Here is a 121,896-nt window from a genome sequence, read left to right on the forward strand (position 1 = left end):
CGGCCTGTCCAAGCAATGCTTGGCGAGCCAGTCCCGCCAGCCCCCCATTGATGCCCCGCCCGGGGCAGCCGGCACAGTTGCGGGCTGGCCGGCCCTCCGACCACTTTTAGACTGTGAGCCCACTGTTGGGTAGGGACTGTCTCTAGATGTTGCCAATTTGGACTTCCCAAGCGCTTAGTACAGTGCTCTGCACATAGTAAGCGCTCAATAAATACGATTGATGAGGATGATGACCACACACCCCTCTCTCCGGCCACGGGGTCAGGCCTGTGGCCGCCCTCCTCTCCCCTCGCCCTCACGGGCTCCGTGGATCTCGCAGAGCACGGTCGGGGTCGCCCCCGCGTCCCCCGATGTCCAGCGCAGGGAGTGGCGAAGGGGCAGCCGGAGGTCACTCCGAGGGAATCCGGGGCCCTGCCGCAGCCCCCCAGCCCGCCTGGGCAGGGTTGGGGAGAAGACAGTGACATTATAGGGGGCCAAGGGCCGTCTGGCTGAGGTTTCATTCACTCATTCAATTTATCAAGCACTTACTGAGTGCAGAGCACTGTATTAAGCGCTTGGGAAAGCACGGTACAACCATAAACGGTGACAATCCCTGCCCATAACGAGCCCACAGTCTAGGGGTGGGGGGAGACAGACATTAATACAGATAAATAAAATTACAGGTATATACATAAGTGCTGCAGGGCTGGGAAGTGGTGGGGGAAGCAAAAGGAGCAAGCTAGGGCGACGCGGAAGGGAGTGGGAGATGAAGAAAACTGGGGCTTAGTCTGGGAAGGCCTCTTGGAGGAGGTGTGCTTTCAATAGACCTTGAAGGGGGGAGAGTAATTAGATAACGTTTCCAGGAAAAGGGGGTAGTCCACAGTGTCGAAGACAGCTGAGAGGTTGAGGAGGATTAAGATGGAGTAGAGGCCTTTGGATTTGGCAAGAAGGAGATGATCATGGAAGCCATTAGAGTGAATGATGTGTCCCTGCCAAACTCCCGGTAACCAGCTTTGGCCGCTCCCGGCAGGGGTTCATTCATTCAGTCAGTCAGTCGTGTTTATTGAACGCTTTACTGTGAGCAAAGCACTGTACATACTTTGGCGATGGGCGGGCACTGCAGCACCCATGCCAGGGGCCGGCGGGGCATTGCCAGAGCAAGGCCCGCAGCTGACAAGGCCGGGGATAGGACTGGGGCAAGGCCAGCAGCGGGAAGGCCAGGCATAGGACTGGAGCAAGGCCCTCAGTTGTCAGGGCTGGGGGAGAGCACAGGGGCAAGGCCAGCAGCAGCAGCAGCAGCAGTAGCAGCAGCAGCAGCAGTAGCAGCAGCAGCAGCAGCAGCAGCAGCAGGCAGGGCCAGGGCAGTACCCGTCCGGGCTGGGAGTTGGGCATGGCAGGGCCTGGAGGAGTGTTGGTGTCGGGGAGAGGGGGCAGAGCCCAGAAGAGAGCCCTGGTCCAATGTCCGGTGCCCAAGGCTCAGCGGGCTACATGTCTGTGTAGGTCAGTGCTGGCGGACACGCAGGAAGAGGAGGCGAAGAACAACATCACTATCTTCACCCGGATTCTAGACAGACTCCTGGATGGCTACGATAATCGCCTTAGACCGGGATTAGGAGGTAAAAATGGTTTTTTTTTCTTTCAAATATCTTTTCGACGACATCCCCCATTCTGGCTCCAAGCTGAAACTGAAACGTTGTTAATTGACTGCGCAGGCCGGGGGAGAGCCGGGCCGGACCTGCCTAGGGCTCCACTCCGATAGAAAGTCAGGCCCGGGGCGGGGCAATGACCTCCGCTGGCGACCAGGGGGTCGGGGCGCAGGTCCCTGCCCATTTGGTGCGTGGCCTGTGCTCTGCGCTGCGCTGCGCCCCTCCTAGCTACCCAACATTTGCCTGGTTCTGACCCCAACTTCCCCACCGCTGAGACCCTGAAAATGGGGAGTCATTCGACGGGAGGCGGAGATGATATCAAAATCTGTCTGCCCCCAGACATATCACATGACGTGTGTTTGTGCATCTATTTCTAATCCTATTCCCATTCTCATAATGGTAAAAAACAACACCTTGTTTTTCTTTGAGCCAATTAGTTGAGCTGCGAGTTACTAACTTAATACTGGGTGGAATCCTCTTGTTTCAGCTAACATCCTTCAAGGACTGTCTTGGTTTTCTGTATTTTGTTCTCCTCCATCAGCTTTCGCTCCTGATTATTCCCAGTAAACAGGACTCCTAAAAAACGAAGTCACACACGCAGCGTTGCCCAAACTCATGTTTCTGGCGTGCATTCTGGCCAGAACGCTGGCAGGGAGTTGGGGAATGTCTGGGTGGACACAACTGGTGATGGGAAGGAAGAAGTGGTTATGCACATACGTGCGCAGGGTGATGGGCACGGGGCTGAGTCAGGGAGAGTGAAGGCAGCTGCCTGGGGGCAACTGGCTCGGGGCAGGCAATGCAGACGTGATTCTTCTTGTCTGTAAAGAATGTCGCACAACACACGATGGACGTGTGGAAATCGACGCAGATGGGCCCAGCCCATCGTGGGAGAGGCAGGTAGCATGCCCTTTAGTCCGCCATGCCCAATCTGAAGATTTGGGGTTTCCTCCTCTCAGGCCATGGGACTGGCTAAAATGGCCAGTGATCAATAATGTTGATCCAAGTGCCTATTGTGTGCAGAGCTGCCAGGCCTGGAAGTCAGAAGACCGGGTTTTAATACCATCTCCACCACTAGCCTGCTGTGTGATATTGGGCAAGTCACTTAACTTCTCTGGGCTTCAGATAGCTCATTTGTAAAATGGAGACACCCGTTCTCCCTCCTATTTAACTCTGAGTCCTGTTAGGACAGTGACTAAGCCCGGGCTCTTTCCACTGAGCCACGCTGCTTCTCAACCCTTCTTCTTAACCCTTACTGTCTTTCCCAGCCCCTAGCAAAGCGGCCTATCTGCTTTCTGGGCTGTCACTGGGGACGCAGGGAGTCAGGAGGGCCCAAATGGCTGCGTGCTGGGTGTTGGGAGGGAGGGCGGGTGGGCCCAGGGGGTGCTACCTTAGTGAGTCGTCCCCCTTTCCCATTCTTCCAGTTCTCCCAGTTCGCGCTCTCTCTCTCTCTCTCTCTCGCTCTCTCTCTCGCTCTCGCTCTCAATCAATCAATCAATCGTATTTATTGAGCGCTTACTATGTGCAGAGCACTGTACTAAGCGCTTGGGAAGTACAAATTGGCATCACATAGAGACAGTCCCTACCCAACAGTGGGCTCACAGTCTAAAAGGGGGAGACAGAGAACAGAACCAAACATACCAACAAAATAAAATAAGTAGGATAGAAATGTACAAGTAAAATAAATAAATAAATAGAGTAATAAATATGTACAACCATATATACATATATACAGGTGCTGTGGGGAAGGGAAGGAGGTAAGACGGGGGGATGGAGAGGGGGACGAGGGGGAGAGGAAAGAAGGGGCTCAGTCTGGGAAGGCCTCCTGGAGGAGGTGAGCTCTCAGCAGGGCCTTGAAGGGAGGAAGAGAGCTAGCTTGGCGGATGGGCAGAGGGAGGGCATTCCAGGCCCGGGGGATGACGTGGGCCGGGGGTCGATGGCGGGACAGGCGAGAGCGAGGTACAGTGAGAAGATTAGTGGTGGAGGAGCGGAGGGTGCGGGCTGGGCTGGAGAAGGAGAGAAGGGAGGTGAGGTAGGAGGGGGCGAGGTGATGGACAGCCTTGAAGCCCAGGGTGAGGAGTTTCTGCCTGATGCGCAGATTGATCGGAAGCCATTGGAGGTTTTTGAGGAGGGGAGTAATATGTCCAGAGCGTTTCTGGACAAAGATAATCCGGGCAGCAGCATGAAGCTCTCGCTCTCTCCCTTCCCCTCCAACCCCCATTCAGTTCAGGGCTCTTCCTCCATCTTCTCCCTACATTCTTCACTGACTTTTATAAACTGGTGTATGAGGCATTATTAACCATGGGATACATTAAAAACATTAGATATCAGTTGGGTCTAACGGAGGGAAATTTCAGAATCAGAGTGAAGCAGAAAGGCAGACTTTTCAGGATTGCATCAGGACTTTAAGGCCCGGTGTTTGTGAGGAGGAGCGACAGACTCTCTGGCGTGGTCAGGATTCAGAGCCTGTTGTTGGGCAGGGACCATCTCTATATATTGCCAACTTGTACTTCCCAAGCGCTTAGTACAGTGCTCTGCACACAGTAAGCGCTCAATAAATACGATTGAATGAATAAATGAATGAATGTGTCTGACCTGATGATCTTGTATTTACCCCAGTGCCTCAGTACAGTGCTTAGAGCATAGTAAGCACTTAACAAATATCATATTCATTATTAGTTATTATTATTGCACTTAATAGTTGGGAGAGGACAATAGAGCTAAAAGACATAATTTCTAGTAATAATAATAATTATGGTATTTGTTAAGTGCTTACTGTGTGCCAGGCACTGCTCTAAGTGCTAGGGTAGATACAAGATAATCGGGTTGGACACAATCCCTGTCGCACACAGGGCTCATGGTCTTTACCCCCATTTTACAGATGAGGGAACTGAGGCACAGAAAAGTTAAGTGACTTGCCCAAGGTCACACAGCAGACAAGCAGGGATTAGAACCCATGACCTTCTGACTCCCAGGGCCGTGCTCTAGCCACTAGGCCATGCTGCTTCTTATGCCCTCCAAGAGCGTACAGTCTAGTGGGGGAGACAGACTCTAAAAAAATTTTCACGTAGGGGGAAGTGAAAGAGTTTAAAAATATGTATATGAGTGCTATGAAATGTTTGGGGAGGGAAGGAACATGAGGGAGGGTGAGTGCTCAAGTGTTTATGTGGCCTGAAAGTGCTGATGTGGCATTTGGGAAATATAAAGTGGGGCGATGAGAGGTTAATTCAGGAAGACTTGGAAAAACTGCTATCCCAGGAGGGCCTTGAATGTGGGAAGAGCAGTGGTCTGTCAGTTGTGAAGCTGGCGGGGGAAAAGGGGGGAGGTGGCACACCAGGCATCCAGGTGGGCGGCAGGGCGTGAGCAGGGCGTCGTTATTGGGAGAGATGAGAAGGAAGCCCAGTGAATAGGTTGGCTTGAAAGGAATGAAATGTGCAAGCAGGGGTGGACTGGATTGGTAGGAGATAGCTGATGTAGTGCCTCAAAGCCAATGGTCAGGCTCTGTTCTGGGCCCCTCCTTGACCCAATCTACAGTGGCTCATTTGCTTCCTGAGGGAGCCCACCCATTTCCACAGCTTCAACTACCTCTTTTAGGCGATAACTTCCAAGTCTACCTCAGTAGCCGTGACAGATATCCTTCTCTGCAGTCTTGCATCTCCTCTGGCCTCCAGGACATCTCTGCACCAAATGTCCCCTCAGCACTCACACTCAGCAGGTTCTAAACTGAACTCTTCATCACCCTCCCCGCCCCCGCCCAACCCACTCCTCAACCTCAGTTTTCTATCACAGTTGACAACACCACCATCCTCCCCACCCCTCAGTCCCACCACCATGGCATTATCCTTGACTCTTCCTTCTCTTTCAGCCCCCACAATCAATCTGTCGCCCAGTGCTGTCGGTTCTTCCCCCTCAACATTTCCAGAATCCACCTCCTCTTTTCTACCCTGCTGGCCCAGGCACTCGTCATATCCCAGCTTGACTACTGCACCAGCTTCCTTGCAGACCTCCCTGACTCCAGTTTCTCCCCTCTCTGGTCCATATTTCACTCTGCCACCAGATCATTTTTCTAAAAATGTCATAGTGCACAGGTCTCCTCACTCCTCAAAAACCTCCAGTGGTTACTCATTTCTCTCCACAAAAAGCAGAATTGCCTGACCATTGGCTTTGAAGGGCTCAATCGGGTCTTTCCCTTCTTCTTATTCTCTTTTCCTTCCCATAACAACTCAGCTCACACTCTTTGTTCCTCTCAAACTCACCTACTCCCTATGCCTCATTCTCATCTCTCTCTCCCTCCCTCCTTCCCTCTCTCTCTTTCTGTCTCTCTCTCATCTCTCTGAGCTTTTGCTCACACCATCCCTTCTGCCTGGAACTCCCTCTTTTTTCCCATCCAGCAGGCCACAGATCTCCCCATCTTCAAGGCCTTTCAGAAATCACAGTTCCTTCAGGAGGCCTTCCCTGATTAATCTCTCATCTCCCCACCCTGTTTCTCCTCCAATGGCCACTTCAGCCCCTCCACACCACCAGAGCATTTAAGTTGTCATGACTCTTGTAGTACTTTAAGAACATAACTTAGGGACTCTATCACTCTCCCTATCTGCAATTTAGTTTTGGATGTAAATCCTTTCTTATACCACAAGCACCATGAAAGCCGAGATTGTGTCAGCTATTAAACCTTCCCAAATATAAGTACCGTGCTCTGCACAAAGTAGAGGCTCAATAAATGCCATCGATTGATTGATTGATGGCTGTACTTGATGTGGAAGGGAATGGGCAGCCATTGGAGGTTTTGAGAAATTGCAGTGGCATTCAGTAAGCACTTCTGTGAGGAGGCAGGTGCCGAACAATGTTTTTAGGAAGACAATCTAGGCAACAGAGTGAAGTCTGGACTGGAGATGGGAGAGGCTGGAGGCCGGGAGGTCAGCGAGGAGGCTGATTCAGTTGCCTGCCCAGAAGAAGGGAACAGTGCGCTTAGAACAGTGCTTTGCACATAGTAAGCACTTAATAAATGCTATCATCATCATTATTATTATTAGGACTGGAGATAGGGAACTGGGGGCCCTCCCTGAATGCCCTCCTCCCTCCAGCAGAATGGCTGTGAAGGAGGCCGTTCCACTCTTCCTGGACCTCAGGCCCAGAGAAGCTCTGTGCTGACTGTCTGGTCTGGCCAGTTGGCCTCCCCTCAGACAGCTCTGCTGTCTGCCCCCTCCCCAGTCCCTGCATCATATAACGGGTGGTCCCACTCCCTGCCTTCCCCCCCCACCGCCACCATCCTGAGCTGGAGCTCCCTCAGCCCTCTCAGGCAATCCCATGCAGCCACTCAGGCAGTGCCCCATAGTCAGTCACAGCTCCCTTCCTTTCCAGTGCTAGAGCCCAGCCAGCTGGAGACCCAACTCAGGTCTGTGGGCAATGCTCGGACAATGCATGGCCCCCACTGGAGCCAGGGTGGAGCCATTGGCTTGGTCCCCAGGTGCTCGGGGGTCCTTCTTTCTTCCATTCTCCACATACACCCTGCCCAGTGGTCCCCAGGGGCTGCTGTCGTCCATTTTCCAGACACATCCCACCTGGGGCAGTAGTGTTTCTGTAAGCACTTGTTGCCTTAGAGCTGGTGAGCCGACTGCGCTCTCTGGCCTCATTGTTGGGGCTTCTATATATCCTGCCACTTGATGAGGCTGGAGTTTGTGATGGTGCTGGCCAACCAAAACTCAGAGTCTTGAAGAGGGGGGCTCACCCCAGCAGCCTTGCAGAACTTCGGCTCGGTCTAGAGAGAAATGACCAATCGCGGCCAAACTTCCAGGCACGTACTGACCCTCTAGGCAACAACAGCCCCCAGCTCTGCATTGTCACGGCGGGAACCTGATTCCCCCGGGGACGTCGGCTGGCCCGCACCCTCGGCTTCTTTCAGACAACCTGTCAGTCCCTGGGGCCCAGTTGGCCTTGTGAGGTGGCTCTCCCTCCCCGTGCTCCATCTTGCAAGTCGACCCCCAGAGCCCACTTGCAGGGGGCATTGACGCTTGGGGGCTCATGGTGTGGGGGTCTGTCTGCCCACCCTCACAGCCTGCTGAGCCAGGAGAGCTTCCCGGGATGGGATGATCCCTGTCACAGCCTCCTGCCAGAGACCTCCAGTGGACAGCCTCCAGCGGGCAGCCTCCAGCGGATAGTCTCCAGAGGGTGGCCTCTTGAGAGCAGACTGAAAAGCTCAGAGCTCTTGTTCCTGCCAGCTCATTCCCGGCCAAGTGGCCTTGCTGGGCTCCAGGAGACAGGAATCACAAAGAAAAAGGAAAATGTCATTGAGGAGACCCCTCCCTCAGTCATGTCCTTTGCACTTTTGTCCTGTTCTCACATGGAAAATCGTCTGGAAAAATCACGTTTCTACACAGATGTCTTTGGTTCTTTGGCAAGCAACAACTGCGGCCTGGCAGAAAGATGGTTGATGAGGAGGGCCGGACAGGTTCCCGCAGCGGTGGCTCCAGATAGGGGGGATCACATGCAGTTCCAACAGGGCTCAGGCTGGATCCACACATCCTTGGAAGCTGGGCCGAACCTGGGCCTGCAGAGCCTGGCTTCTCGCCCCGAAGCCCAGTCTCTCTCCGGTGTCAGGGGCTGGCGGAGTCACTGAGAGGTTCGTGTTCCTAAAGAGACGTAGCTCCTGGCCGCGCTGGTCCCCTCAGACCCGTCACACGCAGGCCAGGAGCGGGGACCTGGGAACAGCAATTGCTGTGTGGCCAGGAAAGGGGCATGGGGGTTCTGGGTACTGGACGCTGGCACCGGGCCGCCATTCTAGGCAGTAGGCGGGCAGTACGGGCAGCTGGGGGAGCAGCTGCAACCATGGCCTGGAGGCTTCAAGAAAGATTTTATTTTCCTACTTCTAGCTTACAGTACCAGGCACTCTGCAACCATGATGGGCTCCTTCTGGCACATGCATGCGCGTGTGCACACACACACACACACACACACACACACACACACACAAACACACACTATCTCTCACACACAGAGACAAAGTAGCCCTACGGCTCTGTGTACCGTGTGTGCCCCTCATTAATAAAGAGGCCAGTAGGGGCTTCGATTAGAAGGCCGAAACCACTTGCTTGATTTCTCTGATTCTGGGATAAAGCCAGGAACCAGGGGCCTTGCAACCTCTGGGCTTCCCCCTCCCAGTAGAGAGACAGCATTGCTGGAATGGAGCAGAGGGAAGCCAAGACATCTGAGTCCCATTTCTAACCCCACCTGGGACTTGAGGGGTATCCCTCTAGGCCTCCAGACCCCTACCAAAGTCAGATGTGGGACCTTTCTTATAGCTCAGCTGAGCTCTGTTAGGAGGAAGGGAGGAAAGGAGAGGATGAATGCTGCCTGCCCCATCCTCCGGCCCCCACCACCCCTGATCTACATTCTGGTGACAATTGCCCTTAGCCTCCTGTTGATCACGACTCTAGGTTCTTGGTGGGATTTTGACATTTGCTGTTGGATTTGTGTTTGACTACATTAACGATGACTACAATTATGGTATTTGTTAGGTACTTACTCTGAGCCTAATATGGTGCCAAGTAGACAGCAGAAACTCAGATTGTACACTGTCATTTGCACACCTGCAGGCCTGGGCTCTGTGCAACCCAGCACCCCACAATCCCCCTCCTCAGAGGGTCTGAACCCCCTGCCAGCCCCGGTCTGTCCAAAGGGAAGGGCAAAGTGGTGCCCAGGGATGATGGCTGTGTCCCCTGCCCCGGTGAGGCCACTGTGCTCAGTGTCAGGGTCGGAGGCTGTGGTCACCGTGTTTGGTGTCTGGGGATGGAGGCTGCACGCCCTGTAGTGGGTTTAGTACACTCACTATTTGAACTGGAAAGGGAAGAAAGAGGGAAGGAGGATGGATGGAGGGAAGGAGGAGGAGGAGGAGGATGATGAGGAGGGCGAGGGAGGCACTTAGCTAACTAGGGCGTATAAGAGGATGGCCACTGGAGCATAAATGGGTGTGATGCAGCAGTGAACATGGTGCCAGACACAGGGGAAGGACAGTAGCACTGATGAGGAGGAGAGTGGTCAGAGGAAAATTTAATGTGAGACCAGGAGAGAGGCTGAGGAGAGGTAGGAGGGGCCTGGTATAGTAGGCCAGATTCATGTGGGCTGGAGTTAGATGGTTGGTTACCTGCAGGGCTGAGAGAACTGTTCAACCCCACGAGGTGAGAATGCCCCAGGAGTTGTTCACACATGAAATGCATGTGGCTCCTTTATTTTTCCAAAGCACTTTCTCATCCCTTATCAACATCCCTGTGAGGCAGGGAGAGGTGGGTATTCTTAACTCCATTTTCAGGATGGGAAAAATGATGCCCAGAGAGGCTGTGTCATACTTGGAGCCTCACTTCAAGTTCCCTCAACCTCTGCAGATACCCAACAGCCCGGCACAGGCCACTGTGCTGTTGGGCAAAGCGGGCAGCATACAAAACTACTTCCTGTCCAACATGTCCCATCTGCCTACTTCTTCGTTTCTCCAGGACAACGGATGATCTGGGGAGCAAGAGAGACAGGGAGCTATGCAGAGACACACAGAGACAGACAGACAGACAGGGAATAGCCCAGGAGAGAGATGCTGCTGTGTGGGGAACATTCTGTCCTTGTGAAACTCAGAGGGCTTCCCTGAGAATTGGGTACCCGTGCATACATTCTTTGGGGCACCCAAGGGTCAGAAAGGCAGACGGAAGTGTGCTGGGCACCCTCAGCCCTCACAAGCTGGAAAATCAAAGTGGCAAATCTCTAGCTGGTCCGTGACCTGAGGGTCAGGGTCCCGTTTGCCCAGGCGAGAACCAGACATCTCCTCCCTTTTCTCAGACAGCATCACTGAGGTTTTTACCAACATCTACGTCACCAGCTTCGGGCCCGTGTCGGACACGGACATGGTAAGTCCCTGCCACCCGCCGCCCCTCAATCCGGTTCCAGCTCCACCCTCCCCCACCATGGTCCAGCCCTGTGCCACCAGGGTCCGGCCCCCACCATGGTCCAGCTCCCGCCTTGGCCCCCACGTTCAGGGAGAAGTGAGGGGTCACTCGGGTGCAGGGTGAGGGGAATGGAGATCCTAAGGGACAACTTGGGGAGGGATGGTCTCAGCCAGGACCACCTTGTCATTCGCAGGAGTACACGATAGATGTGTTCTTCCGCCAGAAGTGGAAAGATGAAAGGTTAAAGTTCAAAGGGCCGATGAACATCCTTCGCCTGAATAACCTGATGGCCAGCAAAATCTGGACACCGGATACCTTCTTCCACAACGGGAAGAAGTCGGTGGCTCACAACATGACCATGCCCAACAAGTTGCTGCGCATCCAGGATGACGGCACGCTGCTCTATACCATGAGGTTGGGGGTTGGCCTACAGGGAGGCACCCTTATCTCCATCCCGAGGGTCCTGCAGGGGGTGGATCAGGTTCCTTACAGCTCTACACCATGAGGTTGGGGGCTGGCCGGCTGGGAGGTGCCCCCATCCCCACCAAAAAGGGCCTGCTGGGGATGTTGAGGGGGGATCTGGGGCCCCGCTGTGACTTGGGCCGGCCCATCGGGTGGCAGTCTCCACTCCAAAGGACCCTCAAGGGGTGGATCGGGGGCCCTGCTGCTCTACTCCATGAGGTTGGGGGCTGGCCCACTAGGAGGTACTTCTCCCCACCTCCCCAAGGGACCTGTGAGTGTCGGGGAATCAGGAGTCCAGGAGGGCAGAGGGCCGGTCAGCGCAGGGCCTGCTGGGTTGGGGCATTCTGACACATGCTGGGCCTTAGAGGGGGATGGACGAGGTGGGGGTGCTGCAGGCCGAGTTCTATCCTGACCAGCCCACAATGGGAGATGGATGCCCAAGGCCATGCTCGGGCTCTGTCGAGTCTTGTGTTGGGTGGGACAGTGTGGACAGGGGACAGCAGGGGTGAAGATCAGGGGGATTGGTGGTTGGTATTGATTGGACACTAATACTTTGAAGCAGTGCTGGGTACCATCCCCTAACCCTAAGCACCCCCTGTCCCCCCCGCCCCCCCCCCCACACACATAGAGAGAGTTGGAGGAAGAGGAGAGTATGGCCAGGCTGGGGTTCTGCAATCCTGACGGCTCAACTACCTCTCTATCCTGCACTCCTTGACCCCCGTGGGTGGGCTGAGGGGGTGCTGCCTATTGACCAGACCCTGGCCCGGCTCTGCCTCACAGGCTGACGGTCCAGGCGGAGTGTCCAATGCACCTGGAGGACTTTCCAATGGACGCGCACTCGTGCCCCCTCAAGTTCGGCAGCTGTGAGTGCCGGGGGAGGCGCCGGTGGGGATCAGACCAGGGAGGGGGCGGTCAGCATGGCTGCTGTCTCCCCGGTTCCCTAGGGACCCTCCTCTGCCATCCCATCCACCCACCACGGGAACCCCCCGGGGAATCAACCGGGACCTAGAACGGGCTGTGCCGATACCAGCCCCTGGGGCCCCCAGTGCCTCCCCACAGCAGCTGGCTGGCCAACTGCGGGCCAGTCGTCTTCCCCTGAGGAACTGGCACACACCCCTCTGCCCTCCCCCAGATGCCTACACCACCTCCGAAGTGACATACATTTGGACGTACAACGCGTCAGACTCAGTGCAGGTCGCATCAGATGGCTCCCGGTTGAACCAATACGACTTACTGGGCCAGACCATCGGGAAGGAGACGATTAAATCCAGCACAGGTCAGAGGGTGTCCATCCCCGTCTGCTTCCACCATCCCCACCATCCTCACCCTCCTGTCCATCCCCATTCTCTGTCTGTCCTCGGCCCACATCCAGCCCGGGCACTCCAGGTTCAGCTGGTCTGACATGGGACTCGCATCCTGTTCCACCCAGGGGAGTACACGGTTATGACTGCACATTTCCACCTGAAGAGGAAGATTGGCTACTTCGTCATCCAGACGTACCTGCCCTGCATCATGACAGTCATCCTGTCCCAGGTGTCCTTCTGGCTCAACCGGGAGTCCGTGCCGGCCAGGACCGTCTTTGGTGAGTGCTGGGGGTGGCCGGCCCGAGGTCCGGAGATGTCCAGGGAGCTAGCCTGACAGCAAACACCTGCCCTACCTATCATTAAGCAGTATGGGAAGTGACTTTTTTCAGTTTGGCTCAGGCAACTCTGCTTGGAGGTCAGAGTTCAAACCCATGCTTTCCCCAAGATCCATTGTTTCCAGATAGTGGGCCCAGATTCAGTGGTGCTGGCCACTGGGTCGGCTTCTAGGTTTGGATGTGAAGAGAAGGGAGGACTTCATTCACGGCGAAGAGAAAGGGGATTGTCAATTCTAGCTTTGCGTCACATGCTTGTTCACCGGTGGTGCCTGGAGCCCACTGGGACGTGGTCCCGATCGACCGGATCATTCCTGGGAGACAAGAAGTTCCCAGGAGAGGCTCCCGATTGGCTGAAGGTCTGCCTGAGTGGCCCAGCCCCCAAGGGAGGGATCTCTAAAGGTCAGCTAGGACAGGGCTGAGCTAGCCGGTGGGTGTTCCCCCAGGCTCTGAATTGGAGAAGAAGACAGATGTTTGCTCAACCCTGGGGGCCTCCCTGACATTCCTGCCTCAGGCTGGGCGAGGGATGAATATGGGCTCCTTGGTGAAGCAGATCCAGGGCCAGGCAGGATTCCGGCAGGATTGCAGCCGGTGGTGAAGGCTTGCTCATGGTTCTCCCGCAGGAGTGTGACTTTTCCTTCTGACACCTTTCCCTGTGCAGGAGCGAGAGGCAGGTTGGGGCGTGGGTGGACGAGTGGGCTTGGAGTCGTAGGTTCTCAGAGCCACAGACACTATAACTGCTTGAGGATCGACATTGGAACTGTGATTTCAGGAATGAGCAGTCCCAGCCTCTTGAGAAAACACAGAATAGAATGCTGCCGGTGCTTAAAGTAAAACAGCCAGATAATGGCGGGGCTTGCTGGGACAGCGACAGCAGCTTTGTGCATAAGGCCTTGCTGGGGAGAGAACAGAGAGGAGGAGGAGGGATGGAGGGCCTGGGGGAGGAATGAAGGAGGAGAAGAGGAAGGAAGGAAGGAAGGATAAAGGAGCAGAAGGAGAAGGAACGGAGGGGAGGGAGAAGGAAGAGGGACAGAGAGGGAGGAGGGACCGAAGAGGAAAGAGAGAAAGGATGGAAAAGGAGGAAGGGACCTGGACCCTCTGCCTGGTTGGGCTGGGATGGCCTTGGATTATGGGGGGCTCCCAAGGCTCTAGTCAGTAGACGCCAATGCCCCTCAAGTTCTGTGTTTCTTGGACTCTCACTCTGAAGGCGCAATTCAGGGAGAAGCGGCATGGCCTAATGGATAGAGCACGGGCCTGGGACTCAGAAGGACCTTGTTTCTAATCCCGGCTCTGCCACTTGTCTGCTGTATGACCTTGGGCAAGTCACTTAATTTTTCTCTGTGGTTCAGTTACCTCATCTGTCACACAGTCTGTGAACCTGATGTGGGACAAGGAAGGCACCTGACCTGATTAGATTGTAAATACCCTGGCTCTTAACAACAGTATTGTAAATGCTTGACACATAGTGAGCACTTAACAAATACCATCATCATCATCATCAACAGAAAGTGGGGGCAAGGGGCCTCCTGTGAGCTTCTAGAGGACAGAGAAGGGGCCCCACCCAGCATGTCGGTTCCTGCGTCTCTCTGACCTCCTGCAGCATGTGCAAGGCATATTTGGAGTGGTGGTGGGGATCCCCGCTGTTCCTCACTCCTCTGCCCAAAGTGTCAGGCACCATATGGAAAGCAGAAAGGGGTTCTTGGCCCCATTTGTGCCAGGAGCGAGGTCGGGCTCATGCCCCTTTCTGCCACCATCCTCACCAGCGGCCAGTCTCCTCTGTGGTGCCGGAGCCATGAGGGCATGAGCACCCACCCAGTCTTGTCCACCTCAGGGGCTAGCTGAGAGCCCCATCCTGGGGCTAGCTGAGATCCTGAGGACCCCCAGAAGCCCGGGACCAGGTGGGGAGGTCCCCAGTGGTGAGTGCCCGCTGACCCGACAGCTGAGGGGAACCCCCCGCCCCCCTCAGCTCACTCGCTCTTTAGAGTGGAAGCTCCTTGAGGGCAGGAGTGAGCCTTGTTCTGTTTATCTTCCCAAATGCTCAGAGCAGTGTCTGGGGGTCCAAAGTGCTAGCAAACACCACCCCTGCTGTAGGCCTTCCAAAGGAATGAATGGAAATGCTCTCATCTCACTGTGCCTTGTTCAGCCACATCTTGCAAAGTCTCATCCTGCAACGTGGCAGTCTCTCGTGGGAGGGCTGGGCCGTGAGCACACTCGGGCCCGGAGCTAAGCCTGCGGACCACAACAGAGGGCAGCCATCCATAATTTATTTCCAGCTGTACGATGGTCTTCAAAGGTGGGATTCCACTTGCATAACTTCTCATCATAATTGTATTGTAACGAGGCTTTTACCAATTGCACTGGTTCATTATTCATCGCTGACTAGACTCTCTGTGACCCTGGGAAATGATTGCAGGGAGCTAGAGGAGATCGCCCATGGGAGGAAAGGCAGAACGGGCCCGTGCCCTTTGTGGTAATAGCGCTAGTGCCATCAACACCGCAACCAGCAGCATCGTTGTTGCGGCATTTGGCGCTGTGGCTATCCTGGCCCGCTACTGTGGGCAGAGTGCTGTACTGGCCGCCTATTATTCATTCATTCATTCAATCATATTTATTGAGTGCTTACTGTGTGCAGAGCACTGGACTAAGCGCTTGGGAAGTACAAGTTTGCAACATATAGAGACGGTCCCTACCCAACAGCGGGCTCATAGTCTAGAAGGGGGAGACAGAAAACAAAACAACACATATTAACAAAATAAAATAAATAGAATAAATATGTACAAATAAAATAAGTAAATAGAGTAATAAATACATACAAACATATATACAGGTGCTGTGGGGAGGGGAAGGAAGTAAGGCCGGGGAGATGGGGAGGGGGAGGAGGGAGAGAGGAAGGAGGGGGCTCAGTCTGAGAAGGCCTCCTGGAGGAGGTGAGCTCTCAGTAGGGCTTTGAAGGGAGGAAGAGAGCTAGCTTGGCGGATGTGCGGAGGGAGGGCATTCCAGGCCAGGGGGATGACATGGGCCGGGGGTCGACGGTGGGACAGGTGGGAATGAGGTACAGTGAGGAGATTAGTGGCAGAGGAGCAGAGGGTGCAGGCTGGGCTGGAGAAGGAGAGAAGGGAGGTGAGGTAGGAGGGGGGGGGGCGAGGTGATGGACAGCCTTGAAGCCCAGGGTGAGGAGTTTTTGCCTGATAATTTACAGAGCTCTGTTCTGGCTGCCTAGTGTGGGCAGAGCACCATCAACCATCAGTTCTTCCCTGGGCTCGTTAGAGTGTAAGCTCCTCAATAGCAGGGACTGTGTCTTGTATTCTTCTAATTTGTCCCTAAGTGTCCAGAACAGAGCTCTCCACATATTAGGTGCTCAGTATAATGCTCTGAACATGGTAGTAGTCCAGTACAGAGCTCTGCACAGTTAGGGTCTAAGCAGTGTTCCGCCCATATTAGGTAGCCAGGCCAGAGCTTACGAATAATAGGTTCCCAGTATAGTGCTCTTCCCATGGTATGGGGCCAGTTAAATGCTCTGAGATAATTTGCTTCCTGATTTACCAGTGTCTTCCCTCTGTACCGTAGGAGTCACCACGGTCCTGACCATGACAACCCTAAGCATCAGTGCCCGGAACTCCCTCCCCAAAGTGGCCTATGCCACTGCCATGGACTGGTTCATTGCCGTCTGTTATGCCTTTGTCTTCTCTGCCCTGATCGAGTTTGCCACCGTCAACTACTTCACCAAGCGAGGGTGGGCATGGGATGGAAAGAGTGTGGTCAATGACAAGGTAGGTGGTCCGGCCGGTCAGCCTCATGGAGATGCCACTTACCCCTGCCTCCTACGAGGGTTCTGAGCTTGTTGAGCTGTCAGGATTGCAGAACCCTAGCTTGGGACTATCTCACCGCACCTCGCCCCATGGAGGCAGAACTCCAAGATCATGGAGAACTCTGCTCCCTGAAGGGCCTTGGCACCAGTGCCATAGCCTGTCCTTCTGCTTGGAATTCTGGGGAATCACCCCTCGCCCCACCTGGGGTTCTGGGGATTCGGGGGCCCCCACATTGCCTGGAGTCCTGGGGTACCCTCCCACCACCTGGGGTCCTGGGAAGTCGGGGAACCCCGCGACACTTGGAGTCCCAGGGAATCCCCAGTGTTCCAGAGCTGAGGGCCCCCCTCCCACACTGCCCCCAGTGGGATGGCCTGTTGCTGGGTGCTGCACTTAGGCCGAACTCGTGCCTCTCCCCAGAAAAAAGAGAAGGCTTCCGTCATGAAGAAGAATAATGCCTATGCGGTGGCCGTGGCCAACTACGCCCCCAACATCGCCAAGGACCCGGCCCTCGCCACCGTCTCCAAGAACGTGGCCAGCGCCGAGCCCGGCAAGAAGCCAGAAGGGAAGCCAGCAGAGGCCAAGAAGACGTTCAACAGCGTCAGCAAGATCGACCGGATGTCCCGCATCGTTTTCCCCGTCCTCTTCGGGACCTTCAACCTGGTTTACTGGGCCACCTACTTAAACAGGGAGCCCGTGCTCCTGGGGTTCGCACCTTCCACCTAGGCCCCGCAGAAGGCCCCGGGCCATGTCGCTGGGCCCCCCGGGGGTGGTACAGTGGGTCACTGCTAATCTGCGATCCTGTGTGTACAGTGTGTAAATAGACAAAGCTCTTCTCCACCCACCCTGAGCACGGTAGATCCATGGGGCCCAGGGGCGGGGGTGTGAGGGGCGCCGTGCCAGGAAGACCATTACATGAAAGCAGGGGTGGGGTGGGGGGGAGCGCTCCTTTGAGGTGGGCTTTGGAAAATGGCGCGGTCAGGTCGTGATGAGCCCATCCTCCAGATAACTGGCGGATGTGCTTGGGCGTGGCCGGCCAGAGGGGGTTGCTTGGAAGTCTCTAAGGGCCTCCAGTATCCAGAGAACTTGCTCGTGTGGATCTCCCCGTAGAGCAGCAATGGACCCGGGAGTCCCAGCCAGCAATCTCTGTTTTGGCCCTTGGGCAGAGAAGGTTTTCTAATAGGCCGGAGGTCAGAGAGGGAGCCGTTCCAAAAGGCTGATGCTTTCAGATGGAGGTGTCCCATCTCAGCCACCTTGGGCCCTGCCCCAAGAGTCCCACCCCCTGGGGATCCAGGCAAGGGTTCTGGGAATGGTGGGAGATGGTGTGGAGAGCGGGGTGGTGGTGGGGACTGGGATGTGATGGAACCAGTCTACGGTCCCCCTGAGCTGTGTCCTGACCTCAGGGGGCTCCTCTGCACCTCTCGGCAGGGGAAAGCCGTGTGCCCACTGGCTTTCTGAGGTGGAGTTGCATGGCCGGGGCCTGTAGTAGATGTTCCCCACCCCAGGAGTATCCCCCAGGACCCAGCCAGCCACCTGGCCAGCTCGGAACATTGGAATTGGTTGTGGTGGCCCGTTCCAGAGAGAAGAGCCTGACTTCCTAGAATGCATTGTTTCTAGTTGAGGCCATGGTGAGGGCGAGAGTTGGAGAAGAAAGTTCTCTGTCCACTCCAACGACCGGCGCTCTAGGGGCTGAATGGGCCGTGTGACCCTGGGGGCTCACCCGCTGCCTCCATTTGCTAATTCTGTCTCTGATATCTGTCCCCCCACCCCTGCTCCAGCCCCCCTGTGGCATCCGCCCTAAGCATCCTCCAGGGCCCTGCACATCTGTTCTCCCCGGCTCCACCTCCCGCTCCCTACATCGTCTGTCCCCCTGACTTTGCCTCCAGCTCCCTGGAACATCTATCTCCCCGGCTCCTCCTCCACCTCTCTGCACATCTAACTCACCTGTTCCACCTTCACCTCCCTGGAGCATCTGTCCCACCGGCTCCGCCTCCAGCTCCCTGCATCATCTATCTATCATCTATCTATCTATCTATCTATCTATCTATCTATCTATCTATCTATCTATCAATCTATCTATCTATCTATCTATCTATCTATCTATCTATCCATCCCCCCTTCTCCGATTCCGATAGCGGAAGCCAGGAGTTGGGAGGAACAGGCAGCAGACGCGGTCCCGGACGAGATGCCGCGTGAATCTGCTTCTGTAAACGGCAGCGTGACGTTTTGCTGGCATGACTTTTCAGCGGCTTTGTATAGTAGGCGAGGTTTTGGTAAGGACTGGACTTTTTTTTACTTACACTTTAAAGCGTTACTGGCAACCGCCCACTCTTTCACAGCGGTAAGGTAGCCAAACTAGAAGTCCCCCCACCTTTTCGATTTTGTACAAGCATTGGCTCCTGATTGGTCAATTTCCTTTTCCTCCCGATGTTCTGCAGAGCTCCATTCTGCCCCAAGGAGTGGGGTAATAAAAGGGAACGATGATGTATCTTACCTAATTCCGCGTTTCTGGTCTCTGTTTCCCTTGTCGGTTAGCAGTTAGCCGTTGACTTAACAGTAGCCAACCCCCCATCTCTCTCTCTCTCTCTCTCTCTCTCACACACACACACGACGGGGTCCGAGGATGGACGGTCCTTTTCTGCCTTCGTCCAGTTCTGGGTGGGTATCGTAGCGCAATTCCACAGGTCTGTTCTGCAAATGAATAAAAGGACTTTCATATGGCATGGGAACACGCCAAACTCCACCCACCCTCTTTTTCCCTTCTTTTCCTCTTTGCCTTTCAGCTGACGTGAGGGATTGTCCCCGTCCCGGGCCTGGGAGGATGAAGCCCCGGAGCCGCCGCAGGGCGCGGGGCGCAGGGCCCAGGGCTCCCGGGAGCCTGGTCACGGCCACCCAGGGTCCGAGCTGGCTTCCGAGAGTCTCCCCCGGCAGCGGGTGACCAGCAGCCCCGCTCCCGCCCCCTCCCCGAAATTCTGCGCCCCCGTTGGCGAGGGCCCGGCCGCTTCCCTTCCGCGGCCCTGGGCGGTTGGCGATTTAGGGTCCCCGATTTAGGGCCTGGGAATCAGATAGTCATGGGTTCTAATCCCGCACCCGCCCCTTGTCTACTTGGGAAAATCACTTCACTTCTCTGGGCCTCAGTGACCTCATCTGGAAAATGGTGATGGAGACTGTGAGCCCCACGTGGGACTTGGACTGTGTCCAACCCGATTTGCTTGTATCCATCCCAGCTCTTAGTACAGTGCCTGCCACATAGTAAGCGCTTAAAATACCATAATTATGATTATTATTATTACTCGGGGGACGGAGGAAGGCGGGGTAGCAGGACACTGATGGAGCCTTTCCTCCTTTCCATCCGAACTCAGTTTGTGCCGACAGGCCGGTGCGGGGTTTGGCTTCAATCAGTCAATCAATCAATTGTATTTATTGAGCGCTTACTGTGTGCAGAGCTTCGACGCTGTAGCTTCGTGCTCTGCCTACCAGGGGTCCGGGCGGGCACAGGGATGGGTGGCGGATGCGGCCCAGCCCAGCCTGCGGACGGGCAGTACCGACCTGTGTCCCCTCTGACGTTTTAAAATGGGGGTTAAGACTGCGAGCCCCCCGTCGGACAACCTGATAACCTTGTAACCTCCCCAGCCCTTAGAACAGTGCTTTGCACATAGTAAGTACTTAATAAGTGCCATCGTTATTATTATTATTATTATGGGTTCTAATCCCAGCTCCACCACTTGTCTGCTTTGTGACCTTGGGCAAGCTACTTAACTTCTCTGTGCCTCAGTTCCCTCATCTGTTAAGTGGGGTTAGGAGTGGGACGACATAATTACCTTGTATCTATCCCAGCGTTTAGAACAGTGCTTGGCACCTAGTAAGCGCTTAACAAATACAAATACTATCATCATCTGCGAACTGGAGAGCTGGCAGCTGAGCCTAGGATGAGAGCAGACAGCAATTGATGCTTAGTCCATAGCCCACAGCCAAGTGAGGGAATAGATATAAATAGCAGACCCAAATGGAAAAAGAAATCGATAACAAAGCCATCCACAGTAAAACCCGGGAGAGCTGAGGTGGCTGAGGAGGGGAACGATCAGGAAGGAGGGAGGGGGTTAGTACGGGAAGGCCTCCCGGAGAGTGGGATCGGGGATCGTTAGCCGGGGTAGGCGAGTTTGGAGCTGCCTGGCTCAGTGGCAAGAGCACGGGCTTGGGAGTCGGAGGACGTGGGTTTTTATCCCGGCTCTGCCACTTGTATGCTGTGTGACCTTGGGCGAGCCACTTAACTTCTCTGTGCCTCGGTTACCTCATCTGTAAAATGGGGATTAAGACTGTGAGCCCCACGTGGGACAACCTAATAATCTTGCATCTATTCCAGCGCTTAGAACAGTGCCTGGCACACAGTATGCGTTTAACAAATACCATAATAATAATAATATTAATAACGAGGGGCAGTTCTGGTTTCCAGCCTGATCTTCCTGCATACTCCGACCTGGAGTCTGAAGACGAATTTCTCCCTTTCCTCTCCCCTTCCCTGGACTTGGGTGACCGACGGGACACCGAGTCTGGAGGTTTGGTGGCGCTGAGTCGTGGGGAAGGAGACTTGGATCTGACTGCACATGGAATCGATTGTCGTCCCCACTCAACTCCAGCTGGTGCTGTGGTTCCCCCCCTCCGCCCCCACCTCAGGTCAACAAACCGTTTAGCTCACAGTCTGGGGACGGGAGGGAACGGGGGAGACAGACATCAATACAAATAAATGTAATTACAGATATGTACATAAGTGCTGTGGGGCTGGGAGTGGGGAAGAGCAAAGGGAGTAAGTCAGGGCGACGCAGAAGCACAGAGAGAAAGTTAGCACTAGAGGAGAGAAGTGTGAGGGCTAGGTTGTCGAAGGTGAAAAATGAGGTGAGATAGGAGGGGCAAGGTGGTGGACTGCTTTAATATAATAATAATGATGATGACATTTATTAAGCTCTTACTATGTTCAAAGCACTGTTCTAAGCGCTGGGGTGGTTACAAGGTGATCAGGTTGTCCTACAGGGGGCTCACAGTCCTAATCCCCATTTTACAGGTGAGGTAACTGAGGCACAGAGAAGTTAAGTGACTTGCCCAAAGTCATACAGCTGACAATTGGCGGAGTCGGGATTTGAACCCATGACCTCTGACTCCAAAGCTCGTGCTCTTTCCACTGAGACACGCTGCTTCCCGCCGATGGTGAGGAGTTTTTGTTTGAGACGTAGGTGGCTGAGCAACGAATGGAGTCTTTTGAGGAGCGGGGTGACAGGTCCTGAACGTTTTTGTAGAAAAATTATCCGGGCAACAGAGTGAAGTATGGACTCGAGTGGGGAGAAACAGGAGGCTGGGGAGGGGGGGTCAGCAAGGAGGTTGATGCAGTAATCAAGGCGGGATTAGATGAGTGATTGTATTAACGTGGTAGCAGTTTGGGTGGAGAGGAAAGCGCGGGTTTTAGCTATGTTGTGAAGGTGGGACGGACAGGATTCAGTAATGGATTAAATATGTGGGTTGAATGACAGAGACGAGTCTAGGATAACGCCAAGGTTATTGGCTTGTGAGACAGGAAGCATGGTGATGCCGTCTACAGTGATAGGAAAGTAAGGGGGAGAACAGGGTTTGGGTGGGAAGATAATGAGTTCTGTTTTAGACATGTTTTGGACAGCTCCTATAGCTCCTTCTCCTCCAGGGCAGGAAGGTGCAGGGCTGGGCAGGGTAAGGCAGGGCAAGGCAGGGCAGACTACGTGCTAGCGGCAGCAGGCTGTGAATCGCTGACCCCGAACCCATTTCCAGGATTGCTGTGTAACGTTTTTGGCTAAGGAGATCCTCCCCTCCCAGCTGGTTCTGTCCGAGCCTGAGTAATTAGAATGCGACCTTGTCCTGTCAGTGGGTAGCGGCTTCCTTTAAAATCAGTTGCCCTAACTGGCCGTGGCATCTGGCAACGGCCATGCCCATCACCCTGCCCCTCTGGCCTTGTGGCTCTTGGGGAGGGAACGGGGGAACCGAGGGGGACCTGTCTCTTCAGTCAATCCATTTCTCCTTTGCCTTCATCACCGTGGCTCTGGTCTTACCCCTCTACCTGTTCTCTGTGTGTGCGTGGGTATGCATACATGTATGTATGTATGTATGTGTGTCCATGTGTGTGGGTGTCCTTCACACCCTTCTGACTCCTACATGCTCCTACACTCCCCCCAGCCCCACCACACCTCAGACTAAAAGGACCACCTGTGCCTTCTGCCACAAACTACCATTCATGGAAATCTGATCTGCTCATGTGCACGGAGAAACTCAGCTCAGCCCCCGGTCTGCTGGGTGACCTTGGTCAAGCAGCTTTAACTCTCTGGGCCTCAGTTTCCTCATCTGTAAAATGGGGTTAAGATACCAGCTCTCCCTGCCTCTTAGACTGTGAGTTTCGTATGGGTCTCATCTGATGATCACGTATGCACGATGCTTATCCCCTAGAAAGCTCTTTAAAATGTAAAATACTAATTTATCGAGGGCAGACTGAGTGCAAATGAGCACGCTGGGAAAAAATGTAACAGAAGCGATCAATCAATCGTATTTATTGAGCGCTTACCTTGTGCCCGGCGCTGTACTTAACGGTTGGGAGAATACACTATAACAGAGTTGCAAAGACACACATTCCGTGGTCACAAGGAGCTGCCGATTTACTGGGGAGACGGGCAGACAGAAATGATTTACAAATAATGGAGGCAGGAGGAAAAACGAGGATCAAGTAGGTGGCAGGGAGAACATGCCGCGGTGAAATGTCAGAGTCCAGAGGGATAAATCAGTGAACGGGCGGGTGAAAGGATGTCCGTTAACCGAGAAACAAGGGGGATTGCAGGCTCAGGTCACCGAACCGCTCCGTGGGGCGGGGGCGAGGGCGACGGCAAGGGGCCGGGCTGAGGGGGTCCACCTGGGCATAGTAAGCGCTTAATAAATGCCATTATTATTATTATATGAGCCCACTCCTTCCTCTCCCCCTCCTCCCCCTCTCCATCCCCCCGCCTTACCTCCTTCCCCTCCCCACAGCACCTGTATATATGTACATATGTTTGTATGTATTTATTACTCTATTTTATTTGTACATATTTATTCTTTTTATTTCATTTTGTTAATATGTTTTGTTGTCTGTCTCCCCCTTCTAGACCGTGAGCCCGCTGTTGGGTAGGGACCGTCTCTGTATGTTGCCAACTTGGACTTCCCAAGCGCTTAGTCCAGTGCTCTGCACACAGTAAGCGCTCAATAAATACGATTGAATGAATGAAGGAATCCCCCCGCCCCTCCCTCCCCGCCCCGCCCCGGGAGCCGATTGGTCCAGCAGGGACAGGACCGCCTCAGCCTGCGATCCGATTGGCTGCCGGGGACGAGCCCCCTCGGGGCCAAGTTGCCGGGCCGGACAGGACAGGACAGGACGAGGACCAGACGGGGCTCTTGGCCTCCCACGGTCCCGGAGCTGCGGGGGAGCGGCTGTGCCGGGCCGGGGGGCGTCGGGGAGTCTTTTAGACTTTTAAACTTTTAGCCTTTTAAAAGTCACAGTCTTTTAGACTGTGAGACTTTTAGCCTTTTAAAAGTCACAGTCTTTTAGACCGGGAGCCCACTGTTGGGTAGGGACCGTCTCTATAATGTTGCCAACTTGGACTTCCCAAGCGCTTAGTCCAGTGCTCTGCACACAGTAAACGCTCGATAAATACGATTGATTGATTGATTGATTGATTGAGGGTCTGCGCGGGCCGGAGCGGGGAAGCCGATGGATCGGCCCGGAGAGCCGGCCGGCTCCGTCCTGCCCTCCGGGAGCCCGCACGGCGGGGCGAGGAGGCGGCGGCGGCTGCTGCTGCTCCTGCTGTTGCTGTCCGTGAGCCTGGAGGCGAGGTGAGCGCCACCCGGACCCTAGACCCGCCTTCCTAGCCAAGGCCCGAGCCCCTGAGAAGCCCCGGCACTGCCGCCCCGCTCCCCCTTCCTCCCTCGCCGGGCTTGGCTCGGGTCAACATGGGGTTGGGCAGCCGAGGCTGCGGGGAGGGCCCGGATTTGAATCCTGCGGCGCCGAGTGAGGGTCGCCCCGACGGAGAAACTTCCCAGGCGACGGTGACAGAGTCTCTCCGTGAGAGACTGGACCTGTTACCTTGACTGGTAACACCCCTCGGAACCCAGCGGCCCTATCTGGCCACCCCTCTTCTCCCCTCCTACATCCCGGCCCTACGCCAGACTAGTCGCCCGGACTCAGCCCCAATCAGGCGAGCTGCCGCCCAAAACACACCGCCTCATTCCACCGGAACACAACGGGGTGTGTAAGGTGTACCTAAGGTAGATGAGGTGTGTGAGGTATACGCAGAACGGGTACTGGAGATTGTGAGTACATAATTGTGAGGTTGTGATCGTGAGATGGAGATTGTGAGTACATAAAGTGGCAAATTGGGGGTAAAAGGTGGGGAAGAATAAAAAATCCATCCGGGAAGTCCTCCTGGAGGCAGGCAATGTGACTTCAGAAATTCTGCGACGGTGGGGAGAATGGTGGTCTGCCGGATGTTATCGGAGAGGGAGTTCCAGGCAAGAGGAAGTTGTGGGAGCAAGAGGTTGGAGAAGAGATAATGAGAGCCAGTCAGAGTGAGTAGGTTGGCTTGAGAGGAATGAAGAGTGCGATCTGGGATGTAGCGGGAGAGACAAGAGAATAGGTAAATAGGAAGGAGAGTGTAGCAACAGCATTTATTGGCCCTCAGTCCACCTAACCCTGTCCTAGCTCCTTCGCAATGTCTTTAAGTCTTCTCTCCCTGGTCCCTTTGCCCAACAGTTGCAGCCACTGTAGCCACTCACTCCCACCCCCGCCTTCCTAGTCAAACCTTCCTGGAAGATGTCGATGAGAAGTACATAGGAAAGTAAGTGCCAGCCCATGTCGGATGCCAGTTTGATGGATGGACTAGGGGCTCCGACAAGGGCTCCTACTGTTCTTATCCGCTGCCAGTGTTCTCTCTGCTCTGTGCGCTGGGAGAGGCCTTGAACACTGAACCTTGACCACGTCTGTGGGCAGGTGGGTCTTCTCCTGCCCCACTGTCCCCAGAGGCGGTGGATGTTCGGGCAGGGCACCCGCCTCCTGTGGCACCCAGACCCTCGGGCCCCCAGGTCGGAGGTCCATGGGCCTCGTTCAGGTATGTAGGCTCCCACCGCTACGCTGCCGCTCCCAGCTCCTCCGCCCTCGGCTAATCGCTGAGGGCCCTACTGAGAGCTCACCTCCTCCAGGAGGCCTTCCCAGACTGAGCCCCTTCCTTCCTCTCCCCCTCGTCCCCCCTCCATCCCCCTCATCTTACCTCCTTCCCTTCCCCACAGCACCTGTACATATGTATATATGTTTGTACATATTTGTTGCTCTATTTATTTATTTATTTATTTTACTTGTACATATCTATTCTATTTATTTTATTTTGTTAGTATGCTTGGTTTTGTTCTCTGTCTCCCCCTTTTAGACTGTGAGCCCACTGTTGGCTAGGGACTGTCTCTATATGTTGCCAACTTGTACTTCCCAAGCGCTTAGTACAGTGCTCTGCACACAGTAAGCGCTCAATAAATACGATTGATTGATTGTTTGATTGACTAGCCCGGTTCCCTCTCTCCTCCTGACCCAGGGCCGACAAGGAGGACGACGACAGAGTCAACTCCGGCTGGAACAACAGCTGGGTCCTGGCCCCCAAGGCTTACCATGAAGGAGACGTCACCCTCATCCTCAACAGCCTCCTGCGGGACTACGACAGCAAGCTTCGGCCGGACATCGGGGGTGAGTCCCTTCGGCGGGGCCTGGGCCGGGTTCTCGGCCTGACGTCTGGTCCCCGGGCCTCCGGGACGCACAGGCACTGTCCAGGGTCCTGAGATTCTTCCTCTCCCGCCCAGTTGGGTGCTAGCTCGACCAGGTTGGGATGATATAATAATAATGATAATAATAATAATAATAATAATAATAATAATAATAATAATAATAATACTAGATAATAGCATTTGTTAAGCGCTTACTGTGCACCAGGAACTGTACTAAGCGCTGGGGTGGATACAAGCGAATCGGGTTAGACACAGTCCCTGTCCCACGGGGGATTCACAGTCTCAATCCCCGTTTTACAGATGAGGTGACTGAGGCACAGAGAAGTGACGTGACTTGCCCAAGGTCACACAGCAGACAAGGGACTGAGACGGGGATTAGGACCCATGACCTTCTGATTTCCAGGCCCTGCTGCTACTTCCACTAAGCCAGGCTGCTTCCTGAGATGGGATGGCCGCTCTGAGGCCCCAACCCAGAGCCCAAGCCCAGGGGAAAGGCGAGGGGCCTCCCTCTAACACCACCCCCTGACCCCGTCCCCGAGGGCAGGGCCACGGTTCGGACTGCTCCGTGTGCGGCCTTCCGAGCCCCGGGCCGAGCCATGCACCTGGGCCCCGGGTTGAGAATAATCCAGTCCCTCAATGGGAGGGAAGGAGCCGGGGTTGGGTCAGGCTGGCATCGGAAAGGGGATGGATGGATCGGTTATTGTCCGACTCCGTTCACGACCACCAATGGGATTTCCCAGTTCGGGACGAACGGGTGGTGGTCCAGGAGTTCTTCGGCCTCTGTTGTGGCGGGGACTTGGTAGTGAGCCCACCTTGAGCTTGATGAGGATTTCACTCGACCCACCAGGAGGCACGGTCGCCGGGTGGGGAAGTGCTCTGGGGGCCCCAGCGTTGGTTGGAAAACGCAGAGGGAAAGGTTTGGCTCTGCCCAAAGCCTGGGCTGGCCTCGCCCTTGTGATTGTGAATGTTCGTGGCCATTTGCTATTGGACTTCGCTGGTCCAACAGAAAACTGGGCCCTTCCTTTTCTGCCTCCAATCCCATCTCCCTCGCAGCGGTAGTAGGAGTGCTAAGACTTGGGAAACCGCTGGGGCTGGGCCCCTTTACTAATTACTTGGAAAGACACAGCAGCGTTATATTCCCTGCCCCCCAGGAGCTTCATTCATTCAATAGTATTTATTGAGTGCTTACTGTGTACTAAGCGCTTGGAAAGTACAATTCAGCAATAAAGAGAGACAATCCCTGCCCACAGTCTAGAGGGTGAGGAAACGGACATCAAAATAATTCTAACTCTAACGGGGTAGAAGACACACACAGAAATGCTCGCTGCAGCGTTTCCCCACGTGGCCGTCATCCGGAGTGGTGGAGGCCAAAGCGTCTGGGGCGTGGTGGTCCATGGGATCACCCACTTGTAGAAAGCCCAGATCCTGCTTTAGAGGAAGAAGGAGAAGATTGCAATAAAACTTTCCTGAGTCACTCAGGTTCCGCTTCCACTCAGCCGGGTTGAGGGGAGACGGGGCCGGTACTTTGCAGGGCAGGCTGATTATGGAACATTGGGGCTGTTATCAGTTGCAATTGGATCCAGTGAAGAAAATCTTCGATCAATGAATGTTGCCATTAAACCCTTTCCTAACTCCCCTCCTAATGGAACTTCTGGCCCTAGATGCAGCTCTGTCTGCCATTCTGAGAGCCCGGGGGATGGCGGCTGGGGGGTGGGGATGTTGAGCTGCGGCGGTGAGGAAGTCTGAACAAAGAGTCCCGGCGTCTCCTATCAGAAACGTAGGACGAGCCTCTTTTAAGATTTCAGGACTGAGACCCTGCATAGACGAGCTGATCCTCGGAGTGGGTGTGATGCCACTCGCTCTCTCTCATTCCTGCGCCCCGGGTTCACAGTGGGCAAGGGGTACAGGAGATGATAGGCGAGCAGTGGGGGCGGCACCCGGAGAAGCACACGTGTGGTTTTCTCCCACGCTAGCCAGCTATAGGCGGAGTCGGGACTAGAACCCACGGCTCCTGGTGTCCGGAGCCCTAATCTTGCCGTCAGAACCACAACAGAATCCCGTCAAGTGGAAGGTGTTGTTTAGAAGATTAAAACAACTTCTCAACATCTGTCACGGCATCATCCTTGAAATGGCGGGGCTCCGGAGTCAACGAAGTTACCGTTTAGCCAGGATATCCTCAAGTTTCTATCTGCCATCCAGGGTCCAGAATTGGGACTGTCCAAGCGGAACTAGTCAGCCTGCCCTGCAGTGAGCCCCTTTCCCATAATCCCAGCTCTTGTTTCCTGATCATGGCAGAACAGCCAAAGACAGGATGGAGCATGACCAGTCCATGCTAAGCTAAGGTCCCAGGTCACTGTGGGACTTGTAGTCCAGAGGCCCATCACCTGCTGGTTATCGAGAGGGCTGGGGGAAGTACCCGACCTCGGGCAATCTTCCAAGATGCCAACTTTCAGCCATCGAAGTTGAGCTGGTCACCGTGCTCTTAAGGAACATCCATCCCCAGAACCATTCCACTCAAGGTGACCAAGAGACTGTGAGTCCCATGTGGGGCAGGGACCAGATCCGAGCTGATTATGCAGTGCACAGCACGCAGCAGGCACTCAATTGATGCCATCACGGTCTAAAGGAGGTAAAGGTCCACTCCATGAACAGCCTCAAAGGTTGAAGGAGGTTAGTGCAAGCCTCTCCCAGTCTTGAATCTGAGTAATTGTTCATCTGGTCGGGGAAGACTGCTAGCTCACATTGTCCATTCCCCATCCCCTCCCCCTTGCCCTGCCTTGTGCAAGGTTACATTTTGGATTATTCAAGAACCAATCTCTGTCCAGTATTTCTTCTCATATTTCCTGGACCAGCATGCTGTGAGACTCAATGGTTTCCCAGGGTTGCTTAATGTGGTGCAGACTTTCCAGGGATGCCCTTGGATTTGTTTGGGGGGGTCTTCTGGTGGGTGAATGGGTTGGTTGATGGCTGGCTGGAGGGGCAGTGGCAGGTTGGATGGTAGCAGCTTTGTTGGATGGAAGGTTGGTTGAGTAACAGCATGGTTGGATGGTTGGGTGGCTAAGTGGGTGAGAGGCTGGGGGCACAATGGTAGGGTGTGCTGGTGGTTAGATGGGTGGTTGAGCAGGTGGGAGGGTGGGATTTTTTCTCTGGAATGTAGTTGTGGCAGTTAGAGTTGTAGCTAACATGACCGATTATCTGTTACATGCTACTGTACCCACTGAATGGATCCCTCAGATGGCCAGACTGAGATGCCCCTGGAGTTGGGACATGGGGCTATTGCGGGTGAAGTGGGGACTAAGGGGTGAAGTCCATCAGGCAGTGAGGGATGTTGTCTCTGATGCCACCTGGCCTGTTGCTTTGCAGTCAGACCCACGGTGATTGAAACGGACGTGTATGTGAACAGCATCGGCCCTGTGGATCCAATCAATATGGTGAGTCGTGAATGTTGAGAGCAAAGCTGGGGCTGTGGGACGGGGATCTATTGTTCAGACACTCGCATGACTGCATCATTAATGGAATGGGTCCTAGTGACGGGGTTCAACACTGCGAGGAACTCAACAGCTAAAACTGAATTTAACCCCCCCCCCCCAAAAACCACCTGCTGATACACATATACACACATTCCCTGTGATGCATGCATACCCCCACCTACATACGCACACTCACACTCACACATCTATACAGAACACACAAATGTACTCCTCACACCTATGTTTCCACGCAAATTAGCAGAGACCCATGAATACAGATACACCTGTTCACACACCTCTCCAAGGTTGGCACCAGAGTGAGGTTTCTGTGCTTCACTTAGGTAGGTGAGGGAGAGTGAAAAACCTCATTAAGCAGAAGCATCGTTAGTGGGAAGCGGACGGTGTAATTAAAGAATGCTCAGATACCCCAGCTGGGTTATTAAAAGGAGGTTGGGCCGAAGCCTTGGCAAAGTTAAAGGCCCATCGTCACCCAAATCCAAGCGCCCAGTAGCGGGAGGCCCAGGGCAGGGTGGATCACTGATTGGACCAAAAGCTTAAATGGGAGGGGAGAGGCTAGGGAAGATTGCTAAGGTCTGGGTTCCAAAAGGGGGCTTCCAGCTATGAGGGGGTTGGGGCCTGTACCCCCGGGGTCCGGCTGCGGGGGCGATGGAACAGGTGTGCAGCCGCCATCCCCCCCGCCCAGGGTTTCCCATGGCGGCAGCGTGACCCGCCACCTGCCTCCCCAGGAATACTCCATCGACATCATCTTCGGCCAGACGTGGTTTGACCACCGCCTACGGTTCCCAGGCTCCTCGAAGGTCTTGATGCTCAACGGCAATGTGGTCGGGAAGATCTGGGTGCCAGACACCTTCTTTCGCAATGCCAGAAAGTCAGATGCTCACTGGGTCACGACCCCCAACCGCTTGCTCCGGATCCGGGGTGATGGGCGCGTCCTCTACACACTCAGGTAGCGGAGGTGGGGGGCACAAGGACTCCCCCACCCCCGGGCTGCTGAAGCAGCCAGGCCAAGCTGCGGCGGGTGGGGCTGACCTAGACACTGGTCCGCTGGTCTCCTGGTTCCAAGCACCCGGCCCCAGAGCTGCTTCCCAACACCCTCATCTGCGGGGGGCGGAGGGGAGGGGTTGAAAGGAGTGGAGGAGCCCTCCGACTCCCTGTGGGGATGCAGAAGCCCGGGGCGGGGGCTAGGCTGGGGGCGGACAGTGCCCAGCCACCTCAGCAACACCCTGGACCTGCTCTTGTTCCCAGGTCTGCCCCTCTCCCCTGCCCCTCGCCCCCATGCCCACTCCTCGGGCCAGTCCCAGTGCCTGCGCCTCATGGCCAGAGCCTGCCCCAGGCAGGACCTCTCTTTTCTGGCTGGTAGCATCCCAGGATGTGATGGGCAGCCGGAGCGGGGCCAGGGCAGCCACCCAGCCCTCTGTGGGCCTGAGAGCCCCAAGTCCAGAGTTCCCGCCTGGTCTTATGGCACCCAATGGCCTCACAGGGGAGTAGGCATAGAGACACACAAACTGTTACCCCAGGCCTCCTCCCCAGGTGGTGGACGTCACATCACACTGGCCAGTATGGGAGCAGGGCGAGGATGGATGAGAGGGTTGTCCGGTTCATGGAGTCGGGGACTTCCCTGACTGCCTCATCTTTTCCTGCCAGGTTGACCATCGCCGCAGAATGCTACCTCCAGCTCCGCAATTTTCCTATGGACGAACATTCCTGCCCGCTGGAGTTCTCCAGCTGTAGGTGGTGAAAAGCTCGGGTCGGGCCCAGTTTGAGCGCCAGGCCAGTCTGTGCCTTCTTCGGCCCCATACCCCGGGGTGGTGAGGGAGGCCACTCCTGAACTCTCAGCCTGATGTTGGCCCAGTATGGTGTTTGCGGGGGGCCTGCGGGTGACCTTCAGGGGGTCCCTCTCTTTTCACTCAGAGAACAGGTTCTGCAAGGGCAGGAGCTGGCCTTGGGTATCCGTGTTTTTTCCCAAGATCTCTTTATAGGGATTTCCCCTCGGAGGGAGCTGGGTTCAGGTCCTGCCCTGAGAGGGGGCGGTTAGAAAATGGAGCTGGCCCTTCGGAAATGCAAACGAGCTGACAGCTGGCAGGCCCACTGGTGCTGTTTTTTAGGGCTTTTGTCTTCCACCCCAAGCAGGGGTTTGGGCCCATCATGAGGTGCAGTACTTCATTCAAGATACTAGGTGGGCTATCTCTCAGGTCACTGCTGCAGCTCCACCCTGGGCAGCACCCACTACTGACTGGAGAGTTCCAGGCACCTTCCTCCCGAAGAGCTCAGATCTCTTGATTTTCCCTCCTGCCCCACTTCTCGTTGCACTTCCGGGCACAACTTGCTGGTCAGCCCCTTGGGCACATAGAGCAAGCCGGGATTTTGCCTGACATTTAACATCACGTGTCCTGGAAGGCCCACACCACTGGGACTTTCCCGGCAGTGTTCAGACAGCGTGGCTATGGCCCAAGACCACTGTAGGACTCCCCTTCCAGCAGTGTTCCATCCCCAACGCTCGTCTTCGATAAGCAGGTGTCACCGTTTGCCAGTCAGTGAGACCTGGGGGTCAGGAAAGAAGTGGGTCGACCCTACAGACAGTAACCTCAGTCCCCTCAGGTGGGCAAATGACAGCAAGCCCAGCAAGCCCGGGGCGTGTCGGGAGGGTGTGGGGGGAAAAGGCAGTAACCAGGAGTCCCAGTCAGTGCAGTCCTGCCCCCGCCCCCAAACACACTCACACACATTTACACATACACAAACATGCACATTCCCCCCACTCTCACCTCCACCCCAGGACTGTACCACTAGTCTGCCCTTTGTTATTCTCAGTGCCCCAAGCAGGGCCCCCTTTGATCCAGGGAGGCTCTCTTTTGGCTGAATAGACTCTGAGCTGAACCAGTGTGACACCCTGCATCCAGCACCTATTATTTTCCAGCAGGGCAGACATCTCAGGCCTTTCTAATAATAATAATAATGATGATGATGGCATTTATTAAGTGCTTACCATGTGCAAAGCACTGTTCTAAGCGCTGGGGGGGATACAAGGTTATCAGATTGTCCCACGGTGGGCTCACAGTCAATCCCCATTTTACAGATGAGGTAACTGAGGCACAGAGAAGTTAAGTGACTTGCCCAAAGTCACACAGCTGACAACTGGCAGGCCGGGATTTGAACCCATGACCACTGACTCCAAAGCCCGGACTCTTTCCATTGAGCCACGCTGCTTTCTCATGGGGGCTGGGGTTGGATGGGAGATCCTCTCTGCCCTCTGGCTTCTTCTCGGGCACCCAGATCCACTGGATCCTCCTCCTCATAGCCCTGGACCTTCTGTTAGCCATACGGTGTTAGCTGTAGCCTGGTCCTGAGGTGACACCTCTTGACATGCATGGACTAGGATGGAAGGCAGTCTGCCCCCGAAAACACATGCACACACACGCACACACACAGACACAGACACAGACACACACACACACACACACACACACACACACACACCCCACCATAGGGAGTCTGCAGCTGTGTAGTCCATTTTGGAGCTGGTGGATTTGAGCCTCAAACCAGCAGGACAACCACTGCTGGACAATTGGAGAGGCAGGATTTTTGGCAGGCCTGGAAATGGGGGAGGGATGTTGTGGGGGAGGGATGTTGTGCTGTGGAGGCACAGCAGGGCAGTTCCAGAGGGTAATTTGAGGAGTCAAGGGGCAGATCTGTTGGGGTAGGAGACAGCCATTTTTCTGATCTGATTCATATTCCCTAGGTCTCAGAATCAGACCAAGTACTCCTGTGTTCTTGTGCCAACTGTTTTTTTACTAGATGGATACCCCCAAAATGAAATTGAATACAAATGGAAGCAAACCTCTGTAGAAGTCGCAGATCCTAAATACTGGAGACTGAATCAGTTTGCGTTCGTGGGGCTGAGAAACTCCACTGAAATCTGGCGCACTCAATCTGGTGAGGAGAATGCTGAAAACTGAGAGGGGGAGAGTGCGGTCTATCTGTTTATTGGTAATACTTGTCATAGTAACAGTATGGAGCGCCCACTTGGTGCAGTGTGCTGTACGAGGTGGTTGGGAAGTTCAAAATAATCGAGTGACACATTCTCTGCCTTCCAAGCAGCTTCTACTCTAAGGGGGGAGGGGGTGAAGATGAACATGAAAACATTTACAACATGAGTGGTCAAAATAAATAATTGAGTGCAAAAGGTAAAGGAGAGTGGGGAGAACTGGTCTGCTTAGAGACTTTTGTTTTTCTCATTTAAAGCTAAGCTCGGACTCCTTTACCAATTATGAATTTGGCAGCTTGTGTCTGATTGCCTCTCCTGTTAAATGGTAAGCTCCTCAAGGTCAGGGTTTGATTGTATATTCTCAAGTGCTCATTCCAGAGCTCTGCACATGGCAGGGGCTCAAAGAATACTGACCAGGATGATGCTGTTGATGATGATGATGATGATGGAGGATCCAATTTTCCGTCAATGCAACTCTGATGGATAGGTAAAAACCTCGAATTAAAAGGATGATTGGAAAGTATTTTTTCTCTTGCAGGAGATTACGTTGTCATGACCATCTTTTTTTATCTGAGCAGAAGGATGGGTTTCTTTGCTATTCAAACATATATCCCATGCATCCTGACGGTTGTTCTTTCATGGGTGTCTTTCTGGATAAACAAAGATGCGGTGCCCGCGAGGACATCACTAGGTATGGAATCGTCGGCCAATGTCACTGACGCCAAATTGTTCTGGACCCCATTGCAGTGGTGCTCTGAGAGGTGGGGGGTTGGGAGGGGATGGGAAACCAGTGAGGGTTCCTTAGTCAGGGCAGGACTGGTGACCTCCGCCAATGACCAGTTTGGGAGGAGCAGAGAATTCTGTCTAAGAACGTGTTGGTGGCTCCAGCTTGAGCCATATTTCATCATTCCTGCCTGAGCTCTTGCTCTTGCAAGCTACTAGACTAGATTGCAGGACTCTGTCTTCCTTTTTATTCCCTCCTGAGCACCTGGTACAGTGCCCTACCCACAGAAGATGCCCAGGCAGCAGGCCTACAGCTACTCTCCTGGACCTTCCACTTTGAAATCTGGCCTTTTGGTCTGGATATAGCTCAGTTTGATGGCAGCTGGTCTGGGGTCAGACAGACACATCCTCCCACTTTTGATTCTGGTCTTTTGCAATCTAAGGCTAGGGTGGGCCAGTGTTGGGGCTGGGCCCAGAAACAGCTGGAAGATCTGCTTCTTGTGTGCAGGGCATTGTGCTAAGTGCTTGGGAGAGTTTGCTGCATTAGAGTTGGTTGACACTATCCCTGCTCTAGTGGGACTCTCACAGTCTAGAGGGGAGCCATGGAGGAGAAGCCTGGCTCCTAGTGGGGTGGAGAGCTGAGCCCATCATCCCGCTGCCTCACGCAGGTATAACCACGGTGCTGACCATGACCACGCTGAGCACGATAGCCCGCAAGTCCTTGCCCAAAGTGTCCTACACGACGGCGATGGACCTGTTTGTCTCCGTCTGTTTCATCTTCGTCTTTGCGGCCCTTGTGGAGTTCGGGGCCCTACACTATTTCAGCGGCAGCCGGGAGGGGAAACATCCCAAGTTAAAGCGCAAAGCAAAGGTACGTTCAAACGCTTGCGCTCCCCGACTTTGGGGTTGGCACCGGACCAGGGTTGGGGGTTGTTCTTCCTTCGTTTCTTTGGTCCTCCCGGCTGTCTGGTTGTGTGGGAGACTCAAAGCCAACAGATTGACAGGTGAGGCTACAGTGTTTCATTCTCACAATGCGTCCTAATTGTAGTACAGTCGGGAATGTGAAAGGAGAATGATTAGAAAAAGTGAAATATTTCATGGTGGAGGGCAAGGGCTGTGCTCCTTGCTTGCCCCAGTCAGCAGCTCCTAGCAGGGCGTAGATCAGCCAATGGCAGGGTCATGGCGGGGTCGACGGGAAAAAGCTAACATGTCCCTTCCTCCAGAAATCCCATGCACGGGCGACAGCGCGTCTCCTGGAGTCGACCACGTCCATTTCCCTGAGCGGTGCACCCCCTGCCCAAGGGGCTGGCTCTGGGTATCCATGTCTGGAGGGCAAGGACTGCGTCGGCTTCTTCTGCTGTTTCGAAGACTGCCGGACGGGGTCATGGAGGGAAGGGAGGCTGCACCTCCGTGTGACTCGGATCGACTCTTACGCACGCATCTTCTTCCCCACCGCCTTCGTCCTGTTCAATCTTGTCTACTGGATCGGGTACCTTTACCTCTGACCACACTGCCCAGAGAGCCGGTGCAGCATCCCCGTTATCCAAGCAGTCGTGGTGCAGAGCTGGTGGAGTCACAACCAGGGTCTCCACGGATTCTAGAGCCTCTGGAATTCAGGCTCCACTCCTTGCCAGATGGCTCTGGGATGGCAGCGTTGACTGCATGTGCTGAGCGTTGCCCATTGGAAGTTGAGCACTGGCCCAAGTGCTTGGGAGAGAAACCCTGAGGTGCGAGCCCCATTCATTCCTTGCCTGCAAGGAGCTTCTTCTCTTCTGGGGGGTTGGAATCCCAGGCTATTGCACTGTGCCCGGCTGGAGCCTGCTGGTACAGTGCCCTGCAATGTCCAGGCTATTTGCTGCCCAGGGCCCCCACCTTGACCTGCAGAAGGATGGACAAGACTCCTAATGGAGTTCAAGGAGAGGTCAGTGAGCCGTATTCTGACCATAAGAGCCAAGGAAAGAAGTATTATTCTTGCCCTTCCCACTGCAGTCAACCCAATGGCCCAACCCCCTCCAATGTGGCCAAACCCAGACGCCTCATTTTGGTGACCATCCTAGGGGGCGGCCAGTCCTTGCTGCATCCAGCCTCTGGGAAAAACTTACCTGTGGATCTGTTTTCCCTCTGCCCCTGGAAGCCCCAGGTCCACCCTCCACAACCGCCACACAGAATGTCAACCCAGTTCTGCCACTTTGCTGTGTGACCATGGTCAAGTCACTTAACTTCTCTGTGCCTCAGTTACCTCATCTGTAAAATGGTGATTAAGACTGCGAGCCCTATGTCCAACCTGATTATTTTGTATCTACCCCAGTACTCAGTACAGCTCAGTGCAAGCACATAGTAAGAGCTTAACAAATACCATTAAAAGAAAAATAAAACAGAAAAAAAAAGCACTCTACTGAGTGTTTGGGAAAAGACAATAGAGTTAGGAAACATGGTCCCTCTCCTCAAGGAGCTGACAGCCTAACAGACTATGTGGCAAAATACCACTGATTCATGATGATTTGTAAGTCAGTACTCTTTGGAGGAGGTGGTCCTGGAAAGGTGCTGCCATCTGTGAAAAGGAGTTTAGTCAGCATTTAAAGAGATCCACTTCTTTTGGTAAAAAACACAGAAAACATAAAACAGGCCTGATCATGATGGGTTTTTAAAAGAAAAGGCCCAATTAGAAAGTGGATTTAAGACATGAGGAGACACTGAGGTTCTGTGAAGGGCAAGAGAACATTAAATTCCAGTACAATTGATGAGGCCTATGTTCTCTGGAAAAACGTTTCAGGTAAAATTGCTGGGCCACTGGAGGGAGAGTCAGGGCCACAGAAGGAGGGGTCAGGGTGTTGGATGGTCTGGGCTGGGTCACTGGGGGAAGGTCAAGGGTGTTGGACCCTGAGGGTTGATGTCCACAGGCTAAGTATCCTGGTGCCCTTGTTAAGACAGATCATAGGTTGACCCGGCAGGGTGTCTGCTACTCAGCATCAGACTGAAAAGCATTGGCTAGAGGTCGTGCATAGGGTTACTTCATCGCTGCAATTACTGATGGCCCTGTATCACCAAGCTGGTCCGTGACTGGCTATGCTGACTGGACTACCTGATGGGTTTCATTGCCCAGGTAACACCCACCACCATAAGCAAGACTGCCCCAGTCGTGACCCCTCGAAAATTCACAGGTCCTTTCCCATTACCGCTTCTCTTCTTCCTTGGGGCACACAGTTGCTAAGCAACCGTATCATTTTTGCAGGAGTATCAGGCCTTAGAGATCCAATGCAGGGGAAACCTACACATCCGTGTCTCTCTTCCTGGTGGAGGGTAAATACTGCCAGCCTGAATTGGGTTATTGCTAATGAAAATGCAAATACAGCTAATGGCCATCATAAGCCTATCTCTGCTTCTTGTAATTTGTATCCAGCTTCTGGCTGCCCGATCGCTCAGGAGGATGATCCGTGTCCCTGACCTCATGGGGGGTCCATCAAAACCGATCAAGTCAGATGGATGAAAGGAGAGGCAGCTGTAGCATTGGTTACTCCATGGTGATCAATGCTTTTCTTCATCTTATTCCCAAAACATTTAGTAAAAAGGATGGTACTGGTTTTATTATTAATTAGGGTTATGTAATTGGCTGAATTGGGAAGACATATGTCCGTAAATATACCTTATTCATTTGGTGCTCTCGGGGCCAAAAAGTTTAGAGGAGCAGCATAGCCTAGTGTAAAGAGTGCAGGCTTGGGAGTCAGAGGAACTGTGTTCTAATCCTAACTCTGACACTTGCCTGCTGAGTGACCTTGAGCAAATCTCTTAACCTCTCTGGGCTTCAGTTTCCTCATATGAAAAAACGGGGACTAAATACCTATTCTTCTACTTAAAGTGTGAGCCTCATATGGTACAGAGACTGTGTCCAACCTGATTAGTTTATATCTACCCCAGTCACAGTGTAAGCATGTAGTAAGCACTTAACAAATATCATAATTAGTACTAATTATTAAGATAACATTTTCAGAAATTCTCTCTCTTTCTCTTTCTCTCTCCCCCCAGTTATTGTATTAATATCCAAGTCTCTCAATCCTCACAACTAACTGACTGTATAGTTACCTCCTTGGAGAGATAAGAAGAGAGCAGAAAAATCCTGCCATTGCTTGGAAGGGGTCTCGGTCCTGAATTAAGGCTAGGGTCACTGAGTCTCACTGATTCTGTCTCTGGGCCCTGGGTCCTTGGGCTGTGTGCCCATGTGTGAAGCAGCGTGGCTTAGAGGAAAGAGCACGAGTCTGGAAGTCAGAGGACCTGGGTTCTAATCCCTTTCTGCCACTTGTCTGCTTTGTGACCTTGGGCAAGTCACTTAATATCTCTGTGCCTCTGTTTCCTCATCTGTAAAAAGGGGATTGAATGCCTGTTCTCCTCCCTATTTAGACCATAAGCCCCATATGGGAATGGGACTACATGCAACCTGATCATCTTGTTCCTACTCCAGCACTTAGTACGGGCTTGACACATAGTAAGCACTTAACAAAGGCCACAATTGTTATTATGATGGTCGCGCAGCCCTCCAGCTCCCCTGGCTCTGGCTCTTCTTCTCCGCTGCCCAGGGGTCCCCAGGGTGGTCAGAGTTCAAGCCGGGCAGGCAGATGGGCCCCTCTTGCTCAGGGTTCCTGCAACTGACGGATCCCATGAGCCTTGCAGCTGTGGGCAGAGTGAGTAGTTCTGCTCCCTGGGGATTTCACCGGGACCAGTGGTGGTGACCACGCTATCAGGTGCCGTCATGCCCTCAGTCTGCACCATCCTAGTGAGGGCAGCTCTTCTTCCAGGGTCCTTCCAGGGCCATCTCTGGCATCAGTGCAGGCAGCGGGGTGAAATCCTCTGGCCCCCGGCTGCCTCTCGAGAGCCGGTGGTCAGCTCTGACTGACACAGTTTTGAGATGATACTGAGTGGGTCCAGTTGGAAAAGGACTTGTTCTGCTGACCAAGTGGGCTGTTTTTCTAGCAACGACTCTGAATCCCAACCTTGAGTGTCTTTAGTGTGTGATTAACGGAGCTGAGAAACGTCTTTTTCATTCCCAGATGATGAGAGATTAATTGGAAGAGAATTTTAAATGACCCCTCAGGAAGCACCATGAAAATAAAAGGCTGATTTTCATGGGTGAGTGTTCTCTGTTTGTGGAGGGGCAGCCAGCGCTCCCTGGATGTCCTGGGGACTGGTGGGAGAACTCCTGTCAGGTACAGAGCTGCACTCCATATTCCCCTGCCGGCAGCGTTCACCCATGGAGCATCTGTGGGGATGACAAGGCCATGGCTGGACACACAATTGTGACCGAATGGTTCACACAAAATGACTGTTCCTGGTTGTGTTGTTGCGCTTAATGTTTGCAGCCTCCCACAAAGCCTTGATTGAAGGCAACCCTCCCCATGCTTCCCTTGACCTACACTAGCCATCAGACTTCACTTGCAATGGAGTCGGGGCTTGAATGCCCTCCCTTCTCCAGAATGCTGCCAGATCCATGGGCCTGTCATCATCTCCCCAGGGGCTGGCAGCCAGGAGCAGGCTCTGGAGGGGGATGCAGGCAGCCTGCACAGAGAAGGGGCCCAGGAGGGTGTTCCACACAGAGGAGGGGCCTAGTGGGGGGTCCCTCACAAAGAAGGGGCTCAGGAGAGCATCCCACATAGAGAAGGGATCCAGAAGGGCACCTCACACAGAGGAAGGGCCCAGGGGGTTGTCCTGCACAGAGGAGGGGCCCAGGAGGGTTTCCCACATGGAAGAAGAGCCCGGGATGGTGTCTCACATAGAGGAGAGGTCCAGAGGGCATCCCACATAGAAGAAGGGCCTGGGGGGGCATCTCATACAGAGTAGGGGCCCGGGGCAGAGAGCCTGCTGGTTGCAGAGTGTGCTGTGGGGCTCCTGGGAGAGAACAATGAAGGTGAATGCCCTCAAGGAGCTTACAATATAATGGAGCATGATTTCACCCCCTTACTCTGAATTATGATGTAGTGGATAGAGCGAGGCCTGGGAGTCAGAAGGTCATGGGTTCTAATCCCGGGTCCACCACTTGTCTACTCTGTGACCTTGGGCAAGTCACTGCACTTCTCTGGACCACATTTACCTCATCTGTAAAATGGAGATTAAGACTGTGAGCTCCATGTGGGACAGGGACTGTGTCCAACCTGATTTGCTTGTAACCAAACCCGCGCTTAGTACAGTGCCTGGCACATAGTAAGCACTTAAAAATACCATTATTATTATTAATAATAACCCCAGCTCCGCCATCTACCTGTTGTGTGACTTGGGAAAGTCATATCACTTCTCTATAACTCAGTTTACTCACCTGTAAAATAGGGTTTCAAAATCTGTCCTCCCTCCTACTTACTCTGTGAGCTCCATGCAGGCAAGGGACCATATCTGACCTGCTTGTATTGCATCAACTTCAGTGCTTAGTGCAATGCTTGGTACATAGTCCTTAATAAATTCCACAGTTATTATGATGAACGTACCCAGCACAGTGCTCTGCCCACATTAAGTGCCCAGCACAATGACCTGTTTGAGTTCTGTGTTCCTGGGTCCTTTGGAGGCCTTGAGTGCTCTCTGTTCTCTTTCCCCATCTCCTCTCTCTCCTGCCTCCTCTCACGTTCTCTCTCTCTCCTGCCTCCTCTCATGTTCTCTCTCTCTTTTTCTCTCTCCTTCCTCCATTTCTTCTCTCTCCCTTTTCTCCACTCTCCTTTCTCCTTCTCTCCTCTCTCTCTTTCCCTCCCCTCTTTCTTTCTCTCTCTTCTCTCTCTCCTTTCCTCTCCTCTCCCTCCCCTCTCTCTCCCTCTCCTCTCTCCTTCTCTACTCTCTCTCTTCTTTCCTCTCTCCTCTTCCTTCTCCCTCTCCTCCCTCTCTCCTCTCTCCTCTATCTTTCTCACTCTCCTCTCTCTCTTCTCCCCCTCCTTTCTTTCTCCCTTCTGCCCTCCCTCCCTTCCTCCCTCCCTTTCTCCTCCCACCTTTCCTCTCTCCCCTCCTTTCCTGGTAAATCCTTCTCCCCCTCCGAGCTGATTTTGGAACCCAGGGTGAGCTACAATCCCGTTTTGCTATTATATAAACCGTTACATAAACGAGCCTGTCATAGCCAAGAGATTCTATTCTGAACTCAGACTTGACAGGCTCCCAGGAAGAGCAGAGTGAGTCATCAGCGCAGGCACTCCAGAAACGCCACAGCCAGGACCTGACTGAGCATTAATGGAGAGATCTCCTCTTTCTCCCTCCTCCCCTTCCTTTTTTCTCCCCCCCTTCCACCACCCTCCAATGCCTCTACTCCTTCTCCTCCCCTCCCCTTCCTCCTTCCTCTTCTTCCTCCTCCTCTGGCTGGGTTCCTTCCTCTTGGAAGGCAAAGGACAGGGTGGCTGTGAGAGAACACAGCCTCCTTCTCTCCATCTCTGTTGGGGTCAGAGACAACCAGAGATCATCCTCCCCAGAAGCCCTAGGGGATTCCTTCCTGTGGATGCAGCCACCTGGGCTTGTCCCAGCATCTGGCCACCATGACTGCGGGTCCGGGAGGGATGTGAGGAGGGAGGGATTGTGGCCAGGAAGGGGAACACCGGGCTGGCAGACCACTTGGCTCCCATTCTGTCTGGTGCCTGACACCTTTAGATGGGATCCTGGCCTGGAAATGACCCTGGACCCCTTGGGCAGCAGCCACCTGCTCCTGTTCAGAACGGCCCCAGCCAGAATCTTGAAAGGACCAATGGCAGCAGCCTGTACTCTGTATCTCCTGTGTACATGGCACAGAACTGTATTGAGCCTTTCTTTTCTATGTGTGTGGAGGGCTGCATCAGGCACCTGCTGCGTGTGGAGCACTGGATCGGGTGGCTGCTCTGTGCGGAACACCAGATTGGCTTGGCTATGCTAGGCAACTGGCTGCCGGGTGTCTGGTGATCTGTGATCAGACCCACTGAAGGAATGAGTTGTAGAAGGAGGTGAGGGGCCTCAGCTGGTCCCAAGGCCTCTGGGCGCTGATGTGGTGGCGTCCCTTGGGGGGCAGGTCAGCCTCTCCCACCCCGAGGTAGTTCTCCAAAGAAGGTGGTGGCCACAGGGGTGATGGGTGAGAGTCTTGTGGTCCTCCATGGGGTGCCTCGACCCATGAATAGATAGAAGGTGAAAACTGGGCAATGCTAGTTCATTGGTTTGACTCAAACGTACAATAAGCAACATAATCAGTGAAGTAAAAATTTAAAAAGTGCTCCCCTCCCAGTTAGAGCCTGCGTGTCAAACACCCCTTCCCTGGCCCCAGCCCCTGCCCCCAAAGTGGGATGTCACCAGCATCCGGACCCCTAATCCTCTTCTGGGAGAAGTGGGGACGGGGGAGATGGTCACCGTGTCCCCGGGGGGAGGGCTCCACTGCTCCCACCGCAGCTGTGGGACTTGACCCATGAGCGACCAGGGTTGGGGGAGGGTAGCGTGGCCTGTGAGCTAGATTCCAGTTAGGAAACCTAGATCCACTTCTTGGCAGCAAAGGCTAAAGGAGGAAAGGAGAGGCAGGTTTCAACTCCGGTACTCCTGGAAAGGCAAGAGACTCAGCGTGCACGGCTGGGCCCTAGAGCTAACTGCCACTCCGCTCACTTGGCACTGGGGAAGCAGCATGCGACCTAGTGGCAGGAGCCTGAGCCTGCCAGTCACCAGACCTGCATTCTAATCCCCGCTCTTCCACTTAACTACTGGGTGACCTTAGGCAAGTCACTTAAATTACTTGGGTCACAGTTTTCTCATCTGTAAACTAGGGATTAAAAACCTGCCCTCCCTCCTCTTCAGACAGTGAGCCCTTTGTGGGACAGAGATTGTATCTGTTCTGATTGCCTTATATTTTTCTCAATGCTTAGTATGGTGCTGGGCAAGCGATAAGTGCTTATCAAACACAATTATTATTTTTATTAATAGCAAGGTGCCCTGTACACGGTGGGTGTCCAGTACAGTGCACTGAAGACAGGAGGCACTCAGTTCAGTGCTTCACATGCAATAGGCACCCTGAAAGGTGTTGTGCATGCCACAGGCGTGAAGTAAATGAATACTAATAACGATGACCATGATGGTGATGATAAGGACGACGATGACAAAGACGATGAGAGCGATGGCGGGAGTGATGAGAACGATGATGACAATGATGACAGCAATGATAGGAGTGGTAATGATGACGATGATGACAGCAATGATGGGTCCGCGGCTGCCGCTCTGTTAGTGTGGGCAGTTTGGGGCCACTGGTTGCTAGGGACCATGGGGACCCTGAGGTCCAAGCAGCAGCGAGATACAGAGTTAGGGAACCGCCGGCCACCCGCACGGAGGGCAAAGGGACTCCCTTCCAGAAGGGTTGTTCTCCCCGGCCATTCATGGCTCTGGTCTCTGGCTGGGCCTGATGAACATGTGTGTGTGTGCATGTGTATGTGTGTACATATGTGCATGTGCACGGGTGGCAAATGAGCTCCTTCTGGAGGGGAGCAGCCCCATCTCCCACTCCTTCCAGTGGGCTCCCCTCACTGGCTAAGCCTGATCCAAACCCTGACCTCTGGCCCCTACAGAGCACACGATCACCCTCCAGATGACCCTGCCTCAGGCACTGGTGCAGGTCCAGGGGCCCCGTGGGCCACCTCGAGGTGCCTCAGCTTTGCCAAGCTCGTTCCCAAGCTCAGTCGATTAGTGGACAACAGGCAATGGGCAGCAGGCAACAGGCAGTAGGCAACGGACAGCGGGCAGGGATTTGAGCCGCTTTTTCCTCACCCCCTCAAGGGAAGATAGTGATTGGATCTGACCACTATTCTTAGATCAAAGCAATTAAAGTGTTACTAGCTCTTTAATTTGTCTGACCAACTCTTAGTGCTGCTGACTATTTAGTCTAAAACTGTACACCCTGGAAGCACAAGAGAGATTTTCTGTGGCTCCTGGAGTCTAATTGCAACACACACACACACACACACACACACACACACACACACACACACACACACACATGCACAGTTGTTGTACAAGCATTTATTGAGTGTCACTGGGTGCAATGCACCTCTCAGCTACCTTCAACACCATTGACCACCTTTTTCTCCTGGGTACATTATCCAACCTTGGTTACCTGACACTGTCCTCTCCTGGTTCTCCTCCTATCTCTCTGGCTACTCATTCTCAGTCTCTTTTGCAGGCTCCTCCTCTGCCTCCCGTCCCCTAACTGTGGGAGTCCTTCAAGGCTCAGTTCTGAGCCCCCTTCTATTCTCCATCTACACCCACTCCCTGGGAGAACTAATTTTGCTCCCATGGCTTCAGCTACCAACTGTATATGGATGATTCCCAAATCGACACCTCCAGCACTGATCTCTCTCCTTCTCTGCAGTCTCACATATCCTCCCGCCTTCAGAACATCTCTTCTTGGATGTCCCGCCAACATCTCAAACTTAAACATATCCAAAACAGAACTCCTTATCTTCCCACCCAAACACTGCCCTCCCCCTGACTTTCTCATTACTGTAGACACCACCACCATCCTCCCTTGTCTCAGAAGCTTATAACCCTGGTGTTATCCTTGACTCATCCCTCTTATTCAACCCACATATTCAATCTGTCACCAAATCCTGTTGGTTCAACTTCATTTGTTGTTGTTGTCTAATGCTTCATAGCATCACTAAAATCCACCCTTTGCTCTCCATACAAACTGCCACCACATTAATCCACTTACCCTATCCTGCCCTGATTGCTGCATGAACCTCCTCACTGGCCTCCTTGCCTCTTGTTTCTCCCCACTCCAGCCCATTCTTCACTCTCTACTGGCCTGGATCATTTTTCTACGAAAAACTTCAGTCCATGTTTCCCCACTTTTCAGGAACCTCCAGTGGTTGCCCATCCACCTCTGCATCAAACAGAAACTCCTCACCATTGGCTTTAAATCACTCAAGCTCCTTGCCCCCTCCTACTTTACCTCTCTGCTTGCCTACTACAATCCATCTCACCTGTCTCACTGCCGATCTCTTGCCCATGTCCTGCCTCTGGCCTGGAATGCCTTCCCACTTCATATCTGACAGACAATTACTCTCCCCACCTTCAAAGCCTTACTGAAGGCACATCACCTCCAAGAGGCCTTCCCTGACTAAACCTTCATTTCCTCTTTTCCCACTCCCTTCCACGTTGCCCTGATTTCTCTCTTTATGCACCACTCTCTCAGCCCCAAAGCACTTATGTGCATGCCCATAATATATTTATTTATATTATATTTATATTTATATTGCCCTCTAGACTGTAAGCTCACTGTGAGCAGGGAATGTGTCTACCAACGTTGTTATATTGTACTCCCCTAAGCATTTTGTACAGTGCTCTGCACACAGTAAACAATCAATAAATATAATAGATTGATTGATTATTAAGTGCTTGGGAAGGACAAAATAAGCAAGTGGCACATTCCCTGCCCATGAGGAGCTTCCATGCTAATGTGGGAGACACACACACACACACACACACACACACACACACACACACACACACACATTCACATATGTCCAGTATAATCTTTTTCCCCCAGCCAACTCCCACACAAAATGCTTTAAGTCTCTGACGATTTATTTGTTCCTTTTTCCTACAGCGATTCTTAAGGTGCTTGTTTAGTTGGGAAAGATAGAATAGTGGCTGTGTCCTAGTCTGGGAAGAAGAGAAAGTTCTCTCATGTGTGAATCTGGCGGCCTGCGTGTGTCAATGTTCACAGCCCTGGAGGGCTTGCAGATCTCCTGGGATCACATGACTTGCTGGGTAAGTGGCATTTCTCCCCAGGCCATTCTGGATCCCTTGGATCCCAATTGTCTTCTTTTGGACTGTGTGGCCTTCCCCTTTTCCTAGCACACAGTGCAGTGACTTGGAGGGCAGAGGACTTGGAGAGTCACCAGTGGCTCTCCAGGATGGGTGGGGGCGGGTTTCTTCCCTGCCCAAGACTCCGGCAGGGCCGGGATTACAACCTAAGGTTCCCAGGTCCCAGCTCCTGAAGCCAGCTCTTTCCACTATTGGGAAAACTGAGAGTGTGTGAGTGAAAGTTTTTAACGTGTGATTGCGGTCCCGGTGTGAGATTACCAGGACTGAAATGAGTTTAGGGCTAGCCACTGGTAGTTTTTTGGGAATTTGATGCCTCTGCTCTGGGCCTCTGAATGGATTTGTTAAATAAAAAAGTGAACTCAATAGAACAAGTTTCAAACCTCTTCCCCATTTTGTTGCCATTTTTGCACCAGCCTTTCTGTTCCCAGGACAAACATGGAATCCAAGGGGATGCCCACCCTTCTACCCTACTTCTACTCCCTTTCTCTTTCCCTCCCTCATCTTTCCCTCCCTTCCTCCCTCCCTCTAGAGTGCTGCACCGGGGCACCTGCTTTGGGCAGAGGGCTGAACTGGGTGCTTTCCGGGTTCCAAAGCCTGTCCCGGGCACTTACTGTGTGCAAGGCACTATACAGGATGCCTGCTATAGGCAGAGAAAGTTCCTTTCTTGTGGGCTGCCAGCCCCCAGAGAAGACCCCCTGCCCCCAAACCCCTGCTTACAGGCACATCCCCGAAGCTCTGACACCAAGACCCCCCCGACCCTCCTGCTCCCCACCCAGAGTTTGGGATAGGTGATTTCCCTGGGAGAAGCAGAGGCTCCACCTGGACAGTCCAGCCTGGACCACCCCACCCGGACCAGCCCTCCCTCCACATGGGCACTGGTGAGTGTGGCGCTCTGGGCCCAGACAGTTTGTGGTGGGTCCAAGGCACCGTTTCCCGGGCTGGCAAATGCCCCCACAGCTCGAGGGGAGGGGACGTGGCCTCCGAGAGCCCGGGCCTCCCAGCGGGCCTTGGCCCCGTCCAAGCCCGACCAGGGGGCTGAGGGACCTACCGCTCTGCGGCTGCCTGGGGTAAAGCTGGCCCCCACAGGGCCTCTTAGCTGCTTCCCTGCTGACCAGGCCTGCCTGGGGTCTATCCTCCCCACGAAGTCCAGGGCCATTCTGTCCTCTCAGACTGGACTGGTCTCAGTCCAACCCCTGGTCTCTCCCCAAAGTTGCTCACCCCCTTTTTCTCCCCAGCCCCCGCCAGGGCCCCCATGGCGACCAGGAGGGGAAACCCTGTTGGAGACTGGGGTGGATTCTGTTCTGCCAACTTTAGGATTCTTAAGGCCCTCTGGGTGCACACTGCTGTGCTGAACACTGGAGATAATAATAATGATGATGACCGTGTTGATTAAGCACTTAGTATTGCCAAGCACTCTCCTCAGCCAAAGGAGCTGGTTCTGGGGGGTGGTAATCAGACCATCAGACCACACACAGTCCTTACCCCAATTGGGGCTCACAGTCTAAGAGGCAGGCAGGTCAGTGATCAGATCCCCATTTTATAGATGAGGAAGTGGAGTCCCAGAGGGGCCTGGTGACTTTCCCAAGGTCACACAACGGGTCAGGCGAAGAGCAGGGATTAGAACCTAGGTCTTCTGACTCCCAGATCTGTGCTCTTTCCATGAGGTAACACTATCTACCATGTGCTGTGTGCTGTGCTGGGTACCTGGGGTGCCTGGTGCTGTATTCGGCATCTGCTGTTTGCAGAGCACTGTACTGGACCCCCTTAAGCTTTTGTCTGCTTTCCTGGGCTCCTCGACGGGCCCTGCTTTCCGGGGCAAGTGTCAGATGGTCAAAGGGAGGAAGCAGGAGGCCAGTGCTAGGTTTGAATTGTAAATCCTGGATCTGTGGGGTCCGAATTAATGAGCTTTGCCAAGTTGGAGCCCGGGGATGATGGAGGGACTTTTCATGCCCATCAGTTTGTGGCCCTGTAAATGATCATGCCACCCCAAGGCGTTTCTCCCGCTGAGTGATTTGAACCCGATCTGATCCACAGATATCAGGTACACAGTGCTCTGCAACATCCTGACCTCCCAGCTGGGGACATGGGAGTGTCCAGAGAGAATCTCTGCTTCCGGAATTCCCCTCTTGTCTGAATCCTGGCTGGGCCTTCTGCTATTGGCGAGATCTGGAGACTCCAGGATGGGGACTCCCTCGGTGGGCATCCAAGGTGATGGCTTCCTCTTCCACCGTTCCTCTAGACTGTAAGTTCATTGTGGGCAGGGAGCGTGTCCACCAACTCTGTTATATCGCACTCTCCTGAGCGCTTCGTATAGTGCCTTGCACACAGTAAGCACTCAGTAAATATGATTGATTGATTGATTAGGAAGGAAGCTCCCAGCTACAGAAAGGTGGGGTGAGAGAGGGGAAGGGGAGGGGAGGGACGGGGTGGCAGGAGACGCAGGCAAAGATTGTTCCCTCTGGCCAGCAACTGGCCGGGGATCTTGCACACTCAGAATGGTGTGGGGGACCCCCAGGATCTAGAGCCTGGGACTACTGCCCTGATGGCCCTCCCAGAAGTCCTCCAGGACCTAGTCCACCCCACCTACTCTCCTCAGCCCTACCTGGGGCCCAGTGATGCTGAGTCCAGGCTCTGGGCCCACCCCACTGAGAGAGAAAAGGCATTTTCTGTCCTTTCCAGGGCTATAAGCATCCAATAAACTGACACCCCACATGGAAGAAGACAGGCCCTTATTAAAGCTCTCTGCCTAAATTACCTCATTACTCAATGCTTATGAGGTGCACAAAGAAGTCTGAATTTCTTTATTGCAATCAGAATAAACAAGATAGAGTGCTAATTACTCCACAGGGTCACTTGGCTACTAAGGGCTGCATTGGTTGGTAATCAGGGAGGACAATTTAGCCTCTGTGCTGAGCATATTGGTTTAAGCATTTGCCTAAGTAGGGGAAGCTTGTGATGTACCGAATTCAATATGGCGAAATGTAGAGGTCTTTTCGAGTCTCCCCCAAGAGGTTTTGAATGCAGAATTATTACTTCCTTTAAGAGTGGATAAATGTGGCATAGAATGACTCAAAAAGGCTGAACAAAAGCATAGAGGCATAGATACCGATTGACCCCATCCTGGGCCAGTACCTCAGCCCACCCACCCAGCCAGCCAGCCTGCAGCATTGTCCTCGGGTGCCCAGTACAGTGTTTGGCCCACACTATGTGCCCGAGTCACTTCTCTGTACAGAGTAGGGGCCCAGCACAGTACTCCGCATGCAATAGGACCCAGGACTGTGCTCTGCCCACAATACATGCTCAGTAAAATTCTCTGCACACATTAGACCATCAGTAGAGTGTTTTGCATACAGAAGGCATCCAGTACAGTGCTCTGTACATATTGCTGTGGCTTTTAGACCCACAAGCCAGTCTCCGAACAAATCCTCATACCCTCTGTCCTGTCAGTAGCAAAGCATCACATTTCAGAGTCAAATTCAGAATCTCAAATCCAAAATAGTTCGTTCGGACTGTAAACCACATCCTGTTTCCTCTTGAGCAAGTGGGTTCCATTCCACTGCTCTGAATACTTCTATATCTATCTTCCCCATTAGACTGGAAGTTCCTCGTGGACAGGGAACACATCTTGGGCTTCTGTTGTTCTTCCCAGTAATTTGGCTCAATGCATTACATTTAGTAGGTGCCCATTAAATGTGATTACTATCATTAGCTCATTATGGGGAGGGAAATCGTCTGCTAATTCTGTTGTATTGTACTCTCCCTAGCATTTAAGTACAGTGCCCTGCACATAGTAAGCACTCAATAAATACCATTGATTGACTGATTATTAATAATAGTGGTAATTATTGAACATATCTATGTGCCAAGATATTCATTCATTCATTCATTCATTCAATCGTATTTATTGAGCACTTACTGTGTGCAGAGCACTGTACTAAGTGCTTGGGAAGTACAAGTTGGCAACATATAGAGACGGTCCCTACCCAACAGTGGGCTCACAGTCTAGAAGGGGGAGACAGAGAACAAAACAAAACATATTAACAAAATAGAATAAATATGTACAAATAAAATAAATAAATAGAGTAATAAATAAATACATAGAGTAATAAGATATGTCCTGAGCATTGGGTTAGAGACACCATAATCAGTGCTCCGCACACGGTAAGCGCTCAATAAAGTACGATTGAATGAATGAACGAGACAGACTTGGGGGGGGGGGGGGATAATGGGGCTCGCTGGGTGTTGCTGGGAGAGAGGAGGGGGAGTCACTGTACTTTACAAGCGCTTAGTACAGTGCTCCGCACACGGTAAGCGCTCAGTAAAGTACGATTGAATGAATGAACGAGACAGACTTGGGGGGGGGGATAATGGGGCTCGCTGGGTGTTGCTGGGAGAGAGGAGGGGGAGTCACTGTACTTTACAAGCGCTTAGTACAGTGCTCCGCACACGGTAAGCGCTCAGTAAAGTACGATTGAATGAATGAACGAGACAGACTTGGCGGGCGGGGATGGGGGGGGATAATGGGGCTCGCTGGGTGTTGCTGGGAGAGAGGAAGGGCAGTCACTGTACTTTCCAAGCGCTTAGTACAGTGCTCCGCACACGGTAAGCGCTCAGTAAAGTACGATTGAATGAATGAACGAGACAGACTTGGCGGGCGGGGGGGGGGCGGATAATGGGGCTCGCTGGGGGTTGCTGGGAGAGAGGAAGGGCAGTCACCGTACTTTCCAAGCGCTTAGTACAGTGCTCCGCACACGGTAAGCGCTCAATAAAGTACGATTGAATGAATGAACGAGACAGACTTGGCGGGCGGGCGGGGGGGGGGGGGATGATGGGGCTCGCTGGGTGTTGCTGGGAGAGAGGAAGGGCAGTCACTGTACTTTCCAAGCGCTTAGTACAGTGCTCCGCACACGGTAAGCGCTCAGTAAAGTACGATTGAATGAATGAACGAGACGGACTTGGGGGGAGAGGGATAATGGGGCTCGCTGGGGGTTGCTGGGAGACAGGAAGGGGAGTCACCGGGGGAGTTGGAGTGAGAGCGGGGATCCGGGCTGAGCCTGGAATGCCCTCCCTCTGCCCATCCGCCAAGCTCGCTCTCCTCCTCCCTTCAAGGCCCTACTGAGAGCTCACCTCCTCCAGGAGGCCTTCCCACACTCAGCCCCTTCCCTCCTCTCCCCCTCGACCCCCTCTCCACCCCCCATCTTACCTCCTTCCCTTCCCCGCAGCACCTGTATATATGTTTGTACATATTTATTACTCTGTTTTACCTGTTCATATCTATTCTATTTATTTTATTTTGTCAGCATGTTTGGTTTTGTTCTCTGTCTCCCCCTCCTAGACTGCGAGCCCACCGTTGGGTAGGGACCGTCTCTCTATGTTGCCAACTTGTACTTCCCAAGCGCTTAGTCCAGTGCTCTGCACATAGTAAGCGCTCAGTAAAGACGATTGATGATGATGATGTCTCCCCCTTCTAGACTGCGAGCCCACTGTTGGGTAGGGACCGTCTCTATGTGTGGCCAGCTTGGACTTCCCAAGCGCTTAGTCCGGTGCTCTGCACACAGTAAGCGCTCAGTAAATTTGATTGATTGAGACGGGAGAGGCGGCCCCCACTGCGGCCGAGGTGGGGAGAGGAGTCCCCCCCGCTCCCTCCTCCTCCCCGGGGCCCCGCCCCTGGGAGTCGAGCACCCGGTGGCTGCGGGACGCGGAGAAGACGCAGGCGCGGTTGGAGGTAGGAGGCCGTGGCCGCTGTCACCGGTCCCGCTTCGGGCCCCTTCCCCGCCGCCCGTCGCCGCGTCCCGCGTCCCCTCGGTCCGTCCGTCGGGCCCCGAGACCCTCCCGCTCCGCCCCGCTCCAGCCCCGCCGCGGCGGTGAGTCCCCGGGGCGCAGGGCGGCGGGGAGCCGGGCCCGAGCCCCACCCTACGGGCCCGGGACGGGGGACCCCCTCCGCTTCGCCCTCCTTTGCCTCCCTTTCCCCCCTCTCCATCAGTCATCATCATCAATCGTATCGAATGAGCGCTTACTATGTGCAGAGCACTGGACTGAGCGCTTGGGAAGTACAAATTGGCAACATAGAGAGACAGTCCCTCTTTATCATTATTTTTGTTGAACGCTTACAGGGTATCAACTTCTGTTCTAAGCGTTGAGGTAGGACTTTATATGGTATTTATTAAGCGCTTACTATAATAATAATAATAATAATAATAGTGGCATTTATTAAGCGCTTACTATGTGCGCAGCCCTGTTCTAAGCGCCGGGGAGGTTACAAGGTGATCAGGTTGCCCCTCGTGAGGCTCACGGTCTTCATCCCCATTTGACAGAGGAGGGAACTTAGGCTCAGAGAAGTTAAGTGACTTGCCCAAGGTCACGCAGCAGACATGTGGTGGAGTCGGGGATTCGAACCCATGACCTCTGACTCCAAAGCCCCTGCTCTTTGTGCCAGGCACTGGACTAAACGCTGGGGGGCATACAAGTTAATCATGTTGGACGCAGTCCGTGCCTTGCATGAGACTCACGGTCTAAATCCCCATTTTACAGTTGAGGAAACAGGCAACAGAGAAGTTAAGTGGTTTGCCTAAGGCTACATGGCAAGTTGATGGTAGAGCAGAATTAGAATCCAGCTCCTCTGACTCCCAGGGCCATGCTCTTTCCACCAGGCCATGTTCCTCCCCCTCCTCTGCCTGTCCACTCCTGCCTCACATGTTCCCCCCTACACACATATGCATGTACACACACACGCACACACACACACACACACACACACACTCCGCCTGTCCACTCCTGCCTCACATGTTCCCCCAAACACACATATGCATATACATGCACATACACAAACACACACACACACCATCCTCATCAACTCCCCTGCCTCCCTGGTGTCCGACGAGCCCCGGCTTGGCCTCATCTGTCCCAAATATTTCCCTGTCCGCAGACAAGTAATTAATCATATTTTTTGAGTGCTTGATGATGATGATGGCATTTATTAAGCGCTTACCATGTGCAAAGCACTGTTCTAAACGCTGGGGAGGTTACAAGGTGATCAGGTTGTCCCACAGGGGGCTCAGCCTTAATCCCCATTTTACAGATGAGGGAACTGAGGCCCAGAGAAGTGAAGTGATTTGCCTAAAGTCACACAGCTGACAGGTGGCGGAGCTGGGATTTGAACCCATGACCTCTGACTCCAAAGCCCATGCTCTTTCCACTGAGCCACACTGTATACAGAGCACTGTACTAAGCATTTGAGAGAGTACATTATAACAGAGTTGATAGACATGTTCCATGCCCACAAGGAGCTTACAGTCCAGAGGGGGAGGCAGGCAGTAATATAAATAAATTATGGATGTACACAGAAGTGCTGTGGGACTGAGAGGTAAATAAAGTGTGCGGATTTGGCTACAAATCCAAGTGCAAGGGTGATGCAGAAGGGGGTGGGAGAAGAGGATATGAAGACTTAGTAGGGGAAGGCCTCTTGGAGGAGATGTGCTTTCAGTAAGTCTTTGAAGAAGGGGAGAATGATTGTCTGATGGATATGGAAAAGGAGGGTGTTCCAGGCGAGAGGTCGGCAGCGGGATAGAAGTGATGGAGATAAAGTGACTAGGTTGACATTAGAGGAGCAAAGTGTGTGGTCTGGGTTGTAGTAGGAAAGCGGTGAGGTAAGGTGGGAGGGGCAGGGGCAAGGTGACTGAGTACTTTAAAGCTAATGGAAAGGAGTTTCTGTTTAATGCAGAGGTGGATGGGTAACACCCATCGGAGGTTCTTCGGAAGTGGGGAAACGTGGACCGAACGTTCTTCAGCAAGCCAGATAACTAACATGTCTTAACCTCCTCTCTGCCCATGTCCAGTCACATTTGAGGCATGAGGCAGCTCAGTAGGCACTGCCACCCAACCACACCTTGTCCAGTCCAGGATTTTGTCCCTGAAAGTCACCACAACGCGTAGAGGGCACCCATCCTCATGGTCAGGGATGGACCATTCAACACCCCGGACTCTTCCCCCAGGGACTCAGCCTGGACCATCCAGAACATGGCTTTTCCCCCACCATCCCTGACTCTCCCCCAGTGACCCAGCACAGACCCTCCAACGCCCCGGCTTTCCCCTCTCCATCCTTGACTCTCTCCCAGTGACCCAGGCTGGACCATCCAGGACCCCTGAGTCTGCCTTCTCCATCCCTGACTCCCCTCCAGTGGCCCAGCATCGGCCCCTCGCCTGTGGGTCTACAGAGCTCTGTATTTTCCCAGCCCAGTTTGGTCCTGGAGTTTGCTTTTCAATTTCCACCTTTAGCCATTTTGTTTCACACAGAAAGTATCACATATGTCAGGTGCTCAGGGACCGATGGTGGGTGCCGACGAAGGGCCTGCGGCCCATTGAAAGGGGGAAGGCGGCAGCAGGCCTGCTTGATAGGGGCCCCTCCTCTACCAGGCCTTTCTCGTTCAGGGCCCGGGAGAGCTGTGAGTCTTAGTGCAGAAGTGTTTCCCAGGCGAGGTCCTGAAGGGCCATGTGGGGTGTTAGGGGAGGCTTCTGAATGGCAGGTGTGAATGTGGAAGTTGGATCTATAGGGGGTTGCGCTCCAGCACCTGGTTCCATGCCATGGCCAGCCTCATGTCTGGCATTCCCAGAATGCCCGCCACTCAGCCCGGCTGCCTCTCCGTGGCTCCTTGCAGGTCGGCCTTTGGTGTCTGGATCGCCCCCACGCCCCACCATGAGACTGGTGATCCTGGATAACTATGAGCTGGCCAGCGAGTGGGCCGCCAAGTACATCTGCAACCGCATAGTGCAGTTCAAGCCTGGACCGGACAGGTACTTCACGCTGGGGCTGCCCACAGGTGAGGCAGGGTCTCTAAGGGGTGGGCAAGTCTGGGGTCCATCTGCTGCTGGAATGGTGTTCTCCCCCCGGGTGCCGGCGGCAGTGGTCATGGCAGCTTTGGAGCACCACCGGATAGAGGGCTTGGGGAAGTGGCCGGTGTCGGAGGGTGGCCCTGAGTCCGGGCAGCACCTCCTTACATCACTCCTTCCTCCCATAGCCTGGGGGTTCGCCTCTCCTGGTCCCTCCCCTTCTTTTCAGGGGTCTTGGTGTTGAGTCTCTTCTAAACCAGGGGGTTACAGGGAGGGGTGGCCCCCTGGCCCCTCTGCTCCATCCTGTCGCTCTTACTTCATCATCATCATCATCAATCATATTTATTGAGCGCTTACTGTGTGCAGAGCACTGTACTAAGCGCTTGGGAAGTACAAGTTGGCAACATATAGAGACAGTCCCTACCCAATAGTGGGTTCACAGTCTAAAAGAGTGGGCTCACAGTCTAAAAGAATCAAGTCTTACTGGATTCTGAGAAAATAGAGTGTTGAGTGAAAGACTACTAGAGGAAGTCTAGTTCCCCAGTCAGAATGGGGGTCAGTGGACCCCCGGGACAATATTAGTGGAAAGCAAAGCACAAGAGAACTGCAAAACTGGCCTCTGAGATAACCATGTGAAGCCAAGTAGACAGGCCCAGTTCCTGGAAGTGGGAAGCCCTCCCACTCAGAATCGCAACAATGGGAGATGACGGGAAACCCGGCAATCTCATCTCAAGAGGGGAGCCCTCCCTCTCAGTACTGCAGCAGTTTGGGGAGGAGAGGAAACCCGGCAGCCTTATCTCACAATGAGAGACCCACAGAAAATGGTGGCAGAAGCCAAAGTGTGTTAAAAGCAGTATGCTATAATGGCGCAGCTGTACATGAGTTGAGAGCGGTGCCCAGGGCGCAGGGACCATGCCAGTTAGTGTCCACCAGGAATGCCCACTGTAGAGTCAGCTGGACCATGTCTGGCCAAACAAAGAGCCGGGGCTGGGTTAGGGATTGGGTGTTAACCACGTGAAGTATGCCCTATAAGCACGGGGAGATTGAAGGGGATTCATGGAAACTGTGCTCCCAAGAATGGACCAAACCAGTGGCTGGCAGCGGGAGCAAATCCCGGAATGAGCCCCAGAAACCCATCTTACTTCATTCCAGGGAGCACACCGCTGGGATGCTACAAAAAGCTCATTGAGTACCACAAGATGGGAGTCCTGTCCTTCAGATACGTCAAGACCTTTAATATGGACGAGTACGTGGGTAAGTCCTGGCCACTCCCGGTGCATGCTGGGAGTATCCATGATAATAATAATAATGATGATGGCATTTATTAAGCGCTTACTATGTGCAAATCACTGTTCTAAGCGCTGGGGAGGTTACAATCAATCAATTGTATTTATTGAGCGCTTACTATGTGCAGAGCACTGTACTAAGCGCTTGGGAAGTACAAGCTGGCAACATATAGAGACAGTCCCTACCCAACAGTGGGCTCACAGTCTAGAAGGGGGAGACAGAGAACAAAACCAAACATACTAACAAAATAAAATAAATAGAATAGATAGGTACAAGTAAAATAAATAAATAGAGTAATAAATATGTACAAACATATATACATATATACAGGTGCTGTGGGGAAGGGAAGGAGGTAAGATGCGGGGGGGATGGAGAGGGGGACGAGGGGGAGAGGAAGGAGGGGGCTCAGTCTGGGAAGGCCTCCCAGAGGAGGCGAGCTCCCAGCAGGGCCCTGAAGGGAGGAAGAGAGCTAGCTTGGCGGATGGGCAGAGGGATTGGGGGCATTCCAGGCCCTGGGGAGGACGTGGGCTGCGGGGTCGATGGCGGGACAGGAAGGTTGAGTAGGCGCGAATGAGGTTGTCGTTTAAGGTGATCAGGTTGTCCCACGGGGGGCTCACAATCTTAATCCCCATTTTACAGATGAGGTAACAGGCATAGAGAAGTGAAGTGATTTGCCCAAAGTCACACAGCTGACAGTTGGCAGAGCCAGGATTCGAACCCATGAACTCTGACTCCAAAGCCCGGGCTCTTTCCACTGAGCCACGCTGCTTCCCTAGCCAGACCCCAGCCCCGACTCTTCGCTCCTCCCAAGTAACCCTCCCAACTGAATCTGGCTGCCAACTCCCCTCTCTGCCCTGTCGCTCCCTCCTTTTCCCTCCCTGGAGTCCCTGATGAGTCGGCATCCCTCTCCTCCTGCAAACCCCCTTCTCCAGGAGGCCCTCCCTGATTGGCTTCTACCACAGCATTCACAGCATTCCCTCAGCCATCTGGGTTTCTGTCTGTTTTCTGATCACTGTCTTTGCCATTATTGGTTTCTGTGCCCCTCTCCCACCTATTGAAGGTGAAGGAGTTTCTGTCCACCTGCTTCCAACCCCCCTGGAGCGGGCATAGGGTCTCTTACAGACAAACCCCTAGGTTCCCTGGAGTTCTGTCCTAGGAGAATGGGGTTCTGGGATGGGGAATATTTTCCCGCAAACTGACCAGTTACTAACTAGGATGCATTCCAGAACCTTTAGAAAAGTAGTAGGACGTGCTACCTACTGCAACTATTGCTTAGTCTGTTAGGGTAATTCTACTGCAAACTCGAAAAAGAAATCTACTCCACATATTAAAACATGAGGCCACAAGCACGGGATTAGAAGTTAGGAGATCCAGGTCTGAGGCCCAGCTTTGCCGTTGGCCTGCTGCATGTTGCTGCCTGCACTTCTCTGAGTGACTTTGGCAAGTCACTCCTCATCTGTAAAATGGGGATAAGAAAGATTGGGAGCCCCTTGTGGGAGAAGGACTGTGTCCAGTTGGGTATACCAGTGCTTACCCCAGAGTAAGCCCTTTAAAATGCCAAAATTGTTGTCATTATTAGTATTATCATGGTAAACTCACCTTTAGACTGTAAGTTTGTTATGGGCAGGGAATGTGCTTATTGTTATATTGTAGTCTCCCAATCGCTTAGTAGAGTGCTCTTCACACACTAAGCCCTTAATAAATACAGTTGAATGAACCAAATGGTGAGGTTCAAGGTGCAAACTGGAACCCAAACATGAGCCCTCAGTGGTTGACCCCAAGCTGGCTGGTGTCATTCATTCATTCAGTCAGTCGCATTTATTGAGCGCTTACTGTGTGCAGAGCACTGTACTAAGCGCTTGGGAAGTACAAGTTGGCAACATACAGAAATGGTCCCTACCCAACAGCGGGCTCACAGTCTAGCCCCCTGGTGCCCCTGATGCGCTCCTGGGCTTGGATGGGGATGGAGCCTAGTACATGGGTGGCACTGTTCAGGGCAGAGACTTGATCCCTGCCCTCCGGCCACCTCCGCACTGGAGGCTTGCGGGCTCCCTTCCCTGTGGCATTCCTGGCTAAAGACCGGGGATGTAGGGAGGCAGCGGGAAGGGGGAAGCTGGGTCGCTGGGACAGGACCCGGGCGCTGACCTCTGCCCATCCCAGGCCTGCCGAGGAGCCACCCTGAGAGCTACCACTCGTACATGTGGAACAACTTCTTTAAGCACATCGACATGGAGCCCAGCCATGCCCACATCCTGGACGGGAACGCCCCCGACCCGCAGGCCGAATGTGACGCCTTTGAGAGGAAGATCCAGGAGGCCGGGGGGATCGACCTCTTCGTGGGAGGTGAGTGGGTGGTCTTGCCGCGGGGCCCGCAGCGGGTGAGGGCCAGTGAGGTCGGGGTCGGCTTGGTCTCCCACTTCTCTTTTCCAAACGCCCCGGCCCCGACCTCTTGGGATAACGACCCGAATGAGAGGCGGCATGCTTTCTGTCTGCTGACCCTAATGGAAAGAGTAGCAGACCTGGGAGTCAGAGCACCCAGGTTCTCGTGTTGGCCACTTTCCTGCCGGTGACTCTGGGCCTCAGTTTTATCATCTGTATAACGGGGATTCAGCACCTGCTCTCCCACCCCTTTGGGCTGTGAGCCCCGTGTGGGACATGGACTGTGTCTGTCCCGATTATATTGTATCTTCCCCCCAGCCCCCAGAACGTGCTTGGCATGGAGTAAATGTTTAACAAATATCACAAGTATTTTATTATTATAATAACCCGATGGTTCAGTGGCTCAGGACCTGACTCTAAGCTCACTGTGGGGCCGGTGCTGGAAAAAGTTGCTTCACCTTTCAAATCTGAATTAGAGCTTGTCAGCCACATCACCTCCCACCCCTCCGATACGGGTCAGCCCTGCCGCTCATCCAGCCCAGGCCTCTATTCCAGTGCCTTGCCAGGCACCAGCCTCTGGGGAGGATCGGGTGCCGGTTACCCCCCCGAACACCCACCTTCATGGACCAACACCCCTGATTGCCCCCCTCCATCCCCGACACTTCCCATCCAGTGATCCAGCATGGACCACCAACTCACCTTAACTTCATCTGTCCATCTTTCACCTCCATCGCTGCCTCTCCTGCAGTGACCCATTCTAAAATGACGGTGTAGCCCTGAGGATTATTCTCAGAGGGAATTTCTTCCCCTACTCTTTCTCTGGCTCTTTCCTTTCAAGCAAATGCCCTCAGTTTTTGGGACCTCAGGTGGTGGATAGATTTCATTCATCTCCCACCTTTAGTAATCCAACCTATCACTGAGGTGGTCGTCTCTCCTTAATTTTGAACAGTAATTAGAGACAAGATCAATTAATCAACCAGTGGTATTATATTGAGCACCTGCTGTGTGCAGACCACTGCGTTTAGCACTTGGGATAGTCCATTGGAGCGAGTAGACGTGATCCCTGCCCTCTAAGAGCTTCTAGACAAGTGAGGAGACAGACTGGATCTTGTAAGGTATGTCCTCAAGTGCCACAAGAGGTTGTGAATACTCCGTGGCTCCTCAGAGCACGTCTGTACATAGTAAGCGCTCAATAAATACGATTGATGATGATGATGATGATGACTGCCCTGAAGCCGGGTGGAACCCCAGCATCTCGGATGGGTGGAGCGGGCTGGGGACTGGTCAGGCTTGCTGAAAATGTGTGTATGCCTCTTTGACTCTCCCTGACTCTATCTTTCCACATTTTTCTATGTCTCCGCCTGGAAAGGCATCGGGCCCGATGGCCACATTGCCTTCAACGAGCCAGGGTCTAGTTTGGTGTCACGGACGAGGCTAAAGACGTTGGCGATGGACACCATTTTGGCAAATGCCAAATATTTCGATGGAGACTTAGCGAAAGTGCCGACCATGGCCCTAACAGTCGGCGTGGGGACGGTGATGGACGCTAGGGAGGTAAATGTCTGGGACCTGGGAGCTGTAGCCGGTCGTGACCAGCTGATGGGGAGTGGGGCGGGGAGAGGAAGGATGGCTGCTTCGGCCCCCGCCGTGGGGAATGTCTGGAGCCCCACAGACCTGGAGAGTGGGTTTTGTGATTGTTGGTCACGGTCGCTCTCCCTGCTCTGCCCGGCCACGCCATCTCACAGGTGGTCATCCTGATCACGGGCGCCCACAAGGCGTTTGCGCTGTACAAGGCCATCGAGGAAGGCGTCAGCCACATGTGGACCGTGTCGGCGTTCCAGCAGCACCCCCGCACCATCTTCGTGTGCGATGAGGATGCCACGCTGGAGCTCAGGGTCAAGACGGTCAAGTACTTCAAAGGTGAGAGTGACCCGGAGCCCGGGTGCAGGGAGGGGGTGATGATCTTGGAGGTTCGATGAGGGGTCGGTTGGAGATCGGGAGGGCGTGGAGGGCGCCCTGCCTTCATGCCGCCTCAGAGCAGAGGCCGGGATGGTCGGCTGCTCCGCGGCACCGGCTACTGCCTCAGGGTCCTTTTCGGTTTGAAACAACTTGGGTGATATTTGTATTTGCACCTGGGTTTGTGTGTGTATACAGCCTTCTTACCAAGGGCCTTGGTGTAGGGTTGCCGGAGGGGCCCGGCAGAGAAGGGTGGAGGAGGAGGGGCCGGGATTGGCCCCAGACCGAGCGGCTCTCCACGCCATCGGGCTGTTGGTTTTCCGCCGGGACCCCGTGCCGGCTGTTCGCACCTTCCTAGCCGGCTTCCGGTTCCCGTCCGCTTTCCGTGGCCTCATCTGCACCTGCCTCATCTTTGTTTCCCACCAGGCCTGATGCATGTGCACAACCAGCTCGTGGACCCCCTGTGCAGCATGAAGGAGGAGAACTGAAGGGGGGAGTCCAGGAGCCCCCGTGTTCGGAGCGGGTGGAGGTCTGCCGCTCTGCCGGGCCGGTCACGGCGGGGGCGAGGGGGAGGGTGGTGTTGAGTCCGATAGCGTCTTCCTTAGGGGTCCAGTGTCTGCACGTCATCAGACATTCCACAGGCGTAGGAGGTAGCGGGACGATCCCAAGGCCGCCGAGCAGCCCACTCGCTCTATCTGTTCCCGCTACAAGCCAGCGGGCCACTCCGGGTACCGGCTTCCATAGGGGTGGGGGTGGGAGGGGCAGGCTTCTGAAAGGGCCTGTCAGAGCTCTGGGAAGAACAAGGCTGGAGGCTGGCTCTCACAGCCGTGGGAATGTGACCCCGGTTCCTAGGAACAGATTTCCCTCCCCCCTCACAAACCCCTCCTAGCTTGGGGAGCGGCTGCTCCCACCCTGATGCGTAGGCCCACTAGAGCCAGGCACCACCTGGTAGAAACAGGGGGCCTGCTCTAGGCTGGGATTGGATAGAGCAGGGAGGAGCCCCCTACCCCTTCCACACGCGTAGCGTCCATATACGCCTGGCTGCCAACCCTGAGGGTTGTGGGGTTTCCTTGACACACGGTTGCCTTAAAGCCACCCCCTCCCCGTGTTGGGCCGGCCCCGTCCCTTCCGATCACCCGTCTCCCTGGGTGGCTTGAAGAGAAGACAGTGCCTAGAAAGTCTCTCCCGTTGGGAAGTGGTGTTTCCCGTGCATGGCCTTATGCGATGTCTGCTGCTGCAGCACTTCGAACCTGCATGCTTGTTGTCTCGGTGCCCGGGAGCCGGGGGATCGGCCAGGGGCCGAATCCTAGTTCTGTACGGGGGAAGTGTTGAACGTCCAATAAAGGTGGCAAAGAGGCAAGTGGCGGCTGTGTGTCCGTGACGTGGCTCATGGATGTGTGGAGCAGGGCTGGCTGTGGGGACTCATTGGGTGACTCTGGCCTCAAGCAGGGGTGCAGCGTTTTCTGCTGGCCAGGGCCCTGTCTGGATGGGGTACTGAGGTAGCGGGCCGTCCCAGGGCTGGTCTTTCCCCATCCTGTTCGTGGCAGACTGAGTGCGGCAGGACAGGAGACTGCTCGTGTTGCTGAGTGGGCCTTGAGGAAGGATGAGTGCCTGCCCTCCCCTGAGCCCAGGAACGGTGACCTGGGGCAGGGAAACAGCCACGAGCTGGGCCCAGTGACGAGCCCAGCTGGAAAACCCAGTGGCTGGCCAGTCCCCCAACCCCCTATTTTCCTCCATGCCCTCTTCTTCTGCACTGCTCACTGGGCCTGAGGTGGGTTCACTGAGGGGTCAGACAACTGTTTAGACCAACACCTTCGGGGTGCCTGGCGGGAGGCAAAGGTGAATGCCCACAAATCCTTTATTGCAAAGATCGCCCCTGGCAACAGACTGAGCCCCCCTCACCCCTGCTGCCGCCTCTTCCTTCCCTGGGAGAGACGGGCCCGGGCTCTGGACACGGCGGCTTGCACGGATAGATGGGCAAGTTAGGAATGGAGCAGCAGGCAGAGAGCTGAGAAACACAATTGGTGCCCCATCCAGACTGGGCCGGAGGGAGTGGCAGCATCCAGTGCCCGCAGTTTGAATTTGGGCGCAGAAACGGTGCCTCCAGTCAGTCCTAGCAGAGCAGGGAGGGGCAGGCAAACTTGCCCTCACATCCACTGGCCGGCCCCAAAAGCGGGGAGTGACCGGAGTGGCTGGGACTCAAATGGGGTAGCCCAGTCTTCTCGGGAGAGGGGATTTTAGAGTGGAGCCCATGGCGGGCGATACCTAAGCCAGCCCTCCGTCCAAGCCACCCACCTTGCAGCAGCGGCAGGCTGATGCAAGGGGGCATGCTCCAGTCACTGAGAAACACGCATTGTGGGCGGCAGCGCCACTGCCTCGGCCTCCTTCCCGGAGGAGCCGTGTGGTTCGGCAGCACTGGTTCATCCCTTCACTTGTCAGGTTGTCTCTTCAGGACCTTGATGAATGCGTCTTTGGGCACTTCTATGTTCCCCACCTTCCGCATCTTCTTCTTTCCTTCGGCTTGTCTCTTCAGGAGTTTCATCTTCCGGGTGATGTCACCACCATACTGGGAAGGGCCCCACGGAGCTGTTAGTGCATGATCTAGGGGTTCAGGACGGGCCCTTTCCCTGCCCTTACTGCCTCAGGTAGGCACTGGTTAGGGAAGGGGGCTGGCCAGTCAGCTCCCAAACCCATTAGCTCCAACCACCGACCACCAGGGTGAAGACCCGGGTCTGGCCAGTCTGGCCCCTCGAAAACTTGGGGGCTCCCGGTGGTGCAGGGATGGGCAGGGATGAGGTGACCCCACTCGAGCCAGGAAGTCAGACCGCCCCCAGGGACCCCAAAGCCATGGGGATGGGAAGTGATCTACGTACGCATTTGGCCAAGACGTTCTTTCTGTAAGCCTTGACCCTGCAGAAAGAGACAACATATCCGATATGTTGCGTGAGAGGAGGAAGGGTGTGAGGAACACAACCTCCTTCCCATCAAATACACCTGCTGTGGGGGTGGGGAAAGGGACTCTGCCTGCTATGGAGGCTGGGAGTTCTTCCTTCTTCCCTCTTTTCCTTCTCCCTCCTTCCTCCCTCCCTGGAGGAAGTCACAGACTGGGAGACTGGTGCCCGAGGGAAACTTTGGGCAGTCTAACCCCACTGATCAGGAAGGGGAAGCAGCAACACGGCCTCGTGGATGGAGCACAGGCATGGGAGTCAGAAGGACCTGGGTTCTAGTCCTGGCTCCGCGCAACTGCTGTGTGATTTTGGGCAAGTCAATTCTCTGCCTCAGTTCCCTCATCTGCAAAATGGGGGTTAAGATTGAGCCCCACGTGTGCATGGACTGTGTCCAACCTGATTACCTTGATTTATCCCAGCACTTAGTACAGTGCCTGGCACATAGTAAGTGCGTAACAAATACCAGAAAAAAAAGGGGCTCCCCCTCCCTGCAGCCTGTCATTTGGGCTTCTTGAGGCCGGCCCCACAGCTCCAGAAGGCATGACTGGCGTGGGTGGAGGCGGAGCCCGGCACAGGTTCACAGAGGAGCCGAAAAGTGGGGCAATCCAGACTCACGTCTCTCGCGCGATGATCTTGCTCCCGACAGCGGCCTGGATGGCTATCTCGAACAGCTGCCTGGGCACCGAATCCTTCAGGCGCTCACACACGACCCTGCCCACAGTGGCGGCTTTATCTCTGTGTTGAAACCGTGGGTCAGGTTTCAGTTAAGCCTCTCGGACAAAAACCTCACCAGTGTTTTTCAGGTTCCTGGCAGCTCCAAGATGGTGGACTGTGCTTTTCCTGGCTGAGGCTGACTGGGTCTGCTGCTGCCGGGATGTGGAACGGGGCTAATCCTTCCTGGGCCGCCAGAGAAGCAGAGGCACGTGCCTCCCACCATCCTCAAATTTGGGCCCACCCATCACCAGACTGTCAGGCCGCTTTCCTCACCCCCACCCCACCCCAGGGGGAGGTCCCGTGACGGAGCCAAAACGAGATCTGGCCTCTTGAGGCCACCTGGGAGGCCGCCGGTCACTCACTTGTGCACGATGCAGCCAAGCTCCTCCACGGGGTTCCCATTCAGCAGGATCTCCATCTTTACCAGCTCCGCTGGCTGGTAGCCGGCATCTTCGTAATCAAAGCTAGCGAGAGAGAGAGTGACCCAGGTCAGCCCTGCCCAGGTTCAGGGCCGCTCCGGCCTCCGTCTGTTCTTTGCTGAGATCCCGGTCCTGGGACCACAGGCGGCCTGGACGGCTCAGCTGCCACAGGGATCCAAGCTGGCCAGGGAACCGGGTGCCTGCTCCTGCCGGGCCCAGAGTGGTGCTGCTGGTCTGCCAGGCCCGGCCCACCCAGCTCTCCTGCGCTGCTCCCTGGGATTTTCCCTCTAGAGCTTAGGGAAGGGACGTAGTGGGGGGGTGCCCACGTCCCTCCTGTCACCTCCAGCTCCCACAGTGGCACTGCTGGGAGACTGGCCAGGAGAGCGGGGATGGAGCTGGCCCAGAGCGAGCAAGCGCTGGCAGATGATGGAAGGCGAGACGGTACTGTCGTCTCCAGGCTCTCCCGTCTTCCGAGTGTGGCCACTGATGACCTGAGGGAGGGTCACTCACTGTCCGATGCCATTGCCAGCCCTTCAGAGCAAGGATCTAGCACGACCCACGGAGCTCCCAGTGCTCCTGGCGCAAGGGCAGTGGACAAGCCCGTCTCCCTTTTCCCTCGATGGACCACCCCACGCAGAAGAGCTGTTTCCCAACAGCTTTTGAGAGCATGCAGGAGTGGTGTCCTACCAGGTCTGGGAATCAGAACTTAAGGGGTCCATCCTGCCTTCCTGGAACTCTGCACTGGCCATAGTTGGCCTTGGGACTGGCCCGTGGGGGCCTGGTATGAGAGATGGCATCAAACTGCCATTTTCCCCTTTCCTAAAGAGAGAAGAGCTGGAGGGGATAAGTGGGCAGCGGAAAGGCCCACACTGGAACACCAGGAAGACTTCCTCCTGCCCCAGCTAGTCTCTCTCCCTGGACATCGGAGTTGCTGTCTATTAAGGAAAGTCCCTTGGCCCTCCCGGATGTACCTGGCATATCCAGAAGAGAGGGACTTCAGCGCATCATAGAAATCCACCACCACCTCGTTCAGTGGGAAGAGGAACTTGAGTAACACCCTGTGCTGGTCAATGTACACCATGTTCTTCTGAACTCCCCGGTGAGCCTGCAACAGGCAAGGATCATCACGTGAGCCTGCCATGCCCAGAGCCGAGTGCATGCCAACAGCCTCTCCCGGGGAGAACCCTCTTCACTTGGGCAATAGCCGATGACGGTCCTACTGAGCACTGAGTTCTAGCCTATGATCTCTGGGAGTCTGGTGGCTGAAACATGGAAAACTTGGAAAATTAGGTTTTACATCTCCCTGCCTTAAAAAAAATCCAACTTAATCCAACTTATTACAGGTACAAATTTACATTGCTATCTGACCAGTTAACTCTAATTTTTGTGTCTTCTCACACTGCGGTTTTTGAAAATAGGTGTTTATATTTTGTGGGCTCTTGGGGATGCCTGAACATGCTTTCTTTCCTATGTGAAAACCAGAGTTGGCTTCGCACTCGCCCCCCTAATGTGGTTTCAAGGGGCCGATTGAGCGCGCTCCCTGGGGTGTGGTATGACCACGGTTGCCTGTCCCTTTCAGCTGGGCTCCCCTGGCTGCTTAGGATGGTGCTGTGCACATAGATGATGCTCCAGCATTTGCTGAATCCAGGTGATGAAGCCTAGGCACAGACAGAGGCAATCGTGGACTGGCCAGGTTGTAATGTAGCCTCGGGGACCCTGAGAGATCCCAGAGTCGGCCCTGCCCACTGACAGCGCCAGCCCCCGTGGTGAGGGAACCAGGGCACACCTGGCATGTGTGATCCAGGATGACTGATGGCTGTGTCCATCACCGGAAAAACATGGGGAGCTTCTGTTCGCTGTTTTAAAGATGGGCTGAAATTGTACCTGCCAGGGCTTGGAAGGTTCCCCCCTTGGCCTTGTCTGGCATCCTGAGCTTTTGGTCTCGCGTCCAATTCCCGTGGCCCCTTCCTTGAACCCTCACATCCCTAGTTCTCCCTGCACAATCGTGTCTGGGTCTGGTCTGGCCCAGCCCCGTCCCGAGCCGGGACGGTGCTGGGAAAGGAGAAAAACTGCCTGTGTTGAAGCCGTGGACCGCACCCACGCACCAGGCACAGGGCTGTGATTTTTCCAGTGTACTCGTCAGGGGTGATGATGGTGCCCAGGACAGTGGGCTCCAGGTATTCTGCTACTTTGGACCTGTCAGGAAACTGGGCAGGGCTGACGATTGTGATCTCCTTTTCTCCATACTCCTGCAAAGGAGAAAACATCAGCACGGTTCAGTCTGCTCTTCTGAACGGAAGGAAGGAAGAAAGGAAGGGAGGGAGGGAGACGGATGGCCACTGGCTATCAGGAGTTTCCAGGCTAGGGTGGGAGGGGAGGGGATGGGGCGGAAGCTAAGGAGATGGGTGAAGGCAGGTCTGCCTGTCGTCTGCCACGTGTTCATGCCAGAGGATCCCAGGGGTGCCCCTTGGATGCCAAGGCTACCTTCTGCAGCATCAAATCAAATGAAATCTGGTTGGGCCCTGCAGGGTGGCGGTGGTGGCTGATGACTTTGGTTTGACAGGCAAGGAGATGCCGAAGAGGTTTAATTAGCTGATTAGAAAGGAACTGTCTTGACCATTGCTGTGGGCCTCCAAATCTGATGTTAGGGTACCACCCCCCCACCCAGCCTATCGGTCACACTGGCCCGGCCATGCTGAGCTGACCGGGAAGGGGACTCAGGCTTTAGCTCTCCCTGCCCCTCTCCACCACCCCCGTTTGGAGAAGCACCACCTTGATCATTTTTGCAGAGGAGAGAACGGCCTTGTAGGGCACCGTGGGGGTGGTGAGGATCACAGATGCGTTGTACTCCTGCTCCAAGCGCTGGTTAAAAACTTCCATGTGCAGGAGGCCGAGGAACCCCAACCTGAGAAGGCATGTGGGAGTTGGCATTCCCCCGGCACCACCATGGGGCCCTGGGCTGCTGTCCCTGATCTGGAGTGCTGAGTCTGGCCCTGCTCTCCATTCAATGCCCAGGCATCGCCACAGAATGGATGCCCGCTCCGGGCTTCCCAGCCCTCCACCCCTACCCCCAGTCCTAAGTACAGTTTCCCTCACGGCGCTAGCGCCGATCCCAACTCAGCCTCCTGGGGCCACACCTGGTACCTGTGCCTTCATCCTCCTCGCCATCCCCCCAAGACCCCCAATCAGAGATACTACTAGGGCCGGCCCCTTCCCTCACCGCCAGCCGGCCCCCAGCGCTGGGCTGCTCTCCCTGTGGACCGTCACACTAGAGTCATTCAGGGTCAGCTTCTCCACCGCACTCTGCAGGCTGCTGTACTCAGACTGGTCCAGGGGGTACATCCCTGCCGGATGGAACAACAGCCTCGCAATGGTTGGGGCAGTGGTGGTGGCGGCCCCCCCACCCCCCACCAGGGCTGCCCGCTGAAGGCTTTCCTCTATGTCTGCCAGGGAGAGGGAGCCTTTCAATTGCAGAATGTTTAGGAAAAGCGAACTCTGACCATCTTTTGAGCCCCTACTGCAGTCAACAACAGCTGTGCTTTCAGAGGAAAAATATGGCTTTCTGTAGAAATCCTGCCAGTTATTATTTTTACTATTAATATCATTTATAAATATTTATAAAGAACAATAGTATTTGCTATGCACTTATTACATGCTAAGTGCTGGCACAGGTGCAAGAAAATCAGATTGGACAAAGTCCCTGTCCCACACAGAGATCACAGTCTAAAAGAGAGGGAGAACAGGCATTTAATCATTTTGTAGATGGGGGAACTGAGGCATAACCGATTAAGTGACTTGCCCAAAGTCACGCAGCAGACAAACGCACATAGCCCTTTCCAATAGACCATGCTGCTTCTTGTATATTTTGAAAAACAGAACTCTAGAATTCAGTCCTCACGTAGCTTATGAAACTCCTGGAAAGCTTTTGGATACAAGTTGAAAGGATGTGTGTTCCTTCTCAGCCCAAATATACTTGTTAACACTAAATTTGAAATGGCTGGATTAGCATGTTAAGGCATAATGAAGTCTGAAACTTTACATTCTTTCTGACATCATTATTATGGGCAGGGAATGCGCCCACCTATTCTGTTGTACTCTCCCAAGCACTTAGCACAGTGTTCTGCACACAGTAAGCATTCAGTAAATATCACTGACCCATTATGTATGGTCAAAGGCAGAGCACCTTTCCATGAATCTTAGAAACAGAAGAATAAGTCAATGAATGAATGATACTTCTTGAGCACCGACTTGTGGAGGGGGCATAGTACTAAGTGCTTGGGAGAGAACAGTGGAGCTAGCGTAGACATGACTTCTGCCCTAAAGTTGTTTACTGTCTAGCAGGACTGGGTATAGTCTCTGTATGTTCTTTAGCCAATGGGAGCCAAAGTCAGAATGCTACAAAGCACTAGCTTGAAGGGATATTTCTGTTGTATATCCAAACCTCCAGGGGTTTCCCATTCCTCTCTGGGTCAAACGGACCCTCATTCAGCTCTCGCCTCACTCCTCTCCCAGGTCACTCACTCACTCCTTTCTTTTCCGGCCAACCTACTTCTTGGGCCCCCTTCTTGTCTCCCTCACCACTGACCTCTTACTCCTGCCCGGCCTCCTGCCCGGGCAGCGTGACCGTGACAAGCGGCAAATGCTGTGCTCGGGACTGCTGGCCCCCCACCCCTGCCCGCCTGGCCCGTGGAGCACCAAGCCTAGCAAACCTGGAGGAATGTCGAGGCTCCCTCATGGACTGCAGGCTGGGGCAGTGGGCAGTGAGCGAGGTCTGGCGGTGGCCCGGAGGCAGACCTGCCGTGGGCCGGGCAACTCCTCACCTGCGAACACCATGGGCTTCATAGATTTGAAACCCGGCAGGGGCTCCACCGGATGCTTCGGGAAATACAGTGTGTCTCCCACCTGCGCTTCGCTGATGGCTTTCATTCCAGCAATCAGGTAGCCCACCTGGCCTGCATAGCTAGAGGAAGCAAGCATTGGGAGAACAGGGAAGGTGCTACGGGGGTCGTGCCCCCCCAGCTTCCCCCCAAACATTCTCCTTTGGGGACCGCACTGAGCACCCAGTGGGGGCAGGGGAGACTCCCCAGATGGGCGGAGCAGATCCTTGAGCAGGCCTTCGCCACAGGAAGCCCATGGCGGGTGTCCCGTCCGTTTCCCACCGATCGGCGTGGAGCCTCTGGTCCTTCGCCCGCCTCGGACCACAATGGGATGGCTCTGGCTCCCCGGGGTCGGCTGATCCCCTGCCCCGACCGGCCCTCCGTCAGCCCTCCACCAAGCACACCACCAGTTGGCCCGCCGGCACACTCACAGCTTCTGAGTCGGCTGCCCATCTGGGGTCAGGACTCCGACTTCGTTCACTTCGTAGGTCTTCTGGGAGTGAGCGGATACGACCTTGTCCCCCCTGCAGACCTCCCCGCCGAACAGCGCCACGTTGGCTATCACCCCCCGGTACTGGTCAAAGGTGGAGTCGAACACCAGGGCCTTCAGGGGGTTTTGGCGATCCACCACTGGCCTAGATCGAGAGGTGCATGCTCACTGCCGACCCTCCCTGCTTGCCTTCCCGTTTCTGCCCCAGCCCTGGGCAGCAGGCTGATGGACAGCAGCCCCAGCCCATTCTGGGTATGGACGTTGAACGGCAGCCACCCTCTTGGCCACTGTGACCCGCCCCGGGGCCTCTCCCGCCACCCATTCCTTGCCAAGATCTTTGGTAGTTTACTGCCTCGGGCCCTTCTGTGTCCGCTTACTCACGGAGGGATCCTTTCGATGATTCCCTGGAGCACCTGTTCCACGTTGGTTCCCAGTTTGGCGGAAATCTAAAGATGAGAAACAGGCCGCCTGCCATGCCCTGAAGGGGACTGTCCTTAGCCGCGACCCTGTGTGCGCTCTTCCCTGGGGGGCCGCCTGTATCACCCCTCCCCACTGCCTGGCACATGCCGCCAGCCTCGGCCAGAGCTGCTGCAAACCCCTCAGTGGGTCAGAGGCCTCGCTCCCTGGCTCCCCATCAGCCCCCACAGCCAGACACGTTAGGCCCAAAGCCCCGGGGGCCGCTAACGCGCCTCCCGTCTGGCCAGTGGGAGCCTCTGAGCCTTCAGGGGCCGCACTGAGGGCACAGTGGAGATGCAGCTGGGGGCCAATCCGACCTCTATGGGCACCCGCTTGGGCTGCATATCCACCAACACTCTCCCCACTGGGGCACAACAGGGAGTGTGGATGATGGAGACTGAAGAGGAGAAAGAGAGTGAGAGCAGGAGTAGCTCATGCAGGAGTCCCAAAGCCTTGGTTCTGAAAACTCAAGCTCCCCGACACCTGCTAGGCTCAAGACCTCGCCCGATCCTCAGCCCGACCCTCCCGGGGGGCCGAGTGGAATCACCAAAACCTGCCCCAGCGAGAGGACCGGTTAGTTACCCGAATACAGTCCTGGCCAGGAATGTCGAACATCTTCTCCACCTGGTTTGCCACCCTCTCGGGGTCCGCATTCTTCAAGTCGATCTGCGAAACAGCGGGACGCATTTCTGCCTTATGGAAAACTCCAGTTCCATCCTTCCATGAGTGTTTGTCAAATCAAGACCCTGACCTCCCCCTCCCGCCTCATCTCCAAACTCTTAAGGGAGCGGAAAAGAGCCTAGAGATCCCACTGGGCTAAGCCAAGTTCTTGAGTGCCCCACCCTCCCAGCACCCTCTCAAGGTCTGCCTGTGGCACACTGGAGAGGGTGGTGAGAAAAGCCACCCCGAGCCGCTGGGGCTCTGAGCCGCCGGCCGGGCGGACCCAAATCCCCTCCCCTCCCCTGGGGAGATGTCCTGTCTGACATCATCGCCGCGGGCACCCTCGCTGCCAAGCCGGGGATAGCAGGACCGGCGCTTACTGGGCGACTTTCGGAGAGCACCGAAAGTAGGGACAGACGAGGCTTGCGTTACCTTGTTTATTATCGGGATTATCGACAGTTGTGCTTCAAAGGCAAGAAAAAAGTTGGCTACTGTTTGCGCTTGGATGCCCTGAAAAGCAAAGTCAGAGAAATCTCATAAAGCTCTTTGACCCGTGGCAAAGCGAACAGGTCCTTAAGTGTCTCTGGAGTTTGTCATTCCCCCAGAGCCACAGCTTTAATATACCTAAACAGCAGCAGCCTTGGATATCACCCTGAATAACAATAATGATAATGGCCCGTATTAAGCAGTTACTGTGTGCTAGGTACAGGGGTAGATACAAGTTTATGAGCTCAACACAGCCATACGGGGCTCATGATCTATGAAGAAATTGAGGCCCACAGAGGAATGTGACTCACCCAGGGTCTCACAGTGGGTAGGTAGCCAAACCGGACTAGAAAACAGGTTTCCTGGCTCCCGGTTCCGTGTTCTTTCCACCAGGCCACACTGTGATCAGCTAGGGGAACGACCCTACACCTGGGCCGTCATCCCCTGCCACGCAAAGCCCATTGAGAAGTCATGTACTCCACCTCTCGAAAGTCTGGGAGTACCCCAGTTTCCAGGTGGCTGCTTCCCCTCCAGGACAAGACTCCTCTCAGCAAGAAGGTCATCCTGATGGGTTTGGGGAGCACGGCCCCCGACTTTTACTCAAACTTGCCTCACCGCTCTCCAGCCCACCTGCCCTAAACGCAGGCCTCAGCACTGAGGATGCTGTTCTTGCAGGGGCAGAGGGGGTGACATTGGGGCAACTCCTATCAGATGGGACTGCCTACTGTGGAGGGTAGGGGTGGGCAGCCCCCAGGTGGTTCACACTCCCAGAGCTCCCAAGTTCCCTTTGCCGGAAAGCACCGCTCCTCCCCCACAACTAATCTCGGGCGCATCAGGCTCCTGGCTGGGCTCGGGGAGGGGGCATCCGACATTGCAAATCCCAAGAGCTGGAGGGGGAGAGGAGCAGGGGTGGTGAGGCTAGCACTGGGGACAAGCCCGAGTGAGGCAGGTGGTCCTGTCCATCCTTAAGTGAACAGAACCAGAAGCACTGCTCCAAATTACCCACGACACAAGCTCAGCCCAGACCTCATTGGCGTCCACGACGAGTAAGACCCCTTGGCAGGCTGAAAGCGATCTGGATACTTCGTAGCTAAAGTCCACGTGACCCTGTGGAAGCACAGAGATGGAGTGAGCCTCGTTTCCGCTAGGACACTGCCGCACTGTCTCCTCGGCTGCCGCAGCTCCACTCATCCCGACTCGGCTAACGCTAGTGAAAGATGACACAGCGAGCCGCTGGAGGATGTGAAGAAGCCAGGCCCGACGCCCATGGGGCTTGGGGTGAGAGTTCATCCAGTAACAAATGAGAAATAAGCTCCCACTGCCTTTCTGAGTTGTATACTCACAGGGGTGTCGATGAGATTTAGAAGATACTCAACCCCTCCGAAATGGTAGAAGAGGGACGCGGTCTGGGCTTTGACGGTGATCCCCCTCTCCCGCTCCACCTGTAGTTTATCCAGGACCTGCTTGTTCCTTCCGGTATTGGCAATCGTCCCTGCAGAAGGATGGACAAGGGAGTCGAGCCCATGGCTCTCCTGGCCCGGGTCAAAGCCTCGCAGAAAATAGTCCTGGAGGATGAGAGGTAGACAATGAGAAAAAAAAAAAAAAAATCAACGCCGCGGCCTGCCACCCAGGTTTCAAACTGATGGATGGGAAAATAAACCGACAGAGAAAAGTTGTCCATTTAATCCAACGATTGTCCTGGTGACCAGATGTGCGCTGACCTGCCATAACTCAGCGTTCAGAAACTGCGGCACCCTGAAGTATGAGAAGGCTCGGTCCTGGGCCAGCAGTGATCCAGTGCAAGCTTGTATTCTACCTGGGGGGCCCTGTGCTGTTCTAAAAGTAGGCCCACCTGTTAGTTCCAGCAGCCTGTCTGCTAGGGTACTTTTGCCATGGTCCACGTGAGCTATGATGCTGAAGTTCCGGATGTTTTCCACTGGGAATCTGGACATGTCCAGCTTTTCCTGGAGAAATGGAGGAGAATGGAGGCATCAAGGGCGGGCCTGGAACTCACTCCGAGTTAGTGGTATTTATTGAGTACTTACTGCGTGCAGAGCACTGTACTAAGTGCTTGGAATAGCACAATACAACAATAAATTCACATTCCCAGACCACAACGAGCTCACAGTCTACTGCTCACACCCGCCCTTCATATCCACCAGACCACCATTGTCCCCACCTTCAAAACCTCCTAAAATCACATCTCCTCCAAGTGAGGTCTTCCCTGATAAAGCCCTCATTTCCCCTATCTGCCCTCCTCTCTATGTTCACAGAATATTGGCTATGCACCCCTTAGGCACTTTGATTCTCCTCCTAGCCCTATGCACATCATTATCATCATCATCATCAATCGTATTTATGCCTCATTACTTCCTCATTATTTCCGCTATGTGTAACTTATTTTATTGTCTGTCTCCTCTTGTGGACAGGGATCACGTCTACGAGATTAATCAATCGTACTTCTTGAGCTCCATGCAGAGCGCTGTACCTGGACATTTGATATTCACCCCACCCTCAACCCCAGAGCACTCAAGTGCATATCTTTAAATTATATATTATAAATTATTTATTCATAGGGCAGCAGCGTGGCCTAGTGGCAGGTCACAGCCATGTACCTGCTGTGTGATCTTGGGCAGGTCACTTAACTTCTCTATGTCTCAGTTCCCTCATCTGCAAAATGGGGGTTCAATACCTGTCCTTTCTCTTCCTTCCTCAGTCATTTGTTCATTCAATAGAGAAGCAGCGTGGCTCAGTGGAAAGAGCGTGGGCTTGGGAGTCAGAGGTCATGGGTTATAATTCTGGCTCTGCCACTTGTCAGCTGTGTGACTTTGGGCAAGTCACTTAACTTCTCTGTGCCTCAGTTACCTCATCTGTAAAATGGGGATTAAGACTGTGAGCCTCACGTGGGACAACCTGATCACCCTGTATCCCCCCCCCAGCGCTTATAACACTGCTTTGCACATAGTAAGCGCTTAACAAATACCATCATCATTATTATTATTCAATCACATTTACTAGGCGCTTACTGTGTGCAGAAAACTGTGCTACGCGCTTGGGAAAGTACAACACAACAATAAACAGTGACAATCCCTGCCCACCAGCTCACAGTCTAGAGCGGGGCGACACACATCAATACAAATAGACATCAATACAAGTAAGTAAAATTACAGACAAATACTTAAGTGCTGCGGGGCTGTTTGTGTCGTGGGGGAGAGAAAAGGGAGCAAGTCAGGGCGATGCAGAAGGGAATGGAGAAGAGGAAAAGTGGGGCTCAGTCTAGGAAGGCTTCTTGGAGGAGATGTACCTTCAATAAGGCTTTGAAGTAGGGGGGAGTAATTGTCTGTCGGATTTGAGGAGGGAGGGCGTTCCAGGCCAGAGGTAGGAATAATAATCATAATAATGGCATTTGTTAAGTGCTTACTATGTGCAGAGCACTGTTCTAAGTGCTGGGGGGGATACAAGGTGATCAAGTTGCCCCACGTGAGACTCACAATCAATCCCCATTTTACAGATGAGGTAACTGAGGCTCAGAGAAGTTAAGTGACTTGCCAAAGGTCACACAGCCGTCATGTGGTGGAGTCGGAATTCGAACCCATGACCTCTGACTCCAAAGCCCGTGCTCTTTTCACTGAGCCCAGTAGGAAGTGGGCCAGGGGCCGGCGGCGAGACAGGCGAGATGGGGGCACAGTGAGAAGGCTGGCACTAGAGGAGCGAAGTGTGCGGGCTGGGTTGGAGTAGAAGAGAAGCGAGGTGAGGTAGGACGGGCAAGGTGATGGATTGCTTTACAGCCAGTGGTGAGGAGTTTTTGTTTGATACGGAGGTGTGTGGGAAATGATTATCTCGTATCTACCCCCGTGCTTAGTACAGTGCTTGGCATATAGTAAGCGCTTACCAAATACCATAGTAATTACTCTCATTATCATTAATATTTGCCTCCCCCTCTAGACTGCAAGTTCGTTATGGGCAGGGAAAGTGTCTGCTAATTCTGTTTTATTCTCCCAAGGGCTTAGTACAGTGCCCTGCACGTGGTAAGCGCTAAACACCATTCATTCAATTGTATTTATTGAGCGCGTACTGTGTGCAGAGCACTGTACTAAGCGCTTGGGAAGTCCAAGTCGGCAACATATAGAGACAGTTCCTACCACTGCTTGATTTAGTCATTCATTCAATCGTATTTATTGAGCGCTTACTGTGTGCAGAGCACTGTACTAAGTGCTTGGGAAGTCCAAGTTGGCAACATATAGAGACGGTCCCTACCCAACAGCGGGCTCACAGTCTAGAAGAGGGAGACAGACAACAAAACAAAACATATTATCAAAATGAAATAAATAGAATAAATAAGTACAAATAGAGTAACAAAACATATTATCAAAATAAAATAGAATAAATATGTACAAGTAAAATATATATGTATATGTTTGTACGTATTTATTACTCTATTTTATTTGTACACATTTATTCTATTTATTTTATTTTGTTAATATGTTTTGTTTTGTTCTCCATCTCCCCATTCTAGACTGTGAGCCCACTGCTGGGTAGGGACCGTCTCTATATGTTGCCAACTTGGACTTCCCAAGCGCTTAGTACAGTGCCCTGCACACAGTAAGCGCCCAATAAATACGATTGAATGAATAGAGTAATAAATATGTACAAACATATATAGAGAAGCAGCGTGGTTCAGTGGAAAGAGCACAGGCTTTGAAGTCAGAGGTCGTGGGTTCAAATCCCAGCTCTGCCAACTGTCAGCTGTGTGACTTTGGGCAAGTCACTTAACTTCTCTGGGCCTCAGTTACCTCATCTGTAAAATGGGAATTAAGACTGTGAGCCCCCCGTGGGACAACCTGATCACCTTGTAACCTCCCCAGCGCTTAGAACAGTGCTTTGCACATAGTAAGTGCTTAATAAATGCCATTATTACTATTATATATATATGTGCATATATATCTATATATATGTGCATATATATCTATATATATACACACAGGTACTGTGGGGAGGGGAAGGAGGTAAGGCGGGGGAGATGGGGAGGGGGAGAGGAAGGAGGGGGCTCAGTGTGGGAAGGCCTCCTGGAGGAGGTGAGCTCTCAGTAGGGCTTCGAAAGGAGGAAGAGGGCTAGCTTGGCGGGTGTGCGGAGGGAGACTACAATATAACAGAGTAGGCAGTCACATTCTCAGCCCACAGCGAACAACTTGGCTGTAATCAATCAATCAATCAATCAATCGTATTTATTGAGCGCTTACTATGTACAGAGCACTGTACTAAGCGCTTGGGAAGTACAAATTGGCATCACATAGAGACAGTCCCTACCCAACAGTGGGCTCACAGTCTAAAAGGGGGAGACAGAGAACAGAACCAAACATACCAACAAAATAAATAGGATAGAAATGTACAAGTAAAATAAATAAATAAATAAATAAATAGAGTAATAAATATGTACAACCATATATACAGGTGCTGTGGGGAAGGGAAGGAGGTAAGACGGGGGGATGGAGAGGGGGACGAGGGGCAGAGGAAAGAAGGGGCTGAGTGTGGGAAGGCCTCCTGGAGGAGGTGAGCTCTCAGCAGGGCCTTGAAGGGAGGAAGAGAGCGAGCTTGGCGGATGGGCAGAGGGACTGGGGGCATTCCAGGCCCGGGGGATGACGTGGGCCGGGGGTCGACGGCGGGACAGGCGAGAACGAGGTACAGTGAGGAGATTAGTGGTGGAGGAGCGGAGGGTGCGGGCTGGGCAGTACTGTCCTCTCCCAAGCGCTTAGTCCAGCGCTCTGCTCAGAGTAATAATAATAATAATAATAATGATGGCATTTGTTGAGCACTTACTATGTGCAAAGCACTGTTCCAAGCGCTGGGGAGGATACAAAGTGATCAGGTTGTCCCACGGGGGGCTCACAGTCTTAATCCTCATTTTACAGATGAGGGAACTGAGGCCCAGAGAAGTGAAGTGACTTGCCCAAAGTCACCCAGCTGACAACTGGCGGGGCCGGGATCTGAACCCATGGCCTCTGACTCCAAAGCCCGGGCTCTTTCCAGGGGAAGCAGCGTGGCTCGGTGGAAAGAGCACGGGCTTTGGAGTCCGAGGTCATGGGTTCGAATCCTGGCTCCGCCACTTGTCAGCTGTGTGACTTTGGGCAAGTCACTTCGCTTCTCTGGGCCTCAGTTCCCTCATCTGTCAAATGGGGATGAAGACTGGGAGCCCCCTGTGGGACAACCTGATCACTTTGTATACCCCCAGCGCTTAGAACAGTGCCTTGCACATAGTAAGCGCTTAATAAATGCCATTATTATTATTATTACTTCCACTGAGCCAGGCTGCTCCCCTAAGAAGTAGACTGTGAGCCCGCCGTTGGGTAGGGACCGTCTCTCTATGTGGCCAGCTTGTCCTTCCTCCCCCAGCGCTTAGCCCGGTGCCGTGCACACAGTAAGCGCTCAATGAATACGAGGGAAGGAAGGAAGGCAGGAAGCGGTCACTAAGTAGCGGCGTTTCGGGTCTCTGACCTTGCCGCGGGCGGGGCGTTGGGAGCGGGGCCCGCCGCCGGAGTAGGCCCGAGCCCGGCCCCTCAGCGGCCCCGCGCACCGCCTCAGGACCAACATGGCCGCGCCGGCGAGATGAGCGGCCACGGGCGGGCGGGCGGCCCGCCGGCCCTCACCACTTCCGCCTGCGGGATGACAGTGCGCATGCGTCAGGACCCTCAGCGGCCCCGCGCAGCCCCTCAGGGCCCCCCTTCCTCCCTCCCTTACCACTTCCGGCTGCCAGAGCCACAGCGAGCGCGTGGGACGGGATGATAGTGCGCATGCGTCAGGACCCTCAGCGGCCCCCCTTCCTCCCTCCCTCCCTCCCTTACCACTTCCGGCTGCCAGAGCCACAGCGAGCGCGTGGGACGGGATGATAGTGCGCATGCGTCAGGACCCTCAGCGGCCCCGCGCAGCCCCTCAGGGCCCACGTGGCCGGGCCGTCGGGCGGCCCTCCCTCCTCCTTCCCCACTTCCGGCTGCCAGAACCACAGCGAGCGCGTGGGACGGGACGGGGGGGGAACCGCGGGATAGTGCGCATGCGTCAGGGCCCACATGGACGAGCGGGCGGGCGGCGCGAGGGCTTGGGGCCGCTTTCCTCCCGCCCTCCCTCCTTCCCTCACCACTTCCGGCTACCAGAGCCACAGCGAGCGCGTGGGACGGGACGGGGGACCGCGGGATAGTGCGCATGCGTCAGGACCCTCAGCAGCCCCTCAGGGCCCACATGGACTGGCCGTCGGGCTGATCGTCCAAGGGCGGGCGGCCCTCCCTTCTCCCCCCTCCCTTCCTCCCTCACCACTTCCGGCTGCCAGAGCCACAGCGAGCGCGTGGGACGGGATTGGGGGGGGGGTGGAACCGCGGGATAGTGCGCATGCGTCAGGACCCTCAGCGGCCCCGCGCAGCCCCTCAGGGCCCACATGGCCGGGCCGTCGGGCTGATCGTCGCCAGGCGGGCGGCCCTCCCTCCCCCCTCACCACTTCCGGCTGCCAGAGCCACAGCGAGCGCGTGGGACGGGATCGGGGGCGGGGGGGACCGCGGGATGATAGTGCGCATGCGTCAGGACCCTCAGCAGCCCCTCAGGGCCCACGTGGACGGGCCGTCGGGCGGCCCTCCCTCCTCCTTCCCCCTTCCCCGCTGCCAGAACCACAGCGAGCGCGTGGGACGGGACGGGGGGGAACCGCGGGATAGTGCGCATGCGTCAGGACCCTCAGCGGCCCCCGCGCAGCCCCTCAGGGCCCACATGGACGGGCCGTCGGGCGGCCCCCCCCGCCCCCTTCACCACTTCCGGCTGCCAGAGCCACATAGAGCGCGTGGGACGGGTGGGGGGGGGGGACCGCAGGACAGTGCGCATGCGTCAGGACCCTCAGCGGCCCCGCGCAGCCCCTCAGGGCCCACGTAGCCACGCCGTCGGGCGGATCGTCCACAGGCGGGCGGCCCTCCCCCCTCACCACTTCCGGCTGCCAGAGCCACAGCGAGCGCGTGGGACGGGACGGGACGGGGGGGGGGGGGGGAACCGCGGGCTTGTGCGCATGCGTCAGGCCGGCCCCCACATTAAACAGGAGCTCGTTAAAGCACTCAATCAGTTCACCCCCTCTTACCTTACTTTCCTGCTCTCCTACTACAATCCATTCCACACACTTCACTCCTCTAATGCCAACCTTCTCACTGTACCTCAATCCGGTCTATCTCACCACCGAACTCTTGTCCGTGACCTGCCCCTGGCCTGGAACGGAGCAGCGTGGCTCAGTGGAAAGAGCCCGGGCTTTGGAGCCAGAGGTCATGGGTTCAAATCCCAGCTCTGCCAATTGTCAGCAGTGTGACTTTGGACAAGTCACTTCATTCATTCAATGATATTTATTGAGTGCTTACTCTGTGCAGAGTAAGCGCTTGTAAAGTACAATACAATAATAAAGACATTCCCTGCCCGCAACGGCTTTACATTCTTCGGGGTGGTGGGGTGGGGGGAGACAGACATCAGAACAAGTAAACAGGCATCAATATAAATAGAATTATAGATAGACACATAAGTGCTGTGGGGAGGGGAAAAGGGGAAAGAGCAAAACGAGTGAATCAAGGTGAGGCTTCACTTCTCTGGGCCTCAGTTACCTCATCTGTAAAATGGGGATTAGGACTGTGAGCCCCCCCGTGGGACAACATGATCACTCTGTAACCTCCCCAGTGCTTAGAACAGTGCTTTGCACATAGTAAGCGCTTAATGAATGCCATTATTATTACCCAACAGACAATCACTATCCCCACCTTTCAAACCCGTATTTAAAGTACATTTCCAAGAAGTGGAAATGCTGTGGGGCTACTAGCTCTGTTATATTGTACTCTCCCAAGCGCTTAGTACAGTGCTCTGCGTGCAGTAATCGCTCAATAAATATGGTTGATTGACAGTCCACCAGATGGCTCGACAGTCTTAGTGTGTCATATAAAAGTGGCCACCAGATGGCGCCAGAGGGGGCAGTCGCAGTGTGACATATAAAAGTGGCCACCAGATGGCGCCAGACTAGGCAGTCCCAGCATGCTATATGGTTGCACCCACCAGAGGGCGCCAGAGAAGCAGGCCCAACCTGCCATATAATTGAGCCCACCAGATGGCGATAGAGAGGCAGTCCTCGCCTGTCATTCATTCATTCATTCAATCGTATTTATTGAGCGCTTACTGTGTGCAGAGCACTGTACTAAGCGCTTGGAAAGTACAATACAGTAATAGAGGCAATCCCTATCCACAGCGGGCTTACAGTCTACAGGGGGGAGACAGGCAACGAAACAAACAGGTGTCAATATAAATAAATTGAATATCGATATATACATATATACATAAGTGTTGTGGGGCGGGGGGTGGGAAGAGCAAAGGGATAAGAGTCAAGGTGGTGCAGAAGGATGGGGGAGAGAAATCTCCACTGAAAATCCATCCTTTGGACAAAGCATTCCCAGATGAACTCCCTAACCCAGGGACACAGTCCTCTCTAGCAACTCATAATTACAATAATTGTGGTATTCGTTAAGCATTTACTACATGCCAGGCACTGTACTAAGCACTGTAAGCGCTATAAGCCTTTAAACGTCTCATTATTCTGTCTATGGATTGCTTCGAGCAATAAACATATACATTCTTCGAGGACCAAATAATACATGAAAATGTTCCCTGCAAATTTTCAAAATATTGAGCGGAATTTGGTGTTAAAGCTGACAACGATAGCAATCAATCGTATTTATTGAGTGCTTACTGTGTGCAGAGCACTGTACTAAGCGCTTGGGAAGTACAAGTTGGTAACATATAGAGACAGTCCCTACCCGATACTGTAGGTATTATTGCCGTTGTGCATTTTCAGTTTTGTGTGCCTTCCCTGGTGCAGACTGAGATATCCCTTTGCTTTTCTTTAGTCTTCTTGGCAAAGTACAAAGTGCAGTGCCGGGTGTCTATGATAAGTAGAACACTGTTCTAGGTTCTTACGGTGGTCAGAGCACTTTAATGGAAGCTTGAGGAACACTCTGAAGAAGAAGCAGTGTTGCCCAGTGGATAGAGCACGGGCTTGAGAGTCAGAAGGACCTGTGTTCTAATCCTGGCTCCACTCCTTGTCTGCTGTGTGATCTTGGGCAAATCACTTCACTTCTCTGGGCCTCAGTCCCCTCATCTGTAAAACGGGGATTGAGACCGTGGGCCTCACGTGGGACAGGGATTGTATCTAACCCAATTATTGCGTATCTACCCCAGCGTTTAGAACAGGGCCTGGCACATAGTAAGCACTTAAAAAAATACCATCATTATTATTCTCTGTGTCTGTTACCTCATCTGTAAAATGGGGAATAAAATTGTGAGTTCCAAGGACTGTATCCAACCTGATTATCTTGCATCTATTCCAGGGCTTAGAACAGTGCCCAGCACATAGTAAGTGCTTAACAAACACCACTGAAAAAAAACTCCCTGACTCTGAGGAGCCAACAGTCAAATGGGGGGGTTTATGGCCTAGCTGTGCTCACTGACCTTTACCCTTGGTGCTGGTAGCTTTTTTGGCAGTGTACATCTTCTCTGAGAACAAATTTAGAATGTTATAAATAGGCCAGGATCCTCTTCCAATCCCACTGGCTGTTGTTGGGGTTTCCGCGGCAGCAGATTCCCTACGCTGGAAAGGACAGTGGCAAGAACAGACAGGTCTGTGGCCACCCCGCCTAATAATTAGCAATAACTGTGGGTTTTGGTGAGCACTTACTAGGTGCCAAGCACTGTATTAAGCGCTGGGGCTGGTACAGTATAAGCAGGGCAGAAAGGTCCCTATCCCACATGGAATTCACAGTGAGATGGAGGGGGAGTGGATATTGGATTGCTGTTTTACAGATGAGGAAACCCAGGTCCAGAGGAGTTAAGTGACTTGCCCAGTCACACGGCAGGTGAGTGTTGGAGCCAGCAGAACCCAGGTCTCCTGACTCCCAGTCTGGGGCTCTCCCGGTTAGGTCACCCTGCTTATTACTCTATTTATTTATTTATTTATTTATTTTACTTGTACATTTCTATCCTATTTATTTTATTTTGTTGGTATGTTTGGTTCTGTTCTCTGTCTCCCCCTTTTAGACTGTGAGCCCACTGTTGGGTAGGGACTGTCTCTATGTGTTGCCAATTTGTACTTCCCAAGCGCTTAGTACAGTGCTCTGCACATAGTAAGTGCTCAATAAATACGATTGATTGATTGATTGATTCTTTGGAAAGCTTCTGTGAGCTCTGCCATCCGCTGTGGGGTTTTCCCTGGGCCACCGACCAGACGGGTTCCTGAAATGACTCTGACATAGACAAACTAGCCCTCGGCCTCTTAGGATGGCTGGCCGGGAGTGAGGACCCCCACACTCTAGTTTCCATATCCCATCCCTGGATCATCAACCATTCCAAGATCTATCGCTCCCCACGCATGGCGGCAGCTCTCAGCATATGGTGGCGGCTTCTCACACACGGTGACGGATCCTGGCACACAACAGCAGCAGCAGGTCCCTGCACACAGCAGCCGCGGCTCCTTATACACATGACAGCAGCTCCCTTGCACACAGCAGTGGCAGTTCCTTACACCCAGCGGTGTCTCCTTGCACACGGCGGTAGCTCCTCGTGCACGGCAACAGCTCCCCACACACGGCGACGGTACCCGCACGCGGCAGCCCCTTGGTGACTGTTAGTGAACTTCCGGATGAATGAGTGATATCTCGTGTTCCAGGATGTCTTACGAGGATCCACCGGGCACGGGCTTCTTCCAGTCCAACTACACGATCGAAGGGGCGGAGCCGTGGTGCGGTGGCGAGCTCTCTGGTGCCGAGAGGTGAGGGTGCCCGCGGCCTCGCAGAGGTCAAAGCCCCAGAGCCCCATACGCCCAGGGACAAGAGATTCCAGTCAGAACTTGTGTTTCCAACTTTCCCAGAGTGGCACTGGCCATCTGCCACTAAAGCTTAAGGACTGGACTTTCAGCTCCTTCAGGGCAGGGCTGGGGCTTCAACTATGTACTCCTGAGCACCAAGTATGGCGCTCCACCTCCAGCAGGATCCTGACCATGCTGACTTTGGTGACGTTTGGATTAAACCAACAGTGTGTACCAGCTGGGATTAGGGTTGGGGCTGGGGCAGTGACTTCGGCTGCTTGTAGGGTGGCCGCGGCTCCTTCTCCGACTGCCCGTCTGTGATATCTGGACAGGGAAGGTGCAGGTTTCCTGGGCTGCCATTAGCAGGTTCCCGTCCGTGCCCTCTGCCCCCAGTCCCGCCGAGGCTATAACTCTCTGGGTTTTCCTCCGCAGGTGCCCGGCGGGGGAGCAGCCCCAGACGCCACTGCCATCGGTGCCAGCCCACCTGGGCAGCCATGACGACTACCTGCTGTCCTATGAGGCTGGCTGGGATGAGGAGCCCCCTTTGCTGGAAGGTGCATTCGGGGCCAGGGGTGGGTTGGGGCGGGACTCATGCAGGGCTCTACCCAGGCAAGCATAGGCAGCACAGTTAGAGTGCTCCCCTCAAGCCTTCTCAGGAAGGGGCAAGGGAAGGCAGGTGGGCAGAGCCCATGGGGCAGCTCAAGGCCAACCTGCCCGGGACTGTGGGTGATTGGCGGGGTCCACCCCCATTGACAGTGTCTCTCTCTGGCACAGGGCATAATGAGATCTCCTGTTGGAGCTTCTTTAATTAAGAAACTCGCTGTGATGCAATTGGCCTCTGCTGATGTAGAAAACCAAGCCCAGAGATACAAATTCATGGTGGTAGAGTATGTCAACAGAAACCTAGTGAAATCAGGCTTTGGGCTCTCTTGAGCCCATGAGCTTGGGCAGAGCATGTCCCCGAGGGCTTGAGCCTGGCCCACGGTCACCTGAACACTCATCCGAGCTATGGCACATGGAAACTCGCCTCCCCACCCTGGAGCGACCAGCAGGCACGACGACCCTCAAGCTGGGAGGAGAGAAGATGCCTCTGATGGTGACCTGCCAGAGGGGGAACTCTGGGAGTTTTGCCATGTTCACCTCCTCCAGGAGGCCTTCCCAGACTGAGCCCCTTCCTTCCTCTCCCCCTCGTCCCCCTCTCCATCCCCCCCATCTTACCTCCTTCCCTTCCCCACAGCACCTGTATATATGTATATATGTTTGTACATATTTATTACTCTATTTATTTATTTTACTTGTACATATCTATTCTATTTATTTTATTTTGTTAGTATGTTTGGTTTTGTTCTCTGTCTCCCCCTTTTAGACTGTGAGCCCACTGTTGGGTAGGGACTGTCTCTATTTGTTGCCAACTTGTACTTCCCAAGCACTTAGTACAGTGCTCTGCACACAGTAAGCGCTCAATAAATACAATTGATTGATTGATTGATAGTAATATAATAAGGAAAATTGGTATTTACGCATCAGTTATTTCATGCAAAGCACTGTGGTAGGTGCAAGGCGATCAGGTCGGACACAGCCCCTGACCCACACGAGGCTCACAGTCTAAGTAGGAGAAAGAACAGGTATTGAATTCCCATTTTACAGATGAGGAAACTGAAGCTCAGAGAGTTCAAGTGATGTATCCAAAGTGTCCCGCAGCAGACAAGTGGTGGAACTGGGATGAGAAATCCCCTCCTCGGGCTCTTCCCCCGGGCCTCACTGCCTGATGGGGAATGGGCTTGAACTGCAGCTGCCTGGGCACTGGAAAGGAGTCCGCCCTCTCCTCCTCCTCCACTGGGCCTGGAATGGTGGGGTGTCTGGGCTGGATCCGCTCAGTGGCAAGAGCACGGGCTTTGGAGTCAGAGGTCATGGGTTCAAATCCCAGCTCCGCCAATTGTCAGCTGTGTGACTTTGGGCAAGTCACTTCTCTGGGCCTCAGTTACCTCATCTGTAAAGTGGGGATTAAGACTGTGAGCCCCCCGTGGGACAATCTGATGATGGTGTAACCTCCCCAGTGCTTAGAACAGTGCTTTGCACATAGTAAGCGCTTAGTAAATGCCATTGTTATTATTATTATTATCCTCAAAACCGCCCATTTGCACAGGACAACTAGGCAAAGTGCCTGGAGCCTGGTGCATGCCTGGAGCCTGGGGTCCCCTAGGGCTGGGCTGAGCACCTGCAGAGTACTGGGGCCCGCAGAGTCACAGCATCACCCCAGCTCCGGGCAGCAGATCCCAGGCGGCCAACCCTGGGGAACCTATCCCGTCTGGACTACTGCATCAGCCTTCTCTCTGATCTCCCATCCTCGTGTCTCTCTCCACTTCAATCCATACTTCATGCTGCTGCCCGGATTATCTTTGTCCAGAAACGCTCTGGGCATATTACTCCCCTCCTCAAAAATCTCCAGTGGCTACCAATCAATCTGCGCATCAGGCAGAAACTCCTCACCCTGGGCTTCAAGGCTGTCCATCACCTCGCCCCCTCCTACCTCACCTCCCTTCTCTCCTTCTCCAGCCCAGCCCGCACCTTCCGCTCCTCCGCCGCTAATCTCCTCACCGTACCTCGTTCTCGCCTGTCCCGCCATCGACCCCCGGCCCACGTCATCCCCCGGGCCTGGAATGCCCTCCCTCTGCCCATCCGCCAAGCTACCTCTCTTCCTCCCTTCAAGGCCCTGCTGAGAGCTCACCTCCTCCAGGAGGCCTTCCCAGACTGAGCCCCTTCCTTCCTCTCCCCCTCGTCCCCCTCTCCATCCCCCCCATCTTACCTCCTTCCCTTCCCCACAGCACCTGTATATATGTATATATGTTTGTACATATTTTTTTACTCTATTTATTTATTTATTCATTTTATTTGTACATATCTATTCTATTTATTTTATTTTGTTAGTATGTTTGGTTTTGTTCTCTGTCTCACCCTTTTAGACTGTGAGCCCACTGTTGGGTAGGGACTGTCTCTATATGTTGCCAATTTGTACTTCCCAAGCGCTTAGTACAGTGCTCTGCCCATAGTAAGCGCTCAATAAATACGATTGATTGATTGATTGATTGGCCCTGGGCGGCCGGTGGGGCAGTGGGGGCTGCTGCGCGGCTGACTCTGCCCCTCTGGGTGCTTCTCCTCCCCTCCCACAGAGCTGGGGATCAACTTCCACCACGTCTGGCAGAAGACGTTGACCGTGCTCAACCCGCTCAGGCCGGCGGACCCGGGTATCATGGCCGAAACTGACCTCGCGGGCCCTGCCCTCTTCTGCCTGGCCCTGGGGGCCACCCTGCTGCTGGTAAGACACGGCCACGACTGGGATGCGGGGGCCCGGGCCCCATCGCCCTCATCCCCCGCACCCTGGTTCCATCCCCCACACAGCTCGGATCCAGGGACCCCAGCCCCATTGCAGCCACAACTGGGACCCAGGGACCCCGGTCCCTTCACCCCCACCGCTGGGACCCGGGACGGGAGGAGGGAAGGGAAGAGTCCAGCAGCAGCTGGTTACTAAGGTGACCCTCCAGCCAGGTTAGGGTGGGACAGCCCTGGACTTGGAGGGTCCATTCCGCCTCCTGCTCTTGAGTTCCTCCAAACATGTTTGTGTCTCGTAGATCCGAGGGGGAGGAGTGTGGGCATGAGAGGAGATCCTGTGTTCCTTGGGGTTTGGTGGGATTGTGATCCTCTGGTTCCTCCTGGTCCTCCCATGTGTTTGTCCCCCATGTCCCAATACAGCCCCTTCATTCCCTCGGTTCTCCCAAGTCTCCTATCCCTCCGTTGTTTCCCCAGCTCCCAAGACTTCCATCCCCCCTGCTTTTTCCCCATTCCCAATTCCCTGGCCTCCCTTCATCCTGTGACTCTTCTGGCTCCCCCACTCCCACCTTCCTTCATGTGTTTCAGGCAGGGAAAGTTCACTTTGGCTCTGTGTACGGCCTCAGCGTGTTGGGCTGCGTGGGCATCCACACTCTCCTGAACCTGATGAGCTCAGCTTGTGTCTCCTTTGGATGTGTAGCCAGCGTGCTGGGCTATGGCCTGTTGCCCATGGTCCTGCTGGCCAGCGCTGCTGCCCTCTTCTCTCTCCAGTAAGTGCTGGGCCCCCAGGGCGGGGTTCACCAGCCTCCCCTGGGGGCTAGAGATGGGGTGTAGAAAGGGGCCCTCGAGCCTTGGGCAAAGCTATGTCCCAGCCTTAATTCTGAGACGTGAAGAGTTCAGGAACCCTGACTCCCGGCTGGGTTTGCAGGGGCCTGGCCAAACCCTTGCCCCTGGAGCTGCCCAGAACCCCTCCCTGTGGTTGGGGGGCCGACATGGGAGGTGGAGAAGGGACCGCAGTCTTGGGAATATTCCCAGAGGAAGCACATCCGTTGGATGCTCTTTCATCGGGAGACCTGAGGTATTGCAGCACTGCAGTACCCCGGCCACTCCAGGAATGGGGATGCCAGGTAGGGTTGGGGAGGGAGCCGGGGATGGCCCCAGAGCAGGAAACTCAATCCCAATCCAGCCTGGCTGACAGGAAGCTATTCCCTTGGGGGCAGATGTGACCTCTGGGGACCAGGTTGCAGCAGGACCAGGCAACCTTCTCCAACTCTCTGCCCAGCCTCAGCTCAGGCTCCTTCTCCATTCCTCCCCTTCCCCCACTGGCTTCCTCCCCTTCCCCGACTGTCTCCCTCCTTTCTCCCCTGATGTAAATTGTTCTGGAGCTGCCTATCTCTTCCACCTAGTTTAAAAGCTTTTTGAAGGCAGGGATCACTTTTTTTAACCTTTATCATACTCTTATAATTATGTGCAGTGCCGTGCACCTAGTAGCCACTCAGCCAGCATCGTTGCTTGATCCAGGGTTACTTGGTGGATTTGAAGCGGGAGTGGGGATTTTGGAAGACAGCCAGAGCAGGGTGCACATGATTCTCACTTCCCGCCAACTGGGACCCCATGAAGTCCTCTTCCTCCTGCAGCTGGTTGACCGGAGGCCTCCTTTATTGCTAGGGGCACCGCAGGCACGGTCTTCGCGCTGGCGGTCATCAGCTGGTGCAGCCTGTCTACTTCCAAGATCTTCATCTCGGTGCTGGCCATGGATGGGCAGCAGCTGCTGGTCGCCTACCCCTGTGCACTCCTGTTTGGGATTTTCGCCCTCCTGACTGTCTTCTGAGCCGGGCCGGCTGGAGTGAGGAATGGGTCTCACGTGCCAAGACTTGATAGAAGCCAACAGTAGGTGACAAACAGAAGCCTCACAAGGCCGTAGTTTTGGAGAGCTGCAGCACTGTAAGATTGTCAAAGCCGTCATGGAATCTGCTAAACTGTAAGCTTCTTAAGGGCAGGCATCATGTCTGCTAATGTATTGTACTCTCACAAGCATTTTGTACACGGGAGATGTTCGGTAAACGTTGTAAATTAATTCATTCCTGAAGAGTTCATTGGTGGTAATGAGGACAGTAGAAATTATTTAAACCCAGTTAGAACAGTTTCCTGTTTTTCTGCAAAATCATAGAACACTAAGGGCCCTCCAAAGGGTCATTATGTCCTTGTGGAAATCACTGGGGTTATTTAAGGTTAAATGGGGCTTTTTCCCTCTGTCATTTGAACACTGCCCCTTCCTTACCTCAGCTATTTTAGGGAACACAGAGAGGGCCACCTGAGGGCACAAATGGAGTCAAGGACAGTTCTTGGGGTCAGAGAGTTTAAGGTCAAACTGGGCATTTTCCTGAAATCTGAACACTGTTTCAGTGGGGTCATGGAAAGTTCATTGGACTTATTTCAGGTCAAACCAGGTATTTCCCTTGCCTCCACTATTTCTGAGGGGTCATTTGAGGATAAAATGGGGTCATAGAAAGTTTACTGGGTTATTTGAGGTCAAACACCATTTTCTCTTGGAATCTGAATGCTGTTCCTCACCTCAATTATTGTAGAAAACTCCAATGGGGTTATCTGAGGATACAAATGAGATCATGGAGAGTTCATTGGGGTTATTTCATGTCAGTTGGGTTTACTTAAGGTCAAATTGCTCATTTTTCTGCCATTTGAACACTGCCCTTCAGTACAACTATTTCAGAGGCCTCAGAAGGGTCACAAAGAGCTCACACAGGTCATCTGAGGACATAAATGGGGTCACAGAGAGTTCATTGGGTCATTTCAGGCCAAACTGGGAAATTTCCTCACCTCAACTATTTCAGAGAGACCTCACAGGGGTCATCTGAGGACACAAATGGGGTCACAAAGAGTTCATTGGGTCACTTCAGGTCAAACTGGGAAATTTCCTCATCTCAACTATGTCAAAGACCTCACAGAGGTCATCTGAGGGGAGGGAGGGGAGGGAGAGAAAAAGAGAGAGGAAGAGGGAGAAATTTGGCCAGACCCATGGAGGTGGTGTGTGCTGGGTCACTGTGAGGAGACTCAGAGATAGAGAGGAGAGAGTTGGGGGTGTTGGATGGTCCATGCTGGGGCCCTGTGGGAAAAGTCAGGGGGCATGGGTTGTTCGTGCTGGGTCAGTGAGGGAGAGTCAGGGATGGAGAGGGGAGAGTCAGTGGTATAGGAAGGACCATGCTGAAGAGTGAAGGATGGAGAGGGCAGAGTTAGAGATATAGGATGGTCCATGCTAGGACAGGAATCAGGGATAGAGAGGGGAGAGTCAGGGATGTCGGATGTTTCAGTCCCAACCGGGAGAGTGGGTGACCATGCAGATGACCAGCACAGGCCCTGGCGCCCTGTTGGAGCACAGTTCTGGGCTGGACGAGCAGAAGGGCTGAGGTGGGGAAGGCCTCGCTCAGATTCTCAATGCAGAATTTTGAAGGCCAAACTCCGTTCCCCCTTAGGCGTGATACACCTCAATACTCACAGCTTGAGAGTACTGTCAGAGAAGAGGATCAGGGGAGAGGACAGATGGAGCTCCCGCCCCAATCAGAAGGTGATGACACTGTCGCGGGAGAAAGGAAACCGCGACTCTGTTTCCATGGGGTTTGGGGTTCACCTTAGCACCCACAAAGCAAGGCTGGATTTCCCTCTAGGCCTGAAGGAGAACGACCCGCTTCCCAATAGAGTAATTTTTTTTCCTCCTGGCTCCATGTGTGGCCTCTGGCATGATCTGCCCGTTCACAGGGAGGTAAATGATCAGTCATTGCTGAGCTGTTGCCTCTGCTGCTGCAGACCCACCCTGTCCTCGGGCCAAGTTTTTGATACCATGTTTATTAACAATAATAATAATAATTGTGGTATTTGTTAAGCACTTACAGTCACTGACCCGGCCTTAGGCACTTTTTTAGAATTACCTCCATCCATAATGACAATTTATTAACCCCCACTCTGGGACTTATTCCACCCTTGCCGACAGATAAATTTCTAATCGCTTAAGCATCGCCATATTTGTTGGCAGTTTTCACGGGCGAATGTCCGGGCTGGTTATGATCAGGGGTCAGGCGGCCAGACTGTGCTTGGTGGAGCAGGTGTTTCCATGGAGACAGACTGCCCTCCATCTGGGAGAGTTGGACTTGAAGCTACTGACAGAACAAAAGAGAGGCAGGAGAAACTTTCCTGAGCAAAGAAAGAAACAAAAGCAGCACGTTTGGGTGGAAGACAACAGGAACTGGAATCGTGGTTTTGAGTTGGCGCCCTTCCCTCCACCCTCCTCTTATCCCACACCCCGAGGCAACCTGGGCACCATCGCCTGGTGTTGCCATGTCGGCAGGAGCTCTGGCCCTTGTCACTGCTTCACTGTCCCCCAGCCCACCATCGCGCTGCACACTTCTTCAACTCAGTCGAGGGGCACAGGGCAGGGAATTAGAAAAGCAGTGTGGCCTAGTGGAAAGCGCTTGGGCCTGGGAATCAGAGGACCTGCGTTCTAATCCCAGCTCCACTGCTTATCTATTGTGAGACCTTGGTCAAGTCACTTCATTTTTCTGTGCCTCTGTTCCCTCATCTACCAAATGGGGATGAAGACTGACTACTATGTGGGACAAAGACTGTATCCAACCTGATTATCTTGTACCTATCCCAGTGCTTGGTACAGTCCCTGGCAGATGTTAAGTGCTTAACAAATACCATAAAAAACAAAAACAAAATAATTGGATGTGCGGAGTCCAGGCTGTGAGAGAGGACCCAAACACATCGCTTGAGCAAACTCAGTATCTTTCCATCAGCGGCACACCCCACCCACCTGCTGCCTGCCGGCTGGCTGGGCACTATGATAATGATAGGACTTAAGTGCTTTCCTACAAGCCAAGCACTGTGCCAACCACTGGGGTAGGTACAAGATAAAACAGGTGGGACACAGTCCTTGTCCCACTTGGGGCTCCCAGGCTTGACAATGCGGCAGAGTGGGTATCTCCTTCCCATTTGCAGGTGAGGAAATGAAGCTTAGACTGGTTATGCAACTTGCCTAAGGCCACACGGTGGGTAAAAGGGAGGGGTGGGATTAACACCCAGGTCTCCTGACTCTAGGTCTGGCCTTTTCCCACTAGGCCCTGAGGCTTCCCTGTACCTGGGGGAGTAGAACCGAATCAAGACACCCATCAGCTCTCCTCACCCACTGCTCCCCAGCTCGCACTCTTCACTACCTGCAGGCAGGTCCACCTCCTGGCCGTAACCCACTATCAATCCCTTGCTCACGCCGACCCTGTAGCCTGGAACTCCCTCCTCCACCCCCAAGATCCACCAGGCCTTGGTCCTCTCCACTTTCAAAGCCTCTTAGGATGCCACCTCCTCCAACAAGCCTTCCCTGACTAATGATCAGTTCGCCACATCTCATCAACATTTCAGCTACCTCTTGCACTAATGTTTCTATCTATTGTTCACGTCCATCCTCAGCACTTTGAGGGATGTGTGTGTGTATGTTTGTACACATGCTCTCTCTAGGTCTATCTCCTGAGTTAGAGTTCAAGGTTCTTGTGTTTCAGGTCTCCCATGCGCTTAGTACAGTGTACTGCACTCATGTTCAATAAACACCATCCTTACTAGTGATATTACTATGCTTCCTACCCTGAATAGATGGTATTGAGTGCTTACTGTGTGCAGAACACTGTATTAAGCACTTAGGAGAGTAAAATGCAACAGAGTTGGTTGACACATCCCCTGCCCACAAGGAGTTTTACAGTCCATTCACTCATTCATATTTATGGAGCACTTACTGTGTGGGGAGTTGAAGAAAAGGAAAAGAGGCCTTAGTCAGGGAAGGCCTCTTGGAGGAGATGTGCCTTCAATAAGGCTTCAGAGGTGGGGAGAATAAATGTCTGTCGGATATGAGGGAGGGCGGTCCAGGCCAGAGGTAGGACTTGGGAGAGGGCGGCACTGAGACAGACGAGATGGAGGTACGGTGAGAAGGTTAACATTAGAGGAGTGAAGTGTGCAGTCTGGGTCTTCAGGCCCAGAGAAACTTCATCATCCATTCCTTCCCACTACCCCACTATCTCACTATTCGCCCCTTACTGGCAGTCAGAGAATTTGGGTTCTAATCCTGGCTCTGTCACCTACTTGCTGTGCGATCCTGGGAAAGTCACTTCACTTCTCTGGGCCTCAGTTCCCTCATCTGCAAAATGGGGGTTCATTCATTCATTCAATCATATTTATTGAGCACTTACTGTGTGCAGAGCACTGTACTAAGCGCTTGGAAAGCACAATTCGGCATCAAATAGAGACAACCCCTACCCAACAACAGGCTCACAGTCTAGAAGGGGGGGACAAACAACAAAACAAGTAGACAGGCATCAATAGCATCAATATGAATAAATAGGATTGTAGGTATAGACACATCATTAATAAAATACAATAATAAATATGTATTTATACACAAGTGGTGGTGGGGCAGGAGGGGGTTAGAACAGAGGGAGGGAGTTGGAGTGATGGGGAGGGGAGGAGGAGCAGAGGAAAAGGGGGGCTCAGTCTGGGATTCAAAACCTGTTCTCCCTCTTCCATAGATTGTGAGACCTATGTGGGACCTGGTTCTCTTGCTTAGCACAGTGCTTGGCACAGAGTAAATGCTTAACAAACACCACAATTAACATTATTATTACTGTTATTATTGTCATCAGTGATCTGGCCCCCTGGCTCCACCCCACACACCAGTTCTCTGTCCGCACACCGCAGGTGAGCCAAACAGCGCCCTGTCCGCACCTGGCACAACCCTGTCCACCGCAGGCACAGCCCTCAGTCTGCACCCAGTGGGTGTCCAGCACAGCATCCTGTAAGGAGTCAGCTCCAGGCACGACACCTCATCCACAGTGGGTGCCCAGCACACAGCATACACGTTCCAAGGGCTGGGAAATGGCTGCTCTGGACCCAATCGTGACCCCTGGCCCCCTCGGTCCCTCTGCCCCTACTCACTCGTCAGCCAAGATGTAGGAAGAGGCACCAGAGGGTGAACTTCACGGGCGCAGCGTCTCCTCTGACCCCGCAGGATGCAGACATCTAGGCCCTTGGCTTGGCGATGGTGATGGAGTGGGGTATAAACGACCTGACCGAGATGGGCCGGAGCTTCATGGTCAGAGATGACCCATCTCGATCCGAGTCCGGGGCGCGGCCTGCGCAGACACCATTCTCGTTCACTCTTACCTGCCCTCACGACTCCCCAGCTCACCCTCACCATTCCTCACCTGGCTCCCCTTCTCACTGAACCTTCTTCTCGCCTCTGCTGCCTCAGGCCCCTCACCAACTCTCTCTCCCGTCTACCATGGTTCTCACCATCTCCAAAGCCTCATGAAATCCCACCGCCTCCCAGAGGCTTTCCCTGATGACTCTCTCATCTCCCCACGTCCCATCCCCCTGGCCCACCACCTCCTTGGCATGTCTGTACTCGGTCAGCCACAGTCACAGCTGATGGACGCCCCTACATAAGCGCTTCTTCATTCGCTGTCCACTTTTCCAGCCTCCTTCTCCCTTTTTATTCCTAACTGGAAATAATTTTTTGTTTGCTTTTCCCGCTACAGTGAAAGCTCCCTGAGGGCACAGGTAGGGTCTTTTACCTCTACTGCACACTATACGGTCCCGATCAGTTTGGTGCTCGGCATACTGTGCTCTACACACGGCAAACATCTGGTACAGCCTTCAACGCACTTTGGATGCCCAACATGGTGCTTAGCACAGAATGGGCACCTGGCACAGCGCTCAGCCCACGGAAGGTGATCGATAAATTCTATTGATTGATTAATCGATTGGACTGTCCCAGCCCCAAACTGACTCCAACAATAGGTCAGAACCATAGTTATTACAAAGAGACTTTATTGACTCTCACACAGGTGGGCATTTTGGTTTGTTTTTTTAAAAAAAGGATATAAGAATCGTCAGCCGCCAACACGAGCACCCCGGCCCGGCGGCCCCACCCCTAGCTGGCACAGCAGGCACAGCTGGAGCAGCGCTGCAGCCCGTTCTCATTGCAGGCCGTGCATTTGAGGGCTTTGAAGGCGTCGGTGAAGCAGTTCCGGAATACGGACATCTTGCTCCCGTGGCACACTGAGCAGGGCAGGAAGCCGAACCCGCCGCACGAGGGGCACTCGTCGGGAGGCTGCACCCTCTGCAGACATGGGAGCAAACAGGTGGGAGGGGAAAGGTCAGGGGCCAGTGCGGTTGGTGGGGTCACACCCATTGGTGCCCAGGGCCCGGCACTGGGGGAGGAGTGGAGGCCGGTTCTTGCCACCATATCCACCCAAAATAGACATGTCCTTGCCTGGGGTCTAGGAGAATGTGGCCGATTCCCTTCGGCCCAGTCCAAGGGAAGTATCGAAGGAGAGCACTGGGGGAGGTGAGTTGCAGCTGGCGCTGGGCACCAGCATGCCCATTCACTGCCCAGCAGCCCCCAGACTATTTCCACCAGCCACCCTCCCCCCCCGAGAGATTTTCATGAATGCTCATCGCTAGGCATCAACAGACTTGCAAAAGCGTGGTCGCTGAACAGCTGGGAGAAGGCAGTCAGGGGACAACAGCGAGCCACACTACTGGCAGGACACATAGAGCAGCAGACGGAGGCAGAGGCACCACCTTGACCGCTCCAAACCAGCTCCGGCCCTCTGCTTCCTCATCCTCCTTTTCCAGGGATCGTTCCTGCTTGGTGAGAGGAGTTTCCAAGACCTCTTCCTGATTGGCTGCCAAGGGGTCCAGTTTCCACCCGGCCTTATCTCCAGTTCCCCGGGAAAAAGGAATGTGGGCGAGGGAAATCTGACAGGACCCGGCTGCCCTGTCATTCCTGGCCTTCCAGGTGGGCACTGCCCTTGGACAAGACCTCTTGCCCGCAACAGCGTGGGTCAGTGGAAAGAGCCCGGGCTTTGGAGTCAGAGCTCATGGGTTCAAATCCCGGCTCTGCCAATTGTCAGCTGTGTGACTTTGGGCAAGTGACTTAACTTCTCTGGGCCTCAGTTCCCTCATCTGGAAAATGGGGATGAAGAGTGTGAGCCCCCGTGGGACAACCTGATCACCTTGTAACCTCCCCAGCGCTTAGAACAGTGCTTTGCACATAGTAAGCGCTTAATAAATGCCATTATTATTATTATGTACAGGGACCGGCTCTGCACCCAAAGCAAGCACCTCAAAAACGGCAGTCACGGGCTAGAAGGCTGGGCTACCCAATACTGTGGAAACAGGATCCTCGCAGGATGGAGACTGCCCCCGGGGCCCGCTATCTTCTGCAGTGTCAGAAAGCCGATCCACCACCTTGGTCCCAACATCTGATCTGCTCGCAGCGCTCCGGGGGTCTGAGACCATCCCAGGGGCCTGCCAAGTCAGCCCATCCCCCAAGCCCTGCCGAACCCAAACCACATCGGATCAGGGTCCATCCTCAGTGGGGGAGGCAGTCGGAGTCAGGGAACAAATCCCTGGGGTCAAGCTCCTTCATTGTGCCTTCCAGGGTGAAAGAAACCCCGAGCCCCAAAAGGACAATGAAGGCAAAATCTCCTTCCTGAACCAGGGATTCGTGGGAACCTTTCTGCAAGTAGCGCCCTGGAGCTAAACCTTCAAGTAACATCCGCCTAGCCAAGGTAAAATGGATATACTGAATGCTCTCCTCCTACCCAAAGGTTTTCTGTACACCCTTAGAGGTGGTAGAGAGAAGCCCCCTCTTGCCTTCTCCACTGGATGTGGGCTTTGAGAACAGAATGGGGTTCTACATCACTGCAGTATGCAAGAGAGAGAGCTTATTCTCTTTTCCTAAAAAAAAGACCAACTCCCAAATCTCAGAAAGCAAGATGAGCCCCAATCTCAGAATAATAATAATAATATTAACAATAATAGTAATAATAATGATCTTGGCCCTTATTAAGTGCTTACTACGTGTCAAGCATCGGACTAAGTGCTGATGTAGATACAAGATAATCAAGCCAGGCACAGTCCCTTTCCCACATGGAGCTCATAGTTTAAATGGGAGGAAGAACAGGTATTTAATCTCCATTTTACAAAGGAGGAAACTGGGGCAGGGAGAAATGATTTGCTCGAGGTCACCCAGCTGCTAAATGGCAGAGCTGGGATGAGGACCCAGGTCCTCTGACTCCCAAGCCTCTGCTCTTTCCACTCGGCCATGCTGCATAACGGAAAGCAGGCTGAGCCCCAATTCAGGACGCAGTGGGGAAAGCTTCCTTACAGCTGCTTGCTTCCCATCTTAGACTTCCTTTCGCTCAGACCTCTCCCCTTAGAGGAGTGCCATGATCCCACCTAAACATGGATTTGGACACGTCTCACATTTCCTCTCACTCTCTCCTTCTCAATCCCCAAATCCTGGAAGGAAATCCTTTTCTTTGCATTCATCCTCCTCCCTAAGCTCTCTCCAGCCCAGGTTAACACTTCTCCCTCCTTTCCCCAAGCATCTGCCCTCCCAGCTCTGGACCCCGGGAGCTCTGGTGGTCCTGAGAGCACATCCTCAGCCTGGTGGTCTCCATCAAGTGGCCAGCAGGGAGCACCTACTGACAACGTGCCTGGAATCCTGAGTGAGGTGCCTGGGAGGGTGTCGGGGGGGGGCGGGGGGAGCACTGCTCAGAGAAGGAGGAATCAGTGTTCACAGGAGACAGGACATTTTGGGGATGAACTTTGCTTTGCCCTAAATCCCCTCCCTGTAACAACTGAGTCTTTTCTAGGTTGGCAGCTGGGGCAGGTCTGGGCTCCATTGGAGATGATATTTTTCTGCTTTGCTCCTTCCCTGCTTCATTCAAAATGGAGTCGTGCCTTTGAGCCTTCTGGATTTATCTGCCCTGGATGAAGAAATAGGAACACCACTGACTCCCTTTCCATGTAGCTGACCTTCCTCTCCGCACTCAACTTCTATCAGTCCATAGATATCCTTCATCATCATCATCATCTCTTCCTCCTTCTCCTCACAATTAATATCTATGTCTTCAGCATTCTCGCTCATTAACTGAATGCCAGGGTTGTGTCTTTGGGCTATTATATGCTACTCCCCCAAGAACTTTGAACAGTGCCCTGAAGAATAACAATGGCATTTATTAAGCGCTTATACAGTAAGCACTCAATCAATATGACAGACTGACTTGGGAGACAGGATACATTATTGTCTTTGGAAAATCATTCTTGTTTCCCTTGGTTCCCCCACCCCAGTCTGGCCTTCCCTGACAGTCTGGACAGCAGATGGGCAGAGATCAGAAGTCCTGGATGATGCCTGCATTATATCCCAGGTGAATTTCCTCTGCTGTCTGCACTAAATGAACACACTTTAGGTCTGACAAAAAGTGAAGCCAATGGAAAACTGTGTTGACTTTGGTAGAGCACTCTGGGTTATCCGTGCTCAGAAGTGAGTCCAGGCACCAGCAGGAGAGACCCTTGCTTGGGCAAACACCACAGGGATGTGGCACGTGTTGGGTCCCCGGTGCCTAGCTGCCTGGAAAGTTTTGCTTTTCTTTCTGGAGTGATGGGAGACCCTCCCCACCTCCACCCCGCCCCACCCAGAGCCACACAGGGAGGCCCCAGGAACCTGTTCTAAAAGCACAAAGTGGCTAACAGCATCCAAGAGAACCTCTTCTTTGGGCACTGACTTGAAACTGAATTTGCTAAAAGTGCCAAACAAACATGGCTATAGGACATGTGAGAAAATGAGAGCCTAAATGACCACCAAAAGGCGGCATCCCCTCCAGATCTGAAAATAGTGGGCTTAAATGCAGAATTACCTCAATCTTGGTCAAGAGGTCCTGGAGTTCCCCAGATTCATTCATGGACAGAATTTTCTCTGCACCCTGTTTACAAGAGAAAGGACCGTCCACCAGTTAGCATTGGGGAAAAGTCACACTTCAGTTGGGAAAGTTTAACACAACATTACAGTCTACACTGCAAGCTTGTTCTCTAGACTGTGAACTCATAAGCAGGGAACATGTCTACCAACTCTATGTACTCTCCCAGGTGCTTACAACAGTGCTCTGCACTCAGTAAATGCTTAATAAATACTCTTCATTGATTCATTAGTCACCCCACAAACACTGATTCCGTCTTGCCAAAGTCACACCCAAAGGATCGGTTTCTTAGCACCCAAAATTCACAATTATCGAGATGATGACAGTCAAGTTGATACTCGATTCCTTTTTCTTTTGGCTCATGCAGAAAGAGTTCTGGTTAAACCGGCCAAACTCGTATCCCCAGGCCCAGTTTCCATGGCAGGACCTGAGGGCCCAAGGCCAGAAACTGGGCCCTGGGATCGCCCCTTTAGGGAAGATCCGGGAGCCATGGGCTTCCCCCACCCTATGACCTCACTTTGCTCCTGTGTGTCTTTGCTGCAGCTACCGGGAACTCCAGCCCCCTCCCAGTCAAAGCCAACCCCTCCAGTTACCTCTGCGGAGTGCCTCAGGGGCCTCAGGACCAAGCCCACCCCCTCAGCTGCTGGGATCTAGCTCTCGGATCCGTGGGTGCTTGTCTACCCTTTCCCAACTCCCCATCTTCCTTTCCTTCCCACCTATCCTCCTCCTCCCTCCCTTCCTCTAGCTGCTAGTCAGCAGTCATGTCTGCGGGGGCCGGACCTGGTTTTCTGAAAGGAATGCGCTGGTGGAAAAATTTTGAGAGCTCAGATTTGCACGTGGCTTCATTTTTGGCCACCTGGGCTTTCAGGAATTGATTTCTTAATTTGATTTGATTGACTGATCTGCTTATGTCTTATCCCCAAAACGACACTCTGCACCCAATAGATGCCTAGTACAGCACCCTGCCCCCAGCAGGTTCCCAGTTCAGCACCCTGGCCCCAGAAGACTCCCTGTACGGCACCCTGCCACCAGCAGGAGCCCAGTAGAGCATCCTGCCCCCAGTAGGCACCCAGTACAGCACTCTGCCCCCAGCAGGAGACCAGTACAGCCCCCTGCCCCCAACAGGAGCCCAACGAAGCTCTCTGTCCCCCAGCAGGTATCCTATGCAGCTCTCTATCCCTAGCAGACACCCAATGCAGCTCTCTGCCCCCAGCAGGCACACAATTCCCCATTATAACTCCTTCACCCATAGCACTGTTGAATTTTAATGCCAAAATTAATTCCAAGGTGAGACTACTTTACCAGCTTCAACACCTCTTTTCCTTTCCCTTCAACAGGGGACATGTTTTGACTGACTTGGATAGTGTGATTAGAGCCTATTTCAATAGAGGATAGATTATTTTGGTCTATTTAGCCTTGATTGTGCCTGGTGCTATGAGGGCTGTGAGCTGGCAGCTTGCTTTACATTGTTGTGTGGGATTTACAATGCTTTATGGTCCTTTGGCTTTCCATTGTTAGTGTTCTCTGTGTCTCTTAGATTAGGAGCTGGGTGTCTGATCTGCATACCAGGAGAATACCCCAGCGCTTAGCCCAGTGCTTTGCCCTTAGTAAACACTTGGCAAACACCAAGACTACTGCTATGTGGATGATAACAGATGTCCCCCAAGTTAACACAAAATGCTTCAGCCCCTCTAGACTGTAAGCTCATTGTGGGAAGGGACTGTATCTGTTATACTGTTATATTATACTCTCCCAAGTGCTTAGCACTTCGTACTGTGTGCTCTGCACACAGTAAGCACTCAGTAAATACGACTGATTGACTGGCTGACTAACTTCAGCCGAGTAGGTGATGAATGATCAAACTTTGAAAACAAACGATTTAATTAACGAGCAACTAAGCTATTTAGTGCTTACATAAAAGCCATCTCATTCTAAGTCTCATTCTGTTTCCCACTTTTAGACTGTGAGCCCACTGTTGGGTAGGGACTGTCTCTATATGTTGCCAACTTGTACTTCCCAAGCGATTAATACAGTGCTCTGCACACAGTAAGCGCTCAATAAATACGATTGATTGATTGATTCTAAGTCTTTCAGTGTTGGCCACAGTTGCACTGCTGTTTGATCAGGTAATTCTACTGACTGTTTACTATTTGATTCACATGGCTGCAGCTGATACTGGGGATCTTGGGACCACAGTAATGCACTTCTCGTGATTTCCTAGGGAGAAGCAGACTGCGTTGAGCACTCCTGCTCCTGACACTGTTTCTTTAGAGCCACCCCAGTGCTCCCGAGCAGAGGGGCATGCTCATGGCCAGGTAGCGAGGGAAGGGCAAGAAAAATGTGGGGAAGACGGGGAAGTGGGGTGGTGGCTTGGAGCTTACCCCCAGGTAATGGCCATCAATAAACACCACCGGTAGCGACGGGGCCTCTGACACTCTTCTACACCGCTCGTCCAGCTCCTTTCCGTATTCACTGTTGAGAGCGATGTTCTTCTCCTCGAACTTGACCCGGTGGTTCCGGAAGATCTTTCTGACTAGCTCACACCTCTCAAAGGTCGTCCGTACTACGCGCAGGCATGTGGTGTAGATAACTATCCGGTCAAACTCCAGGGTCACCGGCGGCTGCTGCGGCAGGGAAGAGAGGGAGATGGTTTGGCCCCTAGCCCCCAAGGGAGGCATGGCCCTTTCGCTCCTGTTGTCCCCAAGGGAACCCTAGACTAACTCTGTCCTCAAACGTAAAGCTAGATTTGGCAGCTGAATGGAGGAGTTGTGGGGCAAAAGACCACAACAAGGGCCCTCTAGACTTGGGGGTGACGTCTTAACTTTCCCCAGGCTCCTAGCCCACTCTGGCCTTGCCGCAGCCCTGGAGGCAGGGAGGGGGAGGCAGACCTTATTATCCCCAGTGTACAGAGGAGGAAACTGGAGCCCAGAGCTGTTAAGGTCACCCAGCAGGCTGGGGGCCAGGCTGGGACCAAAACTGGGTTTCCCTACTTGCAGGCCCGCGTTCTCTCCACGAGGCTGCACTACCCAAGGATACAGGTGGACCCAGGGGAGTTTCCAAGGAGCCAATGAAGGGTGACCCTGGATCAGCAGAATCAATTCTCAGGCAGAATTAAGCTGGGGAAGTGCAACGACAAACTCAACACAGAACATCCCAGCTGTGCAAATTGGCCTTCCAATGTCCAGCAAACTTAGGGGTGACGACTGGGCAGTGCTAGCAGCCAGTAGACAGATGGAGAAACTAACTTACCAAGACGACCACGGTTTGTCATTGGCCAAATGGCCCCAACCTGTTCCCCTGACTTCACTGTGTTCCTTGGGGATGTGGGAGGTGGGAAAGTAGGGGTTGGGAGCCCAGGTAATAGGAAGCAGTGGAGGTCAGGGGAAAGAGGACAGATAACTGTGGGGAGTCTCTGCCATACCTCTCAACCTCATCCCCGACAGCGTGAGAAGCAGTGTGGTTTAGTGGAAAGAGCACAGGCTTGGGAGTCAGAGGTCATGGGTTCTAATCCTGGCTCCACCACTTGTCAACTGTGTGACTTCGGACAAGTCACGTCACTTCTCTTTGCCTCAGTTACCTCATTTGTAAAATGGGGATTGACTGTGAGCCCCACGTGGGACAACATGATTACTCTGTATCTACCCCAGGGCTTAGGACAGTGCTTGGCACATAGTAAGTGCTTAATACCATTATTATTATTATTATTATTATTATTAATATCTATCTAGCTGCAGAAGAGAGGCCATGGACATGGCTGTGAGGGTGGAGTTGGCCCAGACCACAGAACAGCCAGCTACAGAGGCTGGTTGCAAAGTCAACGGTTCTTTTAGCCCTTCCGGGGCAGCTGGGGACCTTCCATGGCAAAGGTGGCCCTCAAGGTCTGTTACTGATGAGCTCCGCCAAGGGCCCTGGGGGGAGACAGCTCATGGGCCAAGGAATCGGGAACCTGAGCCTCTGATCCCCACTAGGTTCCTGGCCAGGTGCTGGACCTCGGGCTGGTCACTTTCCCACTCTGGGCCCCAGTTTCCTCCTTCGAAAAATGGGGAGAACAATCCCTGCCTCAGCCTGTTGCCCACACTGGGCTGTGTGGTAGTGTGAAGGGAAAGTGAGACCACTGACATGAAAACATTTGGAGAAAATTTAAAAAGCACCTTACAAATTCAAAGTATTGCTTATTAGATTAATAACTTACTAGAGGACAGAGATCAGACCTTAAACTTTTACATGCTCCCAATTGTCTAATCCAGTCCCCTATAGGCACCTTTCTTGGCCTCCCTTCAATTCCCAGCTACCCCCAGCATGGCCCCCCTTCCTGGCAGGTGCCTGGCAAGGCACCCAAGTGCCACTAGCACAGCCTCCTGGAGGAAGATGAAGGAGAAGGAGGACAAGGATGAGGTGGAGGATGAGGAGAGAGGGGGAGGAGGAGAAATGGCACCTCTGGGTGCACCCCCAATAGCAACCCCAGCAGCAATCCAATGTGTCTCAAACCAGCATCAGACTTGCAGTCCCAGCACCAATCCCCAGTGGTTCCTAGAGGGTGAAGACTTCTGCAGGCAATGCTTCCCCTTCTCTGAGTTACTGCAGCCCGTGAACAAACCCAGACCTGAGCTCATGTTCCTCCACCCCGGGCCCACCCAGTATAGTGCTGAAACTCCGTCCGTCCATCCATCCATCTGTCCACAGCACCTGATGGCTGCGCTGGCACACAGACCCACAAGTCAAAAATACCTCAGTGAGGTGGAAAGGGGACGCTGAGAAAGGAGGCCAGGGGATGGAGCAGCCTGCCCAACAACTGTTTGGTCACCTTGGGAGGAGGCCAGTTCCGGGTTCTTGCTCAGGGGAGGTGCGAGCAAGCACTGAGCACTTGGGGATGCACAGCTAGAGTAGAAGGCCCAGTCCCTGCCCTCTGCAATTGAACAGAAATGGTTGCGAGAAAACAGTTAACAGTGAACGTGAGAGGAGGCATACACCATCGCCCAGGTGAACGCATGAATAGTTCTGTTCTATGTCATCATTATGACCAGCATGACTGCGCTGACCAGCCTACCGGCAGTAACTCGTTCCCATCAGAGTCAGGTAAAAAAAAGACAAAAGAGGCTTGGGTGGTGGCAAGCGCCCCTTTACTGCTCCCGCAGATCTGAGCAGACCTGCTCATTACCAGATGGCTCTGGGGTAATTCCGGTGGGAGTCTGTGGCCTTGGCAGGAACATCACTCCACTGACCTTATCCGGCCACTCCAGGTTTAGTGGCTGCCCCAGGGAGAACGAATCAGGGTTGCTGGCCCAGGCCTATACGCTGGGGGCCTACCCACCTGCCATTCTGCAGCACAGATTGGCAAGGAGCCAAATCAGCCCTCAAAACCAGTGGCTGCCTTGCACTCCCTCCCCCACCTGGTGCCTGGATGGTGTCCCCTCCCCACTGCTCCCTCCCACCTGCCGCCTGACTCCCCTGGCCATCTGGACCCTGGCCCAGAAGCAGGCAGCCTGGGAGCAGTGATGGCTGGGTTGGTGGAGGGGAGGGAGGGAAGGGAGGGAAGGAAGGAAGAAGGAGTAACAAGAAAGGTGGGAAAAACATCTCCCCACCCTTATCTTCCCTTCCTTTTCTCTTCTCCCCACCTTTTCTTCCCATTTTCCACTCTATCCCCCACCCCATAGCTCTCCCCTCTTCCATCTCCTTTTCTCCATCCATCTCTCGTCTTTCCATCTGCTTCACTCCTTCCTTCTTACTCTGCTTTCTACCTCTCTCTGCCCAGCCTTCGCCTCCTGGAGGCACCACTCCATGAGATAGAAACAGATTCTGTTCCCCTTCACAAGGCCCTGCCCAAAGGCCACCCCCAGAATTCAGTACTCTGCCTCACGTCAACCCCGCAATCTATTTCTCTGATCTCTCAGAACAGACAACCAGGAGGGATGGGAGATGGGCCCTCACCCTTCTTCCCGCTGTAATTTAGTAGCAGTGATCCTGTGATTGTTGCCATGCCAACGACCGAGGAACAGCTCCCTGTTCTCATGGCCCATTCCCACACCGATATCTCCACAAACACAGCTGAAAAAAAAATCCTCAACGAGGACTGCAGATTTATGGACTGCTCCATTTCAGCCGGTATAGGTCCAGTTGTCATTTTCAAGGTGGCAGTTGTTTGGACACATTTAATAATGAAGAACTAATTCCTGTGACTGTTACTTTAATTGGTTCTTCTCAGGCAGTTGCAAATATTATACAATATTTTGGGACTGTGAGTCTGATGGTCTTCCCTGATTCATATTGAAATGAGATTAAAAAAAGCCTCAGTATCTGGAAATATCATGTGAGGTCATATTTTTGAGGATTTAATAGTTTCATTTATTATCATTTTATTCAGTGATGAGTTTGAATTCTATTTGATGGCTCTGTAGTAGGTAGATAACAGAGATTAATAAAGGAGCACCCCTATTTTTAGTACATATGAGAGAAGAGTCAGATTGATTTTTCTCATAAATTAAAAGCAAAAGACATTGATGAAGCCCTGAATTCGGGGGTTGGAAGGGATGTCAAGAAGTCAGTAAGTCCTTCCCCTGGCCTCCAAGCCAACCATGCCTTTCTTAATGAACTATGCCTGCATAGGTAAAATAATTTATCCATTTAAATTTAATACCTGGCTCAGACTGTGAGCCCCATGTTGGCCAGGGACTACGTCCAATATGATTAACCTGTACCCAGCACAGAGCTCAGCCCAGTGTCTAGTGCAGAGTAGATGCTTAGAGTTTAGGAAATACAAGATGCGTCTCTACCCCGGGGGGAACTTCCAGTCTCAGTGCTGGCCTTTAAGAGGAAAGCTGAGGTTGAGTCGAGGTTTAAAAGTGAATGTGATTCCCCTCCTGTCTGGGTTCTGGGAACCACCCTATTGAGCCTGAGGATAGGCCCCACAAGTGCCCACGGAAGAACTTTCCTCCCATGGTGCCAAATTCTATTTCTCTGCCTCTTCAGACCCAGAACAAGATGCTGCCATATCACCTCTACCTCAGCCAGCCCCTCACTGCCCGCATCGCCCCGGATCCTGGGAGGGGCCAGTTCATTTACAGTCATGATCACACAGGCTGGGGGCGGCAGCAGCGGGGGAGGGAAGGGAGGCCGACAGGCTGCCCCCCGTAAGGGAGAGAGACCTTGTCTAATCCCTCCTGTGAATTCTCTCCCGGCTGTCAATACAGTGCTCTGCACCTAGTAAGTGCTTAATAAATGCCATTAATGTGACTACTTTGGTGGACACCCCGGGGAGCACTGCAGCCAATTGTCACAGGGAACACTGTGGCCAATGTCATGGGAAGCATCGTGCCTAGTTTCACGAGAACATCATGCCCAATGTCACAGGGGAGCACCAGGGTCAATGTTACAGGGATCACCTCAGCCAATGCCATAAGGAGCACTGCGGCCAATACCCAGGTTAATAATAATAATGATGATGGCATTTGTTAAGCGCTTACTATGTGTGAAGCACTGTTCTAAGAGCTGGGGGGATACAAGGTGATCAGGTTGTCCCACGTGGGGCTCACAGTCTTAATCCCCATTTTACAGATGAGGTAACTGAGGCTCAGAGAAGTTAAGTGACTTGCCCAAGGTCACACAGCAGACATGTGGAGGAGCCAGGATTAGAACCCATGAATGTCATGGTATCTAGATACTTCTGGTACTAGAGGCAGGCCGGGGGAGGGCTGTGAGCCTGTGAGCCCACTGTTAGGTAGGGGCCGTCTCTATATGTTGCCAACTTGTACTTCCCAAGTGCTTAGAACAGTGCTCTGCACACAATAAGCGCTCAATAAATATGATTGAATGAATGAATGAATGAATGAAAGGTGCGAAAGCCTGGCAGGGGATTGGTTAATTAGCTGGAGCACATTTTCAAAGTCTGGCTCAAACACAAAACAGTTTGCTGTATACGAACACCCATACACCCCACTAATAATAATAATTATTATAATGGTGTTTATTAAGTGCTCTGTGCTAAGCCCTGAGGTTGAGCTGCTCCTGCCTGCCAGCATCAGGCATTCTCCACTAGGCCTCACTGCATCCAGCCAGAAAACCTTGAGACCAGACCCACAGATCCACGCTCCGTGACCTGGAAATCTCTCCCTATCAACACAGCTGGCATGGAAATAGGCCTGGACCAGCAGCTGAAAAGCAAAATACTTGGCAAAAGTGATCAAATGGAACAGGTAATGAACATAAGCCCTGCTCATCATCTAAGCAGGCCAATACTCTGGAAAAATATAAGGAGCAAAAGTCGTGACGGAATGGTGGCTCCACTTGGACACAGCCCCAGTGATCCCCATCCTATTCAGACAGACACATGGCTTCCTTCCATTCCTCGACAACCCAAGTACTTACTCTCCCACCAGCTCAGAAACCGGGCTAGCCCAGAACTCTCTGGAGGTGGAAGGCCTGAAATCTTAAAACTTTTTGCCGGCTCAGGAGCCCTGAACACTGTGACTGATCTCAGAATCAGGAGACCACCTTGGGGAGAAACTGTCTTAACCCAAGTTTAATGGTCGGGGTTGGGGGGTTCATCATACACCTTTCCCTACACCTCTCCCATTCGGTTGTGAACGGGAGTAAAAACAGGAGGTTTTATACAGAAAGGGAGTCCACAGCCTGAGAGGTGTGTGGGGATGGGAAGCCAGTCTTACATTGGTGGGGAGTCAGATGGGGCCATGGTGGGAGCCCTCTCAGCACCATCATCGATTTATCAAAAGGATTTACAGAGTGCTTACGGTGTGCATAGCACTTTACTGGGGTGTTTGGAAAAACCCAATACAAGGACAATCATTATCATCACCGTCATCATCGGAACTTACAGGGTTCCTGCTGTGTGCCAGGAACCGTACCAGGCACCTTAACTACATACAGACTGTAAGCTCTTTATGGGGAGGGAATGTCTGCTAATTTTGTTGTACTCTCTCAAGCACTTAGTACAGTGCTCCGCACATAGCATGCGCTCAATAAATACCATTGCTTGATTGACACAGCAGAAGTAAAAGATGCAGTCCTAGTCCCGGAAGGAGCGCATCGTCTAACATGAGGAGAAGAAGGCAGGCACAAATTGCAAGCACACATTAGGGACAAGATGCCACTTCACTAGGCCACTTCAGACTTAGGCAGCGTGGCCTGGCACAAAGAGTCCAGGACTGGGAGTAAGGAGACTAGGATACTAATTCCGGTTCTGACCCTGGTTTGCTGCGTGACCTTGGGCAAGTCACTTAACCTCTCTGGATCTCAGTTTCCTCCTCCAGAAAATAGGGATAAGAGTCCAGCTCTTCCTTCCTCATGGATTATGAACCCGGTTTGGGCCAGGGGACTGTGCCAAACCCGATTCTCTTGCATCTCTTACATCTCCTTGCATTAGAGAAGCATTCATTCAATCGTATTTATTGAGTGCTTCCTGTGCGCAGAACACTGTACTGAGCGCTTGGGAAGTACAAAGCAGTATGGCTTAGTGAAGTCAGAGGTGGTGAGTTCTAATCCCAGCCCTGCCTCTTATCAGCTGTGTGACTTTGGGCAAATCACTTAACTTCTCTGTACCTCAGTTCCCTCATCAGTAACATGGGGGTGAAGACTGTGAGCAGCACATGGGACAACCTGATGACCTTGTAACTACCCCAGGACTTGGAACACGCACATCGTAAGTGCTTAACAAATATGACTGAATGAAATACTGTGAGCTCCACGTGGGACAACCTGATTACCTTGTCACTACCCCAGGGCTCGGAACAGGCACATCATAAGTGCTTAACAAATACAACTGAATCAATCAATCAATCAATCAATCGTATTTACTGAGGGCTTACTGTGTGTAGAGCACTGTACTAAGCGCTTGGAAAGTCCAAGTTGGCAACATATAGAGACAGTCCCTACCCAACAGTGGGCTCACAGTCTAAAAGGGGGAGACAGAGAACAAAACCAAACATACTAACAAAATACAATAGAGTAAAATAAATAAATAGAGTAATAAATCTGCACAAACATATATCCATATATACAGGTGCCGTGGGGAAGGGAAGGAGGTAAGATGAGGGGGATGGAGAGGGGGACGAGGGGGAGAAGCTGCTTCATTAAGCAGAAGCCATCATGAGGCCAAAATGAAAGGGTTCAGCTGAAGCGGTAGCAAGCCGAGACTAGATGGCTCCATCTTAACGCCTCCTAAAGATGATTTCTTCCTTTGTCATTGGCAGGCATTGACTGAAAACGTTTGTCCGTGGGGTGTGATGAAACCAATCCAATCATCTGTTTTTAACGCCCAACCCCTCCTCTAAACTCCTTGTGGGCAGGGGTCCCATCTACCAACTCTGTTGGAGGGTACCCTCCCGAGCGTTTTGGACGGGGCTCTCCGCAAAGCAAGCGAGCGCTCAGTACATAGCAGAGATCAATGGATAACCATCGATAGATAAGCAGTATGGCATGGGGACAGGGCACGGGTCTGGGAGTCACAAGATTTGCTGCCATTTCCCCTTTGAGACTGTGAGCCCACTGTTGGGTAGGGACTGTCTCTATATGTTGCCGACTTGTACTTCCCAAGCTCTTGGTACAGTGCTCTGCACACAGTAAGCGCTCAATAAATACGATTGATAATGATACCACTTGTCTGCTGCATAGGTTTAGGGCACGGGCCTGGGAGTCACAAGGTTTGCTGCCATTTCCCCTTTTAGACTGTGAGCCCACTGTTGGGTAGGGACTGTCTCTATATGTTGCCAACTTGGACTTCCCAAGCGCTTGGTACAGTGCTCTGCACACAGTAAGCGCTCAATAAATACGATTGATATTGATGCCATTTGTCTGCTGCATAGGGTTAGGGCACGGGTCTGGGAGTCACAAGGTTTGCTGCCATTTCCCCTTTTAGACTGTGAGCCCACTGTTGGGTAGGGACTGTCTCTATGTGTTGCCAACTTGTACTTTCCAAGCGCTTAGTACAGTGCTCTGCACACAGTAAGCGCTCAATAAATACGATTGATAATGATGCCGTTTGTCTGCTGCATGGGGTTAGGGCACGGATTTGGGAGTCACAAGCTTTGCTGCCATTTCGCCTTTTAGACTGTGAGCCCACTGTTGGGTAGGGACTGTCTCTATATGTTGCCAACTTGGACTTCCCAAGCGCTTAGTACAGTGCTCTGCACACAGTAAGCACTCAATAAATACGATTGATAATGATGCCATTTGTCTGCGGCATAGGGTTAGGGCACGGGTCTGGGAGTCACAAGGTTTGCTGCCATTTCCCCTTTTAGACTGTGAGCCCACTGTTGGGTAGGGACTGTCTCTATGTGTTGCCAACTTGTACTTCCCAAGCGCTTGGTACAGTGCTCTGCACACAGTAAGCGCTCAATAAATACGATTGATAACGATGCCGTTTGTCTGCTGCATGGGGTCAGGGCACAGATCTGGGAGTCACAAGCTTTGCTGCCATTTCGCCTTTTAGACTGTGAGCCCACTGTTGGGTAGGGACTGTCTCTATATGTTGCCAACTTGGACTTCCCAAGCGCTTAGTACAGTGCTCTGCACACAGTAAGCGCTCAATAAACACGATTGATAACGATGCCATTTGTCTGCTGCATAGGGTTAGGGCACAGGTCTGGGAGTCAGACGATTTGCTGCCATTTCCCCTTTTAGACATTGAGCCCACTGTTGGGTAGGGACTGTCTCTATATGTTGACGACTTGTACTTCCCAAGCGCTTAGTACAGTGCTCTGCACACAGTAAGCGCTCAATAAATACGATTGATAATGGTGCCATTTGTCTGCTGCATAGGGTTAGGGCACGGGCCTGGGAGTCACAAGCTTTGCTGCCATTTCGCCTTTTAGACTGTGAGCCCACTGTTGGGTAGGGACTGTCTCTATATGTTGCCAACTTGTACTTCCCAAGCGCTTAGTACAGTGCTCTGCACACAGTAAGCACTCAATAAATACGATTGATAATGATGCCATTTGCTGCATAGGGTTAGGGCACGGGTCTGGGAGACACAAGGTTTGCTGCCATTTCCTCTTTTAGACTGTGAGCCCACTGTTGGGTAGGGACTGTCTCTATATGTTGCCGACTTGTACTTCCCAAGCGCTTAGTACAGTGCTCTGCACACAGTAAGCGCTCAATAAATACGATTAATAATGATGCCATTTGTCTGCTGCATAGGGTTAGGGCACGGGTCTGGGAGTCACAAGGTTTGCTGCCATTTTCCCTTTTAGACTGTGAGCCCACTGTTGGGTAGGGACTGTCTCTATATGTTGCCCACTTGTACTTCCCAAGCGCTTAGTACAGTGCTCTGCACACAGTAAGCGCTCAATAAATACGATTGATAATGATGCCATTTATCTACTGCATAGGGTTAGGGCACGGGCCTGGGAGTCACAACCTTTGCTGCCATTTCCCCTTTTAGACTGTGAGCCCACTATTGGGTAGGGACTGTCTCTATATGTTGCCAATTTGGACTTCCCAAGCGCTTAGTACAGTTCTCTGCACACAGTAAGCGCTCAATAAATAGGATTGATAATGATGCCATTTGTCTGCTGCGTAGGGTTAGGGCACGGGTCTGGGAGTCACTAGGTTTGCTGCCATTTCCCCTTTTAGACTGTGAGCCCACTGTTGGGTACGGACTGTCTCTATCTGTTGCCAACATGTACTTCCCAAGCGCTTAGTACAGTGCTCTGCACTCAGTAAGCGCTCAATAAATACGATTGATGATGATGCCGTTTGTCAGCTGCATAGGGTTACGGCACGGGTCTGGGAGTCACAAGCTTTGCTGGATTTCCCCTTTTAGACTGTGAGCCCACTGTTGGGTAGGGACCGTCTCTATATGTTCCCGACTTGTACTTCCCAAGCGCTTAGTACAGTGCTCCGCACACAGTATGCGCTCAATAAATACGATTGATAATGATGCCATTTGTCTGCTGCATAGGGTTAGGGCACGGGTCTGGGAGTCACAAGCTTTGCTGCCATTTCGCCTTTTAGACTGTGAGCCCACTGTTCGGTAGGGACCGTCTCTATATGCTGCCAACTTGTACTTCCAAAGCGCTTAGTACAGTGCTCTGCACACAGTAAGCGCTCAATAAATACGATTGATAATGATGCCATTTTCTGCTGCATAGGGTTAAGGCACGGGTCTGGGAGTCACAAGGTTTGCTGCCATTTCCCCTTTTCGACTGTGAGCCCACTGTTGGGTAGGGACTGTCTCTATATGTTGCCAACTTGGACTTCCCAAGCGCTTACTACAGTGCTCTGCACACAGTAAGCGCTCAATAAATACGATTGATAATGATGCCATTTGTCTGCTGCATACGGTTAGGGCACAGGTCTGGGAGTCACTAGGTTTGCTGCCATTTCCCCTTTTAGACTGTGAGCCCACTGTTGGGTAGGGACTGTCTCTATATGTTGCCTACTTGTACTTCCTAAGCGCTTAGTACAGTACTCTGCACACAGTAAGCGCTCAATAAATACGATTGATGATGATGCCGTTTGTCTGCTGCATAGGGTTAGGGCACGGGTCTGGGAGTCACAAGCTTTGCTGCCATTTCCCCTTTTAGACTGTGAGCCCACTGTTGGGTAGGGACTGTCTATATATGTTGACGACTTGTACTTCCCAAGCGCTTAGTACAGTGCTCTGCACACAGTAAGCGCTCAATAAATACGATTGATAATGCTACCATTTGTCTGCTGCATAGGGTTAGGGCACGGGCCTGGGAGTCATAAGGTTTGCTGCCATTTCCCCTTTTAGATTGTGAGCCCACTGTTGGGTCGGGACTGTCTCTATATGTTGCCAACTTGGACTTCCCAAGCGCTTAGTACAGTGCTCTGCACACAGTAAGCGCTCAATAAATACGATTGATAATGATGCCATTTGTCTGCTGCATACGGTTAGGGCACGGGTCTGGGAGTCACAAGGTTTGCTGCCATTTCCCCTTTTAGACTGTGAGCCCACTGTTGGGTAGGGACCGTCTCTATATGCTGCCAACTTGTACTTCCCAAGCGCTTAGTACAGTGCTGTGCACACAGTAAGCGCTCAATAAATATGATTGATAATGATGCCATTTTCTGCTGCATAGGGTTAGGGCACGGGTCTGGGAGTCACAAGGTTTGCTGCCATTTCCCCTTTTAGACTGTGAGCCCACTGTTGGGTAGGGACTGTCTCTATATGTTGCCAACATGAACTTCCCAAGCGCGTAGCACAGTGCTCTGCACACAGTAAGTGCTCAATAAATACGATTGATAATGGGACCGTCTCTATATGTTGCCAACTTGTACTTCCCGAGCGCTTAGTACAGTGCTCTGCACGCAGTAAGCGCTCAATAAATACAATTGATAATGATGCCATTTGTCTGCTGCATAGGGTTAGGGCACGGGCCTGGGAGTCACAAGGTTTTCTGCCATTTCTCCTTTTAGACTGTGAGCCCACTGTTGGGTAGGGACTGTCTCTATATGTTGCCAACTTGTACTTCCCAAGCGCTTAGTAAAGTGCTCTGCACACAGTAAGCGCTCAATAAATACGATTGATAAAGATGTCATTTTTCTGCTGCATAGGGTTAGGGCACGGGTCTGGGAGTCACAATGTTTGCTGCCATTTCACCTTTTAGACTGTGAGCCCACTGTTGGGTAGGGACTGTCTCTATATGTTGCCAACTTGTACTTCCCAAGCGCTTAGTACAGTGCTCTGCACACAGTAAGCACTCAAAAAATACGATTGATAATGATGCCGTTTGTCTGCTGCATAGGGTTAGGGCACGGGTCTGGGAGTCACAAGGTTTGCTGCCATTTCCCCTTTTAGACTGTGAGCCCACTGCTGGGTAGGGACTGTCTCTTTATGTTGCCAACTTGGACTTCCCAAGCGCTTAGTACAGTGCTCTGCACACAGTAAGCGCTCAATAAACACGATTGATAACGATGCCATTTGTCTGCTGCATAGGGTTAGGGCACAGGTCTGGGAGTCAGACGATTTGCTGCCATTTCCCCTTTTAGACATTGAGCCCACTGTTGGGTAGGGACTGTCTCTACATGTTGCCAACTTGGACTTCCCAAGCGCTTAGTACAGTGCTCTGCACACAGTAAGCACTCAATAAATACGATTGATAATGATGCCATTTGTCTGCTGCATAGGGATAGGGCACAGGCCTGGGAGGCACAGGGTTTGCTGCCATTTCCCCTTTTCGACTGTGAGCCCACTGTTGGGTAGGGACTCTCTATATGTTGCCAACTTGTACTTCCCAAGCACTTAGTACAGTGCTCTGCACACAGTAAGCGCTCAATAAATACAATTGATACTGGTGCTGTTTGTCTGCTGCATGGGGTTAGGGCACAGGTCTGGGAGTCACAAAGTTTGCTGCTATTTCCCCTTTTAGACTATGAGCCTACAATTGGGTAGGGACCGTCTCTATATGTTGCCAATTTGTACTTCCCAATTGCTTAGTACAGTGCTCTGCACACAGTAAGCACTCAATAAATACGATTGATAATGATGCCATTTGTCTGCTGCATAGGGTTAGGGCACGGTTCTGGGAGTCACAAGGTTTGCTGCCATTTCCCCTCTTAGACTGTGAGCCCACTGTTGGGTAGGGACTGTCTCTATATGTTGCCGACTTGTACTTCCCAAGCGCCTAGTACAGTGCTCTGCACACAGTAAGCGCTCAATAAAAATGATTGATAACGATGCCATTTGTCTGCTGCATGGGTTTAGGGCACAGGTCTGGGAGTCACAAGGTTTGCTGCCATTTCCCCTTTTAGACTGTGAGCCCACTGTTGGGTAAGGACTGTCTCTATATGTTGCCAACTTGTACTTCCCAAGTGCTTAGTAAAGTGCTCTGCACGCAGTAAGCACTCAATAAATACGATTGATAATGATGCCTTTTGTCTGCTGCATAGGGTTAGGGCACGGGTCTGGCAGTCACAACCTTTGCTGCCATTTCGCCTTTTAGACAGTGAGCCCGCTGTTGGGTAGGGACTGTCTCTATATGTTGCCAACTTGTACTTCCCAAGCGCTTAGTACAGTGCTCTGCACACAGTAAGCGCTCAATAAATACGATTGATAATGATGCCATTTGTCTGCCGCATAGGGTTGGGGCACGGTTCTGTGAGTCACAAGGTTTGCTGCCATTTCCCCTTTTAGACTGTGAGCCCACTGTTGGGTAAGGACTGTCTCTATATGTTGCCAACTTGTACTTCCCAAGCGCTTAGTACAGTGCTCTGCACGCAGTAAGCGCTCAATAAATACGATTGATAACGATGCCATTTGTCTGCGGCATAGGGTTAGGGCACGGGTCTGGGAGTCACAAGCTTTGCTGCCATTTCCCCTTTTAGACTGTGAGCCAACTGTTGGGTAGGGACTGTCTCTATATGTTGCCAACCTGTACTTCCCAAGCGCTTAGTACAGTGCTCTGCACACAGTAAGCGCTCAATAAATACGATTGATAATGATGCCATTTGTCTGCTACATAGGGTTAGGGCACGGGTCTGGGAGTCACAAGGTTTGCTGCCATTTCGCCTTTTAGACTGTGAGCCCGCTGTTGGGTAGGGACTGTCTCTATATGTTGCCAACTTGTACTTCCCAAGCGCTTAGTACAGTGCTCTGCACACAGTAAGCGCTCAATAAATACGATTAATAATGATGCCATTTGTTTGCTGCATAGGGTTAGGGCACGAATCTGGGAGTCACAAGCTTTGCTGCCATTTCTCCTTTTAGACTGTGAGCCCACTGTTGGGTAGGGACTGTCTCTATATGTTGCCAACTTGTTCTTTCCAAGCGCTTAGTACAGTGCTCTGCACACAGTAAGCGCTCAATAAATACGATTGATAACGATGCCATTTGTCTGCTGCATAGGGTTAGGGCACGGGTCTGGGAGTCACAAGCTTTGCTGCCATTTCCCCTTTTAGACTGTGAGACCACTGTTGGGTAGGGACTGTCTCTATATGTTGCCGACTTGTACTTCCCAAGCGCTTAGTACAGTGCTCTGTACACAGTAAGCGCTCAATAAATACGATTGATAAGGATGCCATTTGTCTGCTGCATAGGGTTAGGGCATGGGTCTGGGAGTCACAAGGTTTGCTGCCATTTCCCCTTTTAGACTGTGAGCCCACTGTTGGGTAGGGACTGTCTCTATATGTTACCAACTTGGACTTCCCAAGCGCTTAGTACAGTGCTGTGCACACAGTAAGCGCTCAATAAATACGAGTGATAATGATGCCATTTGTCTGCTGCATAGGGTTAGGGCACGGGTCTGGGAGTCACAAGGTTTGCTGCCATTTCCCCTTTTAGACTGTGAGCCCACTGTTGGGTAGGGACCGTCTCTATATGCTGCCAACTTGTACTTCCCAAGCGCTTAGTACAGTGCTGTGCACACAGTAAGCGCTCAATAAATACGATTGATAATGATGCCATTTTCTGCTGCATAGGGTTAGGGCACGGGTCTGGGAGTCACAAGGTTTGCTGCCATTTCCCCTTTTAGACTGTGAGCCCACTGTTGGGTAGGGACTGTCTCTATATGTTGCCAACATGAACTTCCCAAGCGCGTAGCACAGTGCTCTGCACACAGTAAGTGCTCAATAAATACGATTGATAATGGGACCGTCTCTATATGTTGCCAACTTGTACTTCCCGAGCGCTTAGTACAGTGCTCTGCACGCAGTAAGCGCTCAATAAATACAATTGATAATGATGCCATTTGTCTGCTGCATAGGGTTAGGGCACGGGCCTGGGGGTCACAAGGTTTTCTGCCATTTCTCCTTTTAGACTGTGAGCCCACTGTTGGGTAGGGACTGTCTCTATATGTTGCCAACTTGTACTTCCCAAGCGCTTAGTAAAGTGCTCTGCACACAGTAAGCGCTCAATAAATACGATTGATAAAGATGTCATTTTTCTGCTGCATAGGGTTAGGGCACGGGTCTGAGAGTCACAAGGTTTGCTGCCATTTCCCCTTTTAGACTGTGAGCCCACTGTTGGGTAGGGACTGTCTCTATGTGTTGCCAACTTGTACTTCCCAAGCCCTTAGTATAGTGCTCTGCACACAGTAAGCGCTCAATAAATACGATTGATAATGATGCCATTTGTCTGCTGCATAGGGTTAGGGCACGGGTCTGGGAGTCACAGTGTTTGCTGCCATTTCACCTTTTAGACTGTGAGCCCACTGTTGGGTAGGGACTGTCTCTATATGTTGCCAACTTGTACTTCCCAAGCGCTTAGTACAGTGCTCTGCACACAGTAAGTGCTCAAAAAATACGATTGATAATGATGCCGTTTGTCTGCTGCATAGGGTTAGGGCACGGGTCTGGGAGTCACAAGGTTTGCTGCCATTTCTCCTTTTAGACTGTGAGCCCACTGCTGGGTAGGGACTGTCTCTTTATGTTGCCAACTTGGACTTCCCAAGCGCTTAGTACAGTGCTCTGCACACAGTAAGCGCTCAATAAATACAATTGATAATGATGCCATTTGTCTGCTGCATAGGGTTAGGGCCTGGGAGTCACAAGGTTTGCTGCTAAGGCACAAAGAAGCGCCCAATGTCACACAGCAGAGCGGTAACGGAGCCGGGATGAGAAGCCAGGTCCCTCTGACCGTGAGCACTAGACCACTCTGCTTCCCTCTCCTAAGCGCTTAGTACAGTGCTCTGCACTCGGTAAGACCTCAATAAATATAACCGATTGAGACTGTGAGCCCCATGTGGGAGGGGGACTGTGTCCAACCTGACTGTAATAATGGCATTTATTAAGCACTTACTATGTGCAAAGCACTGTTCTAAGCGCTGGGGAGGTCACAAGGTGATCAGGTTGTCTCATTGGGGGCTAACAGTCTTAATCCCCATAATAATAATAATGATAATGGCATTTAAGCACTTACCATGTGCAAAGCACTGTTCTAAGCACTGGGGGGATACAAGGTGATCAGGTTGTTCCACGAAGGGCTCACAATCTTAATCCCCATAACAATAATAATAATAATAATAATAATAATAATAATGGCACTTATTAAGCACTTACCATGTGCAAAGCACAGCTCTAAGATGTATCTACCCCAGCGCTGAGCACAAAGTACAGGCTTACAAAATACCCCCTTTAAGGTTATCTTTATAAGCTCATCTGTAGACTGTGAGCTCGCTGTGGGAGGGAACATGTCTACCAACTCTATTCTGTTGTCCTCTCCCAGGTGCTTAGTATTAATGCAGTGCTCTGCACACAGTAAGTGCTCAAAAAATACCACTGATGACTGATTGATTGATTGATGGCTTTAGGATCAACTGAACAATTTCCAACAGTTGACACGGAAGCTCCACATAGCCAATGAAGACATCAAGGCGGTAAGTGGAGAAACAGGCTCCAAGTCATTAATAGGGAAAAGATGTCCACAGGGAGAATCTTTTCATTTTGATAAGGCCCCTCGGGAGGAATTCCTCCCCCTCCTCCTTCCCTCACCCCCAACGATCTGGCCTCCTACTTCATTAACAAAATTAAATCCATCAGGTCCGACCTCCCCAAAGTCACTTCCCCCCCTTCTCCAACCCCCCGGCTCTCAACACTCTCTGCTACTCTCCCATCCTTCCCAGCAGTATCCTCAGAGGAGCTCTCCTCCTTCCTCTCAAGTGCTACTCCGGCCACCTGTGCTTCTGACCCCATTCCCTCTCATCTCATGAAATCTCTCGCTCCATCCCTTCTCCCCTCCTTAACTTCCATCTTCAACCGCTCACTCTCCACTGGTTCCTTCCCCTCTGCCTTCAAACATGCCCATGTCTCTCCCATCCTAAAAAACCCCTCTCTTGACCCCACCTCACCTTCTAGTTATCGCCCCATATCCCTCCTACCATTCCTTTCCAAACTCCTTGAACGAGTTGTCTACACGCGCTGCCTAGAATTCCTCAACAACTCTCTCCGCGACCCCCTCCAGTCTGGCTTCCGTCCCCTACATTCCACGGAAACTGCCCTCTCAAAGGTCACCAATGACCTCCTGCTTGCCAAATCCAATGGCTCATACTCTGTCTTAATCCTCCTCGACCTCTCAGCTGCCTTTGACACTGTGGACCACCCCCTTCTTCTCAACACGCTATCTGACCTTGGCTTCACAGACTCCATCCTCTCCTGGTTCTCCTCTTATCTCTCCGGTCGTTCATTCTCAGTCTCTTTTGCAGGCTCCTCCTCCCCCTCCCATCCTCTTACTGTGGGGGTTCCCCAAGGTTCAGTGCTTGGTCCCCTTCTGTTCTCGATCTACACGCACTCCCTTGGTGATCTCATTCGCTCCCACGGCTTCAACTATCATCTCTACGCTGATGACACCCAGATCTACATCTTTGCCCCTGCTCTCTCCCCCTCTCTCCAGGTTCGCATCTTCTCCTGCCTTCAGGACATCTCCATCTGGATGTCTGCCCGCCACCTAAAACTCAACATGTCAAAGACTGAACTCCTTGTCTTCCCTCCCAAACCTTGCCCTCTCCCTGACTTTCCCATCTCTGTTGACGGCACTACCATCCTTCCTGTCTCACAAGCCTGCAACCTTGGTGTCATCCTCGACTCCGCTCTCTCATTCACCCCTCACATCCAAGCTGTCACCAAAACCTGCCGGTCTCAGCTCCGCAACATTGCCAAGATCCGCCCTTTCCTCTCCATCCATACCGCTACCCTGCTCACTAAAGCTCTCATCCTATCCCGTCTGGACTACTGCATCAGCCTTCTCTCTGATCTCCCATCCTCGTGTCTCTCCCCACTTCAATCCATACTTCATGCTGCTGCCCGGATTATCTTTGTCCAGAAACGCTCTGGGCATATTACTCCCCTCCTCAAAAATCTCCAGTGGCTACCAATCAATCTGCGCATCAGGCAGAAACTCCAAGGCTGTCCATCACCTCGCCCCCTCCTACCTCACCTCTCTTCTCTCCTTCTAACAGCCCACCCCGCACCCTCCGCTCCTCTGCCGCTAATCTCCTCACCGTACCTCGTTCTCGCCTGTCCCGCCATCGACCCCCGGCCCCCGTCCTCCCCCGGGCCTGGAATGCCCTCCCTCTGCCCATCTGCCAAGCTAGCTCTCTTCCTCCCTTCAAGGCCCTACTGAGAGCTCACCTCCTCTAGGAGGCCTTCCCAGACTGAGCCCCTTCCTTCCTCTCCCCCTCGTCCCCCTCTCCATTCCCCCATCTTACCTCCTTCCCTTCCCTACAGCACGTGTATATATGTATATATGTTTGTACATATTTATTACTCTATTTATTTATTTATTTATTTATTTTACTTGTACATTATCTATTCTATTTATTTTATTTTGTTAGTATGTTTGGTTTTGTCTCCCCCTTCTAGACTGTGAGCCCACTGTTGGGTAGGGACTGTCTCTATATGTTGCCAATTTGTACTTCCCAAGCGCTTAGTACAGTGCTCTGCACATAGTAAGCGCTCAATACGTACGATTGATAATAAATGCGATTGATGATGATCGGTACTGTGAAAATAAGGAGCCCTCTTAACCTCCTCTTTCTTCATGTGAATGTTTAATGATGTAAAATTCCTAGCTGCAAAAAAGCTATTTTTTTATGGCATTTGTTAAGCACTTACTGTGTGCCAGACACTGTTCTAAGCACTGAGGTAGATGCAAGGTAATCAGGTGGACACAGTCCAGGTCCAACATGGGGCTCGCAGTCTTCATCCCCGTTTTCCAAATGAGGTCACTGAGGCCCAGAGGAGTCAAGTGACTTCCCCAAGGTCACGCAGCAGACAAGTGGCAGAGCCGGGATGAGGCCCAGGTCCTTCTGACTCCAAGGCCCGGGCTCTATAAAATAATAATAATAATGATGGTATTTGTTAAGCGCTTACTATGTGCTAAGCACTGTTTTAAGCAGTGGGGTAAATACAAGGACATCACGCTGTCCCACGTGGGGCTCCCAGTCTTAATCCCCATTTTACAGATGAGGTCACTGAGGCACAGAGAAGTTAAGCGACGTGCCCAAAGTCACACAGCAGACAAGTGGCAGAGCCGGGATTAGAACTCTCACTCCCAAGCCCGTGCTCTTTCCACGAAGCCACGCTGCTTCCCTAAAGGTCTGAAAACTGTGAGCTCCACGTGGGACAAGCGGATGACCTTGTAACTACCCCAGGGCTCGGAACAGGCACATCGTAAGTGCTTAACAAATACGATTGAATGCAATACCACAATTGCTATTTGTCTGCCCAGAGCCCAGAGCTAAGGATGGCCGACTAAGGGGGGCCCCTGTTGCTGGCTCACCTGCAGGACGCGGGTCAGGTTGTTGAATAAAGCCTGGCCAGCGCTGACCTTGTCCTTGACGCCGCGGACGGTGCCGTTCTTGCTGAGGATGTTGACCCGGCGGGTGCGGAAGCCTCCGTCGGTGGCGGCCCTGGCCAGGAGGAGCAGACTGTCCCGCTCGTCCTCAGAGCTGCCGTGGCCGTTCTCCGGAGGCCCGGCCACCTCGCCGGCCGCACCATCGGGTTGCTCGGGCTCCTCGGTCCCGCCGCTGCTGGCGCAGTCCGAGTCCAGGGAGCCCGGGGGCCCGCCGTCGTCGTACACCTCGCGGAGCACCCGCCCGCTGTGCGACGACGCCACGCGGAACCGCACTTTCCTAGGCCGCTCGTGCTCGGCCCTCCCCTCCCGTCGGAGCATGGTCCCAGTGGGCCCGGGCCCCGACGGGGACCCACAAAGAGAAGCCAACAGCCGTGGCCGGGCGGCGACAAGGAGGAGGAGGAGCGGAGTGGTGAGGAGGAGGAGCGGGGCGGCTCCCGTCGAGCCGGAGGGACAGGGCTAGTTGGTCCCGACGGAACATTCATTCATTCATCATTCATTCATTCAATCGTATTGATTGAGCGCTTACCGTGTGCAGAGCACTGGACTGAGCGCTTTGGAAGTACAAGTTGGCAACATAGAGAGACGGTCCCTACCCAACAAGGGGCTCGCAGTCAGTCATTCATTCAATCGTATTGATTGAGCGCTTACTGTGTACAGAGTACTGGACTGAGCGCTTCGGAAGTACAAGCTGGCAACATATACAGACGGTCCCTACCCAACAGGGGGCTCACAGTCATTTATTCATTCAATCGTATTTATTGAGCGCTTACTGTGTGCAGAGCACTGGACTGAGCGCTTCGGAAGTACAAGTTGGCAGCATAGAGAGATGGTCCCTAGCCAACAGGGGGTTCACAGTCATTCATTCATTCAATCGTATTTATTGAGCGCTTACTGTGT

General features: G+C 53.1%; 6 protein-coding genes across 10 annotated transcripts in view; 4 read left to right on the forward strand and 2 right to left on the reverse strand.

Annotated features, from left to right (window-relative positions):
* GABRA2 (gamma-aminobutyric acid type A receptor subunit alpha2) overlaps nt 1-17,374 on the forward strand; it is an 18,968-nt gene extending 1,594 nt beyond the window's left edge. The window contains exons 2-9 of the mRNA XM_038769249.1: nt 1,480-1,595; nt 10,443-10,510; nt 10,743-10,963; nt 11,792-11,874; nt 12,144-12,287; nt 12,441-12,593; nt 16,215-16,417; nt 16,874-17,374. Of these exons, the coding sequence (XP_038625177.1) occupies nt 1,480-1,595; nt 10,443-10,510; nt 10,743-10,963; nt 11,792-11,874; nt 12,144-12,287; nt 12,441-12,593; nt 16,215-16,417; nt 16,874-17,179 (1,294 nt within the window). The 3' untranslated portion in view covers nt 17,180-17,374. The remainder of the gene's footprint in view (nt 1-1,479; nt 1,596-10,442; nt 10,511-10,742; nt 10,964-11,791; nt 11,875-12,143; nt 12,288-12,440; nt 12,594-16,214; nt 16,418-16,873) is intronic.
* A 6,832-nt stretch (nt 17,375-24,206) lies between these two features.
* GABRG1 (gamma-aminobutyric acid type A receptor subunit gamma1) lies at nt 24,207-36,010 on the forward strand. The gene is made up of 12 exons (XM_038769113.1): nt 24,207-24,328; nt 24,608-24,760; nt 25,245-25,255; nt 25,482-25,599; nt 26,074-26,222; nt 29,624-29,691; nt 30,477-30,697; nt 31,396-31,478; nt 33,544-33,681; nt 34,272-34,424; nt 35,125-35,327; nt 35,680-36,010. Exons 1-12 carry the CDS (start codon nt 24,207-24,209, stop codon nt 35,959-35,961), a joined length of 1,701 nt encoding a protein of 566 aa, XP_038625041.1. The 3' UTR covers nt 35,962-36,010.
* A 15,900-nt stretch (nt 36,011-51,910) lies between these two features.
* GNPDA2 (glucosamine-6-phosphate deaminase 2) lies at nt 51,911-62,048 on the forward strand. 3 transcript variants are annotated; one of them, XM_038769134.1, is made up of 7 exons: nt 51,911-51,962; nt 54,892-55,053; nt 56,216-56,317; nt 58,511-58,693; nt 60,099-60,283; nt 60,475-60,649; nt 61,112-62,048. In XM_038769134.1, exons 2-7 carry the CDS (start codon nt 54,930-54,932, stop codon nt 61,171-61,173), a joined length of 831 nt encoding a protein of 276 aa, XP_038625062.1. In that variant the 5' UTR covers nt 51,911-51,962; nt 54,892-54,929; the 3' UTR covers nt 61,174-62,048. The 3 variants fall into 3 exon arrangements, with proteins under 3 accessions (XP_038625062.1, XP_038625061.1, XP_038625063.1); XM_038769133.1 differs by lacking the exon at nt 51,911-51,962 and adding an exon at nt 51,979-52,101; XM_038769135.1 differs by lacking the exon at nt 51,911-51,962 and having other exon boundaries at nt 54,942-55,027.
* Nucleotides 62,049-62,525: 477 nt separating this feature from the next.
* GUF1 (GTP binding elongation factor GUF1) lies at nt 62,526-78,334 on the reverse strand. Of its 2 annotated transcripts, none has more exons than XM_038769131.1 (17): nt 78,228-78,334; nt 73,588-73,699; nt 73,079-73,227; nt 72,762-72,842; nt 71,682-71,759; nt 71,172-71,255; nt 70,515-70,579; nt 70,075-70,278; nt 69,587-69,726; nt 67,987-68,110; nt 67,539-67,671; nt 66,872-67,015; nt 65,738-65,871; nt 64,710-64,811; nt 64,249-64,368; nt 63,559-63,595; nt 62,526-63,251 (listed from the first exon to the last, which is right to left on the reverse strand). In XM_038769131.1, the coding sequence occupies exons 1-17, from the start codon at nt 78,321-78,323 to the stop codon at nt 63,114-63,116; spliced, it is 1,941 nt and encodes a 646-aa protein (XP_038625059.1). In that variant the 5' UTR covers nt 78,324-78,334; the 3' UTR covers nt 62,526-63,113. The 2 variants fall into 2 exon arrangements, with proteins under 2 accessions (XP_038625059.1, XP_038625060.1); XM_038769132.1 differs by lacking the exon at nt 78,228-78,334 and adding an exon at nt 74,428-74,446 and having other exon boundaries at nt 63,114-63,251.
* Nucleotides 78,335-82,348: 4,014 nt separating this feature from the next.
* Nucleotides 82,349-89,040, forward strand: YIPF7 (Yip1 domain family member 7). 2 transcript variants are annotated; one of them, XM_038769291.1, is made up of 6 exons: nt 82,349-82,403; nt 83,449-83,550; nt 84,019-84,140; nt 86,757-86,902; nt 87,502-87,683; nt 88,582-89,040. In XM_038769291.1, exons 2-6 carry the CDS (start codon nt 83,450-83,452, stop codon nt 88,742-88,744), a joined length of 714 nt encoding a protein of 237 aa, XP_038625219.1. In that variant the 5' UTR covers nt 82,349-82,403; nt 83,449; the 3' UTR covers nt 88,745-89,040. The 2 variants fall into 2 exon arrangements, with proteins under 2 accessions (XP_038625219.1, XP_038625218.1); XM_038769290.1 differs by lacking the exon at nt 82,349-82,403 and adding an exon at nt 82,598-82,639.
* A 5,783-nt stretch (nt 89,041-94,823) lies between these two features.
* GRXCR1 (glutaredoxin and cysteine rich domain containing 1) lies at nt 94,824-121,317 on the reverse strand. Its single transcript, XM_038769308.1, has 4 exons — nt 120,925-121,317; nt 101,120-101,362; nt 98,679-98,744; nt 94,824-95,089 (listed from the first exon to the last, which is right to left on the reverse strand). The coding sequence occupies exons 1-4, from the start codon at nt 121,315-121,317 to the stop codon at nt 94,901-94,903; spliced, it is 891 nt and encodes a 296-aa protein (XP_038625236.1). The 3' UTR covers nt 94,824-94,900.
* Nucleotides 121,318-121,896: the final 579 nt, after the last annotated feature.

Source organism: Tachyglossus aculeatus, chromosome X5 (genome assembly GCF_015852505.1).
Source record: "Tachyglossus aculeatus isolate mTacAcu1 chromosome X5, mTacAcu1.pri, whole genome shotgun sequence".
Taxonomy (NCBI): Eukaryota; Metazoa; Chordata; class Mammalia; order Monotremata; family Tachyglossidae; genus Tachyglossus; species Tachyglossus aculeatus.

Excerpts from the sequence above, each read along its gene's own strand:
- GNPDA2 (XM_038769134.1), top strand. The coding sequence starts at position 54,930 with ATGAGACTGGTGATCCTGGATAACTATGAGCTGGCCAGCGAGTGGGCC. Across the intron at positions 55,054-56,215 it reads CACGCTGGGGCTGCCCACAG|GGAGCACACCGCTGGGATGC; the intron begins GTGAGGCAGGGT and ends ACTTCATTCCAG. Across the intron at positions 60,650-61,111 it reads GACGGTCAAGTACTTCAAAG|GCCTGATGCATGTGCACAAC; the intron begins GTGAGAGTGACC and ends GTTTCCCACCAG.
- GRXCR1 (XM_038769308.1), bottom strand. The coding sequence starts at position 121,317 with ATGCTCCGACGGGAGGGGAGGGCCGAGCACGAGCGGCCTAGGAAAGTG. Across the intron at positions 101,363-120,924 it reads ACCTGACCCGCGTCCTGCAG|CAGCCGCCGGTGACCCTGGA; the intron begins GTGAGCCAGCAA and ends TCCCTGCCGCAG. Across the intron at positions 95,090-98,678 it reads ACCTCTTGACCAAGATTGAG|AGGGTGCAGCCTCCCGACGA; the intron begins GTAATTCTGCAT and ends CCATGTCTGCAG.
- GABRG1 (XM_038769113.1), top strand. The coding sequence starts at position 24,207 with ATGGATCGGCCCGGAGAGCCGGCCGGCTCCGTCCTGCCCTCCGGGAGC. Across the intron at positions 33,682-34,271 it reads AATCTGGCGCACTCAATCTG|GAGATTACGTTGTCATGACC; the intron begins GTGAGGAGAATG and ends TTTCTCTTGCAG. Across the intron at positions 34,425-35,124 it reads GCCCGCGAGGACATCACTAG|GTATAACCACGGTGCTGACC; the intron begins GTATGGAATCGT and ends TGCCTCACGCAG.
- GUF1 (XM_038769131.1), bottom strand. The coding sequence starts at position 78,323 with ATGTTGGTCCTGAGGCGGTGCGCGGGGCCGCTGAGGGGCCGGGCTCGG. Across the intron at positions 67,016-67,538 it reads CCTCTGCAAAAATGATCAAG|GAGTATGGAGAAAAGGAGAT; the intron begins GTGGTGCTTCTC and ends TCTCCTTTGCAG. Across the intron at positions 64,812-65,737 it reads CTCTCTTCTGGATATGCCAG|CTTTGATTACGAAGATGCCG; the intron begins GTACATCCGGGA and ends CTCTCTCGCTAG.
- YIPF7 (XM_038769291.1), top strand. The coding sequence starts at position 83,450 with ATGTCTTACGAGGATCCACCGGGCACGGGCTTCTTCCAGTCCAACTAC. Across the intron at positions 83,551-84,018 it reads GAGCTCTCTGGTGCCGAGAG|GTGCCCGGCGGGGGAGCAGC; the intron begins GTGAGGGTGCCC and ends TTTCCTCCGCAG. Across the intron at positions 84,141-86,756 it reads GGAGCCCCCTTTGCTGGAAG|AGCTGGGGATCAACTTCCAC; the intron begins GTGCATTCGGGG and ends CCCCTCCCACAG.